At 41.0% G+C, this 122,399-nt stretch overlaps 2 protein-coding genes and 1 long non-coding RNA gene across 5 annotated transcripts; 1 reads left to right on the top strand and 2 right to left on the bottom strand.

The window, feature by feature from the left end:
• Positions 1-927: 927 nt before the first annotated feature.
• On the bottom strand, positions 928-51,629 carry wu:fj29h11 (uncharacterized). 3 transcript variants are annotated; one of them, XM_063481690.1, is made up of 48 exons: positions 51,358-51,629; positions 50,829-50,986; positions 45,972-46,789; positions 44,321-44,510; positions 43,874-44,232; positions 43,295-43,414; positions 43,013-43,210; positions 42,739-42,879; positions 41,950-42,210; positions 39,828-40,008; positions 39,551-39,714; positions 39,260-39,400; positions 38,996-39,174; positions 38,288-38,460; positions 36,888-37,112; positions 36,686-36,795; positions 34,323-34,538; positions 32,546-32,672; positions 32,238-32,457; positions 31,989-32,136; positions 31,154-31,331; positions 30,844-31,021; positions 30,099-30,225; positions 29,869-29,988; positions 29,150-29,300; positions 28,956-29,068; positions 28,260-28,410; positions 26,496-26,744; positions 26,088-26,300; positions 20,668-20,849; positions 20,367-20,550; positions 19,786-19,928; positions 18,073-18,254; positions 14,899-15,158; positions 14,562-14,799; positions 14,295-14,478; positions 12,166-12,292; positions 11,869-11,949; positions 8,807-8,992; positions 8,450-8,712; positions 8,123-8,271; positions 6,843-6,927; positions 4,564-4,678; positions 3,172-3,303; positions 2,851-3,084; positions 1,947-2,088; positions 1,682-1,838; positions 928-1,603 (listed from the first exon to the last, which is right to left on the bottom strand). In XM_063481690.1, the coding sequence occupies exons 3-48, from the start codon at positions 46,776-46,778 to the stop codon at positions 1,190-1,192; spliced, it is 8,898 nt and encodes a 2,965-aa protein (XP_063337760.1). In that variant the 5' UTR covers positions 46,779-46,789; positions 50,829-50,986; positions 51,358-51,629; the 3' UTR covers positions 928-1,189. The 3 variants fall into 3 exon arrangements, with proteins under 3 accessions (XP_063337760.1, XP_063337759.1, XP_063337761.1); XM_063481689.1 differs by lacking the exon at positions 51,358-51,629 and having other exon boundaries at positions 50,829-51,086; XM_063481691.1 differs by lacking the exons at positions 50,829-50,986; positions 51,358-51,629 and adding an exon at positions 49,611-49,692.
• LOC134633378 (uncharacterized) lies at positions 9,991-11,133 on the top strand. Its single transcript, XR_010094730.1, has 2 exons — positions 9,991-10,638; positions 10,858-11,133. It is a non-coding gene; the product is annotated as an uncharacterized LOC134633378 (long non-coding RNA).
• A 1,532-nt stretch (positions 51,630-53,161) lies between the features above and the next one.
• LOC134633311 (sulfotransferase 2B1-like) lies at positions 53,162-65,951 on the bottom strand. The gene is made up of 6 exons (XM_063482186.1): positions 65,699-65,951; positions 59,346-59,557; positions 58,497-58,623; positions 58,201-58,295; positions 57,909-58,089; positions 53,162-57,338 (listed from the first exon to the last, which is right to left on the bottom strand). Exons 1-6 carry the CDS (start codon positions 65,835-65,837, stop codon positions 57,229-57,231), a joined length of 864 nt encoding a protein of 287 aa, XP_063338256.1. The 5' UTR covers positions 65,838-65,951; the 3' UTR covers positions 53,162-57,228.
• Between the last annotated feature and the right edge of the window lie 56,448 nt (positions 65,952-122,399).

The following is a 122,399-nucleotide window of genomic DNA, read 5'->3' as shown; positions in this document are numbered from 1 at the left end:
CAGGCTGTTCTAAAAGTTCCTTGAAAAGTCTTCAGTTGACCAAAACTGCCGAATCACAGTTACTAACATGTACCAGAAACAAATAACGAGAGGTTGTATTTTCCTCATATTAGTGCCTCTTTATTGGCGCCCTGTTAAATTCACACTGTTGGCTTACTTGTGGTTCCCAGAGTTTCTAACCAGCTCCCAGCTTGGATTTGGGAAACAGAGCTGTCCCCTTTTCTTTCAAGATTACACTTCAAACTTTCCCTTTTGATAAAGCTCAGAGTTTGGGCTGGATCAGGTGACCATGAACCATCCCTTAGCACAGGGTCAGACTGCTGGGGGACTTTGCCTGATGTTACATGATGGTTGTCACAAAAGATCTTTTAGCTCAGTGATTCCAAATATCAAGTCTCCAGTTATTTGTCTGACCCAAAGGTGGCCAGTGGCTTGGAAAAACATGGAAATCTGTCGTCCAACATTAAGTATTATGTAAGTATTATGTCTCTAGTCTGGTTTTGATCTTTGAGCTTTATTTTGACACAATGAGCACTTCCTTTTGGTTGAACTATTTTAAGCACATTGTAACTGTTTTGTAAAGTGCTGTACAAATTAATGTTTTATTCTGATGCACTTATCCTTCACTCGCCTCTTTTCCCTCCTCAAACATATAATATACTACTGTGAGTCATTAACTTTTGTCTTCTCTCTCCTGTAGTTTCTGTTTAATCCTCTTTGGTGTTCATAGCCTCGCTATGCTCCTCTTTGCAGCCTCCTTTCTTGTCCTTCATCTTCCACTTGAGGTCACTTGTTAAAAGGGAGTTCTTCCTCCCCACGGTCACCAAGTGTTTGCTTATAGGGAAACATTGGATCATGGGTTTCTCGTCATGTAAACATATAAAGTACCTTGAAATTCAATAAAAGAAACTCTTTAATAGACACACTTTTATTATTTCAAAGGAATAAAGGAATGGTACAGAAAGTAAAAAAGGTTAGCAGATTGCTTAACTTCACTGAATATGGAAAACAGTTGACATTAAAAGGAGCAAAATGTATCTTTTGCTCAAAAGCAGGCAATACATTAAACATACACGTCACAATATACAGCTAAAAGGACTCAAATCAGTGCATTTACTACGAACATTAAAAATTACACAAAATTATTTTAGGCAACTTGTGCAAATATCTCCACAGATTTTAAAAGGAACTACACAAACAGATAAAGAGCTAAGTCTTTGGTGTGGAGATGCTGCGCTAGGTTCTGAATCCGACAAAGGCGTACGTTCTGAGCATCTCCAGTGCTGTACACTCTGTATATGTGGTATCGTTCCTTTTCCTTCAGTGCAAAGTCCAGCTCGTTGGCAGACATGTGGATAAATGACTTCTCTTTCTTTATAGTCGACTTCACCTCCACATACACCACCTCAGGCTCTCCTGTGGATCCGAAGGTGAGCTTAAAGTCGTAGGGCTGACCGGTCTCCCCGCTCTGATTGCACCACATGATGTGCGTGGGTCGTCCAGGGTCGCTGCTGTCTCTCCAGTGGCACAGGAAGGAGTTGACCAGCTGCTCCCCCCATTCGCCGATCGCTGCCACATCTATCTCGTCTTCTGATAAGACCACCTACAAAACAGAGGAGCTATTAAGAAAAACTTGATAACCAGCGACTAGGAAACCAAAGCTTGCAGCCGGTAAACTGACGGTGGTGGGTCTCTGGCAGGTGAGCTCCATGTCTTCAAGTGTGGCCTGGGTTTTGTTCCACTGAGGAAAGTCCAGGTTCAGAGGAGGACGGATCTCTGCAGCAGCTGCTGCAGTCCCCTGGAAAGTACTAGAAAGCACCACAGCCTCAGGTACAGCACTGACAGAGAGAGACAAACGAGAGAGATTAGAAATACATACTCAGTAAGAGTGAAAATCAACATTTTCTGAATATTTTACATATTTGGGAAGAGGAGAAGAAGCCTACAGGCTGTTTGGAACGGGCTGGCTGCTGGCTGTCTCCACAGGTGGTTCAGATGGAGGACTCGGTGGAGGTCTGGGAGCTGCAAGGCTTTTCTCTCCACCTTCAGCTGTGTCAGACCGAGTGGTCTCACTCTGCTGACGGCGCTCTGTTGGTGACAGACAACACCAAATGGAAAACGTTAGTTTTTACAGGATGTGCTGTAACAGTTTGGGAATAATGACACAACGCAGAATTACACAAGAACTTTCAGTTTGTAGTGTTGTGTCTTTGCTCACTAACAAGCACTAAAATCAACATCTTAACTGATAATGCAAGATGCAGCTGGTTAAGACAATAAAACTATGTTATTGTGGACGATCTTTTAATCTACCTGTCTCTCCCTCTCTGTAAGTATTTTCAGTTTCTTGTGATTATCACAAACTGAGAAAGATTAAATAACGGTTCTGTGTTACCATTCTGCCCTGTGGTGAAAATATAATTTTGCAAAGGTAAAACACTTAAAGCTGCACAGATTTATTCTTTGTCCATTTCTAACACAAACAGCCTGAGCAGAAGAAGAAGAAAATAATTTTCATATATATCTCCTGTCTTCCTTCTCTCACCCAAACCAGTCGCGGCAGATGGAGGTTTCTTCCTGTTAAAAGGGAGTTTTTCCTTCCCACTGTCACCAAAGTGCTTGCTCATAGGGGGTCATCTGATTTTGGGGGTTTTCTCTGTCTTTACCTAACAATATAAAGCGTCTTGAGGCCCCTGTTGCTGTGATTTACTGTACAATCACAGCATTGTATTACTGTACAATCTTTACCTTACAATACAAAAGCACCTTGAGGTGATTTGTTGTGATTTGGTGCTATATAAATAAAACTGAACCGAATATCTGCGTTTTTAAGGATCTTGAATGTGTAACCTGGTGGTGGTGGGGTGTTGGTGTTTGCAGCAGCAGCAGTTGCATTAGCTTGCTCTGGATGACTGGGTTGGTCTGCAGGTCTGTTGGTGCTGCTGTTGCCTCTGGGTGGATGGTTTCCCTCGTGGCTGCTTCCTCTGGGTGAGACGTCCTTCTCCAGGCCTTGTTCTTTTGGTCCAGCTGGAGGAGGCCACATCTTCATGACAGCCTCCACCACTTTGCTATCTTCCTGACCTCCTGACATACGTGACAAATGAAACATGCACTTTTTATACTGCTAATATAAACAATTTTTTCTTTACTCTTAGCATCTGTATTAAGTACCAGCTCGACTGCCTCCTGTGCTGTGTATTGGTGCTCGAGGAGGCCAGCAGACCAGCGTCTGTTCCCCATCCTCTTGTCCAGGGCGAGATGGCTCGACTGTGGAGCTGGTGGAGGAGAAACTCCTTGACAGCACTGGAGGATAATAGTTTCAGTTAAATCCAAAGAATATAAAGGAAACATTGAAATGAAACCTTAAATAAAACACCAATCATACACAGTGTGAGCCTGTCTCAGAGCTGTTGTGCCATGAAAGCAAAATGTGTAATGAAAAAGTCTTTGATCATATTAATCCTTGTAAAATGTGTGTGTATGTGTGTGTATGTGTGTGCTCTCTGCTGCAGTATGGGATCTGCTCCTCTTGCTCTTTGAGCCCTGGCAACAGCTGCTCTTTTATGTCACCACACACAAGAGTGAACAAACTCGAATTAGCATATGCGAGAAACACACCAGTTATGTGCACTGTGTGTGTGTGTGTGTGTGTGAGTGCGGAAGGAGAGTGTTTGTGTGAGGCTGAGACTGCGAAGAAAAACACTTTGAATATTATGAAATGATAATGGAAATGGGGGCAAGTGTCACAGAGAGAATTGGAGGAACTGCAGATGGAAGCGTGAGAGGAAGCAGCAGTGAGTTTTAGGATTCAGCTCGTGTTGCAGTTGTAGCACTGAGCTGATATTCTGCATCAAACTGTGATTCTCATGCACATCAACACTGGGCTGAACACATGGATTTTTCAGGCTGTTTTTCAAACATTCTGCAATTTCACAAAGGTAAGTAAATCAGTGAGGAGCACTATAGAGTAACAAAGAGCTTTATTTATCGATATATATTTTTGGCACTATGGCTCTGTTGTGGGAGAGCAGGTGTTAATGAAAAGTCTGACCCATGCAGACAAGCCAAAATGAAAGAAAAACATTGGAGTGGCGCTGGGTTGCAAAGCAGCCTGCAGATAGATGTGCAGCAGGAGTGGCCAGGTTACAACAGCTTAAATAGCATGGTGTGTGTGAAAATAGCCAATTAGAGGTGTGGAAGAGTGTAAACGGAGCCATCGCAATGACATCAAGCAATGCTATGTTCAATTAAACTGTTATCTTAATCAAACCTATTGCACTTTGAGGGTTAATGTGTCTGTTATGGTGGATAAATTAATGGAAACAAGTGGAAGCTTTGACTTTTCTGTCAACTTTCACCTTTAGTATTCTGTTCGATCAAATTCCATCAACATAATGATAACCTATCGGTTATGCTGTTTTTCCAAAAGGTTACTACCTCTGTGGCCTAGGGGGTCACTGTTGTCCTGACTGACCGATATGTTCTGATATTTATGTAAATCCAACATTTCATGTGTGACAGGATGGCAGTGTGTGTGTTTTTTCCACCATGTGTCTTCTGTACCTCTTTCAGGGGGAATGTCTGGTTTGTGAGGCTCTGGGACCTCCCACAGTTCCTCCTCACTGGGCAGCTCTCTGATTTCCTCTTTGGCCAAGAATCTCTTCAGGGCTCTTGGGTCCTGCATATGTATTTATTATAGTTATTGTAGTTATTATAGTATACATGGCATACACATAATATTAGGCTAGGTTCACAGACTGTATAAAAAAGATGCACGTAGCAACATGATATCACCAGTGGTTTGTGGACTTTGTATTTTAAAACTAAAACATTTACATTTTGCCTGCTGCCATGTTCTTTTTTTTTTTTACATCCAGAAATGAACAGTGTTGGGGAGTAACGGAATACATGTACCGCCGTTACGTATTTAGAATACAAAATATGAGTAACTGTATTCCATTACAGTTACTGTTTAAAAAGGTGGTATTCAGAATACAGTTACTTTGGTGAAATAAATGGATTACACGGCGGTACTTCCTTGTTTCATATTCTCGCGGGTCAGGACTGTTTGGGTTTGTTTGACAGCTATGTTCTGTTGTTCCAGGCGGCAGCGTTACGGTTGCCATGGTTACAGGGTGACGCGCTCTCTCGCTGCGTGTTTCCTGGGTGAGAGAGCGCTTTTTTGTTGTTGTTGTTGTGCTAAGCTAAAAGGCAGAATGCTACAGGCATAGCTCTAAAGAATGTAGCCTCATGGGCAGTGTAGTCCGTGCTGCAGCGAAAATGGACTACCATACACGTTATGTGTCTGTGAGCGAGGGAGGGAGAGAAAGGAAAAGTCCGAGCTGTCACGGAGCAAAAACGGGAGCTGGAAGCATGTAAATATAATAATAACCACTGCAGCCAAGAAGAGTGCCTGACGAGCCCATTTGTAAGTAAGCTATTAAGACTCAACTGTACACTGTGTTCGTGTTTTCCTCCGGAAAAAATAAGTTCCGTTGGAGCAGCCTTTCAATGCCTCTCTTTGTCTCTGGCAAGCAAAGTTGACCCAGACAACAAAGTAAAGCTAGTTTTTGGCTACCAGCCCGACACGGAACCCGCCGTATTAGTCAGAGGTCCCTTTACTACGGTTCGGAGCCGCGGACCTTCAGTAACAGTAATAAATCACAGCAATAGTACATTCACGTAGTTGTAAACAACATGATAATATATTAAGTAATCCAAAGTATTCAGAATACGTTACTCTCATTGAGTAACGTAACGGAATACGTTACAGAATACATTTTGGGGCATGTATTCAGTATTCTGTAGTGGAATACATTTTAAAAGTAACCTTCCCAACACTGGAAATGACCATAATCAGATGAGACACAGGAGTGCTAAGGTAACTGCTACAGCTAACTAACATAGTTAACAAGCTGCATCCGTAAACTGTACCAGGTGCAATGTACAGACAAAGCCTTAGGAGCCTGCCTCAAATGGAAGGAACTGCAGTTTTGGCACGTCCGCATGCTTCATTTCTATTGTTGCCTGGATAGAATATAATATTTGTTTTGTATCAAAGAACAAAACTAACTGCATTTCATTATTTTATTCACACTGAAAGACCTGTGGGATTTGAGTTATTTAGGAGGAACACAGAGGTCTGATCCATTCATCATCTGTCTGATTCTCCCTGTTCCTCCTTATAAAATCACTACATAATAAGACCAGTGCTGAGTAGATCTGAGGTCTTTCTTTTCAGAGAATCTTTTCAGATTCTCTTGCCAACAGTGGCAACAACAGACATTCTCAGTAAAACTCTGATGTCCTAATTAACACGTACTTCTAGTCATCAACTTCCTGGGATACACTAAGTAATAAGTGAATATAATAAGTTGGGAGCCAGATTTCCCCTAAGCCTCTCATATCTGTCTGACTGCAGTGTAAAGGGATGTTACGCTTCAGAATCATATCATTAAAGCCTTTAATCAGACACTGAAGAATTTCATTTTATTGACTTTGGAAAATCCCAAAATGGAACCTAAATCAAACATTTGATCCAGATGTCAAAACTGATTCTATAACGCAGCTCTGTTCTACTGGAAAACCAGAAGAGAATGATCAGTGGAGCAGGATCAAAGCTGAGGCCAGATCTGAGCATCTTTTGCTGCTGCACTGCTCTATGAGTCGGCAAATAATTCAAATGCAACTGCTCTCCAGGGAAACGGCCGTTACCCGGCGCTACGGTCAGCTGTGTGGTGAGTTTGTGCAAGTGGCAGGATGAAAAAGTGCAAATGACTAAAGACTCTTTTCACTGGATGTGGATTAGTGATCGATGCTGGAAGGAATTATATATCACTTACACTGCGGGAGGTTATCAGGCCAGTCAGGAAATGTGTCAGCTCCTTTTGGTGGCTGCTCTCTGTGCAAAACAATTTCACCACCTCCCTGAAACACACACACAGCATTGCAAGCTACCGTAAGACAAATGCCAAAGCATGTACAGGGTAAGTCTATGAACAGTTTACTCAGGATATATTCTCTTTATGAGACTTAAATGCATGTGAGGGAAGGACTTCTGAAATTCAGCAAAGATCAATATGAGTCTTCATCATATTAATCAAATCATATGGATACATGGATCTCAACTAACAGCTATGACTTGATGCCATATTAAAAATTAAATGTAGAAATAATCTGATAATAAAAGGGTTTAATAATTCACTTATATCTCAATGAGAAATACTCGGGGGAAATGACTAGAAATCCAGTGCCAGAGCTTGCAGAGCTTAATGGTTTCTGTTGATATTGGTATTTCTTTAATAGCTGTTCATATGTTCTGAACACACATTAAGTGAATGATGCTTTGTTAAATTACCATCAGGTTGGTCCAAATTGCACCACAAACAGTTGATCACTTAGTAAAAATCCAAAATCCAGAATTGCATATTTCTTCTTCGGTCACCTTTCTCACTCACTATGTGTTAATAGACCTCTCTGTACTGAATACTTGTTATTAATCTCTGGCTCTCTTCCACAGCATGTCTTTTATCCTGTCTTCCTTCTCTCACCCCAACCGGTCGCAGCAGTTGGCCCCGCCCCTCCCTGAGCCTGGTTCTGCTGGAGGTTTCTTCCCGTTAAAAGGGAGTTTTTCCTTCCCACTGTCACCAAAGTGCTTGCTCATAGGGGGTCATATGATTGTTGGGTTTTTCTCTGTATGTATTATTGTACGGTCTACCTTACAATATAAAGCGCCTTGAGGCGACTGTTGTTGTGATTTGGCGCTATATAAATAACATTGAACTGAATTGAATTAGAATAGAACAGAACATGTGTAAATATGCTATAGTAATGCATATAATGATGAGCTTCTACTTTGTGTTCCCCTCCAAATTCAATTCAATATTTTTCTAATTACTACACATAAAACTGCAAAACGAAGGAAAATAAAATAGAGTTGCTGTAGAGTTCATAGAAAAATAGTTGGACACCAACATTTAACACTCAACTGTTCCACAAGACTTTCTTGAATTTTTCCTGACTTAGTGAAGGTTGAAAAGCATCCCTGCATGGCACGATTAAGACATTTAAGAATCATTTAGCTGGAGAAACTAATTTCTGAGACTGTCCATCACACACAAACCTGCAGATGTCCAGATCAGCTGAGAGATTATCTTTCTGGATGTAAAGCTCTTTTTTATCCTTCAGCAGACAGATGACATCCACCAACTCAATCACAGGGTCCTCCCCGTCAGCTACATCCAGCTGGTGGCGAATGTATAGCTTGCCCACCTGTGAATAATCAGACAGAAACAAAAGAGTGCACACTTGTTGTCTTTGTTTTCATGCTTACTTCCTTTTAGAGCTTTAGGTGTTGTGGATGTATTCTCCTTACACCTACAAGAAGACTCTTAAGAGGAAAAAATATGACAAATTAGGGTTGAAAATTCCTTCAGATATATCCTCTTACCTGTGCAAAGTACAGGTTCTTGATTTTTCCTGCTATGTTTTGCTCAGTCAATTCTGAATAGACTTCATTCAGTTCGTCATGGTGATAGAGAAACCTCTGAATGTAGGGAACAATCCAGCGCACCAGGCTCTGCATGGACGGACAGGGCCTCAGGTTCTCAGTCAGAGGCTCACTCTTGACACATTCGGAGAGCTGATGAATACCACAGATCTCCAGAAACAGTTGTCTGTCTTTCTCATTGAATGCAGTTCGATCTGCTGCGTCTATTAAGACAAAAAAAAAATCATAAAAGTAACAATCACAGTATATTCTAACACAAACAATAAAAATGTAAAAAAAAATGTAAAAGCACTATACCAGAGTTTCCTGTCTTGTTCTTGAGAGCCGTCTTCTTCTCTGGTGGGGGCAGGTTGAGCAGACGCACCTGCTTATGAGGTTTGAAGATCTTCTCCAGCTCTTTGCTGTCACTGATCATAGGCTTATGTGCCAGACTCACCCAGTTGTTATCCTTAGTAGGGAAGACCTTCTTATCAGACACCATCCCTATCAGACATGCACACAACCATATAAATCAGACACGTAACACATACACAGCAAAGGTACACATAGAATAAGCTGTAGACATTTAGCATGACTTCTTTTTTTCTCATTGTACTACAAAAACTGCGGGTTGGTTGTAAGGGGTTCACACTAAATGCAGATTTCGATTTAGCATTTCATCAACGTGTCTTTTAGACCCCATTCCTACAAAACTGCTCAAAGAAGTCCTGCCATTAATTAATTCTTCAATCTTAAATATGATCAATCTATCTCTAATAATTGGCTATGTACCACAGGCCTTCAAGGTGGCTGTAGTTAAACCCTTACTTAAAAAGCAATCTCTAGACCCAGCTGTCTTAGCTAATTATAGGCCAATCTCCAACCTTCCTTTCATATCAAAAATCCTTGAAAGAGTAGTTGTCAAACAGCTAACAGATCATCTGCAGAGGAATGGCTTATTTGAAGAGTTTCAGTCAGGTTTCAGAGCTCATCACAGCACAGAAACAGCTTTAGTGAAGGTTACAAATGATCTTCTTATGGCCTCTGACAGTGGACTCATCTCTGTGCTTGTCCTGCTAGACCTCAGCGCAGCGTTTGATACTGTCGACCATAATATCCTATTAGAGCGATTAGAACATGCTGTAGGTATTACAGGTACTGCACTGCAGTGGTTTGTATCATATCTATCTAATAGACTCCAATTTGTTCAAGTAAATGGAGAGTCTTCTTCACATGCTGAGGTTAATTATGGAGTTCCACAGGGTTCAGTGCTAGGACCAATTCTATTTACATTATACATGCTTCCCCTAGGTAGCATCATTAGAAGACATAGCATAAATTTTCACTGCTATGCAGATGATACGCAGCTCTATCTATCCATGAAGCCAGGTAACACACACCAATTAGTTAAACTGCAGGAATGTCTTAAAGACATAAAGACCTGGATGGCCGCTAACTTCCTGCTTCTTAATTCAGATAAAACTGAGGTTATTGTACTCGGCCCTGAAAATCTTAGAAATATGGTATCTAAGCAGATCCTTACTCTGGATGGCATTACCTTGGCCTCCAGTAATGCTGTGAGGAACCTTGGAGTCATTTTTGACCAGGACATGTCCTTCAAGGCACATATTAAACAAATATGTAAGACTGCTTTCTTCCATTTGCGCAACATCTCTAAAATTAGAAATATCCTGTCTCAGAGTGATGCTGAAAAACTAGTTCATGCCTTCATTACTTCCAGGCTGGACTACTGTAACTCATTATTATCAGGATGTCCTAAAAACTCGCTGAAAAGTCTTCAGTTAATCCAAAATGCTGCAGCAAGAGTACTGACAGGGACTAGAAAGAGAGAGCATATTTCTCCTGTTTTGGCTTCCCTTCATTGGCTTCCTGTTAAATCCAGAATTGAATTCAAAATCCTGCTCCTCACATACAAGGTCTTAAATAATCAGGCCCCATCTTATCTTAATGACCTTGTAGTACCATATCACCCTATTAGAGCACTTCGCTCTCGCTCTGCAGGCTTACTTGTTGTTCCTAGAGTATTTAAAAGTAGAATGGGAGGGAGAGCCTTCAGTTTTCAGGCCCCTCTTCTGTGGAACCAGCTTCCAGTTTGGATTCAGGAGACAGACACTATCTCTACTTTCAAGGTTAGGCTTAAAACTTTCCTTTTTGCTAAAGCATATAGTTAGGGCTGGACCAGGTGACCCTGAATCCTCCCTTAGTTATGCTGCAATAGATGTAGGCTGCCGGGGATTCCCATGATGCATTGAGTTTTTCCTTTCCAGTCACCTTCTCACTCACTATGTGTTAATAGACCTCTCTGCATCGAATCATATCTGTTATTAATCTCTGTCTCTCTTCCACAGCATGTCTTTCATCCTGTTTTCCTTCTTTCACCCCAACCGGTCGCAGCAGATGGCCGCCCCTCCCTGAGCCTGGTTCTGCCGGAGGTTTCTTCCTGTTAAAAGGGAGTTTTTCCTTCCCACTGTCGCCAAAGTGCTTGCTCATAGGGGGTCATATGATATGATTGTTGGGTTTTTCTCTGTATTTATTATTGTGCTATCTACTGTACAATATAAAGCGCCTTGAGGCGACTTTTGTTGTGATTTGGCGCTATATAAATAAAATTGAATTGAATTGAATTGAATTGAATCTTCCTTCCACTCATTTGAAGCCAACCTTCTTTTGGTTGCCCCTGCAAAAAAAACTATTTTCAATGGCAGGTGGGCGGGACTTCTGTGCTGACCATATAAAACATATCTGCGGTCAGCATCATATAGACACAAAAGTAGAAAGAACTGCCCGATGTTGACTGTTAAGATGGTTCTCTGTGTGCTCATATTTTAATGATTTATGATGCAAGTTGCAGCAATCTGCACCAAGGTTTTTACTTTAATTGACTGCTTTATTAACTTTGACACATGCTGTTGTAACTGCTGACCATACTGGTGATCCAAACTGCCGTAACAACTTTCCATCATTTTAAGAACACTAGCATGCACCCATGTCTTTTACCTCACACAATATCTTTGCACCACATCTTTCACCTGATGCTTACATTCAGCTTTCTGCACGAAGGATCTGCCGAGTATTTATATTGTTTTAAGTTTATTATCTGAATAAATATTTTTCCACATGTACTACAATACTATTGCTAAATGAAAAAAATATAAACATTCCCACTCCAGACAGTGCAGTCTGACTGTCTTCAGTCCCAAGTTCAAAATACTTCAATGCTGCAGCAACAAACTCAAATCAGGTGCATTTAAAGCATGCTGCACACTGACAGGTGGCAGATAATGCTGGATTTCCAACAGAAATTCTGTGTGAACAGGTAATGAAAGGTGCGTTGTTTTTGGAATAGATATATGACTCACCTTTCAAAGGGGAGCAGTAATTAAGTTTGTACTGAGGAATTCTTTCCTGGTCTCCAGAGGTTTTGGGCTTACAGCTTTTAGCTGTTAAAACAAATACGACATTGCATTAAAATATTTTATGTAAAGAAAAACAGAGGAAGGATCAAGTATCAAGTTAAGCTAGTCAATGGAGAGACACAACAGTTATTGAGGAGGAAATAATGAGCTGCAGGCAGATGGGACATCAACAGTAAACAAATGTAGGAGTCACTGAATGTGGGAAAATCAATGAAAGAAAGGCAATCTAAATGTTCTTACCAAGTCTGGCATAGAGTATCGAGACATCCTGTAGCACTTCGGCAGTTGGTATGGGACAGGAGGAACAGATCAGTTCCAACAAGCCAACATACTGGTTCATCTTGGGGATTTTTTCCACATTCAGCAGCTATGCATAAGAGAAAGAAATACAGACACAAAGAGTTGAATTAGTATGGTATGGTTTGGTTTTAACATTGGCACCAGTTGGGCTTCAATTCTTGTCTTGTCTGAATAAGACAACAAAACTGAAATAACACTATGTTCTAAAAAAAATACTCTTTAAATGTCACTAATAATTCCACTCCCAGTCCTGTTTCATCAACTTCTACAGTTAATGTTAGCGTAAACACTTAGTTAGGTACAGCTGAAACACTGCTGAAGGTGTTTCCCTTTAGTTTACACAGTAAATGTTAGTTTAATTCACTATCAAGCTACAGACGATGAAGTCTGCATTTATGTTAACAGTCGGTCCTCCTTTATTTTTTTTAATTCAATTTGATTTATATAGTGCCAAATCACAATTCATTCAAGGTACTTTATATTGTAAGGTAAAGACCCTAACAGAGAAAACCCCGACAGTCATATGATCCTCTCTGACAGGGGTGTCACCAAGGGGAGGCCACACTTTACACTAAAGACACTTTATAATGATTTGAAACATTGACTTGTTATTTATTTCTGCTTAAAACAGATTACTGGGGATTTCAAGATCTTATTTGGTTTTATATGTACCTATTTTCAGTGATATCAACTTTAACAGCAAGAAATTAACTAGGCATATAATTATTTTCTCTTTCTCTTTTTTGCCATATTTTTTCTAATAACCTATATTTGACAACAACATAGTAAATCTGGAGATTCTGTTGGTGTGCCACCCCAATGTTTTTAGTGGCCCCATACGGCCACCACTAGACACCCCTGCTGTATGAGCAAGCGCTTCGACGACAGCGGGGGAAAAAACTCCCTTTTAACAGGAAAAAACCTTCATCAGAACCAGGCTCAGGGAGGGGCAGGCATCTGCTGTGGCTGGTTGGAGGTGAGGAGAGGAAACGGACAAGAAAAAGACCATCACTACTGCATTTAACATTAGCTTAAACGGCTAACTAGCTAGCTGATAAAGTTTTTCTTAGCACAATCAGTATTTGCTATGTAGGAATAATGGAGCTGCTTTACTTTAGTTATTAAGAAAATCAGAAGACAAATCTAGATAAGCTAAAACATGAAAGCAGATACAATAAAGCAGACAATTGTGATGAAAATTCCCACTCTGAAATTTTATAGGCAGTACTTAAAAATAAAAATCCAATGGCTCTCTAGCCCAAAAAAGTAAAAATGGGGGGAAAAGGTCTTCTGTTAGTTTTCTTTATTTATTTTTTTGATGAAAGGCATTAAAACAATCAATTTAGTTCCACTAAATATAATTCTCATTTTTTATGCTTTCTGGTTATAGTAAACCATCTTTCTGTATTAGAGGGATCACAGTATGGCTAAGTACTTTAAAGAATTTGCCATACTGATTTCACGCATCAAACACAATACAACCATGACTACCCTCTAGGTGAACTACAGCACATTTTGGCACAAGAACAGTAACAGAAAGTTCAAGACTTTAAATGGCTTTTAAAAATGAATCTGAGTTTGTATACAATGATTGTTGTTGAGAAAACACTACCAGTTATCTGCTATTATATCCTAGTTATAGCAGGAAACCTGGTTGACCCCAAATGCTAAGTACACCAATGGACTCCCAGACTGATGGGAAGTAAACAACCTCTCTGTAGATAATCAGTAGGTCATATTTTACACTTCTAGTAAAAAAAATGACGTGATCTTTGTTTTTTGAAAAACGACTAAAGCATTGAATCCATACCAAAATACCATTAAGTATCCTCAGAACTAACTCAGAGCATGGCTACACAATCTGTCTTCACACTGATCTCACTGTGCTGAATAAAACCTGCTTTCTTGTTAACTTAGCAGAAGCAAATCTGCATTATTCTCATGTATTGATTCAATGCTTTTATCGATTGAAAGTAAAGCTGAAAAGCTGACAGTGACACCAAACGAAAAAAAAAGAAACCAAAAAGAAACCGTATATGTTTCTTTTCTTCTTTAATAGGGCAGCTTACCCTGAGGAAGAAGTCTTTCATGTCTTCCAGAGGGTTATAGAAAGGAGACAGCACTTTGGGCTCCTGGACAGGGCTGTCTGGTCTACGTGTGAGCTCTTTGTAGCGCTGGAACATGTTTGTTGGGTCACTCCAGCACACCTCTTTCAGGTGGTAGAACCGTCCATAGCTCCAGTTATCACTGTGCCTGAGGAAACAAAGTACTGCTTGTGGCTTTCAGGTACTTTGAGAATAATCTGAAAAGGTATGCTGAAAATGGTGATAATGTACCTGTTGTACTCTATAAACACAGCAGGTGTATGCTGGAAGAGCTCCTTAAGGCTGCCCTGAGAACAGTTTTTTTGCAGGTAGGTGTAGACACTGTATATGTGCTCAACTGTGGAAGTGAAAGTTGCCCCTTCTGACTCATCCTCAGGGAGCCTCTGCTCCTGGACATCTTCCTTTGGTCTGACGCACCACTCCTTCAGATAGTTAATCAGAACATCCACTGAGATTGTTTCTCTCATCCCTACAAGAGCAGGAACACAGTTAGAGACTCCATTACAAGATAACCAACAAAAATAGCAATGGACACAAGTAATCTCCAGTGTAAAAGACACATTTTTACCAATAGCTCTGCTGAAATCGCTGGAGCTAATGTCCACATAGTAGACATGGGTCCCCAGCAAGTTGGTGACTTCAGGTGATGACAGGTAGACGGAGCTCGGACAGAGGTACTTTCTTTCCAGCTGGCCTCCCTGCTGTGGGCGATAGGCTGGCACCCATTCAAGACGACACAAGGAATGGTAGAAGGAAGACTTGGTGCTTTTGATTGGTTGCCCATCACTGTCGATCACCTGGGCTGTGAGGTACTGAGAGTAGCAATGTCTGAAAGAAAGAGACAGAGAAAAAGACTGTTTGAGATGTTTTCAACCCACTTCTACAGTGGATTGAAAACACCACAAGTTACAGACTACCCCACGTGACACCATTAATGTGGGGTCATTACAGTGCATGGTTGACAATTCTCCAGCTGTCCTGATTTAATGACTCAGAAAAGTGACAGAAGTGTGTGACCTACATTCTCAGCAGCATTGTGAGATAAATATACAGATAAATTTTCACCAACCTGATCAGTGCAATAGATAGCAGTTAAAAAATAGTATTCTCTGAGTCAATCTCATGTGTGGAACACTTTCCCCATCCTATTACCCTGTAGAAGGTAGGTATTGTTGCTTAAGCATTTTCCACGTGCCTTTATGGGAATTCTCCCACCTATGGGTGCTAAATATCCTTGGGCAAGATACTAACCCCAAGTTGCTCTCCGAAAAATCCACTGGAATGTGTGAATGTTAGATATGGGTGAATGAGGCAAGTTGTATAAAGCGCTTTGAATGCTCAGAGTAGAAAAGCTCTATATAAGAACCCGTCTATTTACTGTTTTAATGGTTTTGTGATGACTTTTAGAAGTTTAAAATTTTCCAGCTGAACTGAGCTTCTTGTCTTAAAGTGATGTTAAACTGATGCATTCATAGGTGTGTGAGATTGTGTGTATAGCATAAAATGAATAGAATAAAGCACTGCATGAATGAGTGCATAAGTAGGTAAACATGGCTAGAAAAGTACTTTATAAATGCCACTCTATTTGACTTTCTTTATTAAAGTGGACCTACTATGCGAATTTCCAGCCATTTGGACTTTACTAGACTGACTTTGGATAATTCATCATTCAAAAGATCCTAATTTTTCTTACATTGGGCCTTGGTGAAGCCCCTCTGTTCACCTACTTTCTAAAAGAAACTGTTTTGGCTCCCTCCCCCAGCATTTAAGCCAGCTTTCAAGCCAGCTTTCATCTGGTTGGCTGCCCTTTCATGATCAGAAATGATATCACCATATTAGGGTTATCCACTCACTGACATCATACAGGGCAAAGAGTAGAAAAAGCAGATTAAAATAGGAGGAAAAAGAAAGAATTACACCAGTTTCTAGAGCTGTTGAATGGTATGGTATATATAAGGGACATGTAGTACATTAGTAGTAAGTTTTTTGTTTTTTTTTACTCATTCTGTATTTGAAATTTGATTTAAAGATTCATTGTTAACTATTCATTCATTCTATTTTCATGTGCTTTAGTCCCTTTTTTCAAAGGTCACTGTTTTGAAACTGAAAATGACACTACTGTGATGCATTTGAGAACTGTTCGGGAGCCACACCATCTAAAAACAGTGCAGTTGATAAGGACTACAAGCATAAACGAAGCTGCTGATAATTCAAACGAAGGAGAAAGAGCAAAAGCAGACACACAGACAGGCACAACAAATAGCTGTAATTTAAAACCTATAGGGTAGTGCTTGGCAGTCAGCCAAAGTCTAAATGATAAATGAGTTTTAACACGCAAAAACAATTTTTTATTTTTATTTATTTTATTTTATTTAATTATTCATTGAAAATGTGATGTATAGCACCAGCTGGTACAAAAGTCTACGCGAGAAATAATTCAGCTGTGTGCCGCTCACTGGCATGAGTTTGGGTGACCTCCTTACCTAAACTGCTCTTGTCTGTTCCCACACAAATATAACAGGAACTCATGAGATGGGACTGCACTAAAAGCACCTAAATCCAGATTAGGAATGTGATGCCTGTGTGAGCTCAAGCCCAAACAAAAGCTCGGTGTGTCACTGCTTTTTTCCCTCAGGAAGAAATGATTTTGAACTGCTGGTGCTGGGGAGGTCAGCCCTGTCACCTCACAGCAACAAGGTCCGGGGCTCCAGTGTATTCTGGGGCCTTTTACACACAGAGGCTATTTAATCCACTTTATATTAAAGACTTCATAATACCATATAAACCCAATGGTGCACTTGACTCTGAGAATGCAGGTTTACTTGTGGATGCTAGAATGCCAGCTCGCAGTTTGGATTCAGGAGACAGACCCACTCTCTACTTTTGAGATTAGGCGTAAAACTTTCATTTTTTAAAAGTTTATCTTTAAGGCTGATCAGGTGACCACGAATCTCCCTTAGTTATGCTGTAATAGGCCTAGGTTGCTGGGGGCTTCCCAGCAGGCCCTACTTTTTCCATTATGTGTTTATATGACACGCTGCATTTAATCATTAGTTATTATTGATCTCTGGCTCTCTTCCATAGTGTGCCTTTTATCCTGTCTCCCTCCCCTCACCCCCCTTCCTGAGTCTGGTTCTCTTGGAGGTTTCTTCTTGTTAAAGGGAGTTTTTCCTCCCCACTCTCACCAAGTGCTTGCTCATAGGGGGTCATCTGATTGTTAGGCTTTCCTTTGCATTATTGTAGGCTCTTTACTTCACAATATAAAGCAAATCTAGGCAAATGTTGTTGTGATTTAGAGCTTTATAAATAAAATGAAACTACACTGAATTTCTAATAATGGGTACTCCGGTTTCCTCCCACAGTCCAAAGACATGCATGGGGTTAGGTTAACGGGTAATTCTAAGGATAAATGTTGTCTGTCTCTATGCTTTAGCCCTGCGACAGACTGGTGACCTGTCCACGGTGTACTTTCTCTCGCCCTAGATAAGCTCCAGTCTCCCCACAACACTGAACTCAATAAGTGGAAGAAAATGGACGGATGGATGCCAAACAATGTCTGCACTCTAACACAGTAATCACTTAATGGCCACAGTAGAAACAATAGGAATTGCCACCTGATGCTGACTAATCCCAAACCCATTAGTCTGACCATTAGTTTCCTGAAATTGGGCAAAATCCACTGGAAAAACATTACACAGGAGGGGGAACATGTTCAGGGTGTGTTTCATGGTGTGATTGTTACCCGGTTTCCCAGTTGGCCTCCAGCAGCTCCAGCAAAGCCATTCTCTGCTGCAACAAGAGGGAGCCAGGCAGTTCTGCTGTGGCCAGAGCGTGAAATTCCTCACACGGGTAGTCGTCGAGTACATAGCCCTCCCCTGGGACTTGGCGCCACGTTGCACTTTCGACTGACCAGGGGCTGGAGGCCTGGTGGAGGAGTATGGCAAAAAAGTAAGCTTTACCACTGATATCGACATCTCTTTTAAATGTTCAAATCCATTTGAAGTTAAATCGACTGAGGTGTCCTGCAAGCATTGCTTGCTTCTTTATGGGCTTACAGTAGCAAACTGAACTTGTCTTCTCTTAGGTTGTTATCTACTAAAGCCAGAAGAAGAAGAAGGAAATCTGATCATGTCCAAGGAACACTGATCGCTGGCGGCACATACAAAGCCAGAACCAGTTTTTTTTGATTGGTCCAAAACCTGCTCGCTTCAATCATTAGTGTTTACTTTGTTTTGTCAACTTTTATACAGTTACAGTATAAGACACCAACAAACAATTGTTAAGACTGTTAGATTTATGTGTTTCAGGTTGCCTATAGTTGCAAGTAAAGTAATCAGAGACTGTTTCTTTCTGCTAACTTGCTTGATAAATGGTTTAATGAGATAAATCAGTTTTAAAACTACTGTGAATCACTTTTGATTCTGACTGTTCAACTGACAAAAAAACACAAGGTCCAGTTCTGGTTCTGCCGGAGGATTCTTCCTGTTAAAAGGGAGTTTTTCCTTCCCACTTTTGCCAAAGTGCTTGCTTATAGGGGATCAAATGATTGTTTGTTTTTTCTCTGTATGAATTATAATACATCTACCTTACAACTACCTTACAATATAAAGCGCCTTGAGGTGACTGTTGGTGTGATTTGGCGCTGTACAAATAAAACTGAATTGAACTTAATTGAATTAGCCGTTTGAGTCAGATAATTTATACATTCACAATCCTACAACAAGTGGGCAAACTCTACTGTTAATAGGCGGCACATGACACAACCAAAAGCTCTAGAACAGTTACTAAATGGATCTTCTGGAAGGACTTCTTATCATGGCCCTAACCACAGATGAACAAAGCCTACTTTTGCTTTAACATCATTAACAATAGCATAAAAAATCCTTAATGTAATGACTTGTTAATAGTAATGACTGATGCATACAGTGTTTTTAAACAGGAATGATGTTATTGCAATTTTCCAGCATTGTATGTAGGTAGTATCAGTCACACCATAACTGATAGTATCATCACAAATCCTCATACTTTCCACTGTAGCTGTGGCTCAGTCTAAAACAGGCGTCAGGAATGTGTGATCTGCACACCTCCGACTATGCCTGAGTGACATTTCTCAGCAGCCACCTGTTTTTCTTCTTATCCTCAAAGCAGCCATTGATCTTCCTAGTCCTGGTGCGACTCATAATTGTTAGTCTTTTCGTCCTTTAATCACTACCTTACTCATCACGATGAGTCACAGATGCAGACATATAATCTGGTTTTCCTCTGGTGTCCATGGAACCACTAAATATTTTGGCCTTACAAAACACATCCATAGCCTTTTATCACCTGTGCTTACATGCAGAGCCATCGTGACCTTTGTCTGATCTTTTTCTGCCTATCTGACTGGATCAGTGCAGCGTGAGCTGTGTGTCATTCTTTTCTAGCTGAGGTAACAGTTCAGGAATATCGTCCTCACCAGTTCTGTAGCAATGAGTGTTTGTCTTTGTTTGCGGATGATGAGACCATCTTTGATTCCCAGTTTACTGAACAGCTCTCTCCATCCTGCCACATCACCGTCTGTCTGCACATAGCAGGGACTCAGCAAGATCCAATCATAGCCTGGTGAACGGGAAACACAACAGTCAGCAACACGAAGGTTTACAGAAGGAATATCAACAAAGAAATGCTGAACCTGATAACTGAAAATGTAACTGATTAAAATGAGTTGTTCAGTCATACAAACAAGGTACCTGTGATGCATGGGCCTTTGTTACTAGAATATTATAAGAATAGTCACAGGAACACTGATATTTAGATTTGGTGGCAAGGCTGTTGCTGTCCCTTTCACACAGGCAAAGGGAGCAGCAGCAAGACCCGAGCAGAGAAGAGAGCAGGTATTATTGACAGCAGACTTAATCAGTGTTAATTGACTATGTCGGACACATCGTGAAAAGGATGATTTGATGTGAAGTTGGGTTGCAAAGTGGCTTGCAGTGCGCCTTACACAACAAAAGCTGTTATTCTTTCTTTTAAAAAAAGCTGTGGGATTCTCCTTACCAGGCAGCTTCGATGGTAAGTTGACGTTTCCGTACTCTTCAGAGAAATGCACCCTTTCATTGGATGGGCACAGCAGACCCCTGGAGGTGAGGACGGGTACTGCGGTGTCTGAGTACTCCTGGCTAGAGGACGAGTGCTGCTTGATGAAAACCAAGTAACTCACAACCACAGGCGTAGGCTTTGACTTCATTGAAAAGGGTAAACAGAAATAAGAGAAAGAAGAAAGAAAATTCAGCCAATTTTTTTTTAAAAAAGATCACTGATCATTTTTTTTCTCATATTCATTTACAGTGTTTGTTACCTTCCATTTGTTGTTCCTTATTGTAGGGTAGATGTGCTGCTCCAGCAGCTCTTGAGGCTCTAGTTCGTGAACCCCAAGTCTTCTGAGCAGCTCACGAACCTGCTGACTTTCCAAAGGCTCCAAACAGCTCAGCAGGGATGGGTGAACCACACTGACATCCTTGTACAATGCAGCCAGTGGTCCTGTGAGAAGAAAAGTACAGGTTATATCACCAAACTGGTCACAAAAACAAAACCTACTGCATGCTCCTCATTTACTGTAGGGTTATAAGTTATATAATAACCACCCTGTTTAAAGTTGAGTTCTTTTGAGTGAACCTTTTCATCAGACTCTAGAAAGTGTCACTCCAGTTCATTTCATAACAGACTCGCCCTTCAGAGACTCGCCTGTAACAGATGTGAAGAGAGGCAGAAGACTGCTGTTGTGGCAAAGTGCTAAATGTGGAAGATGTTTTTTTCTGAACAGGCATCTAGTCTCATTTTGTCCTGGATTTGGGAAATACACAATTCTTGGTAAATCTTGAATTACTCATACACTGTCTTAATTTTTAACACAATACTACAATAAAACACAGCAACTACCTTTAAGTAAAAACCTCCAGTGACCTACTTTTCTTCCTTTTAAGGCTTGCATCTGAAGGAACGCTTTCCCACTGATCTCTGCGCTGCTCAATATTTCAGAAGAACACTGTGTTTAACTTCGCTGTCTCTCTAAACCCATCACACTCATCTCTGTTCACCTCGCCTTTGAGCAGAGCCTGAGGTTTATGCTGCACCGAGGCTGATTTAATCTACAATCACTGACCCGAAAAACCAGCTCGAGTAAAGATTTCACTCTGACTTTTATTATTTCCCCATCAACTTTCCGAACATTCTTTATTGAGTCTGTTTCCAGTGACAAAAGCTTTTCATAATTATGAATAGAAGCCTTGCACTCAAAATCATGTTTTTCACTAGCCAAGAATTTGTCAAACTTTATTGTTCTCAAACGATTTAGTGCTCTTACATGAAGCAGTCGACCCACAGGAGGCAGATCAATGCCCAAAATCAAAGCCAGCCTTACTGTTAGTCCTCGTGCAAGACCATGCTTCTGGCAGCAAATCCTAAAATCTGAAACCTCACTGGTCACACACTTTCTGTCAGACTTACTGCACAAGGCGAATTACTGTGAGTCCACAGTGTTCCTATATGCTAATTAACCAACACAGAAGCAGCCAGTTCATTTCAATAACAACCAACGCAATGCATCAAGAGCGGCACAAATTAGCAGGTCAGATGAGGTAAATCTACCAACAGCACAGGTTCAGCTGTGCTACTTCTAATGTGATGCAACATTTTCTCTCTGGAAACGACACGGCAATTCATACCAAGGAGCAGGAGTGGAAAAATAAACGTTCTGACACGAGTAGCACGAGGGAAATCTTCCTTCAAAAAGTGAGAGGGGCAGCATGAGGTCTTTAAGGCAGGAAAAGTTTATGTTTGGATGAAATATGGGCGCCCAGGTGGAATGGAAGATTTATCCAGAGAAGAACAGCTTTATTAGAAACGACTTCCCTGTATTGACCTGAAATCTGTGTCTAACAGCTGTCCTATAGGAAGCAAGATTATTGATTATCAGATCCAGTGTACTATCTACTCTTTATACGTTTTTTTTTGTCGCATTCATTGTGATGCTGCTGGTATTTTTTTAATGACTCACGGTCAGGTGTGTTCTAGATAAACATGATGGATCTGCCATCCCAAATAAACATCTGGTGCAAAAAGCTTTTTTTAAAAGCTATTTTGTCATTAGGGCTGGGCGATATGACCTAAAATTCCTATCGCGATATAATTTGAAGCATGTGCGGTAACGATATATATCGTGATATATTCTTTTCTTCTGTATAACGTATTTTCCACACTATAAGGCACACTTAAAATTCTGTAATTTTCTCAAAAATCGAGAGTGTGCCTTATGTATGAATTCTGGTTGTGCTTACTGACCTCGAATCGATTTTGGCGTGCAGAAATCTGTTAAAAAATGTTTTAGTACAACTTTTGTAAGCCGCACTGCTTGATGGATTGTCAGAGCATTACGGCTGCCGTAGTGAGGAGCTTCGCGGAGTAATCTGGGTCCAAAACTCTGTCCGCTTCAGGTCCCAAAGTCAAACGAACACTAAGAGTTAAAAACGGTCTAAATTCTTTCATCTTTAATTAAATCATCAGCATTGCTGCTTTATCGGGTGTAACAATTAAGTTTAACATCCATGCATCCATGAAAACAGAATTTATTAAATTTAACGGAGTTAGAAGTTAACAGGAAGTTAGCTCGCTAGTTTCCACCTAAACATTTCATACCATGTTCTGACTGAGAGATTTTTGAAACTAATTAAAATGTACAGCTCTGCTACCACTTCCAACATAAATGAAGACAGGAAACTAAACAGCAGTGGCATTTGCAGGGTTACTGAAGTTGGACTACCTGGTATATAATGTTGTGCTACGTGATTGCTAGAGACACAGCTATGTTAGCATAACATTAGCACAGTGAAGCTGGAGGATGAACGCCAACTTTTTTTTCCACTCGATAAAAGTTAACGTGAGGGATTCTGGTGGTTAGGGACAAATGCAATCGCATAGCAGGATGCTATACACGGGCCAAACTTCAGTCAGGAGCACAACTGAGATTATTCATCCACAATACAAGGTTAGTTATTAATATACTGCAACAACATGGGAATAGAACAGCTGCGAGAGAATTTAACTTTAATGAATCAATGTTACGGAAGTGGAGGAAGCGCAGTTTTTGGCTTTCCCCATATTACAAAAGTGCTTCATCTCTTTGCTATGACTGTCGCCCGGCATAATTTGCAGATGATAATGGTTTTAGCCGCTGCGATGCTTTCGACCAAAACAGGCGCAGCTTGATGACATCATCAACATGCGCTATCGCGATAGAGCAATATAGTCAAAATCTCTATCGTTGGCCAAATTTATATCGTTTCTATCGCCCACCCCTATTTGTCATATTTTTTGGTCTTAAAACAATGGTGGAATTTTCTATAAACTTTATAGATTGATCCTTAGCAAGCCAGATGTCATTCTTTTAAATGCTCCCCTCCCCCTTTCTAAGGAAAGTAAGATATTTGTCTAATCTAAACAATTTTGAAAGACAGACATTGGTGATGCTTATGTGAGCCACAGATTCCAGAAAAAGACAAAGGCAGCAGAGGGAGAGGGGAACACGAGCACTTTGGCTCCTTAAAGAAACACTAAACCACTCAGACTACACATCTATTAAAGCCAGCAAGCTGCAGCGGCAGGGTGCTTACATCAAAGTGTGAAAATCCATTATTCATGCTCGCCATTCTAAACGTCTGCTTTGGGTACCATTTTCAAATACGATGACGCACAACACAACACCGGTGCCGTTCCTCAATGCTTGTGCGAGCGTGCTCCGACCTGAGTGGCTACATGCCTGCTTATTCTTGGAAAGAGGTCAACTTCATCTGCAGACTGTGTACAAGTTTGTCATACACCTACTTGGCTAACCTGCATGTCTGAGTCTGCTGACTTTGAAAACAGAAGACAAAGCTACTGACGCAGATCCTTTTAACCTTTTCGAGAGGTCAGAGTCTTTCCCCCTATGCCATTTCTATATCTACTCAGACATTAAAAAAGAAAGTTTGAATGTGTTCTGTAGTCTGTTACCGTGTCTGTTTACCTAAGTGCCTTGATTCAAATGTACCAGGTAATGCACTGTGCTATTTTTTACTCAGTTTATGAAGCTCCACAACAATTTCCAGCTTTGCACGGATTTCCTGGCTGAGGTTTGTGAGCACAGATGGAGAGTGTTACATGTGCACTTCTCACCATCAGCAAGGTGATACTTATTTATCCGTTTTTGTTTCTCCTACATCAGTTTGTTACATTTTTAGAAACTGAAAACCTGTGAAACCGTACAGTCCTATATTCTCACTGATTTCCTTTCTCCATCTCTACTGCTGGTTCACTGTTTTGTTTTGTTTTTTCACGCTTGTTTTAGCAAAGTGCAATCATCACATGCATATCTATAAATGCTCTGCAGGTGCAGAGCAATTATCTGCACCAAAGCAGCAAAAACACAGAGACATTGCTGCTGACTCTTTCACAATTCTTCTTTAATTCTACATGCAGCTGTACACTGTATACTGGGCCTCTCTTTTTATCACAATACTGCAGCTATTCATCTGTTAAGAAACGGTATTAAAAATATGCAGTAGTTTTAGTTTTACTTATGTATGTAATACATAAGCTGATGTGGCCATTGTGAGGTTGCCTATTTCTTTGTGGATTATACTTTTAAAGCCTTTTACTCTTCACATTGGTTTTAGGAACCAGAAGTTACCATATTTGGATGTGAGGGTGCAAGGCTAAGTTATCAGCTAATGTTAGCAAATTTGTTTAGCAACCATTTAAAGAAGAAAACAAGCTAGGTATACAGCTACTACAGGCGCTTGTCCTTGTGTCAGTACCATAACAGCATCCACTTTTTTACTCACTCCATATTTCAAGCTGAAGATGTTAGTATTTGGTCAGTGCAATGTAGTTTTGGGGGTTTTTTTTGTACAGTCAAAGGCATCGTATTTAGAACAGCGTTTGGAGTACTAAGCTATCGGCTAACACGCTAATTTAACAAGTGCACAGAGAACATATTTGCAAATTATAGCAAAGTAACAGTACATGAAATAAACAGTTCCACCCACTGAAGAACTCACATTTCCTTATTTATTGCCTCTAGCAGTGTATGACGTTCAAGTACATCTGCTTTTCATCAAAATGCAAGATGTTGCCACCTCAAATCACCCGTGACAGGTCACATGACCACAACCAATTGTAATAACATCCAATCAGAGCAAAATCTCATGTAAGACAAACAGCGAATGAATAAATCATCTACAAGCAATCCCTAATGCCTTGACATGAGCCAGAAAAATTGATGCCTAGAAAGGAACCAAGAACAAGTAAAGGATAAACCCAGGAAGATAAAGAAAGGAAGTTCTGTAATGTGAGAATTGTTTAACCTTTTCTATATTAAAAAATAATCACAGTTGTTAGAGGGGCTGAAATTAACTTTTAAGAAAGCAAGTGCTATTTTTACCTGCCTGTAAAAATGTTTTTTTATGCTAAAAGTAGCAAATGGAATGCCTTGCTTTTGGAGCAGCCTCTAGTGGCCATTGGAGGAAGTGAAGCTGTTTGGACTTCTGCAAGCTTCCCTTTTCAGCCCAAAACTTTAGGCTTTTCCTATTCTATCCTTTGACTTAAATCAAGGCAAAGTTATTTCAGAAGGACACACATAATCAAGATATCAGTTTGCAATTTAATCACCGATCACATTTCACAGATCAAGCCTCTTAGCCACTACATACTGCCACTAATAGAGTTATAAAGTCAGAGTATTACCTGTCTGTGCTTGAGCTTTCTTTTTCTTGGTCTTGCTCTCTTCCATTGGAAAGAACACTCCTTCCACACTTAGTGCCACCGCACGTCCGTCAGCTAGAGGGATTATGGGTAGCTCTCTGAGCGTCTGCAGGATGGAATCTGCCTCTCCGTATCCATGCTCCAGAGCTCGGAAGTTACAAACCAGCAGCCTGGCCAGCTGATGTAGGCCTGCATCTGAAAGTAACACACAGTCTGGTGTTCAGATTTGCCATTACATAGGCAGAGAAAACATCAGTTTGTTTCTATTGAATGAAAAAGAAATAAAATAGAATATTTTTAAATGTAGCCATTTATAATATTGACAATATGCTGAACTATGCAGCATCATATTGCCCTCACTGTGAGATGCCAGTGTTGCTCTGCACACACCTGAATGGATACCTCCCACTGTCATCAGCTCCTTGGCCATGGCTGTGGTTACTATGGTAACATCCGTTCCCCGCAGGTATCGGACTCCCAGGTGAGTGAGCAGGGAGGTGGGCGGTGCTGGGCTTAGATCCGGATGCAGATAGGACAGAGACAGATGCTTTTCCAGCTCACCTCCACCAATCACTTCCCGTATCACAGGGTCCTGACAGACGGCCACCTGGGAGGGCAGCTTGTACACAGTCTTACCATCTGAGATGGAAAGCAGCAAAAGGAATGCTTACAGGGTTACAGTGAAGAAATAATCTTTCATATTTCTTTGACATGTTACTGTATGTGCTCTGGTCTTACCCCAGCTCAACCTGTTTGTTTTTTGGTTCTGTTTTTTTTTTAAGATTTTTACCTTTACCTGAGCTGGTTAAACTTGTAGTTGACTCAATGAACATATCCTGTGGCTCACTCAACATTTTACCTGCATTTTTGTTTAAAACTGGTTTACCCGTGTCTGTGTCCCTGTGTGCTAACTGTAATCAGTGCTTCACTGGTCTCTAGTTAAGTCCTTGCTTATACTTATACTCTTGCAAATATTTTATAAAAGCTTGTAGCTAACCAGCTGACAGATGTTCTGGACAAATGCAGTATTGGGGTTATCCAGTCTGGCTTTTGCATTGCTCATCTTACTAAAACAGCCCCTCTTTAGAGTGACACTTTGACCTAAACTCGTAAAAAACGAAATTCTGACCACCAGGTTTTGTCGATAGCCTGAGATACTGGGTGGGTGTATCGGGCTCTGCTTTGGTTGATTGGTTCTCCTCATATCTGCCTGAACGATCCTATTCTGTGTCCTGTTCCACTTCTCTTGCCTACAGTGTGCCGCAGGGTGCCATTTTGGGGGCCTTATTGTTTATGTTAGATATGCTCCCTCTTTAGGACACTCTGAGGTTATTTCTTGTTCCTGCTATATAGATGACATTCTGTTATGTCTCTTTTAAGCCACAAGGACATTTCAAAGCTACAAGTCTTGAATGGTTGACAATTTTCTTCAACTTAATGAAGAAAAAACAGAAGTTCTTGTTTGTGCCTCTGATAAATTTGTGCCTAAGGTAATAGAAGCTTTAGGTTCCCTTGCCACATTTATTAATAATAATAATAATAATAATAATGGATTGCATTTATATAGCGCTTTTCGAGACCCTCAAAGCGCTTTACAATTCCACTATTCATTCACTCTCACATTTACACACTGGTGGAGGCAGCTGCCCTGGGGCAGACTGACAGAAGCGAGGCTGCCATATCGCGCCATCGGCCCCTCTGACCACCACCAGTAGGCAGTAGGTGAAGTGTCTTGCCCAAGGACACAACGACCAAGACTGTCCGAGCTGGGGTTCGAACCGGCAACCTCCTGATTACAAAACGACCTTTACTAAATCTTCTATCAGGAACCTTGGGGTAACTTTTGACTCAGCTTTAACTTTAAATGAAGTTAAATCTCTGGTTCATTTGAGCTTTTTTCATTCAACAAATATTCCCAAATTGAGTTAATCTGTATCACACTCTGCATTAGAAATTGTTGGTGTTGCTTTTATTTTTCACATCTCGTTTTAGTTTTTAGTTTAGTTTTAATTAACTATGATAACCTAGCTGTGGCCTCTTTCTTTTGAAAAAGCAGCAAAGCTACGCTTTGTGATTTTTATATTGAAAGGTGCTATAAACCCTAATGTGTTTGCAAGTTTTTTCAATTGCACATGCGGTAGGTGTGAGTAATACCTGAACTGAGAGTAGGCAGGAAGGATTTGCCCTTGAGCAGCTGAATAATCTGCCCGGCAACAGGTTTGAAGAAGTCCAAAACCTCATCAGACAGGGGGATAAACTGAAGGAACTGGCACAGGCCCTTCAGTCCCTTGAACTCTGGGTGATTCTGGAACAATGAGAGGATGGAATATGAAATAAAAGAAAAAGCTCTCTTCAGACGGAGACACAACCAAGATCTAATATTAGCCTAATAATACTTTATTATGTTCTAGAATTTTTCTTTAGTTACCTCAGCTACAAAAAGAACAAAGCCTTTATTGGAAATAGACTTATATTAAAGACAGACCTGTAATTTCCTGGTACATACCAAATCTGCATATTATCAGATTTCATAAACTTCATTGCTGCTCAGAATTTATTTTACAAAGTAATGTATCAATGTATGCAGTTTTAATGCTCTCTTCTAATAGAATGATTAAATTTTTCTGCTCATAATTTCTGGTTATTATGATTGAGCAAATTTGTCCTCCTGCTCAGATATGTCACAGTAAACGATCCTTAAATCACATTTTCTAAATCAACTTTTTAGTGCATATAATTTTCTAATGATTTCATACTGCAACATAACGTGCATACACATTTCATACACATGTATCATATAATATTGTACTTTCTTGGTTATTTTTCTCTATTTCTGCAGCTATGTCTTACAGTGAAGACATCCATGGCCTGGAGGAAGAGCTGTGCTATTTCAGATCGGAGCCACTGGTTCCAGGAGCTGTCTCTGTCAACATCTTCACGAGAAGAAGGGATGTCAAAATCACCTAAACAAGAAACGGACATCAGTTATTGACTGCACTTGTTCTTCACCCAACGGAATGAACTGCTCTCATCTCCACTCTCACCTTGGATGATAAAACGGAAGCCAAAACTGCGAAGGGGCAGGTAAGCAAACACGGGCTGCTTCTGAGGCTGGCACACAATGTTACTTCCTGTGGAGTCGCTGCCAAGCTGGAAAGCCAGAGCGAGCTCGGTCGACTCTACATCCTCTTTGATCTGAAGGAGGCACAAATCAATGTCACAACAGAGCCAACAACTTGCTAACAGGCTGACTTCTTGCACAAATGGGTTTGCAAAAAGTGAAGCCACTGGAAAAAAAAGAGAAGAAAATCAAGACCACAGCGTGTCTCAAATAGCCTTTGTCACTCAGCTTTGCTCATTCTCTTACATAACCTAACTGCAGGTAACAGGATGCTGCCTCTGGGAAATAAAAGAAGGAAAACAGCTGAAGGAGTAAGAGAAGGTATTACTGAACCCTTTCAGCCTGACAGATCATTAAAATCAGCTCGGTGGTGTTTATCTGCCCGCATGTGTGAAAATACTATCCAGTGAATAAGTGTTCATAAAGTCTGATGGAAACCCGAGAAAAGACATTTGAGGAGCAGAACGATCAACACTCATATTTACAGGAGAACATCAGAGAAATGCAAATCCACAGCAGATTTTATTTATGCCCCAGGAGGGATGGAATATAGGAACAGATGGTTAGTTGTTGTTCTGAAATCCAGATATGATATGTGCGCCTGAAAAGGGTGAGTTGTGTGAGTTAGCTTGTGTGCATCACCTTCTTGGGCTTCAGTGTGGTTTTGACCACTAGCCAGCGCTCGGTACCCTCCGAGTGTTCCACCTCGAGCACATTGTGATTGAGATCTTTACGAGTCATCGTCATGAAACGCTTCTCACTCTGCACATAGACACAATAAATACAGTAGCAACAAGGTGTTTTATTCCTAATCCATTTAGGTGGGTTTATGTGCAAAAACACACATGTGCAAGCGCTTGTTGTTGACTTACCTGATTGTAGATGGTGATGGAGCGTAGTCGATGCAGGAAGAGCAGCAGCGAAGGGTGCACGTCATGAAACAGGTTCCTGGTCTGATGGCTCTCAGTCCGGAGAGGAAGGCTGATCTTAGTGGTCCAGCTGAAAAGAGAAGAAGACAAAAAACTAGACCATGGGTCTAATGTGAGCAGCAGACGGCTAATAAAGTTAAACAGATGTTTTGACTTCCCCATAACCAAACTAAATTGCCTGTATTATAACAATAAACAAGGAATACAACTATTTATACTAGAATGGGGACATAAACAAAGAGGGTCAGACTCTGATGCAGGGCAAATTATCGTGAGACCACGCTTGCAAAAAGCAGAGGAATGTTTAGCTGGTGACCTACAAACAATGTGCCAATTTATGCGCACAGACACAGTCAGCGCCTTTCAGCGATCCACTGAGAGCCCCACAGATTACAGGGCAACAAATGAGCAGACCTGACCAAGAAGCTGACAATGCAGATGCCGTTTGTTACTTTGGATCTCACAAACATGAAATATATAGGGAGATGATGGTAAAGATGGATTTTAGCTGCACTTTGCAGTATAGTTTATCACAACTGTGTAATATTGAACTCCAAAGTTAAAATAAGAGGTTTGTTTTTAGAAACAGCTCCAAGAAAAGCACAGGCGTAAATACTGAAACTGGTAACAGATCAATTCAATTTAGATGATCGACTTTCAGGGTACTGGGATCAATAAGTCATCCGACCTGTGCTGATTTATGTCCTTCAGCTGTGGATCCAGAGGCCTCGTATCTTCAGTCCAGTGGGGGAGGATGTATCCCATGGGGCCACAGTTCTTGTCAAAGTGCAAGTGGAAGCCATTGGAATGAATCTCAGGACAGTCTGTGACCTTAAACACTGACTTGAAGCCAATGCCCTTCTGTCCTGTACGAAGTAAAACAGGCGAACGTCATTTGTCTATGTGGTTTTAAGTTCTCCAACACTACACACAAAAAATTTAAATTCCTTTACACAGTTGTAATGGTGGAAGAATGAAAGAGGGCCAAATACAGTTACCAATGTATCCATATTTGTGTTTTCCCTTAGTGCTGCGGCCTACATCACAAATAGCCCTAATGTTCTTCTCCTGGAAGCCGGTTTCATTGTTGAGGACAGTGATACAGTCTCGCTCCACCATAAAAGCCAGCGCTGGAACGACACCGGACTCTGCCGGGTAACTGTTGTCGTCGGCATTCTGAAAGAAAGGAAAACAAAGAGTTCGGAGGAAATTGGACAAAATTCAAATCAAAATACTAAAGCAAAGAAGTTTCATTTCATTGAATTTTAGACCCACAATCAAACTGCTGTTTTTTGTTTTACAGATCTTTAAAAACTATTTTTATCTTTCCTGATTTCTTATTTTTTCTTATTTGTCACACTGGCCACGTTTCAGTTCATCAGACAATTTTTAAGATCCACCAAATTTACCCACTCTTAACAGTATTGCTTTAATTGAGCCACGCTGGAGGGTTTCCAAACATTAAGCTCATGTCAAAGCATCTCAATCGGATTTAACTCAGGACTTTAACTAGGCAACGCTAAAACCTTCATTTTGGCCTTTTTTAGCCAATCAGAGGTGGACTTGCAGGTGTGTTTCAGATGATTTCCGTACTGTATTACCCAAGTGCGACAAGACAAGTGAGGCCTGCACTTCTTTAGAAGTTGTTCTGGGTTTTTATGACCTATAATCTTGATTTAAAAACTGCATATTGTATTAACTCGGGTTATCTTCGTATAATCTTAAAATACGTTTGATGATATGAAACCTGAAAGTGTGACAAATATAAAAAATCTAAGAAATCAGGATGGAGAAACTTCTGGAAGCTTCTGATAAACACGTTCAGATTTCTACCTGAATGAGCTCCAGGACAAAGTGTGTGTCCTTGCTGTAGAGTTCAGTGGAGAGGCGGTCTAAGCTGCGGCCCAGTCGTTCCTGGTGGACCTGCATCAGTTTCTGGCCTTCAGCTGTCAGTTTCACCCCGATGCCAAACTCACTTTTCCTGTCAGAGAGAAAGAGGTGACCAAAAAAGAGTGACAAAGCAGCCACAACCAAATCATGACACTTAAACAGACAGAGCAGTTATGCATAAAGGTGACAAACCTGATGTCTTCAATGACGGCTCTCTGGATTGTGTCCTCGGACTCACAGCTGTCACCCTCCTTTTCATCTCCGTCAGACATTTTGAGCTGTTCCTCGCCCTGGCCTCCTTCAGCGTCGCTGCTGACGTCTGATATCTCTCCGTTAGGCACCGAGGCCAACTCGTACAGCTGCTCTTCATCCTCTTCCTCCTCCTCAGCCTCTATGTCTTGCTCATCGTTGACTTAAAGAACACATTTGGTAAAAGATGTCAAAAATGGAAAACAGTATTAAAGTTCAAAATCCTGCAGTGGAGAGCCACTTTCAGTCACCTTGGTGTAGGCTGTTGTACAGCTGGGAGGATTCAAAGCTGTTGTCCATGATGTTATCCTCAAGAAAGTCATCTTCACTCATGTTGAGAGCTGACAGACTGCTGCACTCAGAATCTGTCAAATTAGACTGAAGACATAAGAAAGGTAAGAAGAATACATTAATAATAGAAATATGCTGCTGAGCAACAGTTCACTGGTATAGAATTACAACTAGTAGACGACATTGTTGAGTATTTCTTCACATTTCTGTATTTTCACTGCTTTGTACTTTCCACACATTTCAAATGATTAATGACGATACATAATGTCCAAAATTTACTGTGCTGTCACTGACCAATCAATCTGATCAATATGAGTTAATGGCACTTCATTGGTTAGCTCTGTTTCCTCACAGCAAAAGGGATCTGTGAGGAGCTCCACATTTTTATACTTTGGATTCTCGCAGAGTTTCTCTGCACAATTCAAAGTTCAAAATAATCCTTAGTTATTTAATAGTGGGCCTTTGTGTAGCCGTCCAATTAATCCAACGTCTGAAACAAGCTGATTTCCCTTTAATTGTACATTTTCTAATTACCCTCTGCAGAATTTTAATAAAACCACCAGGAGGCCGCTCACGTGCAAACAGCCAGAGTTGCGTGCCTAAAATGACTTGCATCAGGAATATCACTGAAATCTACGAACGAGTATTTGGGCTGTGTTAAGAAAAAAAATTATTATCCACCTTTTTGGGAATAAGGTCGAAATTGTATTTTGAAAAAAAAAAAAAAAGTAGAAATGTGGAGATTACAGTTGTTGTCTCGATACAAACTGCCACAGCTGCCCTGGGAGTTAGTGAAATCATACTTCAGAATCGGTTTCAGTAACAAGGAAGGAAATGATTTCTCTTCAGAACGTAAACATATTGTGTGATGAGAATAAGGATGTAGAAAAGATCAGACAGAAAAACACAAGAATGTGGAAGAGTGGATTTGTACAAAATGAACAGCCTGGTAATGGACAGATGCAAAGTTATGGATATGCAACCAAGACAACGTATGTTGTATCACAAGTTGGCTGATCAGTTTGTTTAACAATGCATTTTGTAGAGGGTTATATGTAGACGCAGTAATCTCCACATTTCCAACCTTTTCTCTAAATACATTTTAGTGTTTAATCTTGAAATTTCAAATTAATTTTGAAAATGATTAACAATATATTTTTTTCTTGATGTGACTCTGTCCTAGAAATCATACAAGAGTCAAGAGTGGAGAAAAATGTCTAGAAATCTAGGTTTTTGGCTCACAGGACCTATTTTATATACATTCTATTCAAATGTTAGCTATCCAGCAGTTTACATCTGCCCTTTAAGAAGTCTCTGATGCAGACGAAAATATAGATATCTCCTATATCTAGTGATAATAAGTCTCAATTCTGAACCTCAAGAGTTCCTTTTACGCAATAAAAACAATGCTGCTTTGTCGTGGCAGTAGGGCTTTGGCATTATACCCTTAAAAAAAAGCAGACTTTCCACTATAACCAGTTCTTACATGTTGCTTTTTTCCCCTTTTTTGTGTTTTTCTCTTACTATTACTGCTTATTTTACAACTCAGCTATCATATACCGCATGACATTTTTTATGTTTATTTGAGCAGCAGTGAGATTCCAGTATACTCTAAATACACAGTCCATAACTCTGTGGATTGATGTTGTGCTGATATATGTCACCGACAATAAGGACTCTTCAATTCCAGTGTACTATATAAGCTACATTTATATATTTCCTCAGTTGTGCTCTGACCTTGGCTTGGTCCACAGGTGCTGAGTATGTGTTACAGCTTTGACTCTGAGGTGGGTTCAGCTTTTTCTCGTAGTCTTTGATCCAGTCTGGAATGCCTAGAAGGATGCCCAAACGATGCAGACAGTTCATGTACCTCGGCTCCGACTGAGCCACGGTCATCAGGACCCGTTTAGATTTGGCCTGGCCCAGGACAAGGGAGAAGGGCTCCAAAAACACCTGGAAGAACATAAATGCCAGCTTTTTTAAATGCACATGACCGTGATGTTTGATTACACATATTTGTTATGTACATTGTATTGTACAAATTGTTGCAAAGCAAAAAGAGAATAGATGTCGCAGACAATTTGAGAGAGCTTTAGCTCTGAGATGTCCAACAAGCCAGAAAGCTGCTGTATCTAAGTCTGTGGTTGGCATGACAACTGAATAACAGCCTCCTCTTCAGCGATTTAGCTGAACAAACTAAATTCAGAGGCTAAAGCTGCCCACTCATGTGTTCCAGGACACACTGAAATGTTGTCGCATGTTCCCTTTTTGTTGGTTGAAAGCTGTTTACTGGAATCATCAACACATAGTGCCAGCATCGATGTCCAATAACACTAAATATGATCATTTACGTTTACGTTTTGCGAAAGAGCACGAACTAATCAAAACATCAACTAGATTTCAGTTGGATATAAATATATACAGGTCCTTCTCAAAAAATTAGCATATTGTGATAAAGTTCATTATTTCCTGTAATGTACTGATAAACATTAGACTTTCATATATTTTAGATTCATTACACACAACTGAAGTAGTTCAAGCCTTTCATTGTTTTAATATTGATGATTTTGGCATACATAACTCATGAAAACCCAAAATTCCTGTCTCAAAAAATTAGCATATCATGAAAAGGTTCTCTAAACGAGCTATTAACCTAATCATCTGAATCAATGAATTAACTCTAAACACCTGCAAAAGATTCCTGAGGCTTTAAAATCTCCCAGCCTGGTTCATTACTCAAAACCGCAATCATGGGTAAGACTGCCGACCTGACTGCTGTCCAGAAGGCCATCATTGACACCCTCAAGCAAGAGGGTAAGACACAGAAAGAAATTTCTGAATGAATAGGCTGTTCCCAGAGTGCTGTATCAAGGCACCTCAGTGGGAAGTCTGTGGGAAGGAAAAAGTGTGGCAGAAAATGCTGCACAACGAGAAGAGGTGACCGGACCCTGAGGAAGATTGTGGAGAAGGACCGATTCCAGACCTTGGGGGACCTGCGGAAGAAGTGGACTGAGTCTGGAGTAGAAACATCCAGAGCCACCGTGTACAGGCGTGTGCAGGAAATGGGCTACAGGTGCCGCATTCCCCAGGTCAAGCCACTTTTGAACCAGAAACAGCGGCAGAAGCGCCTGACCTGGGCTACAGAGAAGCACTGGACTGTTGCTCAGTGGTCCAAAGTACTTTTTTCGGATGAAAGCAACTTTTGCATGTCATTCGGAAATCAAGGTGCCAGAGTCTGGAAGAAGACTGGGGAGAGGGAAATGCCAAAATTCCTGAAGTCCAGTGTCAAGTACCCACAGTCAGTGATGGTCTGGGGTGCCATGTCAGCTGCCGGTGTTGGTCCACTGTGTTTTATCAAGGGCAGGGTCAATGCAGCTAGCTATCAGGAGATTTTGGAGCACTTCATGCTTCCATCTGCTGAAAAGCTTTATGGAGATGAAGATTTCATTTTTCAGCACGACCTGGCTCACAGTGCCAAAACCACTGGTAAATGGTTTACTGACCATGGTATTACTGTGCTCAATTGGCCTGCCAACTCTCCTGACCTGAACCCCATAGAGAATCTGTGGGATATTGTGAAGAGAAAGTTGAGAGACGCAAGACCCAACACTCTGGATGAGCTTAAGGCCGCTATCGAAGCATCCTGGGCCTCCATAACACCTCAGCAGTGCCACAGGCACTGATTGCCTCCATGCCACGCTGCATTGAAGCAGTCATTTCTGCAAAAGGATTCCCGACCAAGTATTGAGTGCATAACTGAACATAATTATTTGAAGGTTGACTTTTTTTTGTATTAAAAAAACTTTTCTTTTATTGGTCGGATGAAATATGCTAATTTTTTGAGATAGGAATTTTGGGTTTTCATGAGTTATGTATGCCAAAATCATCAATATTAAAACAATGAAAGGCTTGAACTACTTCAGTTGTGTGTAATGAATCTAAAATATATGAAAGTCTAATGTTTATCAGTACATTACAGGAAATAATGAACTTTATCACAATATGCTAATTTTTTGAGAAGGACCTGTAACATATCAGGTCTTGAATTTCTAGCCTTCTGCAGAAGACATGAGATGCATTTTTCAGCATCCACTCCTGACCTGCAGCAGAAGAGCCTGACAGGTTCTGGTGGGGATTCGTGTGAGACACTCCAGGAGGAACTTGGCAACTTTGTCGTAACATGACACATCCTCCTCAGCCAGGGACAAATCTAAACGACACAAATTCTGTTAGTCCAGTTGTGCATAATTCTTTTCTATGGAGCAAAATGATTTTCCATCATCTATCCTGTTAAATACCTACCTTCTTTAGCCACAGCTGCTGCCAGAGAGCTTTGCATGTGGTTGCTCAGGAGGGCTATGGGAGCGTTAACTATTCCGTCAGCTACCACCATGGACACAAGGTGGCCAGCTGTGCCCACGGGATCGAGGGCCGTAGTGGCACTAGAGAAGTGCTTGTCTCCTGTGTCTGTGGTGATCCTAAACAGCACACCAGGGGTGACCTCTAATGCTGCTAGACCTGTATTACCTGTGCAGTAAGTAAAACATGAAATCACCCATTAGTTGTTGATGGCTTTGTATTGCTGCTAATTGCTCAAGAGGACGCATCAAAATGAATGTGAATGAATGTGAGTCAACTGCTTTCATAATGTTCTGTGTTTTTATTCTAATATCCATACTCATTTTCCCAAATTCTTATCTCTGGCATTTATTCTCCATATAATAACAGTACAAATGTCTAATAAAAATTAACAACTAACTAAAGTACAATTAAACATCTTCAAACAGTAAAAGCTGAAGTGGAAAAACCAAACCAAAAGGTGAAAGGATAAATGTTTCTCTGTGCAATGTGAGACACAGTGGTGGTCATCCTCCCCTTTAATGTTAAAACTTAGAAAATGCAAACTAAGGCCTTCAATAAATAAGGTTATATTTATCTTAGTAAGAGCTTGCAGGAGCTCAAAGTGCAGGACCCAACTGCAACACAGCGTGGAAAAGTGGGACCAGCTGTGTGTGGCACTGCTGCAGTTTTCAGCTACACTTGTTGTTGCAGTCACAGCAGTGCTCACTCTGTGTCTTCCACATTCATTTTACAGTATATAACTTAAACTAATCATCTGTTTATTTTACAGTGTGTAGTCATGTTTATGTTGAAATGAGTGCATGAGTGTTGAACACTTGAAATGAGTGTTAGTTACGTCTCACCTTGTATCGACTGCCCTCTTGTGGACTTAATGTGATAATCAAACATGATTTCTACACACGTTTGGCACTTTTTGACAGCAGAAACAAACATTTTTTATTTATATCTTTATATCGAAACAAGGCTTTGTTTGTGCATAATTAGCTGAACTGAATGGCAGAAGGTAAAAATAATGCACTCTATATTACCAAGGATTCATTCTGGATTCAGTCTACACATATACCGTATCACTGAACGATGTACCGTTTTATCACTTCATTTTACACCGTTCACTGGTTTATGGGAAATGGGACACCTTGTATATGGCTAAGTTACAGTTAAGCACTCAAAGTGCTTTCTACAACATGCCTAAGTTAGCTGACTCAGGAATACTGTATGCTGTAGCTCAGCAAGTATGACCTGCTATATCTCCTGAGCTACAGCCACACCATACATCACATTTAGTTGAGTTTAAAAAGTCTAAATATGATCATGTTCAAAGCAATATACCTCGTGCCTACCTGCATTTTTTTCAATGAATTCCTTGAGGGAGCCGTGAAGGGGTTTAAAGATCAGCTCCCACTGGCTCCACTCACTTAAATCCTCCAGCAGAGGGCAGGAGAGCAAGCTGGCCAGGGCCTGGTCCTTGGACATTTCACCAAGCCGACCCACTGACTCAAATCCACCTTCAGCACTGTTCATGGATGTGAAAAACAGAAGGATAAAGGCAACTGACATGAAAACTGGACCTGTGAAATGATGGGGAGTTTATCTTTAAGTCATTCATCCTCCCATAAGGTTTTTCTCATTTTAAAGGGGACCTAGCATGCTCACTTCCAGCTCTACATATTTATTCTTGGACTCTACATGTCCAGGCAGAGTGGCTTTGTTTGATTCAGAGTTCATAGCAATCCTTATTTATCTTAATACTAAGCCTTGGTACAGCGTGTCTGAATCAAGCTATTTCACCTTGTCTCCATTTAAGGCTGCTGTCCCTTTTAGCTAACTTCTTCTAATTAGCTTCTCCTCACAAACAGAAGGTTTGAAGAGCAGGTGGGTGGAGCGTCTCACTGACACACAGTGCCAGAGGTAAAAAAAACAAACAAAGCCTGAGTTTTTGCCTCCACCACTCTCACATATATACAATAAACATAAGGAAAAGCATAACATTACAAATCCTTCCCATATACTGAAGTGCATTTCTGTCTGTCTGGTGATAGGCTTCTAACCTTGATTTGCCTTGTTTAGCAAACAGGGCTGATTCATAGCAGACTGGGCTCAGTCCTCCTCCACCCAGTGCTTTTTGGCGTTGGACCAGGTCAGCCAGTCTGTGCAGAGGACCATGCCCCAAGTCACGACTGTCCCGGACCCCATAGTGAGACCTCAGTGCTGACTCAATGTAGGAGAGCTGAGGAAACACAGTTGCAGTGTAGTTTTAGAACATCTAGTGTGAAAAAAGGGGTGCTGTTTCTGTGTCTGTTTTTATGACTCACTTCATCTGGATCAGTGGAGGCTACGTCGCCGCACTGTTTGATGAACTCAAACACATCTTGTTTGGAGGGTCTGAAGCCACTGCCGGCTCGCTCCATGCTGCTGCCCAGAATCAAGGTGGACCCCACTGTGTCCTGCAGCAGCTGCACACAACCAGATGAGAGACACCGAATTTGGATGATTTGGTGCAACTTGTTATCTCCTTATTATGACTACAAATTCTTTTGCTTTGTTAATTTGGTCCCATAACTGCGATTTGCAGAGTTAAAGTAAATCAGAAATGAGAGAACTACCTGAATGTTGTTCACCAAAAACTCCAGGAAGCTGCCTTTCTCTAAAGACAGGAAGTCTTTCACGTGGAAGTGTTCAGACAGTTTTTTCTCCAAGGAAGCAATGTGTGCCAAAGTGATTGAGTTCTGAGCAGCCAGTTTGTCCCTGAGATACTGCTTCAGTTTGGCTGAGAAATACAGAGCAAAAATGTGCATTTGCCATTTAAAAATATAACAGATTCATGTTTATTAGGTATTATCAGGATAAGCTAATATATGTGTAACATCTTGCGTTAGAAACCTTCACTTGGGAGAGATTTGGTGGATTTGTCCTCTGGTTTAGTTTTTTCCGTGGGTTTGGAGGTCTTGTCTTTGGGCACTAGGTCGTGTGGAACAGCCAGGGATCCCCCACAGATGGCCAGCTGAAACAAAGCTGTTTCCAGCCGATTACCTGACACCTGCAGCAGGAAGTTCTGGACGTTCTGAATCAGAAAACAAATAAAGCTTTGTATCAGAGACATGGGACTCATTTATATGATCACTGAACGCAGAAATAAAACAGGCACACCTAGCTTCTCTGTTGCTTCTCTGTCGCGCTCAGAGCAAACACAGACTTCAATCTCATGTGTGCCATTACCGTGTGTGGAGGCTGTTTATTATATCTAAGAACTGACTCTGAAAAAAAACAAACAAACTAGAAAATCTTTTCCAAAAGTCTAGTTTTTCTGATAAATGCAGACGGTGTGAAATCTGAAACCTGCTTTGCTATTACCTGCCAATTTGGACTAACACATTTCCAGCACAGTCTTGTCTTTGTTTTTGTTTTTCACTTGCCTGTTCTGGGGCAGAATGTGAGGTCTCTCTTGGTTTACAGCAAATATAATAGAAGCACAGGCATAGTTTGGGCACTGATGCTCAATGTAAGAATTGGCGTGTGTTTCTTTTGAGTAACAATCCCACAACCTCCGGTGTTTTTTCCATTCGTCTTTTCATATACAAGAGGTGAAAACCACCTTTTCCATGGAGTATGTGTCACTGATAATTCCTGTAAAATGATCCACAGTAGGTTGGTTTCTCTGATGAAAAACAGCAAAAGCTGTTTTACATGCAACCAAGATTCTTTAGGAGGCGGGTATCACCATTCAGAATGAGCCACATTTGTATAGGCTTTACATTTGTAAAGCCACAGCACATAATTTACTACATATAGACAGCACTGCAGGCCAGTAGGCCAGTCTTTTACAGGCCTCATGTATTATCTTACTGGTCTGCAGAAAAAACAAAAAACAAAACATCTACTAGTATTTTAAGTACTTTAGATGCCATCTTAATTTATAATCAAATAGCATTACTAATTACCATACTTCTATCTTATATGAATAATCCAAATCTGTAAATTAAATAAAAACTAAATCTTTAAAATAACAAAATAATAGATCACTAATAGAAAGAGAGGGGAATAGGTGCTCTCAGCAGGCAGCAAAGTGCACCTTCATATGTCATGTTATGTTTTTGAGTTTATGGACTTTATGGAGTTTTGTTGGTGTAACTTTTTTTTTGGCATTTATTCAACGGTAGAGCAGTTAAGGGAGACAGAGAAATGGGGAAAAGACACACAGCAAAGGGCCCCGGGTCAGAAGCAGGGCACACCCCGGACAGGTCGCCAGCCTGTTGCAGGTCTTCGTCATGTATTTAACCTCTAGTTCCTGGTTGTATTTGGGTTTAGTTCTTCTCTCAGTGAATGTTTTTTCTTCCTCGCGTGTCACACGCGTGTTAGGTTCATTTGTGCATCTGTGTTTCCCTGTTCAGTTATCACTGCTCACTTCCTGTTTGATTTTGATAGATATTTGCTCCCTGTGCCTTGCTTTTAGTTTTATCTTCCAGTCTCTTGTATATATGGACAGAGCTGGGATGTATCGTATAGACATACTAGAGACAGCTTTCATTTCTATTTGTTCTTAATACAAAACGGTGTTGGCTGGTTACTTTTCTTCATGTTTGAGCTTGTTGAACAGGAGTTTTTGTCATCACATAATATTATACTGACTACATGAAGAAAACAAAACAAAACTACTTGCTAGTAAGCATTCACCTCAGCCAGTTGGATTCACAGGTAACATATAAAAATAAACATATAAACCACTTCTTACTAGTTATGTGCCGTCAGTCACATAACTCAAGTTACAGCCCTGCTAATACTCATTCACACCTACATATTCACACAATGTTTTATTCTGGCTATTAAAGTTGTAACCAACTAACACACACTCTCACTCAAACTTTGATGGCTGCTTTAGTGGCATTTTGTGACCTTCTTACTGGCAAATGACCCACTCCACCCAAAGTAGGCCCAAATTTCCACGCTGAAATGACAGAAGTCCAGATTCAGTAACACAAGACATTTGTCAGTGTGTGAAACCCACCTTGGCCATCCTGGGGCTGAACACCTCCCCTGCATTTGTAAAGACCGCCAGCACGACCTCAGCCGCTGTCATTGAGGCATACTTCTTCCTGAGATCCAAGCTGCCCGCAGAGGATAAGGAAGCTGCTCCTTGCAGCGGCTCAAAGATGCTCTTTTTGAGCTTCCTCAGCCGCTCGTATATCTCCTCCTCCAGTTCTTTCTGAATCACTTCCCTGGCACGCTCCAAGATGGTGTGCTCGTTACGGCCTACCTTCGAGAGTGTCTAGAGTAGACAAAAGTGTTTATGTTTAATATGAGAATAATGGCAAAGTATAGCAGGTTAATCTTTACCCAAAATACAAGTGAAGTCGTTTTTTCTGTTTTAAGTTCACCCAATGAGATTTCCACACATCTCTACTTACTTAACAATACTTAACAACGCATGGACAGTTGGGTTCACAGAGAAGAAATCACAGCATTATTCATTAAATTTAGCAGTTACTTGAAACTACCTTCAGCAAAAGAAACAATCAGTGTGGTACCAAGCCAACATAGGCTCTAGCTGAGACCACAGCCAGAAGCAGAATAAAACAATAATTCATGCTGGCACTTTAACTCGATCCCAAGCCTCCCTGTATGTTTGCCTAGAAGGTTCATCTGGGAGGATACCCAGGCTGTGTGGGGTATGGCTGTGGATGCACATGTAGCTCGTGTAACCATAATATGTCCCAGCAAATATGTCCCAAACCTCTGCTGATCATAACTCATCAGTAAACCGTCCTGGAATGTAGCAGAACATTGTGCTTCTTACCGATATGGGCAGGCCAAGACCAGTTATCCTGATGCCCAGCTCGTATGGAGAGTCACAGTTATGGTGGTCAGCCAGATGCTTCATAAACTCAGCCAGGTCCACTTTTACCTTGCTCTGCTTCCTCCTAAAAACACGAAGTTGCTAAACAAAAGAATGGAAACAACATATATTTATGACATATACTGTAACTGTAAAACATATTTTAACAACAAAATAAGCTCTTATAAACATTAAAGATCAAATGCAAAACAAAACTGAATCCCTGTGAATGCACCTTTAAGATGTCTACAGTCTCGATCTGGTGGATATCGTCATCTTTCGTGTTGCTGTCAATCTTGAATATGCGGTGAATGAAGGGGAGCTTGCAAAGGGGGCCGAGGTTTAGCTCTTCGTACCGCTTCTTGTCCTTGAGGCCAGCTAATGACTGGCCCAGCTCATACAGGGTACAGATGGATGTCACTGCTGAGGTGGTCTGGGAGAAAGAGGAAAAAATGAAATTCAGTTTGGCAACCTGACAGTGAGAAAACAGGTGAAAACGAAATATAAGTGTGCCAACCTCTATGAACATGTTGATCTCTCTAATGAGGTACTGAAGATCTTTTAGAGCTTTAAGAGGCAAGTGCTCTACCCATCTTGGGTCCAAAGAAGGCACCAGCCTGCATACCCGGGATATCACCTGGAAACAGGTGTGAAAGGCAGTGAGAGGACAACGACAAAATCAAACGCAGCGAGTTAGTCCAAATGTAACAGAGTGAAACACGACTCATTCTGGGAAGCACAAGCCTAGTGCACCCATAGTGTTGGTGTCAAGCCCAGATAAATGGGAAGGGCCAAATCAAATATCCTCTTGGAAACTTGACAGCAGATGAGAAACAAAGATGCTGCTGAAAAACAGCTGGTGATAAACTAAAGGAAAAACAAGATGGAAGAAAACTGCAAGCGAGAAAACTGGCAGCCAATAAATGTGTTTGTAAATCAGGAAGACCAAAGATATTGATGGTAACCTGGGTTAGAAACCGTGAGGCAAGCAGTGTAGTCTGTGAGAATAATTTAATGTTGCATGTCAGACTAAATTATCAAATAGCATATTATGCACAGCTATACAGTAGAAAACATAAGTATAGTTCGTCCTCACCTTCTTTGTGGTGACCAGCTCTCCCTCCCCAGCGATTTCTCGTATGACACTCTCCATCAGACTGTTGATCGTATCCTGATCCATGTCCCTGTTTCTCCACCTCCCATTGAAGTCCTCCTGGTCTGCTTCCATGGCCTCCACAGCTCGCATATTTTCTCCAAGGAGCTCCCTGAGCTGTGCATGATAACCTTTATTAAAGACAGGGCCACTGCCTTCTCTCGGGTTGGCATCCCTCACTTTGGTCTTCTGCTCTTTGGGCAAACTCAAATCTGCCCCCAGCACTGGAAAGTCGGAGGCAGACAGGAAGCTAAGCCCACTGGCCTGTTCCTGTTCTTTTTCAGGTTTAGGACTCTGTGTTGCTGTGGGAGGATAATACATACTATTTAATTAATATGGACTATTGAGAATCTTTTATGCTTGAAATGGAATGTTTTGATGTTTGGCTACCTGCAGCGGTCTGCCATACCCCAGTCTTGGGATCAGTTGTTGGCTGAGACTGAGTGGGGAGCTTCTTGGCTTCCCAGTTGTCGTACAACGACATGTACTGGGCAAGAGGAAACTTTTCACCAAACTTCTGAGAATAGCAGGTTTGAAGCTGTTCCATTGATGGAGCAGTTAGCTGGTACGTCCCCATCACCTGGAACACATCAATAAATTTTTACACACCAACTGGTTTCCAAATAGCTGCTATAACACAGTGTACTGCAGAAGCCAAAGGTCAGTTTTAAGAGTACATTGGTAGCAGATGAGTTCATTAAGATACAAGCTTGTAATGCATAAATGAAGAACTCTATTAAGAACTTCCCCAAATTTCTCTGTGTCTGGCAGTTTTGCATATTTCAGCTGTTTTGATGTAAGACAATCTCTCAATGCATTGAGGTGAGCAAAGCACCGCTTTATGTTTTCACATTCTTAGGTGAGAAAACTACTTACAGATGGCTTCAACCAAATTAAGTAGTGAGAGGGAAAACGAGCTGTCTCTAACTGTATCCTTCTATTTAGTTTACAAGCACGGGTGTGTTCCCACTATCAAATATAACTACATTAATGGGTTTATGGAACTGGATAATGTACTTCAAGCAGTAAAAATGCTGATTGCTGAACTCCTCTATGTCAACGGTTTTGATGTTGCAAAATTGGAAAGGAAGGAACGATCAGCTAACAAAATGAGGAAAACTACTGATGGTGATGCCAGTGTTATATGTATATTGATTAGTGTTTGTGTATGATCGACTGTTTTCTTCACTATATAAGTAATACTGAGTAATATTACATGTAGTCAGAGGTATGAGGAATGGAAAATGTTGTCAAAATCCAATTGAAATAAAATGCTGCAAATACAAATGCAAAACTCTGCATGGTCAATCTGAGAGTCAACCTTGTCAAAATTTATGTACTAAAAAAAATGTACCGTATATACAGGTAGTAAATGTGAGACATGTTTACGCTAAGTGGACTTTTTAATTCATTCATCCTCCTGCAATGAAAACTCATTACTCTGTAAATTAAAATAACCCCCACCAGGCACATTACCCCCCCAACCTAAGCATGTCAGGGAACATTTGAGGACTCATTTTATATTTTCATCTTCGCGAGCTAACAGAAATGGGACTGAGAACTATCTATAAGCGATGGTAGATGTTCAGCTGCTGACTGTATTCTAGTTTACTGTTTAGGCTAACCAGTAAACACAGTTGAAAAAAAGCATTCTTTACTATCTTTACATTAAAAATTTCAGTTTTTTATCTTGTGCTTTTGTTTTATTGTTCTTCATTGTGTCATTGTTCTATTATGTGTTTTATCCTATTGTACAGTGTCCTTGGGTGTCTTGAAAGGTGCTTTACATATAAAATGTATTTTATTATTATTATTATTATTATTATTATTATTACTATTAATAATAAATTATGATTCCTTTAATGCCTGTACCTTTTAACTTAAGAGGCTACTATTAGCCTCAACAGTATTGCAGACTTTTACTGGTTTAAGATGTCAAGATAGTCAGCATCAAACTGTAAAGATAAAAGACGCCTAAATATATATATATATATATATATATATTTATTATATATATATAGTATCAGAGTGCACAGCTAACCTCTAAGATCCTCTGGTAGAGCTGCTCTTGGGACAACTCCTCAGCTGGCTGGGGTACAGTAAAAAGGGGAATAACAGGAACATAATGGGAGGAAGATACGGAAGCAGTGGAAATCAAAGGAGATCCAAGAAGGTTCATTCTTGCCTGAGTGAGAGGAACAATCTGAGGACTGGCATCGCGCTGTGGTAGAGTACGAGGGGCAGGGCTACTGCTCCTGATAAGCGAGTCAGGCGTACGTGGTGTTGTAGGTCTGCTGTTCTCTTTAGTCTTCGTGAACATCCCAGCCTGAGGCTGATTGTGAGGCCGGTGACTCTTATGGTACACCACATCCTCCACCACAACCAGATCTTCATTCAAAGAGTCTACCAGGCAAGAAACTGTTTTGAAGCCCATAGAGTCTAAGGAGACGTCACGGCTGTATTTCTGTTTATAGGCTGCAGTCAGCAACTTCAGAAGGATCCCATCCGGATGTCCTTTCATCATTCTCACAATTCTCTTCAAAGTCTTACATCTTTTTTTCACTTCAGGAGCTGTTGCCGATTCCTTACTTTGAGCTGCAACTCCACATTCGGCTCCAGCTGTCGCCTGGCTTCCCCCACGATGGTCCCTGTGAAACACCAGTTCTTCTTCTAGAACCAGATCCCTCTCCATCGAGGATACCAGGCTGGTCATGGAGTCAAAGCCCAGTTTGGATAAGGTCAAGTTCTTGTGATATGTCTGGTTATAGACGATAGCCAGCTTTTTAAGCGGGATCCCATCAGGGTGCTCCCTGACAATGGACACTAGCTCCGTCCGAACTTTTTCCATCTTGAGTGACACTATCAGGAGGAAAAGAGACCAGCATTAATGGACAATATGATTATCTGCTAGAAATATAGCTTGCTGTACAGTAAGTAAATAAGTAAAACTTTATTTATATAGCACCTTTCTAGATAAAAGATCACAAAGTGCTACACACAAGGATAACAAAGTATGAAACAAAACAGACAACACTTAACAAAATACAATTCTAAAAAGATGTGCTTTTAGTTGTTTTTTAAAAGAAGCTACTGAGTCCAGAGATCTTAAGCTCAGTGGGAGAGAGTTCCACAGTCTGGGAGCCACAGTGGCAAAAGCTCTGTCTCCTTAGTTCCCAGCCTTGTATGATGAATGACAAGTAGGCCCTGATTACATGACCTAAGAGACCTGCTAGGGACATAGAGCTGTAGAAGTTCAATGATGTAGGCAGGAGCTTGTCCATGAAGAGCCCTATAAGCCAGGACCAGAATCTTGAAATGGACTCTGAATTCAATTGGGAGCCAGTGCAGCTGTATTAACAAGGGTGTCACATGTGAATACTTAGATGTTCTGGTCAGAAGTCTTGCTGCAGCGTTTTGAACAATCTGTAGACGCTCCAAGGAGTTTTTGTTTAAACATGTAAACAGTGAATTACAGTAGTCCAGTCTTGATGAAATGAAAGCACGAATGACAATAGGGCTTAGTTTAGAAATGTTTCTTAAGTGAGAAAAGCAGGACCGAAGTTGGTGTTACTGTGTATACTGTGTTTGGCAGTGTACTTAATGTGTTAACCAGCTATTAACCAGTTTCGAAATGGTGACGCCACTGCTCTAAGTAATCGCTGATAAATTTATTTTTACAGCCAACTGTAAAAATGTCCAACTCACTGAGAACATGTTCTTCATGTTGTGTGTTTATATGGTGTTTAAAATGACTTACACATCAAGGTTAGAATCTGTCTCTAACACATATGCCCTGAAAACTCCAGTGTAAATGTGGCTATAGTCAAAAATAATTATATAATTAATTATTATATTATTTTGATGTATATTTCAATGGCTTCTTATGTTCTCCAATACCATGTTTTAGATTGTATGATAAATGAATATGTAAAGAAAGGCAGATATTTGTTAACCCAGAGAATGACTCAACTTTACATGTTCACATTCCCAGCAGTCAGCTGTTTTATCATAAGGTTACAAAGCCATTGCCAAATATCTGCCTGGCATAACAAGACAGACAGCCAAAACTAACAGTTGCTGCAGATTGCCTGTGGCTGTTGAAGCTGGTGGCTGCCAGCTGATGCATGCATGAGGACGGTGAGAAGGTAATTCATTGGTGAGGTGTCTTTTTATTAAGAAGGGTTTGCTTTACTTTCTAAGATGCGTAGTGTATTTAATCAACACTGTGAGCTACTGTTTTGTTGCTTTGAGCATTTCATTGCATGTATTACACGTCTGAACTTAACCGTTAAATACAACAATAAATATTCAATAGTGTGTGATTTAAGCCAGCGGTCCCCAACCTTTTTTGCGCCACGGACCGGTTTATGCCCGACAATATTTTCACGGACCGGCCTTTAAGGTGTCGCGGATAAATACAACAAAATAAAACTAGTACCGGTACCGAAAAAAATAAGATTTATTCATAACACACGTGAAAAGACCCAGGAAAACCAAGTTAACGATAAAAACGATAACAAAATAACGCTGAAAACAGATAAAAACCCTGAAAACCATACATTTCACACCTGAGCCTCAAATCTCGCGGCCCGGTACCAAACGACTCACGGACCGGTCCGAGGCCCGGGGGTTGGGGACCGCTGATTTAAGCTACAGTCCACCTGCTGCCAAATGCAGTAGTCCGATCTGTTTATTCCAATCTGAAAAATCTGGAAAATTTAGCTTAGTTTGGAAAAAGAAATGCCATAAATTCCTCTTGTGAAATTACGCTGTTGGTATGAACGGCTGCATTAAGAATAGGTGATTCCGAAAAACATTTTTAATAGACCAAATATTCACACAAATTTTACATGTCTGGTGTCTAAAGGTCTTTATTATTTATGATCACTCATGATCTGAAATGAAATCTATCACTCCCTCTCTGTAAATATTGATAGAGGCTTCCAATTAACAGCACATGTACAGTTCCACAAGTCTTTGGACAATAAGACTGTTTATAATTTTGCCTCTGAACACAACCACGGTAGATTTGATTTTAATCAAGCACCATGGTGTGAATGCAGTGCAGACTTTCAATTTAATTCAAATGATTTAACAAAAGTTAAATTAACTGTTAAGGAATTACAGCCATTTTTATACATACCCTCCCATTTCCAAGAGGCTGATCGTTAATGACTCTCACACCAGTATTAAAAACACTCCTTTATATTTAAAGTTAAGACGGTTGTTTGTCCAGTTACTTTTGAGCTACTAGCTTTTCTTCTTCAAGGACTTTGTGTCAATGTGTTTTACTTAAATTAAACTAGCGAAATGTGCAGGTTTTAATGCTCAAATGTCCAAGATTAAATTAACACTAAATCAAAGTGTTGTGGCTTACTAATCCTGTGCACTAGTCAATGTTTTATCACTGGTGGCAAACACTAAATGTGCAGCACTGTGAATAAAATGGCACTAGTTATATCAAAATAGCAATAAGTGAGAACATGTTAACCACAGAAGCAGATTATGTTTTATCCAAAAGAACCACAATGTGTTTGCTGATGACTACTGTTTGTGAGTTTACACTGTTATCATCTATGAAAACCAAAAGGGTCTATAAACATATAGACTATATAATAGTTATATGTGTGCATAAAATACAGCCAATAGTACAAAAGTGCTTGAATCAGAGCAATCTTACCTGTTCCTTCAAATGATAAGATCTGCACTCATCTCTCCTTGAACAAAGACATGAACCTGAAACCTTCCTGTTCAAGCTTAAATACTCTCCTCCTCCTCCCTTCCCTCCCACTCTGCTGTGTTTCGTTTCAAGCATGAAGAGAAATGAAACTGAAACCAACAGCCATGCTCATGTATGCATGTATGTTATGTCCCTGTCCTTAATTTCGATGTATCCACACTCACATTTCCAGAAATGGTCAAAGCATTAATGAAGACTGAGAATTTATAAGACAACACAGTGTAAAGTAAGGAAAACTGTTCTCTGATTGGACACTGGAAATTGGGGAAAAAACAAAGAGGGCATGAGGCCTTAGGTTTCACATTCCTGGCTTTTGCTTCAGCTGATTTACATCAGCTGTTGGGTAATACTCCATGTGACATGATTAGGCTCAAAACAATCCAGTACACAAGGAAAGGAAACAGAAAGTAATCACAGCTCTGTGTAGTTCTGGATACAAATGTACATACTTGTGGATGTAATAATTACATCATCCACCAGCTCGTCTCTTTAACTAACCAGAATATTTGGCTTGCACTGAAAAACTTACAGCACAATACTGATCTTACTAAACTCTGTCTGTTACATTACTTCCTGTCAACCTATGGTGATACAATAAGGTGTGGGGAAACAGAAACACACACAAGAAACTTCAGAGGCCTAAGATGTTCCTGCCAGTCACGTTTGGTTGCTCAGCTCCTGTGGCGTTCAAAACCCTCTTGGACTATAGAGGGGTAGCTCACAGTCCAAAAAAGTCATCAGTTATCTCAGCCACACCGTTTTCATGCAGTGTCTGAAACAACTTCTTTTAGCTCTCTTTTCCTCACTTGAGATCCCTCACAAACCAAAAACACGAACAGCAGGTGTGTCACTTAAGTTACGATATTCGGGAGATATGACCTTAATGACATCATACTGAGCAAAGAGCAATAAAAGGTGAAACAGAGCAGTCTGAAACACACAGGGATTACTCGTACATACACCGACCTCATTATCTGAAACTCTTGACATGTTTAACATGAAATATCAAACTAAGGACAATTATAAAGCTCCACTTTAACATGAAACATATTGGAAATTAGAGGCTGGATAGCTTTTAATATAGGCAAAAATGCGGGGCTATTTTACTGACACAGAATAGTATATATATATTTATATATTCTGTCAGTGAAAACATACCTTACAGTGATCAGTGTGCTTCGATCTTCTCAGTGCATCACAATAAACCACGAAGAGTAACAGGTCTTAACTAGTTAATCTCAGCAGAAGTAAAATAGTTATGAGAGTCCATGTGAGTTTTGTCCCAGGCTTGTGATATATGATAATTACCCAGCTACCTGAAACAAAGGTGTCCAACCGCCCGTGCAGTTAGACAAAGTAGTGTCAACCAGACAGTATATCTTTATGTCATAAGAGCTCTCTTTAATAAGAGCAGAAATGACATGTTTCATTTATAACATTATCTAATCAAAATGTAAAACTATAGGGTTTACAGTGTGTCATTTAGTACAGTGCAAGTGCTTTTGAGCCTTCGGAGAACAAGAACAAAACATTCACTAAGAAACGACTACTTTACACTAATGTACCTCGTCATTGCATTGCAACTTTTATATTCATATATTCAAAATAATTATTTTGTTACGAAATACTGTGAAAAAGAAGCAACAACCTAGAACGAAATAACTAAGTGAAAATGCTGGCCATCTACCTGTTATTACGATAACAACCCTTTAGTTACAGTTGTGGGGCGTGTGTCTTTGCCTTCATTTAACATCTCTGTCCGGCAGGATATAAGCATGACAGATACTTATGATGGCTAGCAACGGCGCTATGCTGGCTAGCATTCGAAACTAACTGCAGAAATATTATGAAGTAATAACAATGACATTAGTCGGTCAATATAAAGAGTTACAGCGATTAATCGGGGCGGCACTTGTATTAGGGAATCTTAACACTGTTAAAAAAAAGTCCAATTTTGTTGAAAAATTTAAATCGAAACTCATTGTGCATGCTAACATCTTGGCCGACTAGCTAGCTACTGTTGAGCTGCATTCACGTTGCTCGATAAAGGTGGTAAAACACCGTTCTCTGCTTTAGAGGCGTTCATGTGCGAAAGCTACTCACAAATAGTATATCACTCACAATCAAATTTGTCACTATTTTGTTTCTAAGTTTGACATATAAAACCAAACAGACATATAAATAGTTTTCAGAGACATGTGAATGTATATTCTGAGGTAGCGAGGTAGCCTTAGTGCAGCTTTTGTGTTAGACAGTGACATTATCAGTAACTGCTGATCCAGTGTCCGAAACAAGTTGTTTAAGCTCCCCTTTCCTCCCCCTTTCCCCCTTTAACACTCCCTTTTCAGTGTGAGATTGATGAATACCCGCTTTATATTTTGTGTAATCCCCAGTATCCTATTCTATAAATCATATATTTGTAGTGGGTGTCTGTGAGGAACAAGTATGTCATAAAAAATAAAACAAAAACAGTTGTTTATGAGTTCAGAAACACAAACAAACAGCAACAAACAACAAAAAAAGTGTAAAGTTGAACTTAGGTTTCACCATTTCTTTGGTTGAATATTTAAAAACTGCCGATGACAACAGCCTGATAGACGTCAAACAACCTTTCTGATCAGCTTAGCATGTCTCAGCTTGGCATGCAGGTGTGTCACCTGCTACTCAAGCCTCTTGGTTGTCAAAAGATCGTTGCACTTACTGTAGGAATGTCGTTTGGTGCCTCATGCCCTGTCTTTTGCTCTGTGACTAAATCTCTTTTTGCCTTGGGCTTAACTTACTCTTGACTGTGCAAATACTTCCTGCCTTTGTGGATTCTGAGAGAGACACTGGTGGGGAGAAAACCTTGGAGGTTACCTGTTTGGAGGACTCTTTGGATTTATCTGCCTGCCCCCGTCACAAACCCCCCCACTCAAAAAAGAAAAAAACTACAACAGCTGAACCAGTTCAACCACGTCTGACTCTGTGACTTCAATAAACATGTTAAACTTTCACTCTTGTGCACTTGAGTCCTCTATTCCTGGAAGCATGTACAAGAAACTTTGAGTTTAAAAGTAAACTCTTGAGCTGATTAACTCTGAGATCAGCAACTCGGAGATCCCATTTCCAGTGGATGGAGGAATGGTATGTTTGTGTCCGTGCTGACCATGATATTTAACTTACAAAACAGGAGAGAAAAAAGAGGAGAGTTGTTTTAATCGGCTTGTCATTTTGTTACAGGCAAAATACAAGTGTGGCATAAAATATTAAATGTTTTTATAATGTGAATTTCCATTAGCTGCACTAATTTTACATTTAGTTTTTAAATCTAATTATTGAGCTGTGCCCCTGACAGGGCCAAGTGTAGGTCACAACAGCTGAAGATAAACATCTGGAGAAACAGATCAGACACAGACAGTTGTGAGATTAGTTGCCCAGATAGCAACAGACTCTGGACAAATTCAATTTCAGTTCAATTTATATAGCAGCAAACCACAACAATAGTTCCCTCAAGGCAACTTTTATTGCAAGTTTAACACCGTACAATAATAGACAATAATAGACAATAATAGACAATAACAGACTCCAACAATCAAACAACACCTCATGAGCAAGCCCTTGGCAGTGGTGGGTAGGAAAAACTCCCCTTTAGAAAAAAAAGCCTCTGGGACACTCAGGGAGGGGCAGCCATAATATAATAGAGTGGAAGAGAGCCAGAGATGAATAATAACTAATGATTAAACACAGACTGCTCTATAAACACATAGTGAGTGAAAAAGGTGAGTGAAGAAGAAACACAGTGCTTCTTGATGTCCCCAGCAGGGGGAGCTTCAGTGTCACCAGATCCAGCCCTAAATATATGCTTTAGCAAAAAGGAAAGTTTTAAGCCTTTTTTTGAAGATCGAGAGAGGGTGCCCGTCTCCTGAATCAAAAGTGGGACCTGGTTCCACAGAAGAGGGATCTGACTTCCCTCATTTTTTAATTAAATAAAATCTGTTTGTGCCCTAATTTGTGACCATTTCGTTGTTTGAACAATTATTCAGTAAAATACTGAAATCATAAAGGGATGGCACAGCTGATCTTCTGCTCAGTCCTACAATGATTTCTGGCTCAATTTTACACAACTCAAGAATGCTTAAGTATTTCCACAACCGAATGCCAATTTTTTTGGGGAAAAAAACGAATGGAAAAATATATGAATTGCTTATAATTGTATTATTATAAGATAAAGCAATAAATTAAAAGAAAAGCTGCTCTAACTCAGTTAAGTTTGTGTACTGTTGGCTAATACAAAGTCTTAACAGTGGAAAACTTATTTTACAATGGGGCACCAAGAAATCGCTAATGTTTTAAAATGTTAGATTGAAACAAATCAAACACTTTAAGTCTTCTACACTTCTGACAACACTCACTGCATTTTTGGGAAATGGAAACCACATCGGTGTCACCCTGAAACGCAAGCAGGATGTGTCATCAGGGACACATATGCATAGGTTACAACATACTCCAATCCAAGGTGTTATGAACTCAAACCCTCCCATACATTACACTGTAATAACTGGTGTGACACAGAATGAGGGGCTAATTGGACAACTGTAGAGACTGTTCACAGTCTTTATGGATGTAAAGATCCATTCATAAAGACTGTAAAGAAAGGTTTGCGTTTGATTTATCTTCATGTTAGATTGTCAAAAATCGCACACCGTTACTGAAGTGAGCTGCTTGGTTGATGAATATCCCCATTTTAAAAGAGCGAGTGCAGGGTGATGTTCTGCTTAATTTATAAAGAAAGTAGAATTTCAAACTGTCTCCATCTGAATTCCAGAAGGTCAACAGCACGCGTCCTTTCGCAGTGGGACATTATTTATAATTCGACAGCTAAACAGAAACAACAATGAAATGTTGAGTTTATGTAGCACTACACATGCGAGTTTGTTCATTGTTTATCATTTTTGACTATGCTAACCTAATCTTAAAGAATCTGTGAATGAAAATTAAGTTCAAGTTATGCAGTCAAAAAGCACATATGGGAGTATATCTTAATATTTAAACTGTGGAAATATTTGACTAAAAAGAAAACCTCAGGAAAGGTTGGAATACCAGTTCTTTGCAAAGTAGCAAAAGGACTGTTTACTGCAGGACAAAGCACAGTAGTTTTCCTCTGACTTTAAGTGGAGCAGAGGAAAGATTTTGCCAGTGTGAGTAAACGAAAACAGAAAAAATTAAGTCATTAAATAGTTACGTATTTACAAAGATTGCAAACTGTTAATGTGTCCAGGAACATTTGAAACAAGAAAAGAAAAGCGGTGGAAACTATGGGGGGGAAAGAGGCATTCCATAATCGTTACTTATGATTAGTTTTAGTAAATTCTTTCCCTATGCACCCACGTGAAAGAGCAAAAGAGTTCATGTTCTGACAAAGAAAGAATTTTACAGATAAAGATTTCCCTCTAAACTCCACCCTGCACTTAGTTATTAGAAAAAAGGATTTGCAGTAGTGATTCAAACAACTACAAACAATTATGGAACAATCTTGCGTTCAGTTACTGCCAGCTTTTACAACATGACCTTTCAAAGGCTGTCTGTTCAGAACCACACAAGAAAACCCTGCCTAAACCATTTTACTGGTTTATGAGCCAGAATGACTTCATAATGTTTGCTTAGTTAAGGTTTGTAGCTTGCTACTGAAGATTAAATAGCAAGCTAAAGAAGCAGATCATTTTGGGTCTGCTAATTCTTTCTTGACAGTACCATCTTTTCTGTGAGGCTGAGCAATCCCACTGCTGTGAAAGCAAACATGATGGTAAATGGTAAATGGCCTGTATTTATATAGCGCTTTACTAGTCCCTAAGGACCCCAAAGCGCTTTACATATCCAGTCATCCACCCATTCACACACACATTCACATTCACACACTGGTGATGGCAAGCTACGTTGTAGCCACAGCCACCCTGGGGCGCACTGACAGAGGCGAGGCTGCCGGACACTGGCGCCACCGGTCCCTCTGACCACCACCAGTAGGCAACGGGTGAAGTGTCTTGCGATAATCAGTATGACACCATTAACCGTCACTGGTTTTATCTTCTCATACATTTTGTGTTTTACTCTGTGTCTTTATGGTCACTTCACAGCCTGTCATGGCAGATGACTGAGTCCGGTTCTGCAAGATGTATTTTCATGCTGAAATAGAGTTCTTCCTTCCCACTCTCTCCAAGGGCTTTTTCATAAGGGATATTCTGATTGTTGCTGTTTTCTGTCTTATACTGAATGATCTTTACCTTATAATCTAAAGTGCCTTCAGATGACTGGTGATGTAAAATTGCATTGAACTGAATTATGATTTACACCACTTTATCATTGATGTCCCATACACTGCTAGCTTGTACCTTCTTTCTAACAATATTGTACATGTAGTAACATTTAGCAAACATGACTTAGGCAAGATTTTAGGGCTTTAATCTGGCACAATGAACACTTTAACAGACAACAGGATGTATGATCTGAGCTACAGAGGGTAGCATAACTCCTTGCGATGCTTCGGAGCATTTGACCAGAAAAACACACAGCACAGGAAAACTTGCATACTTGTGCAGACCTGTGTGTGGATGCAAAAGTATTATATGTAAAGTTGCATTGCACCCAAATGTAAAAACTGTTTCATATTGAATAAAGGCATAAATCTACTTAACCTCCTAGGACCTGACATCACATTTTGGGTTATTTAGATCAAAATACTCAGTTTTGCTCTACAAGGGCCTGATATCCACTTACGAGGACATTATACTGCTACTGTTCTATCAAAATTTTAAACAAATATCCTCATATGTGGCTCTTATTTTTCTTAAAAACAAAATTAAGGTTAAAAAAAAAATCTGGTAATTCTTTGTTTTTACATTCATCAGGCCCCAATGTGACCAAATATCAAAGAGAAATTAAAAATGCATGCCGTGGAAGAGTTCAGGTCTTAGGAGGTTAAGTAATGGAACAAATGTTTGAGCATTAGAATATACTTTAATTATGCAGAATATATGCACTATATTACTAGATCATAATTTTTGAATGTTTATATCACATGCTTTTAATTACTTGTGCATGAGGGGGTAGCTTTATCTGTAACAATATAGCTTTTTTATCACATTTTATGCTTTAAAATCTGCAGAATAAGCAACTTAAGAGTTAATATAAATGGTATTGAGTTAAAAGTACATCATTTGAAAGTTTGGAAGCAGAAAACAAAATGGCATAGAATAAACAAATACATGTTACATTTTACTGGTCCTATCGTCACTCTCATTCAGTGACATTGGATATTATAAGTTTCACAGTTCTCTAGCCTAGTGGAAAATTATTTCGCGGGCTCTTTCAACATCACCACTGAAGTGCGCCGACCCTGACAACCCCCTCACTCCACCAGGGTTTCACTTAAACAGAGCTGATTTTGGTTTTGCACCAATCAGAATGCTGTTACCAGTTTTATGTTGATAACTACAAAATTACCTCATGAATACATATCAACAAACCATTTAATGCTCTACTTTGTTTCTCTAATTCTATGATGAAATGACTTTCATTTAGTCTTTTAATCCCAAACAAATTTATATTTGACATCTTTCATTTTGTCTTTGTAAACAGCATCAAAGCATTCTGCTTCTGCCTCTGTTAGCTGATTCTTCCAGTCTCCAGCAATTCCTGAAACACAACACACAGAGAAGAGTTAAACCTAAATTGAAGGAACTGTTGTGTCCACTATTTTAGACTTTAAATCTAAAATTCTGTTACAGTTTTTCTCAGTTCCTTACGTACTATTACCAGGCTTATAAGCTAAAAATCGAAACCCTATCTCAGGTGATCATTTAGAAAGTTGTTGGTTCATTTCTAAAACCTAGGTAGCACGTCCAGGTGCAAACACAGAGTCAAAACTATTTGCGCACCAATTAGAACCTTTAAAAGTCTGATAAAAGAGCGCTGGGTCAGTGATGCAAAGGAGGAACACAATAATCCAAGGTACTCCAACATTTTCCTGCCTGCATACTTTCATTTTAAAACCTATGTCCACATTCACCTCCTCCCAGAGTCCTGTTTAGACATGCCAGTCGAGGCTATAGGGGGGGTGAATAAGAGATATAACTCATGCTATTTCACCATACAGTACAGCTTCAAAACCAACATACTTCGGGGGGGTTTTGACGGGGGGCGGGGGGGGGGGGGGGGGGGGTGTTGGGTGCGGTAACCATTCTCAGTAGTATTACAAAAACACACCTTTCCTGAGGAATTCAGACTTGCTCTGGTCCATGAATTCTTTAGGAACAGCCGAGTAGTTTGACATGCTGTTTTTCTTCATGTTCTTGAACAAGCATCGGTCTGCTATCTTCTCTATTGCTTCAGTATCCAGAGATTTCTCCATGAACTGAGCGATTCTGGTCACAGAGTCCTTCAGGTCCTGCACCGTGCAGACAAACACCGTTCAGCTCATGTTCTTACCACGACTCTCAGTGTACGACTCTTTTTTTCATGTTTAAATTATTTGGAAGGCATTTGCAGTTCTTCTCACCTTTAAAAGTTCTTCATAGGAGATGTACATGATGGACTCTTTATCTTTAGCATTGAGCCAACCCTTTACATGGTCAAACCAGGAACCAAATATAACTAAAAGAAAAAGAAAAGATTCCCTTTGAGTTATTATGAATACAATAGCAAACGTCTCTGCACTAATGGTTCAACTTCAGCAATCCTTAATCCTCTTGTTACCAGTTGTAAAATACAACTGAATAAAAGGCTAAATGTCACCTGCTGTTCTAATACAGAGTAAATGAAGAGTGTATGTTCCATAAGTGTAACAAGAACAACCTTCTCCATCTAGGAACTTCTGGAGGAATTCGCTCTGTGGGCCTGGTTTCACCAGGAACGAAGTTGACCCGAAATAGTGAAAAGCAGACGTAAACACATCTTTGGGGTTCCTCATGACATAGATGACCTGGAGTAATGACAAATCATTACTTCACTTTAAACATTCAACATTTAAGTTTGTAGCTTTATGACCAAATAAAACTACAATGTATGTTTTACACAGACAAAGCACTTTGAGTTCATAACCTGTCCTTCACATGCAATCACAGACCTTCTCACTGGTGATTTTTTTTGTATGGTTGCTTACTTTGCCATGCCAGACACTTGGACACAGGCACAGCAGAATACAAACCCTGTATTTCTTATAGGAACTACTAAGTAATAGCCTGAGGTCTCATAAGAAGCTGTCAGTGGTGAGTAATGAAAAATCCCCTGTTCTTGCTGTTGTGTCTTTTAAATTGTGTTGTAATTTTCTTTCAGCTACTTTATTTTCTTTCCACATCAGTTCTCTGTGTGGAGGAAACCTGACTAAGACTTTCACATTTTTCTCCGACAAGTTGTATACTCAGTGTTTTATCTTCTTTCAGGCTAATATTAGGGGCTGTTGGTTACATGTCTTATATTTTACAAGTATTCTTATGTTGGTTGCCTGTGCTACATTCATGTTTTAAACCACTCAATTTAGATTATGCCTGGATGAATCACAGCATAACTATGCCAATTATTTATTATTGAGGAGGAGAAGCTGCTACTCTATAGCAGGAATTAAAGAGACCCATAAAACATCCCCTTTCACATTTAAATGAACAGCTTTAATGACCCACGAACCAAACTATGTGGCAGACCTACCTTTGGTTTAACTTCAAAGAAGGATGGCGGCATCATGCTGTAGTGGAAGTGAGTTGTAAACATGCGTGGAGACGGCCTCTTTTCAAGGTTGAGGGTGCGGGCTCGATTCTCCTCCAGCCATGGAACACGGTCCCAGTTGTGAAGAGTCTCTACGGAGGCCGGATCCCCTCCGCTGATGATCAGAGGGAGAATCTCCTGCATCCATGTCGTACCTACAAAAAAGAAACAATCTCATGTTTTGATTTAGCTTTTATTTGGGCCTCCCAATATTAGAGCTATTAAAGTGTCATTGTACACCAACTTCCTAAAATACAGTGTCAATTTTGATTAAGCATGCCTCACTGCCCCCTTGGTAACAACTTCAAGTTGTTATTTTGAAGCCTCTATTTCAATAAACAGAAAGAAACCATGGCTGTCACTGTCACGTCTACGCTGGCAGACGTGGAGTGGAGAGAGAACAGAACTTGAACTGAAAGTGAGCCTTTATTACAGCAGAGCAGAGTACAAACAAAAGCAAAATGTGACAATGACTAAACTGGGAGAAACCTAAAAAAGAAGTACAAAGAAACTAAAGACCTGAGCACCTGAGATGTGGAACATGGAACATCGAAACCTGGAGCATGTAAAACAGAAGCAATGGGAAAATGTGAAGCAAAAAACCCCCCAAAAAAACAAACCCACAGAGTCTACAACAAGACACGACAAGTCTACTCAGGAGGGAAGTTGCGGCAGCGGAGACGAAGTAGGTCAGGAGGCCGACTGGGTGGGAAGCGGCGGCGACAGCAGAGCAGGTCTGGAGTCCACCTTTCTAGGCTATTAATTGTGGGTCTTCGCCGTCAAAGTGGCTGGTGTTGACATGACTTGGTGGATGGACGTGGACGGGCAGGTGTTAGGAATAAAATGATTAAATGGACACATTGCGCACAACTCTTTAATGAGTGCCAATTCATTAAAGAGTTGGCATTCTGTCAAATCTTCACTCAGCGCTTCGACTGAATTGAATTATCTTGATTAACATGTAGAGTGCAGAGGGTTTTTGCAACACGCTTACACATCATACTGGGCCAAGGGTGACCGAACATTTTTTTCCAAACTTAGATAATAAATAGAATCAGTAGGATAATATTAATAATCAAGGCAAGTCAGGGAGGCGTCTTCTGTTATTCCAGGAAGAGGAGCAGATACGAGGTGAAGTCAGACGTGGACGGAAAGAGGAGAAGATCCGGCAGGGAGACAGCAGGACTGAAGAAGACAGTCATAATAATACATTTTATTGTTGTGGTATAAACTGTACGGCTCGACTTGACGCTCATCCTTTGTGTGAAGACAGACGGCTGATTTCAGATGGAGGTCCAGTGCTGTAAACTTGTAATTTCAACTGCTGAAGCAAATTAAATCTTTTAAACGGCAGACATTCTCCTGTACTTCCTTAAGAAAAAACTGAACATGTTACAGGCCGTGCAGGACGTGGACAGGCAGGCCGTGCAGGGTGGAGATGGAGCTGGACCAGATGGTGGCGTGGCAGCCACAGGCGGTTGAGCAGGTGGCGGCGTGGCAGCCGTAGGCAGCTGGGCAGACTCTCCAGAGCCCCCAATGGAGACAGACAATGGCTGAGCGGGCTCACATGAGCCTCCAGCTGAAACAGGAGGCTGCAGGGGCTCGGCTGAGGTGAAACAGGGCCAGCAGGTGCAGAAACCTCTGGCTGAAGCAGAGCTATCTGGAGCTGTGCAGGGCACACAGCCGGCTCAGGATGCAGCAGCTGGGGCTGCGCAGCCCATGCAATCTGATCGGGATGGCTGGCTGGATGAACTCGCCTAGCTCCCAGCTGACGGAGGTGGAGAAGAAGGCTGCACTGCCTCCAGGAGCGCAAAGCCAGCTGAGGTCACAGACTCAGCCTCTGGGGGGAGTTTCAGTTTCTGAGGAGCCCTATTCCACAGTCACACAAACAGTCTCAGAATAAACAATCTTTGGAATTATTATTCCAGACCAGGGAGGAGCGGGAGTAACACAGTTCTTTAAGTCCTTAGAGCAGATGATTCTGTCTCTGAAAACACAGACTTTAAATTTCCAGGCTCAGGAGAAACGTAATCAGAGGTCGGAGAAAGTCCACTACCAAGAGGAAGCCGGAAACCAGGCTTTGTAGCCGGCTAGCTACAATCTTTATGACCATCACGGTATTCCTTATTGGACCTCTCCAGCCACTGATGGCACAGTAAATCCACTGTGTGAATTAAGTCCTCCCGGAGCTCCTCACAAGGAGCGAGTGTTGGGTCCATGTTGTGGCTAGATTGTTCTGACACTTCTACGCTGGCAGAGTGTGGAAGGGAGAGAGTGAGAGGACCCAAACGCAAGCATTGGAGATGGAACAGAACTTGAACTGAAAGTGAGCCTTTATTATGGCGGAGCAGAATACAAACAAAGCCAAAGGTGACAATGACTAAACTAGCGAAACCTAAACTGGGAGAAACCTAAAAAACAAGTACAAAGAAACCTGAGACATGGAAACCTGGAGCATGGGGAAACACGAGACGTAGAAACACAAGGGGAGATACGCAGATAATCCGGCAGCAAACAGAGGAAGACAAATGGCTTAAATACACAAAGGGATAACGAGGGAATGAGACACGGGAGGACAGCACAGCTGGGAGTACTCAAACATAACGAGACAGGGAGGAAGCAAACCTAAACACACTAAGCACTACACAAGGAACTATCAAAATTCTACAGTAAACATTAGACACAGACTAAGACGCGGATTTGACTCTGAGACCAGGAGATATGACTGACTAGGGAGAAGGAGGGAACATAGTCTGGACACAGGAGCTGCATGAACATAGAGAAAAGGGTGACTAGATATAGCATAGCATAGCATAGCATATTTATTTATAACGCACTTTACATGCAACAATGTTGACCAAAGTGCTACAAATATAAAACAGAGAGAAAAAAAACCCAGTTTAAATTACATATAAAATATTTTAAAATTAAAAATATAATTAATAAGAAAACATATTAAGAGACATCAACAAGTCCTGCTGTGCTAAAAGCCAAGGTAAATAAATATGTTTTAAGACGTGATTTAAAAACAGATAAGGAAGGTGCCTGTCTGACATGTAAAGGCAACTCATTCCACAATTTTGGTGCTGCCACAGCAAACGCCCGATCCCCTCTGAGCTTACGATTAGTCCTGGGCACACTCAGGAGGAGCTGGTCTGCCGACCTGAGGGACCGGGAAGGTATGTATGGATGAAGAAGCTCAGAGAGGTACAGAGGGGCAGCACTGGACAAACATTTAAAAACAAATAAAAGCAGCTTAAAATGGATCCTAAAATGCACAGGCAGCCAATGAAGTGAATATAAAACTGGGGTGATATGCTTGCATCTACGAGTACCAGTTAAAAGGCGTGCAGCAGCATTCTGAACTAGCTGCAGTCGAGAAACAGAAGATCGACTCACCCCAAAATAAAGAGAATTTCAGTAATCCAGCCGAACGGTTACAAAGGCATGGATTACTGTTTTAAATTGCTGTCTTGCAAGAAAGTGCTTAATTTTGGCCAGTTGCCTCAGATGAAAGAAACTAGACCTTACAACCAACCCAATCTGGCTTTCAAGCTTAAGCTCAGGATCCATTTTAAAACCCAGATTAACAATCTCTGGTTTACAGAATGATTTCAGGGATTGCAAATCAACAACAGCAGTGGAGGCAGGTCTAAACACCATTACTTCAGTTTTAGAATCGTTAAAACAAAGAAAGTTTAGAAAGATATGAAATGTGGAATACAGCAAAGGCATACAAGCAGAACCTAAATCCTAGAAACTACAGAAAATAACTAAGAAACAAGAAATACAAAGACTATGACATGAATAACACTAAATCAAAGAATATTCAAAAACCAGAAAACGCAAACCCTGCGTCCCCAGACTCAGTACCGTGACAATAACCAAGGTTTAGAAATTAGTGAGTTCCAGAATCTTTCACCTTAATGTACTAGACCAGATATATGTTTCACTTGTTTGCCTTACCTTGTGATTGTGCATAGTATGTTCAGGACAGTCTGTGGGCATTTTATGTTCTACTCACGAGTCTGTTACTAAAGGGTCTTTTGACCGATCTTTCTGTACAAAGCGAGCTTAATGCAGTATTCAAATATTTACTATAGGCCCACAGTAGTCAGCAGAAACTCGCTCACCTCATTTCGTGACACTGGCAAACCTGAGTGAAGTTGGCCGCCCACACATTCTTCAAATTTAAAAAAGTTGATGTCAAACATTTGTGCTGATTTGTGCTGCAAAAAGTTTCGTTTGTGCTGCTCAGATCTGTCTTGCCATTCTAGCAAAACTGAATGCTGGCTTGACAATGAACCAGTTGTACACAGTTCCCTAAATATGCATTCTTCTCTTGTAATAATGAGAAAGCTTAAACTAAAACACAATAAGCCATCCATTTTTCTTCAGTTAGCACTGTATTTATTTAACTTTTTAAATTTTATCCAAGCTAAAGTCCCTGTCTAAGACAGAGCTGATCTATGGGGATCTAGTCCACTTCCTGTCCGTCCTTTTAAATCCATCCATCGCCCGCTGATTGTTTTTGGTATTCACAAATAGTTTGTAGAGAATATGTCCAAACTCTAATAAAACTTCACTTGAATTCCTCAGTCTTTGCAAGTAAAAGACACCATTCTGGTAGTGAATATCACATTTTAAGTTGTAAATACACTGATTCTCATATAGATTCTCTACTCTCCCAGAGTATTCAAAGCACTCCATACAACATACTACATTCGCCAATTCTCACAAGCACTCTAACTACATTCACACTGATGGATGCATCAGAGAGCAACTGGTTAGTTAGTAGGGGTTAATATCTTGCCTATGGATACTTGATATGCAGACTGGAGGAGCCAGGGATCAAACCACCAACCTTCTGATAATTAGGCGACCTGCTCTACTTGCTGAGCTACAGCCACCCCCAGCTGCTGGTAGAAATGCTCTGCTGTCTGTGGCTTTATGACTAAAAATCAACCGGATGTGGTGACATGATTCATTGTGTTAAAAGGGCAAGTAGCATGTAAAGTCATATATCTATTGTCACAGAACCTTTAATAAAAACATAAAGAAAAGTGCCAGAAGACATTCTTGAGCCTTAATACTACACAGCACATTCATATAAGGTATACAGGGTCAGTCTCTTTGGAAAAACCAGCATTGTTCCAAAAAGTGATTCTGTGATTTCTTTATGTTATTGCTCATCTTGATAAATAGAATGTACTGAAAATATTTTACAAGGGGTTTGTATATAAAATGAAGAAAGGATGCAGGTATAATGCACTAACACAGGTACAGTTGCTCTGTGCAACTATACCTGTATTAGAATCAGTCCAGTCCTTTTTGCTCACTTAAAATCTCTTTAAAGACCTGTCATTTCATATTTGTCGCACTTCTGCTGCTCTCTCGATAATATCAAAGTCACTATGCTAAGAAAGGCCTGCAGCTGCTAGCTTGTAACAGGACTGTTTAAAAACTAGTGTTGTGCTAAAAAAGTGACTTCCAGTATTTCCCAGAAAATGATTGTTATAAAAGAATTTCTTCTAATCTGTAAAACATATGTCAAACACATCTCTCATGAATGAAATCCAGTCATTTTGAGCTAGAAGGAGCATTCCTATCACGAGGCAGATCCTTCATTTATCCAGCGTTCACTGACATCATTTATTTATTTATTTATTTATTTATTTTTAAGAGATCTTGCCAACAGGGCAGCAGAAATTACAAATACAACACTACAGTTCTATAGAGATATTTTAAGTGGACTAAAATGACTGGACTAGTTATACAATAACACAGAGTCATAAATATACTCATGAAACAGGTAATTTATGTGTTTTATAACCCTCATACATTGCTTCTATAGACTGTAGTCAACACAAAGACATTAGGCATAAATACACACGGAAACATCGGCAGTAACTTTGTGGCAGACGGTCACTGGTGATCCAGAGAAATGAGGTTCTCAGGTTTGGGGTGAATTGCATAAATATTTAGACGCCGGGCATCTCTTACCTGTTTCTACCGGAAACTCAACGGACAGTCGGGGATGAGAGCTTTCCAAAAAGGTTCCCACATTTAAAATAAACCCCACAATGAAATTTAATGCTAAATACATACCATTAAAATGGTCGCATAAAATGAAGAGCAATCCTTGTTTTAAACGACGTAACGCCAGGACGATTATATAGTGTAATTGCTGCTAATAATAAGAAAACGACAGGTTGAAAAATCCTCTTCCAGCCCACTAAAACAAACCCCTCTTTAGCATAAAAGAAACCATTTGCCGTCGAACTGCAATCACTCACCAGACTTGGGGTACGTTACAATAAGGATGTCATCCGGACGAAATGTAAACTCCTCGTAGTACCTGAGGCTCTCGGGCGGATGGAGACTTGAAGGCACATAGACGCCTTTGTACAGCGTGTATAACTCTGTCTCAGTCATGCTTCAACAAGCAGAAGCAGCTCACTGAAAACAGCTCTGAGAGCTTCGAGCTGAAAAACTGTTGGACTTTGTCTCAACTTAACGCGCTATCACTGTTTTTGTAGCTCGAGGCTGTAGCGCCACTCCCGCTTCTTCTGTGGTCTCGCGCTCGCTTCTGTTTGCGTCACTTTCCAACAAGTGTGCGATTCTTCGTCAAAGCTCAAGTATTCATGACCAAGTAATCATTGAACGATTCGTGTAAAATTCAAGGACTTAGTAATACACAATATATTATTTATTTATTTTTTCATTGTTTGTTGGGATAATAGAGCTGTTATTAGAGCTGATATTAGAGCTTATATTGTAATATTCACAGTTATAAGTCAGAGAGCCGAAAAGAAAACACTGCCACGCAAGCTAAGATCCAAAACTTTATTTCACAGCTGGCACTTTAAAACGAGGATTACAAACAAAGGCTGAAGGGAGGCCACCTATGGAGGGAGGGCAAAAAAACAGCACACTTCAAATGGATCTATACAACCGAATGTAAATGAATGGCACTGCAAACAGTGAAAACCATTCTTTAAAAACCAAAACTAGGTTGGAGCTCCGATTACACCTCCCAGCCTGAACTTGGATCATCTCTCCCCGTCTACGTTCTCTCCGACAATAAAACAACGATACTGATCTTACAGAAACACCAGACCTCCCTTGGGATCTGATCTGGTCTGTGTTTCAGTGTTTTTTTATGTGTAATGTCTTTACTTATATTTGTAAAAAGACTTTAGTGTACATGATTTGCAAAGGGCTTATATATAAAAATAAAAAATTACATGTTTTTTAAATATGTTTGTGTTATTGTACCTAACCAATCCCATCCTTTTTGGCCACTTAAAATATCTTTATAGATCTATTGTTATATTTCTGCTATCCTTTGGCCGGATTGGTCTTAAAAAATACTTTTTTAATGTCAATCAGATGTTGTATGGGTTAAATAACGGATATATTAAAGTCACTCTGTCAAAAAACTGATTGTGGCTTCTACCTTGTGACAGGAATGTTGTTTGTGGTTCAAGATAACTTGATATCATTCATGAGGGATACATTTAATGTATGTTTCACATATACATATACATAGGCCTAAAAGTTATTTATAGCAGTTTAACTTCAATCAATGACTTTTTGGCGCTACAATGGCAACTAAAGTCTGCAAGGACTTATAGGTGGCATCTTATTCCCAGCCCTATACTAAGTAAGGAAGGGAACTAGCCTCCCCTCGTCACACTAGAACACCAATCCCCTTTCTATCTATCTTCGTCACCGGCAGCACCCCTCATCTATGAACAGTGTTGGGGAGTAACGGAATACATGTACCGCCGTTACGTATTCAGAATACAAAATATGAGTAACTGTATTCCGTTACAGTTACCGTTTAAAAAGGTGGTATTCAGAATACAGTTACTTTGGTGAAATAAATGGAATACACGGCGGTACTTCCTTGTTTCATATTGTCGCGGGTCAGGATTGTTTGGGTTTGTTTGACAGCTACGTTTTGTTGTTCCAGGCAGCAGTGTTACGGTTGCCATGGTTACAGGGTGACGCGCTCTCTCGCTGCGTGTTTCCTGGGTGAGAGAGCGCTTTTTTGTTGTTGTTGTTGTGCTAAGCTAAAAGGCAGAATGCTACAGGCATAGCTCTAAAGAATGTAGCCTGATGGGCAGTGTAGTCCGTGCTGCAGGGAGAATGGACTACCATACACGTTATGTGTCTGTGAGCGAGGGAGGGAGAGAAAGGAAAAGTCCGAGCTGTCACGGAGCAAAAACGGGAGCTGGAAGCATGTAAATATAATAATAACCACTGCAGCCAAGAAGAGTACCTGACGAGCCCATTTGTAAGTAAGCTATTAAGACTCAACTGTACACTGTGTTCGTGTTTTCCTCCGGAAACAATAAGTTCCGTTGGAGCAGCCTTTCAACGCCTCTCTCTGTCTCCCGCAAGCAAAGCTGACCCAGACAACAAAGTAAAGCTAGTTTTCGGCTACCAGCCCGACACTAACCCGACGTATTAGCCAGAGGTCCCTTTACTACGTTTCGGACCTTCAGTAACAGTAATAAATCACAGCAATAGTACATTCACGTAGTTGTAAACAGCATGATAATATATTAAGTATTCCATAGTATTCAGAATACGTTACTCTCATTGAGTAACGTAACGGAATACGTTACAGAATACATTTTGGGGCATGTATTCAGTATTCTGTAGTGGAATACATTTTAAAAGTAACCTTCCCAACACTGTCTATGAATGCAAAACTACCATGTCTGTCAAATGCGTTTGTTAGGGTTTGTGAGGTCAAAACCTCACAAACCCTAACAAAACCAAAAGAAATTAGCAACTAGGGCTAAAGAGTCAAACTAACATACTGACAACACCCAAGAATATGCATAGCCCCGCATTTTCTGCTCTTCACTCCCATTACTATACTCTTGCAAATCAGATTCCCCCTTAGTAATACAGAACCAAATTGATTTAGGTATAATGGAATGTGATTCCCCTGTAATAACCAATACAAACCCACCTAATTTACCATCGATGCATTCAGAACCTTCTTTAGCACTTTCCGAGCTTCTGACAGATACCAAAAGGGTTGGGATGGACAGGCATTGGGCCCTGTGCACACCTCCTTTAGTTTCCTGGAAATAAGGGAAATTTCACCATATGTGTGGACTACAGCCACACTACCAACACCCTTCTCCTGTTACTGGAACTAGCAGGCTGAGGGAGAAGAGTGGGAATAACTGTGGGAATAGAAGCAAAATGCATGGGCTCCAATTTCAGGCACTGAACCGCTCTCTGCCAGGATTTAACTTCTTGCCTCAGTCCTTCCACTACACCAAATAGTGCTGGGCGATATGGAAAAAATATTTATCACGATATGAATTATTTTATATCACGATAACGATATATATCACGATATACGACCTGACCTGTGGTCATCTAGAAAGTACGCAGTCTGTAAACAGCGAGTGCCGAGGGTGCAGTCTTTGTTTTGAGTTACCGTAAAGTATGTCGCAAATCCGGGTGCACGTACAGCAGCACCAGCTCGCAAACCACGAGACAGAGTTTCTTTGCGAAAAATATCTTTTTTTTTTATACTTTATTTTTTCTTGCATAAAGTTAAGAGCATGTATAGTGAGAAGACAACACTAATATATTTGCCACAGGCTATTTAACCCTTTAAGACCTACCATAGAACCAAGTCCGCCAGAGCTTATCTTTGTTTTTACATGCTGTAGTGCCACTTGTGGGAGTATTTCAAGTTTCCATATATCAATACAACCGTTATAGCCCAAATTTTAATAATATGTATGCATTAAGTCCATAGTAACTACATAAATTGCAAAAACTTGTAGTGCAATAAACTACAAAAAAATTGAAAATCGTTTTTGTTTTGTTTTTTACATATATTTCTAGTTAAAAATTTTTTTAAGAGGTGTATCCCTCAAAACTGTAAATACAAAAGTTTCCAACCACGAGAAATTTATTTTGAGTGTCTTCATAGTTTTATTTTTGAGATACACTAATTTTTATATACTACAGGAAAAATGAAAATAAATATTATAATGCATCAAAATAAACTATTTCCAACAGTGTAATTTGAGTTCTAAGCATCCCAGAAACGATACAGAAAAACATAAAGTCAAACATGTCTTTTAAAAACACCAACATAGCCTTTCGCGAAAATGACGTCACTTCCGGTTTCGGGCAGGTAATGGCGGACATGCGATAGTTCGCGCTGACGTATATGCCAACGTAGGAAGTCTTATGAACGTCGGCAAAGCGTGTTTCTGGAATATTATCTTTTTGTTGCTGCAAGTTTGGAATATTATGTTTTTGTTGCTGCAAGTGCTTCTTATGCAATTTTTGCAAAGCTATATGTGGAAGGAAACCGTGACCTTGGACAAGCTAATGGCATTAGATGTAAGTACACCTCCTCCGGTTTCACGTGCAAAAAAAAAATTGCACTACCTTACGTGGTTCCAGTTCTACAGGGATTTAAAAATAGTTAGGTAAAACGGAGTGTGCCTTCTCCGACTGGTTGTAAAGGGTTAATTATATATTTTATGTAATAATTTATAAAATTTGGGTTAGTACGATATAAACGATAGAAGACAAATGGCACGATAGACACTTTTCTATCGTCCACACGATATATATCGTCATATCGCCCAGCACTAACACCAAATAAAACTTCCAGCTGCTCATCCCTCTTTGACTTTTGTTCTACAACCCCCACACATTATTATCCTGAGCCAAGTGGCCATTTCGCAAACCTCTAATAAGTTCCAATTCTGCAGTCAAATTTATTGCAGCCACTAATGTTGCTGGTTTAGCACTGCTAAGAGTAAAATGCAAAATCCTACATCCCACATGTGTAATAAAATGATCCCTCTCTACATACCAGCCTATGTGAGGTAATGCCAAATCCCTGGACTGTTTCATTATGTAACTTCCTCCATGTAGAATAATTCACACAGTTCCAATCTTCACTTTCACAAGGATCCAAACACCTCCCCATAGCATCTTTCAGGAGAGTATAATTAGTTTTAGATTAACCGGACAAACCACTATAAACTTCATGAGCTTGTTCCAATTTTAACTTCATCATCTCATCCCAACCATTTACCTCCACTGCCATCTCAAACTGTTCCGCCCTTCCTCAGTCTCCAGCATAAAAACTCTCTAGGGCATACAGTTGTTACTTGAAATACTTTGGGAGAGTACTTAATCAAGACCGAAGCAACGGGGTGCAGCAAATCATTGTCATCCTCTGACATCTTCACAGTGAATATCCCATACGTTAATGCAACATCTGCATGCATGTCCATTTCATGTTTCAGAGTTAAAATGTGAAATTGACACGGTGGATGCGATGGACTTGGCATGTCTATTATACGTTTTGCTGTGATATATATCCTACAGGAGTTTCTATAAAATGTTTTTGTTCACAGTAAAAAATATTTCAAATTGTTGCTTAACACTCGAAGAACATTCCCGAATGATGACTACACACGCATTCCTATTGGTGGAAAACACTGAGCTGAACAGATCTGTTTCGTTTGTGTGTTTGCCTGTCTTAATACGTGTGCCTGCACTGTAAAAACTGTGACTAGAGGTTACTTAAAAAACCTATGGCAACAAAGTGACACTTAATTTACTTAAGTAGATTTTAATTTCAAGCGATTTATGTAAAATTTATATAAAATGTTAATTAAATTTCAACAAAAAACAAAAATAGATATTAATAACATTCACTTGTAAATATGTGTTGGATTTAGGGACAAAATCTCAAATTGAAGGTTAAAATTGCCTAATTGTAACAAAAAATTGATTCATTTGAAATGAATCTCTGAGTAAAATTACTTTGAATTTACTAACAATCTGGCAAAGGTTTAGTAAAAAATGACTAAAATATGCATTACAAAGAAATGAAAACTTTTTGTTTTTAAGTAAAACTCAAATTGGATTCAATAATTTTCCAATTAAACTTTATAAATAATGACTGAATAGTAAGAGAAAATCAAATTAATTTAACTTCTTTTCTGAGTAAAATGAATCAATTTCACAAAGAGAACATTCAAACAGTAATTGTTTTTATTGTGGAATATAAAACGTATACAAAATTTATAATATAACATTTTTCTGATTAATTTAGATTGTATGCACTGAAATTCTTCACTAGTGCTTGGAATAATAATATAATATTATAATAATAATAATATAATAGGAAGAATAGGCCATAATTGAAAATACAGTTTCAGCCAACTTCTCGAGAATGTCAGTCTTTACTTTGGAGGTGGGCAGAAGATTTCCATTCTTTTTATACTCCTCAGTGGCTCTGTCCAGTTACATTTCAGTTTCGTATGCTGACTGTGGAATGGGGAACAGCTTCGGCCAGGGCTCACAACGTTCTGCCTTTTGAGAATAATGGTGTCCTGAGAAGTGGTTGCAGCAGAGTCTGCATTGGATACAACTGGATTGGATGATGAGTCATAGTCAGCTGACAGTTGATCAGAGGGGCTGCCGAAAACTGGCAGGATGACCAGGGTGATGCCAACAACCTTCACAGTGTCTTTGTCTTTTATCTGGTCACTTCTGCGAATAGTGAAGTAGTCCTGAAATTTTGGTTTAAAATACTGAAGACTGAAGTCACTTGAAATCCCAAAGGTATCCTTCACAACACTTTGCAGCTCCTCTACTGTTGGTGGGATCCCTGATGGAAGAACCAACTTCTCGATTTGGTCATCAGTGATTACATGGAGCTCTATCTCGTTCAACCTAGAATAAAATGTAAATGGGCAGAGTTAACTTATATTAAGCAGGGTCAACTTAGTCATTTTCTTCTGCTTCAATTTCAAAACTAGTAGTTTAATTCAATACAATCATCCATAGACCCTATTTTCTGTACCGATTTGGTGATAGATCATGACATGAAATAACACTATTTATGTATTTATATACTGTATATATCTTCCTATATTTGAAAAGACGTCCTTTTAATCAACACAATATCATCTCTGTATCCAAACACCATTGGGTGTTAAACATAGAAATGATGAAAGACTTATGTCAGATTAAACACATATTACTATATTATTTCCTGAATGTACCTTTGTCTTGAAGATCGTTCTACAGAAACATAAACATCGTGACTGAGCATGGGTCTCACTGATACACCGACCAAGTTTAACTGGAAACTCGCGTCATCCTTCTATGTGAGCTATGCCTGCACTAAAGTCACAGGGCTCCGGCAGCATGAAAATGAAAACCAGTTATGTTGCTGGACTGAGCCACTTTAGCTTAATTACCACAACTGAAAAACACTGCGTGGAGACAGTGACAAAATCCTGCACAAATGATTTTAACTACATCACTCACCACTGAGTGCAAAACTTTTTCATAAAATTTTAAAAGTAAATGAGGGAGGTTACAGCCCATCGAAATACATCATTGATATATTTTTTTAATGTGGTAAAACATGTGGTTAGTCAAAGCTCTGAAGTAACACAGCCGGGAAGGCTTGGAAAGTGACCTTATGCTAACAGTCCACTTCGTGCCATTTTGCGTAAAAATACAATACTGTCATTACAGTGGTCATTATTAATCTAATTTTGACGTATCATACTGTTTAGAACTTTTACTCAAAACTGCTATACGTTATTGTTTAAAACGTGTCGTATATTCGTACAAATTAAGATAAGCTTACCTCGGACAAAATGGAGATCATCCACTTCTGAAGCGTGTGTCCTGCACGTGGCACAACTGACTACGGACGGAAGTGTAGAATGATTGAAATGAAAATGCTTTCATTAGTTAAATCTATTAGATTTCTTAATTTTTCATGGTACTCATACATTTTTGTTAAATCTGCTCAACAAACTATTGCTTAATTTACCCCAAACAAAATTGTGTAAATTTAAATGACTGAACATCTCAAAAATGTTTAATTTTGCTTAGATTTAATTAAAACAACACATACATGTTTTTACTGAGTAATAGTTACTATTACTTTCCTATTAGATACTAATTAACCCAAATCACAGTTTTTACAGTGAATGTATTTACATTGATGTTGCTGTGCATAGTATAGACAGGATATAGCATGTGGCCATTTTATTTGTTTATTTATTTACTTTACTGATAGGTACTTTGACTTATACTTTATTGGGTATTCAAATATTTACTAAAGGTATTCAGTAGTCATGAGAAGGTCCTCAGTTTTAGGCCAAAGTACCCTGTCCCCATATACCTCATTTCAGGGTTACTGGCAACTGTGTTCAACCTTGTCCTTTGCTCTTTTCAGCTTCATCCGTGCCTTCTTTATTAAATTTCCATCTCTTCAAGTGCTCTCTGAAATTCCATTAATTCCCTCTTTGCACAGATGAATACATATACAGTGTTAGGGATGTCGCTGATGAACTAAACAGAAGCATTTGTTTTACAGTAGCCACAGCATTCCATACATTTCTCTTGCAGTGCACTGACAGAAAACTTTTCAGTAGAGCGCACAGCCCTATCTGATCCGGTGGGGGGATGCCTGATCTGGCATCCCCCCACCGGCTCTCCTCTCTCCTGTCTTGTCTCAGTTGACTTACTTCTGTCTATCACCTTTTCTATCCCTTTGAAGAAGTGAGGCTCCTTAAATATTAAAGGGTAAGTATTAATTTTCATTTTGAACTGATAGAAGAAAATAAATTGTAGTTAACTAAATAGAAGAAAGTAGAAGAGAAATAACAATCTAACGTAAATCAGTGACACACTCTTGGGCCTGATCAACTTTGGCAGGGCCTTCCTGGATGAGGGTGTCTAGTGATAATGGCTGAAACACCCAATGAATCCAAGGTCCACTACTGATGATGTGTCCCAAATTTAATATTATAATAAGTGCTGTCAGCGTTAATATGACATTAACGGCATAACTGCATTAACATGGCAAATCTCTGTTAGCGAGTTAGCGCAGATCGCCCCGTGTGTGGGGCTGCGTGGCGCTAATGTGGACCGTGTGTCAAAATGACAGATGCTACACTGGTTTACAAAGGAATTCCAAATTTACGTTTAATTTTGTAATTCTTATGTTTTGCGTGACTAGCAATCTCCGTACAGGAATTCAGAATGTATTCTCCTGGATAAGACTTTTGATAATCTACAACCATTTTTTATTAAACTATGTGAGGTCAAAAGTATTGCTTGGCGACTGTCAACATGTTCTCAAAATGAGTACTTTTTTTCTTCTAGCAAACAAGATGCAGGTTGTAAGGAAAAGTGAGGGGTAAAAATCGCCCTCCTCCAACAAGACAAGCTCCAAGTAAATGACGTACAGAGTGAGACTTTGTGTTGCTTACAAGGGATCAAGATAGCTGTCTCTATGAGACTGGCTCTGTGGGAGGTTTCCTCCTGTTAAAAGGAAGTTTTTCCTTCCCACTGTCACCAAGTGCTTTGTCAAAGGGAGTCATTTGATTGTTGGGGTTTTCTCTGTACAATTACAGGGTCTCTAAATTACAAATAAAGTGTCATGAGGTGACTGCTGTTGTGATTTGTAGGTAGTACAAAGTAGTAGGACATATGCATCCTTTGGCCATAAGGATGCATATTCCATTATACCTAAATCAATGTCCTACTAAACAACTAATGTTATTTCATATTTCCAGCTTGTGGTGTGTTCACTCAAACACCAGTTCTGTAAGCTCTAATATTTTTGGACACTTTTATTTGGGGTGGCTGTAGCTCATTTAGCAGAGCAGGTCAGCTGCTAATCAGAAGGTCAGTGGTTTGATCCCAGGCTGCCTGCTGGCTGCATGCCAAATATCCTTGGGCAAGATACTAACCTCATGTTTGCCTACTGGTGGTGGTCAGAGGGCCTGGTGGCGCCAGTGTCCGGCAGCCTCGCCTCTGTCAGTGCGCCCCAGGGCAGCTGTGGCTACAACGTAGCTCGCCATCACCAGTGTGTGAATGGGTGGATGACTGAATGTGGTGTAAAGCGCTTTGGGGTCCTTAGGGACTAAGTAAAGTGCTATACAAATGCAGGCCGTTTACCATTTATTTTTATTGTTCCAACTTACAAATTGTATGCTATTATAGTGACAAAGTTAGGACATAGAGTGGAAATGTAATGGGAAATTTGTGTTTCAACTCGTCAAACCTCTGTGTACTAGTGGTATGGAATTGTGACTTTCTTGTACAAAGAATGAGTATGCAAACATGAAACATGCTGCAAACATGCTGTGGCCAAGGTCATGGCACACTATATGTGTCCTCATTATCAGGCTGGTGCCTACATGACTGTGGAGACTGAGCTATCTATAGCTGGATAGACAAATTTTGTATTCCCACACAGACTCTTCTCTTCCTTTGATAAGTCAGACCACCGTTGTGTCTTCCACACACTTCATGTTGGAGTTGCTCTGGTGGATGATGATGCAACGTGTATGTACAGAGTGTACAGTAGGTGACTCGGCACAAATCATGTTGGGAGCTGATGTTGTTGGGAATGTTGGGAAGACTCTCTGTGGGCAGTCGCTGAGAAAGTCCTTAATCCAGAGGCAGATGGAGTGTGGGAAGCAAATTTTGTTGCCAGTCTGTTAGGAATAATTGTTTTAAATGGCGAGTTAAAGTCAATGAAAATAAGCCTGGCATAACTCTCCTTCAGTTCCAGATGGGTCAGGGTTGTGTAGAGTGCTGTGGCTATGGGATCCCCTGTCAACTGGTTATCCCTTGTAATGGAAAGTTTTAGCTCGGAATGTCAATTAACCTCAAGTCTTTTGTTTATGAAGTCGTGCTTTGCCTCGTGTTCTACATGTCAACAGTATAACCTCCTTATAACTTTTGCCCTTAAAGAGACCAGGATGTAATGCAGAACACGTCATAACATAACCTGATTAACATGTTATCTGCTGACTGTGAGGGGCAATGAGCAGAGCAAGCTCCTGGCACACAACCCCCTACTGTTTCATAGATAATGCAAAAGTGGCATAGTGTGCTATGAGTGCGTCATGATACCATAGTGATAGAGCTTATGTGAGATGTTTGTGTGATGCTATAAAAGAGGCGCATGACTATGCAACCATCGTGTTGGCTGTTTGCTCTCCCATCCACATGGTAACAAAAGTATTGATTGCAACTGACTGTGTCTGCAGACTTTGTTAACAGAAAATTCCACAACACCCACACAGGCAAACCAGTGTGGGTAAAATGTGGGTGGAATTCTTTAAATGATGTGTGATGTTACAAGTTTCTCAACTATAACATAACTAGCAAAGCAGCAACGTGTAACTGGACTGGTTCTTATATAGCGCTTTTCTACCGTATCCTGGCACTCAAAGCATTTTACACAACTTGTACATTCACCCATTCGCACAAGCATGTTTTTCTACTGTTTCTAAGTGCTTCCTACCTAACATCCACACACATTCATACTCCGATGGATGCATCGGAGAGCAACATGGGGTTAGTATCTTGCCTAGGGATACTTTGCATGCAGACTGGACCAGACTGGGATCAAACCACCAACCTTCCAGTTAGTAGGTGACCTGTTCTACCAATTTTATCCAATTCAGGGTATCAGTTGGGCTGGAGCCTATCCCCACTGTGGCCATGTAGCCAATTACCAAAGGGATAACAGAGAGACAACCCTCCACACTAACATTCATACCTTTAGCCAATTTGGAGTTACCACTTAAACTAATGTCATGTCTTTGGATTACACAGTTGGAGTACACAGAAATGAGGGAATCTTGTAAATTTGATTTTGACTTGCTTTGAGGTGATGGCTCAAAATGTTTAATTACAATGAGGGCTCTCGGATCTCTGGGACCAGGACTCGGTCTGCTCTGGCTGGCCGGCTGCCGGCGGAGCCTGCATGGTCATCGCTGAAGGCCCACTGTGGCTGTTGGGTGACCCCTGTCTGGGGCTTTCCTCAGTTCTTTTCTAGGTGCCCCTGTGGTGGTCCCCCTTTGGGCTCTTGTCTGCTTCATGTCCGGGGGGGGGACTATGGAGAAACCTTTTGAACCTTTTGAATACAAACACGCTCACAAACACAGCTGTGCCCACGGTTACTCACAGACACACACTGTCTGGGTTGGCTGCTGCCTCTAAACATATCGTGCATTATTAGTACTGTGTGCTGCTCAGTAACATGCAGTATTTATTATTTACTATTACTTATGCATATGTTGGTTGTTGCTATGATTTCAGCGTCTTTTCTCTCTCTATCCCTCTTCTCCTCTATTTTTCTTTTCCCTCTCCTTCTGTAAACTCACTTCCCAGCTTCTCTTTCCTTCTTTCTCTTTCCCGTCTCTTGGTCCTGTCCATTCTCATTTAAAATTTAAAAAAAAAAGTATATATAAACATGTGAAGGAGAAATTTCCAATTATGATTGAAGAAAAATAAACAACTTTCTCTTAAGTTGAGTTTGATCTTTCTTTTTACAAGTTATTGATATGCAGCCATAGACAATATAAAAAATAGACAGTCTGAAAAAGTGAAGGCACTGCAGAAGTGGCTTTTAATCTGCATATTTTATTTTAAAAAAGGGGTTTTCTGCTTTTGTTTTTTTCTCCACTTTTGCTGCAGTGATATAATCCTAACTGTTTATAGACACATTAGCCAGTCAGAAACCTACAAACATTAGCACAATTTGTCATCAAAAAGGTGTACAACTTTGACATTGCATGACAAAATCTTTGTTTTTCTTGTCCATATATAAATGCAAAAAAAAGAATGTCTGAAAATCTAAACACTGACATGTGAATGAAGGGCCAAGACATATACAATTAGAAAAAACCTTTGTTTCCAAAGTATTCAGGACTTGTTCATGGTAAAAAATCCAGACCATCCAGTAACATAATGTTGTAGATGGTCTCATTTCAGATGTTCTCTTGACTGAAGTTTTGTCCATTTTCAAAGCCTTCTCTTTAACATGTACAAAAAGAACAACTGAATCCACATCCTACATCTTCACTGAGTTGATATGTTTATATGTGCTTTATTGTCATAAGTAGCAAATGATCATATGTCAGCAAGCCTCACTTCACTAACCCTCCAAACATTGCTGGAATTGAGATTTCTGTCTTCATTTACCTTTACAGTTGTTGCAGTGGGCTACATGTTAATTTTTTGTTCGTTGTGTTTTTAAAAATATATTTGAATCAGAGTATGGTATATCAACTATCAACATGTAAACTATCTAGCTAACTTACTTCTGGTTACGACCTCATAAATCGTCTTTGTCATGGATGTCTGAATGTTAAATGTTATTGCAAAACCGGGGAGAACAGCCACAGTTTTTACTCCCAGTAGTGCCTCAGTGCTCGTTTGCTTCTTTTGAAGTGAAGAAATACTTGGATCCAGAAATGTCTAATGATGCCAGACTAAACAAGGGAGTGGAACTTTGATAACACTGTGAAAAATGTTCCTTGTGTGTTATTGCATCAGCTTTCTTATTCCTGGGGTGACGGTGTTGTATTTGGAGAGAGCATGGAGAGAAAAGGTCTTGTCTTCTACCAATGGAAATGATAACACTAATGTAACCTTGACCACACACAAAAAAGGACTATGATGCCACTGTGATGTAAATTAAAAAGCTGCAAAACATCTAAAACCTGATAGAAGATTGAAGATTTTCTTTAAATTGTCCATATCCTTTAACTTGAAAATTCCAAAAGCTCTCAGAATCATCTTTAAGTGCTGATGGTTGTCACAAGTCTCTCAGCAAATGTAGCGTCAGCACTCATTCTGTATAATCTTAGCCATCCAGTTTGATCTGGACACGAGTAACCTCAGTCTGGCCCCTGATGACTGGATCAGCTCTCTCCCGCTGAAAGAGGGAAAGATATGAAAACAAAGTAGGTCATGCCAAATTCTTAAAATATGAGATATGATAGATTTCTTACTTTTGGTAGTCCAGTCCAAGAAGGCTGATTCCATTAACAGCCAAGATCCTGTCTCCTGGTAACAGCTTCTCACACCGGGCAGCTGGAGAGTCTGGGACCACTGCACGAATAAAGATGCCCTTCGCCTTCAAAGAAGTGTCCTGAAACATGAGGTGTCGAGTTCTCGATTAAACCAAAGATTTCACAGTTTCTGACTGTGAGGTTTTAAAAATGGTCCTTATTTTTACCTGCATTATATTTTTTATATATAAATGGCATGAAGTAATATAATTCATGCCACAATACATAATAATATATAGTTATTATGTATTATACATATATTTTTAGTGTTACACATCTGCTGTTAACAACTCAAGTACAGTTGTCACACAGTGGAACTTTGTATTTATCTTTTATATTGGTTTTATTTTGATTTTAGTGTTTATTTGCGAGTGTAGTTTTTATTGCATGATTTTATTATAATGTTTAAATTGCATGGTTTTTAGTGTTTTATTTGACATTGTTTTAATCCACTGTGGATTGGCCAGGACAACTAGCTGATAGGGACGGACTCCGGTGCAAAATGCGAGGTGGGCTGGGATATGACGGGCCCAGTGAAGGGACGAGAGGGGGACAGGAGGCTCCTCCTCGTCATTCTGGGACGAGGCTGGCGTGGACCCCGCTCTGGAGAAGGAATTTCTGGCCTGCTGGTATATACACATCAGGGGATTTTAGTGCATGTAGAAAATGGTATTTTTAAGGGTTTTAGAATTGTTTTATCTAGTCTCCGTGGGAATTTTAGCATATGGAGAACATTTTATTGTATACTTTTTTCTTAGTATTTGGGTTGTTTTATTTCTACTGTCTGCTTCGGGAAATAAACTGTTGTTGATCAGACCTGCTTCATCTTTGTGCCCTTGGTATCTGACTCCCTTCTCACCCTTGTATTTAAGGAATCGTTCGTATGACATTCTGGCGCATCAGCTTTAGTGTCTGCGTTACACAGTACTGTACTCTGCTTCAAAGAAGCCAAACTTTAAGTGTTTTTGAGTAATAGCTGTTCAGACTTTCAGAAGTTCTTTCAAAGTTTTTCAGAGGATATTGGGTACATTTTCACTCATTTTCATACTTAGCAAAGAGTCATTTTAAATTGTATTTTTAGGCACTTCATTATTAGGTTGGTTGGTGGCTCAATGCTTACTCAAAACGTATTTCTTTTCATTGTAATAGCTGTAAAGGTTTACAGCTATGTTAGCAGAGATAAGATAAGATAAACCTTTATTAGTCTCACAGCTCGGAAATTAGTTGTGTCACAGCAGAAAGTGGACTGTGCAAAGTAACAGCAGCAAAAAAGAAAAATAATGGAATAGAATAAGATAAGAGAATAACATTTTTTATTGTGTTTTACCATTTTTTATTTAAATGGTAAAACACAGTTTTTTAAATAATTATAATGTTGCAAATGTTTAAACAAGTTTAACATATTACTAATAAAAAGAAAAACAAAACATGAAGCTGATTATTAACTCAGACAAAATGATAATCAGTAGCATGTTTGCTAGCTATTTGTCCTTATCCAGCAACAACGGCTAAATTCAATCCTTTTTATTCACAAGATTTTTTTCCTGTGTTGGAAAATACAAATATTTAAGCAGTGAAAATTGAATTCTAAGACGAGACGGAGGTAAGTGACGGAAGTGACGGGGTAAGGTAAGCGACCCATGTTGTAGGTGACGTCAGACGCCGGAGATTTGACGGGAAAAAAAAACGAATGGTAGCCTAGAATTTAACAAAGTTTCTTTTATCTTCAGTACTGCCAAATAAACTAACCAACTGTCATATAACTAACAACATCTGTCCTATCATCTCTAACACCCTGGAGGACAACGAGGAGAGTTTAGACGCTCTCCAAGAATACATCGACCGGTGCTTCGAAGACTTAGTAATGAAGAAGGCCCAGAGCATGTCTTCCCAGGCCAAAACTGAGACGCCGTCATCTAAAAGATATCGCCCGGCAGACTCCCCCGGCACAACATCGCCTGCCGGCAAAGATATCGTCGACATCCTGGAGTCAATCGATAAGCGATTGTCCAGTTTTGATGCGAGGCTGTCCCTGGTAGAGATCTTACACCGGGAATTTCAATCTCTAAAAGAATCCCTGGAGTTCAGCCAGAAGCAGGTGGAAACACTTGCTGCAGAAAACGCCACGCTACGGGACTCGGTCAAATTTCTAACCGAAAATGTGACCCAATTAAACATAGAAAATAAAAAAATAAAAGAGACCGTTATGGATTTACAAGCCCGTAGCATGAGAGATAATCTTGTGTTTTCTGGCATTCCAGAGTCTGCCGGAGAGGACCCGGAAACGACCGTGAGAAGCTTCATTAAAATCCACCTGAAGCTGCCGGAGGACACGGTGAAAAACATAGGGTTTGAAAGAGTGCATCGCATCGGGGCTCCGAAGACAGGAAGCGGGAGACCGCGTCCTATTGTGGCCAAATTCGGCCACTTTAAGCAGAAGGAGCAGGTGAAGAGTCGCGGCAGAGAGCTGAAAGGAACGGACTTCAGCGTGAACGACCAGTTCCCCAGAGAGATCCTGGAACGACGCAGGGTCCTGTTCCCAGTCCGACGTAGTTTTATTCAGAAAGGCTCCCGGGCTGTCATCGCCGTGGACCGGCTCTACGTGGACGGACAGCTCTACCGCGACCCCGGCATCACTCCATGGCTGTATTGACGGCACACCAGATAAGAATCCGCTACGCTATTCTCTTCACTCACACTCTCTTGTATTAACTTTTGCTTAACTATGTAATATCAGTTTGCTAATTTAGTATAACGTCACCGTCACTCTCCGCCAATGCTTTAATTGGAATGTTTCCGTTTTTATTTCTTTTTCCCCTTTTTCTCTCTCTTGTCGCTCACCTTGCTGTTTGGTTTCCTTGCTTCTCTTTTCTTTCACTATGTCGATCACCTGTTTCCCTATCCATCCACAAACGACACTGTCTATTTCTACATGCTCACTCTGCACGATCACGCACACACATGCGTTTAAAGGCAACACATTTACAACAGCCACACAGTGCACACAGATATAGGACACACACGCACACATTTGCTCATTTTAGTTATTATGCACACACATAGTCAGACCTATGGAGCTTCTCGCTGCGCATTTTCTTCGCTTTATTTACAAAAAAAAAAAAAAAATGATGTGTTTCCATTTTCCTCACCCGTCTAAGCAAGACACACAGCGTATGTCATTAGCCACAAACACACAACTATGGGCACGCTAAGGTTTGTCTCATGGAATGTGCATGGAGCTGGCTCTAGGGAAAAAAGGTTAAAAATATTTAACCAACTTAAAAAACTACAGGCAGACGTTTTATTACAAGAAACCCACATGCCTGTCACAGGTTTGAATAAACTTAAAACACCTGAGTTTCCTAATGTGTTCTCAACCTGTTATAATTCTAGACAAAGAGGAGTAGCAATTCTAATACATAAAAATATTAATTTCACAGTACTCGATACAGTTATAGATCCAGAGGGCAGATTCCTAATAGTCAAACTATCTATACTTAACCAAAAGCTATGTATTGTAAGTATATATGGTCCGAATGTTGATGACCCCTCATTCTTCCACGGTTTTTTTAGTACACTCTCTGAACACCTAGATTGCACAATTGTTCTTGGGGGAGACCTCAACCTGGGACTAAATGAAGAAATGGATAGGCTCAATACAGCAGGAACTCAGCGTAATTGGCAGTCCACAAATATAATCAAACAGTATATGAGCGACTTTGGTCTTTGCGATGCATGGCGCTCCCTCCACCCCAACAGTAAGGAATATTCTTTCTTCTCACATGTTCATCACTCCTACTCTCGTCTGGATTATTTTTTGGTCAGCAGCTCACTGCTGAGGGACATTTCAGACACTGAGATTCATCCTATAGCTGTCAGCGATCATGCTCCTGTATCTTTAACACTAATGCACAAGAATAATACCACGCCAAGTAAAAACTGGAGATTTAATACATCGCTGCTCAAAGATGAAGAGTTTATCAAATACTTTAAAAAAGAATGGACTTCATATTTAGACCTTAATGACATTCCTGGAACATCAGCATCTGTCCTCTGGGAAGCAGGGAAAGCCGTGATGAGAGGTAAAATAATCTCTTTCTCATCACATAAGAAGAAAGAAGAAAACAAAAATATTCAAGAACTAGAAAAAAACATTAAATCCTTAGAAAAAGCTTATGTATCACACCAAGATCAAGAAATATTAAACAACATTTGCAAAACAAAACTAGAATTAAATGAAATTATTAATAAAAAGACTAAATTCTTAGTACAAAGACTTCGCCTGCAAAATTATGAACACGGTAACAAATCCGGACAATTTCTTGCTAACCAGTTAAAAATCAATAAAGAAAAAACAACTATATGTGCTGTTAAAGATTTATCTGGGAATACAATATATGATCTTAAAAAAATAAACAAAATTTTTAGGGATTTCTATGAAACTTTATATACACCACAAATAAACCCATCTAAAAACGAAATTGATCAGTTTTTGGACAACATAACTCTTCCAAAATTATTAGACACTCAAGCAATGGCACTGGATTCGCCACTGACGCCAGGTGAACTCCAGGAAGCCCTGATAAGTATGCCCAATAATAAGGCTCCAGGTCCAGACGGCTTTCCTGCAGAATTCTACAAAGAATTCTGGACGATTCTAGCACCAGTTTTTTACAGAACGTTGTTGGAAATCAAAGAAAAGGGCAGACTCCCATCAAATATGAATTCTGCAAACATTAATCTCCTGCTAAAACCAGGCAAAGACCCTGTATATCCCCCAAGCTATCGTCCAATATCCCTTATAAATGTAGACCTTAAAATAATCTGCAAAGCTTTCTCAAAGAGATTAGAGAAAATAACCCCCCTCTTAATTCATCCTGACCAAACTGGTTTCATAAAAGGTAGGCACTCATCAACAAATACACGTAGATTACTTAATTTAACAGACTACTCATGCAGTAAAAACATTGAAACCATAATATTGTCTCTTGATGCAGAAAAAGCGTTTGACAGAGTTAACTGGAAATTTCTATTTGCAACTTTACACAAATTTGGTTTTGGAACCTCTTTCATAAACTGGTTAAAAATATTATATAATTCCCCAACAGCTTGTGTCAGAACAAATGACCAAACATCCTCCAGCTTCTGTCTCCTGAGGGGCACCAGGCAGGGATGCCCACTCTCCCCTTCACTGTTTGCAATTTTTATTGAGCCACTAGCAGCAGCAATTAGACAGGCTACAACAATTAAGGGCATAAAATGTAAGAATGTAGAACATAAAATCAGCCTTTATGCGGATGATGTGTTACTTTTTCTCCAGAACTCACAAACCAATATCTCTGGGGTGATTGCATTGATAAATTCTTTCTCAAGAGTCTCAGATTATTCAATTAACTGGTCAAAATCTACAGTTCTTCCGATTAATTGCTCCTTCCATAATTCTTCTCCTACACCACTGCAATCTGGAAATATAAGATATTTAGGTATTAATGTCTCTCCTAAGCTCTCAGAATTAACTAAAATAAACCACATCCCGCTTTTAAAGACAGTAGAAAGCGATCTGGCTAGATGGAAATCTCTACCCATATCACTCATGGGAAGGGTCGCCGCTATAAAAATGATGGTCTTGCCAAAAATAAACTATTTGTTTTCAATGATCCCAAATAAGCCATCACAAGATTGGTTCAGATCTCTAGACTCATGTATTTCTAAATTCCTTTGGCAAGACAAACCCCCACGTATCAGCTTAAAAACATTACAAAGGACCAAGGATAAAGGAGGATTAGATCTGCCTAATTTTAATCACTATTTTTTAGCCAACAGGCTTCAGTTCATCTCTAGATGGTTTAAACACACCCTCTTAGATGAGCCCTGGCTAGATGTAGAACAGGCACTATGTAATAATCTAGAAATTTCAGACCTACTATTTATCAGCTCAAACATCAAAAGACATGAATGCTTTAAAAGCATCAACATCAGCTCTTCTCTGACAGCATGGTGGGAGTTTCTAAAAATGACAGTCCTCATTAATCCCATGCAAACGTACACCTATCTGGAATAACCCTGACATATTACAAAACAATAATATGATTAATTTTCCAGAATGGAGTTGTAAAGGAATTAAATACTTAGAACATATATTAGAGGGAACAGAATTTATTCCATTTGACAGACTAGTTACACAATATGGGATCAACAAGAAAAGATTTTTTAGAATATCAACAAATTAAATCCATAGTAAAAAAGAAATTTTACCTCAGTCAAGCTGAATTACAAACACCACCAAGTGCGGTACACTTTCTTACTCTTAAATCCCCCAAATTATTGTCTAAAATATATAGAACACTTTCTAAAATAGATGAATCAATATCCCTTCCTATTGCAAAGTGGGAAGCAGATTTATCAGTAAGCTTAGACCAAAACTTCTGGTCTCAGATATGCTTAAAAACCTTTAAATTGATTAAAAATCCCAGTCTGCAATTAATACAATACAAATTACTACATAGAGTACACTATACTGGTCATCGGATGTTCAAGATGGGCTTTACATCTTCCAACAACTGCTCACACTGTCAAGGCAATACACCAGACAATTACATCCACGCTCTTTGGTTCTGTCCACCAGAAGTTTTGGCGTGAGATATGTGAAGACTTATCAAAGTGTCTGAAATGTAACATTCCAGCCTCCCCTTTAGTATGCTTGTTGGGAAAATTGGATGATGTCACTACAGAAACTAATACAGTCCACATGGTTTTCACTGCCCTATGCATCGCCAAGAAAACGGTCCTCATTAACTGGAAAAATAAAAATAATCTTAATTCTAATCAATATAAAAACCATCTAATAGATCACATTAGTCTTGATACAGCCTCTGCCACCACATTAGATCAATCCCTCTGGGCTCCTTTGATCGGCTTCATCACCTAGTGGGGGTGGGGGGTCATGGTTTGGTCCTGCCTTCGCTATTGTGGTTGATGTGGAGGTTGGGACGGGCTTAGGGCGCCAGGAGAACCCCTAGAGACGTTATCCCTGGAGGGCTCAACCCGGGGGGTTGTGGTCATAACCTGGTTAGTGGCTCTGGTCGCTCTTAGAGGGTGTTCTCCTCGTGGCTGCGTGCAGCGGGGCTGGGGGATGGTCTGTACTGGCGGACGTAGGTTACTGGCCTGGTAGCCTGGCTGCCCCTGAGTGGATCCGGGGCAGGCGTGGGGGCTTGGGGTTCGGGGGTGCTTCGTCTCCGTGATGGGGCTCTGGCTGGGCCTTGGGGGCTTCGGTCCTCGTCGGTGTGTCGCCGAGGTTGTGGGCGGGTGGGTGCAAGGGGGCTCAGCCCTGGCGCAGGGGGCCTCTGGTGCATCGGCCTAACTGGGGGGCTCTTCAACTGGCAGGGAGGTTGTTCCATCCTTGCAGAAGTCCACTCTGCAGGTGGGGGAGAGACATAGGAGAGGTGGAGAATAAACCTAACCTGGGTGTCTGTTGTCTTGTGTAGTCTGGAGATGATTGAATGTTGGGGTGGGTACAGTTTCCTCTGCGGTGGGGTGGGGTGGGCTGCCCCAGGTCCTGTGGGGCTTGGCGGTGCTGCTGCCGTAGGCCCCGGTCTGGATGGGCCTGGGCTCCCTTGCCTTGGTGGGTACCAGAGGACGGGGGTGCCTACTGGGGTCAGCGGGGGAGCTGGCCCTAAGGAGGAGCATCTTGCCCCTCCCTTCTTTTCCTCCCCATCCCCGGCTGCCTCCCTCTTCCCGCTCCACCACACCCACCCACACAGGTAGGGCCTTGGGGTGCGGGTGTGTCACCAGGGTGCAGGGGAGGCATTCCCCCCCCCCCCTCTGTCCCCTTCTGGCCACCTGTGCCTCAATTTTATTCCACAACTTAGACATCCACATTATTCACACTCTCATAACACACACATATATATAGGGCCTTGAGGATGACCATGTTAACGGCGTCCAGTGGACGGTCTGTGTATTCAACCCTACCTCTGGCGCCGGTGCCCACCTCTCAATTTTAAATCCATGTAGACATTGAGGGTTCTCGGGAGGGGCCGTGCTAACACCTGCTGCTCTCTGGCAGCAGCACCATGCCCTCCCTTGTTTTAAATGCACTTTAGAACAACACGCAGCAACACTACACATGAGCGGGAGGAGGGAGGTATGGGGTCTTCACACACCCCCGTTCTCTACTAGCCATCGGGGCGGGGGTCTGGGAGCAGGTGTTGGCTGTCCGATTGGCCTCCCTGCTGCCGTGGAGCCTGGGGCGGTCTGCTTGCCTCCACCCCGGTGGAAAGGGTCACATCTCTTGGGTCTGGGTGCCTTTTCCCCCTCTGGGGGCGAGGGTACCTGGACCCGGGGTATAGAGTATGTTTGGGGAGTATGATTGTGTGTACATGTCCATGTATGTCTATCCCTACGTTGGATGAGTGCTGAGTGTTTGTATATGTGTGCATGAGGGTGGGAATGCATGTTTGTGTCTGTGTGTGCCTGTTTGTCTGTGTCTATATGTCAGGTCAGGTCTTAGACTCCACCTCTCTGGGAACACCCAGGCCCTCCAAAGTGTGGAGGCCTATCTCCCCTCACCACACTCCCTGCCGGTAACTGATGCCCTCAGGGGTCGGTGCATTGGTGGTTCTTGGTGTCCGGGGCTGGGCGCTCAGGTATACACCAGCTCACTCCCGGTGGCTACTTGGCGGGGCCTGGTGCCTGTCGCTCGGTCAGGCCTCTTCCGGTGCAAAGGGGGCCCTCAGGTCTCCGGCCTCGGGGCCTGCGACTCGGTTCACTCTGGCACAGCTGGCTGCCGGCAGAGCCGGCGGGCACGCCGGTGCAGCCCCCTCTGGCTTCTGCTCCATGGCTACTGGGTGACCCCTCGTCTGGGGATCTCCTCAGCCCTTCCCAGGAGGGTGGCACGGATGCCCCTCCGGTGGTTCTCCTTGGGCTCTCGCACTCTGGGGCCTCTGGATGTCTGGAGCCTGGATCTCCTCCATGCCTGCTTCATGCCCTGGGGGACGGGGCTATGGCCCTCCACACCCTCTAGCAGACCGTTACATGGGGAAACCTTTTGTATACAAGCGCGCTGATCCACACAGGTTTGCACACGGGTGTTCACTGTTCGTAGACTAAACTACACCTTTCTTAGCTGCTACTTTAAAGCACATTGTGCGCTGTCTGTCCTGCGTGCTGCACAACCACATTCAATATTTAGTTTTTACTGCTGTTCACACTTAGCTAGATTAACGTGATGGTGTTGTGTTTAGTATGTTGCTTTGTTTGTTTGTTTTTTTGCTTGTTTTCTCTTCTTTTTCTCTCAACAGGTGATCCAGGAGATTTTTTTTTCTCTTTGTCTTTGTAAGTGCCCTTTCTCACTGTCCCTTTTCCCTTCTGTTTTTCTTTTCCTTCCTCTCTTTCTTTCTCCCTTTCCTATCCCCCAGTCATGTCTGTCCCATCTGTAACAACTGAAAATAAAATAAATAATAACAACAAAGTTTGATCAAATGGACCAATACGGCAATGCCATGATGATCCATTTGGCAAAATAAATCCATTTGGTATCCTTGTTGGTCTTCAGACAACAATTCTGACGGCTAAAGAACCAAATGGGACAGACAAGAAAAAAAAAAAGAAAAAAAGAAAAAAAAAGAAAATTGAATTCTATTCTCTCTTTCTGAACCTTTTATTATTATATATTTTTTAAAATCAAAATGTTTCTCTTTCCACTTCCAAAAACATAAAAATGTTATTTATCTCTTTTTATTATAATGACCGCTGTGACGGAGTATTGGGCCACAAGATACATCGTCTTTATTGCACAATGGCATAACCATCAATAACCTAGCATCTGTTCATTACCAGCATTTTGTACAAAGCTTGACCAGACACAGCTTACTCCATACTCCTCACCACACTGACTCTGTATCCTAAAAGAGAAATCACTTCCTTCCTTGTTGCTAAAACCAATTCTGATGTACGATTTCAGTAACTCAGAGGGTATAGCAGCTGTGGCACAACTGTAATCTCCACATTTCGACTTTTTTCTCGAAATAGATCTTCAACTTTACTCTTGGAATTTCATCGTTGGAGTTGGCCGTCCGACTGGGGTCTGGAATATGGGGCCTCCCTGCTGCTGCGGAGTCGGGGCGGTCTGCTTCTCCCCACTGCAGGGAAAAGGGTAACACCACCTGGGTCTGGGTGCAGTTTCCCCCTCCAGGGGCAAGGGTACCTAGACCTGGTTCTTAGAGTACGCTTGGGGAGTGTGATTGTGTGTACAGTGTCTCTTTATGTCTGTCTCCACGTTGGTTGAGTGTGGAGTAATTGCCTATGAGAGCATGAGGGTGGGAATGGATGTTTGTATCTGTGTGTGCCTGTATGTCTGTGTCTATATGTCAGGTTGGGTATCAGACGCCACCTCTCTAGGGACATCTCAGGCCCTCCAAGGTTTGGAGGCCTATCTCCCCCCACCACTTCCCCTGCCGGTGGCGGACGCCCTCAGACATCGGTGCGTTGGTGGTTCTTTGTGTCCGGGGATGGGCGTCCAGGTACACACCGGCTCACTCCTTGGTGGCTGCTTATCGGGGCCTGGAACCTGGGGCTCACTCGGGCCACTTCGGGGGTGGGGTGCCCTTGGCCTCTCGGCCTGGGGCTCGGTCACTCAGGCACAGCTGGCTGACGGCGGAGCTCACGGGCACGTCACTGCAACCCCCCCTGGCTTCTGCTCCGCGGCTGCTGAGTGACCCCTCATCTGGGACTCTCCTCAGCTCTTTCTGGGATAGTGGCGCGGCTGCCCCTCTGTTGGTCTTCCTTGGTCTCTTGTGTTCTGGGGGCCTCTGGATGTCTGGAGTTTTGATCTCCTCCATACCTGCTTCATGCCCTGGAGGACGGGGCAGTGGCCCCCCACACCCTCTAGCAGATCATTACATGAAGGAACCTTTTAAAAACAAGCGCGCTCATGCTCACAGGTGTGCACACGGGTACTCACACACACAAACTACACCCTTTTTGGCTCCTACCTCAAAGCACACTGTGCGCTGTCGATCTTACGTGCTGCACAATAAGGTTTAATATTTAGTATTTACTGTCATATTCCCATATATCATTGTGATGTTGTTTATTACTCTCGTTTTCTTCTGCTTGTTTTCTTTTTTCTTTCTCAACAGGTGATCCAGGTGATTGATATATGTATTTTTTGTCTGCTTATTCTGTTGGTTTTTGTTTTTTGCCCTTTTTCCCCCGTCCCTCTTCTCAGCTGTCTTTCTTTCCCTCTTTCTTTCTCCCCTTTCTTTCCCCCAGTCAAGTCTGTCCCGTATTCAGCAAGTGAAAATAAAATAAACAATAAAAGGTAAATCAAATGGACCATTACGGCAAGGCTGGGATGGTCCATTTGGTAAAGTAAATCCGTTGGGCATCTTTCTTCGCCTTTAGACAATAATTCTGATGGCAAAAGAGCCAAATGGGACAGGCAAAAAAAAAAGAAAAAAAAAAAGAAGTCATATGTTGTTCTCTCAGCAAATGTCATGTGGACTGACAGAAAAGATTCTCCTGGTGCTGCAGAGGTTTCTCAAAAATAGTGCTCTTATGCTTTTTCTTTTAAATATAGAGTGAAAACTGTTACATAGGTATGTTTTTATACCTTCTGTAATAAGAACCACGTGAGGAGGACCTAAATGTGGGTCAAATTTTCAGGTGATAATCATAATTAAGAATGGACTAAATAAATAAATAAAAACACTTCAAAAATCATAAGGAAATAAACACATGAGTATGTCAGCATCATGACATCATCGAAATGTGTGCAGTGTTTCCCATTAAGAACATACCAAGCAGACAGTTAGACCCAAATGTTTCAGTTCGATTTCATAACACATTTATTACTTGATAGCCAGACTGCCAGGTTAAAGTACCATTCTTATGTTCTGCTTGGTCTTTCACAATAAAATGCAGAGAAAATGTTGGTAGAAATCCAACAAGAAAAAATAGACTTAGACGGTATTTACTGCTTATAGTCCTTTTCAGCAAGCAATAAACAATCGGGTTGTAATTTAAAAGTTTTCAGAATCTGCTTCTAAATGTTAAACATTTCTCATGGAGATTTATTGCCACGCTGTCCAGCAGAGTCAACAAGCATGAAGAACAACCAAAAACAAACCACTGACAGTGTTTATGCCAACAGCAGGCCTTGCACACACTTTTCCAAATCTGCACGTTGTTCATCAGTGTTATACAATTGTGGCGCTTCACTCGGAATTTTTGTGGTCTTCCATCTAAAGTCTGATGTCTAGTTAGCAGACTGTTGGGGGATTTTTTACTGTCAGCAAGAGGCCAAGTTTCAACATAGTGTGTGAATGGTGTGATGTGATTAATGTGAAGCTGCTGAATTTTCTGGTAACAGAAATAATTTCAGGACTCACTGGTGCATTTAATTAAAAATAGTCTTTAGTAATAGCTTTTTCATAGTGTGCTTACTAAGTATTGCTTGAAACATGAGCATTTAAATGTGGAGGTTTGTTTTGATTCTGATGTTTCTAATCAGCTGCTGAGATTAGTCATCAGAATAAGTCCTTGAATCATTGGGAAAACATATTACTGGAGGAAATAAGGGGTGAGTTTCAATGACAGGCTGCAAACTGTACTTGGTGATTGAATGGATGAGAAGCAGAGACACTTCACCGCTTAGGGAAGTTAATTCTAGGATGTGAAGCCAAAGGACTAAACAGAAAAAGGATCAAAAATCCAAAATGTTTTCAGTTTCCTGGCTGAGTTGTCTCATTTATTTCCGATGAAGCTGCCTTTGCACTGCAGCATTTCCTTTGCAACTTCTGCTAAGATTTATCCTCAAAGGTCACTGTGCAGGGTTACAATTTCTACCACAGTGACAGTGGGTCCAAAATGAAAGGCCAAGGTTTTGCTCAACAGCTCATGCTGAGAGTATAAGTGCAGTCCGTGTACTCCCATGGAGCATATGGATTGGACAGGCAGCCAGATTTGACAGGGGGCATTTGCCTTATTTCACGTTACTCCTTCTTTAATAAATAAGGATATAAATGATGAATAACAGAAATAAAAGAAAGAAAGGTGAAGTTACTTAAGAGAGGATATGAACTAAGGTGCAGAGTAAAGAATAAATAAATAAAATGAATTGTTAATATAATATGTAACCTAAACAGTGGCCCAGCTTTATAGGCTACACAACAAATTCATGTAATAACAACCTAGTTTAAAACACATCATATATGCACAGTATGGTCATAGGAAAATGTAGAAAGAGTTTGCAATTTTGATTGAGATCATGTTTTAAAGCCAGCCTCACATGCTGATGATGACCAGTTATTACAGTAGTTCTAAAGGGACAAATGAAATGTGCTTCCCAAAATCGGACTTGCATAGACAGATGCTCTCTAAAATCAGTGCAATCCTTAGTCAAGCTGGTGACAGCAATGGCTACATGCTCACTAACCAAATTGTGTTAAGTTTTTTCATTAACAAATTGTATCATTTTAATCACAGTTGTAAAAGTTAGTCAGACCGTATCGTGATGCTGCTGAAAACATTAGCAAACAGTTGTTTGCTGTCTTAACTCAGAGACTGTCCTCTATGCTATAGCTGCATTACATGTTCACTCCCTAACCATAAATTAGCAACAATCAATAGGCTTTATGTAAAATGGATATTACTTAACTGTTAATAAGATTTTAAAAAACAAACCCAGAGAAGTTCTTCTACTAAGCACTTTAGAATTTCACAGCTAAAAGTTTTCATTTTGCTAACTACAAGCTACCTTTTAAATGTAGTCGTGTCGTTCTTATCAACCTTGATCCTCGTGACAGCAGAGCCTGTCTCACTATATTTAGATTCCTAAAATTCTACGAGGGACAAATTAGCTCTGTGTTAATTGTCAGAAAAAAGAAAAGAAAAGAAAAAAAAGAAAAAGAAAAAAAAAAGGAATTTCATCGTTGCAGAGAGCTGTATGTGTGCCACCTTTCATAATTGTTTCCAGTTTTCCAGTGGTCGCCAAAAATAAAAATGAAAAAAAAATAATCCCCAGCAGCCATAAACTGGTAGCTGTGCCATAGACTCTGCTAGCCCTGTGACAAACTGTCTACAGGTTAAATTCTCGTTAACTTACCCTTGTGTCTATTAGAGCAAGACCAATCCCTCTTTCACCTCGCTCCAGCTCCAGGCTAAAAACCTCTTCATCTGCTTCTTCTTCATCTCCCTGCTCCTCCTCTTCTTCTTTTAGTTCTACGAGTGTTTTCATATTGCTGCAATCGGACTTTAAGCGGTCTACTTTGAGAGCAGCTAAGCACTGATACACTAATCCACCTGGAGAGTAAAACAAATGATATGTTCAGTTTTATTAAAAAAAAAAAAAAAGACGCAGAGAAGAAACTAGGAATAGAAATGCTTTTCTATACCTTCATCATGTGCATCTGCACCAGAGAGCCAGGGAAGTGTCTCATCATCAGACTTCACCCATTTGTCTTGGTCTTCCTTCACCTGATCAGTTCGACCTACTATGAGGGGACTGTTAGGTGGGGTAAGGAGGCAGGAGGGGTCCAGGACTGACCTCCTCGACTCGCTGGTCTCAGTCTCTCTTGTCTGCAGCTCTAGATTTCTTAGCTTTTGGGACAAAATATTGGCACCAGAGGAGCTGAACTCATCCAGGTAGCTGGTGAAGAGAGGAAAGGGTGATGGTGTTGACGGTGATGATGGTGATGGCGGTGAAGGTGGTAAGGGAGCAAAGGTACTTGAAGGGGACTGGTGATTTTGGTCACTAGGCTCCAATAAGTTCAAATCAGCTTGTAATGTATTCAAAGTTTCTAGACTGCTGTTTTGAAGATTAGCCACATTAGTCAGGTTAGCCTCCATTTGAACCTCATCACCCTGCTGGACAAATAACATTAGAACAGCATGAATAGATACACCAATGAGCAGAAAAATAGCCACCATAGTATAGTTCATTGTAACATGATGTAAACGGTAAAAAGGGTGTCACCAGATTTATTTTTTATTGCATTATTGTCTGATGAAGAACTTGTGACTGTGAAATGTGCAACAAATATGCTTGCAGTGTTTGAGCGGTTGATTTTTCACTTTTAATGGTCACTTTCAGGCCTAACATCTGCCCTTGCTCTGGTATAGATATGTGATTAGCTTTCTAGTCTAAGCAGCTTGGAAAGAAAAAACGTCTGGACTTCTTTAAGTTGCTTGAAGACATTTCACCTCTCATCCGAGAAGCTTCTTCAGTTCTAAGGTCGAATGGTGGAGAGACCCAGATTTAAACCCTGTGGGAGTGTCCCCTGTAGAGGGTCAACGAACCCCCTAATGATCCTCTACCTAATCACAGGGGCCAAGGTGTGAAAACGGGTGTAGGTCACAATCAGCCAAGGTTTCGGGTGAACTCACTGTGAAGCCTAGCCCCACCCTATCATGTGATTTCCTGAGGTCAGAAGACCCAGGATTTGAGTGGGCGTTAAGGCGTCTGGGATCTCAAAACTGGATTATAGATGGCAGACAGTTGGTGTTGTAAGCTGCCGCCTCTGTTCAAAGATGGTTGCCCACAGTGGACATAGATGGCTTCTTTCACTCCTCTTTCAAACCATCTGTCTTCTCTGTCCAAAATGTGAACATTGGTGTCCTCGAAGGAGTGACCTTTGTCCTTTAGATGTCTTTAGAGTCTTGTCCTGTCGAGATGGCTCTTCTATGTTGTGTCATGTGTTTATGTTTGGTCTCTCCAATGTAGAGGTCTGAGCATTCCTGAGTATTCTTCGCACATACACTACATTGTTAAGTTTGTGTTTAGGAGTTCTGTCTTTGGGATGAACCAGTTTTTGTCTGGGTCTGAAGTATACTGGGCGGTCCTATTTGGAGAAGACTCTCCTGAGTTTTTCTGATAAACCTGCTACATAGGGGATGACAATGTTGTTGCGTTTGTCTTTCTGATCCTCCCTAGTTGTTATCTGGTCATCTTTTCGGTGCCTCTTTGCTGACTTGATGAAAGCCCAATTAGGATAACCACATGTTTTAAAACTCAGGAGAGTTTTTCTTTCCAAGCTCCTTAGACTACGATAACCTGGATGACTGACAACCTTCACAGATGATTAACTTTCTAGTCTTTCATACATGGAAATCATCTACAGATGTTTTAACGTTTAAACGGGCCCAGGCTAGCTGGACTACTTCCAATCTCTATGCTAACTGACTGTTACTCTCAGTGACTTAGTGTATAGCTATTAAATACTGGAATTTGAATATTAAAGACAAGCTGAAAGCTGAACAAGAAGTTTTTCTTGAAAAAGGACTGAGTGGTACTAGACTTTTTTTGTTGTTTTTCAGTTGAAAGCGACATTTTTTTAAATAACATTCTTCATTTGAAACCGATAATGTGGCTACCTGTTGAACATCACTTCTATGTGCAATCTGTTTTTAGCTCTAGTTTGAATTTGTACTTGCTAAATACCCCATTATATATTCTAGTTACTGGAAAGAAACACTCAGTAGAGCTAAGAAACCGGTCAGATCGACTAAGAACTGCTGAACTTTATTAATTAGCAGTTATTACTCCTAATTAGCAAGTGTCATCAGACTAACACTACAGACTAAGAAGGTAAACGCAGTAAGAATCAACATGGTTGGTTTTACACTGTTTGCTTAGTGGTGCTAGCGCTTAAGCTAAAGCTAATGCTGCTATAGCCTCACAAGGCCGCTAGCATGGCGAGAAAGTTTTCTGATATATATGTTTTTTCAGCAAAGGTTTCCAATCTGACTTTATGTGCAAACTTTATACTTTTATGCTTTATATAAAATATTATTTCTTTTTCTAATTTTCTTACCTTGTGGTCTTCAGCAGTTGAGAGATTTAAGGTGGAAATAAACTCTTTGAGCTTGTCCAGTTCTCTCCTCAGGGCTGAATCTGTTACTGCTCTTCTCAGTTGAAGCTGGTAGCCCACGTCTGGCAGCACCAGTGGATGGTGGGTGTCAAAGCTCTCAAGAATGTCAGCTAAGCAAGAAGACGGAGTGTATTAAAATGAAAAAAATGAAAGGTAAGATTATTGTGTTCACAGTACACTCACTTCTTCTTGTTCCTGCACCGAAGGAGTCCAGGTGTGTCTACAAGGCGATGCTGGGCTATATAGACTCAAAAGATGGTTCAGCTGGGCTGGACTCAGGGCAGGATAGTCTAAGCGAAGAGAAATCCAAGTTTTCTGTGTACACACACACACACACACACACACACACACACACACACACACACACACACACACACACACAGTGCATTAGAATGATTCTTCTACTACATTTTCATCTGTTAAGTTAAATAAAAACTTTCTTAAGAAAAAGAAAAGCGCTATATAGGAAGCTCTACAAGTCAGTTGTCTTTTTTTAATACAGTTACAGCTGCTCAACGGAAAGGTTTGTATGCTGTTGTGAAAAGCAGCCATTTAAAGGTGAGTACCTAAAAACTGGGACCAACGACCTTAAGCCAGTGTCCCTCAAACCTGACAGGGGTGACCCTGATGTCTCGGTCAGCTTGAGCTTATGAACTACCCACATTCATCCACAGGTTTAAACAGAACTAGGCAATTTATCAACTGCACACAGACTGTTGAATCAGGGTTTAGTATACTCCCCAAGGACACTTCAATATATAGACAGGAATGACCTTCCAAATATCAGACCACCCACTCTACCTCCTGAGCAGCAGTTGAGCTGTCTGTCCATCAAGAAAGACTTTGGTCTGAAATGCTTTCGGTAGGGGAACGTGATTTTCACAACAAACAAATCTTCAGCAACTGTGGGATGCTATCACATCGCTATGGACCAAAATTTCTAAGAAATGTTTCCAGCACTTTGTTGAATTCATTCATGTTTAAATATGACGTTAAGCAAACACAGGGCAAGCAAGTAGATGCCTTTAGGCTAAGTGCAGTACGCCAATTAAATACTGGAACGAGAAACATCATCAAACCATCCATCCATCCCTTCTCTTTCACTTATCTGGGCCGGGCAACAGCCTAAGCAGAGGAGCCCAGACCTCCCTCCCTCTAGCCACCTCCTGTAGCTCATTTCCAGGGAAACACAGAGGCATTCCCAGGCCAGCTGAGACATATCATAATTCCATGGTGTCCTGGGTCTGCCCAGGGCCTACTGCCGGTAGGACATTTCCAGAACACCTCACCAAGGAGGTGCCCAAGAAGCATGTTAACCCGAACCACCTCAACTGGTTCATTTTGATGTGGAGGAGTAACATCTCTACTCTAAGCCCCTTCTGGATGCGTGTGCTCCTCACCCTATCTCTAAGGGAGATGCCAGCCACCCTTCAGAGATAGCTCATTTCTGACGCTTGCATCTCATGGGTCCTACCCCGAGCTTGTGACTAAAGGTGAGAGTAGGGACGTAGAACGACCAGTAAATCGAGAACTTGTACGCTCAGCTCTCTTTTCACCTCGATGGACCAGTACAGCACTACAGCCGCAGCACTCCAATCCTTCTGTTAATCTCCCTCTCCCCTCAGTCGTGAACAAGAGCCCGAGATACTTAAACTCATCCACTTGGGGCAGCAACGTGTCCCTGACCGAGAGTGGGCACTCCACCCTTTTCCAGCTGAGGACCATGGCTTTAGACCTGGATGTGCTGATTTTCATTCCTACCGTTTCACACATGGCTGCAAGGCACTCCAGTGCGAGCTGGAGGCCGCCACCTGTTGGCCACCAGCCAACAGAACCACATCATCTGCGAAAAGCAGAGACGAGGTTCTGAGACCACCAAAGGCTGTAATGTTCGATCACACGACCGGCAAGGGAATACGCTTGAGAATGGTGTATCTTTTTATTCTTCAGAGGCGGACGCATCTTTCACCCTCTCCCTCCCTTATCTGCTCTGCTGCTGCTTCTATGTCTTTGTCTAGTCTCGTCTAACTCTAACCCTCAAAGAGTTTCTCAGTCTTGTTCTCTAAAACCTAAAGAATTATGGATTTGATCAACTGGTCCCGTAACGGAATTGGGAGAGCCCGATTGTCCTGCGGAGACGTTTGCTGCTGGATACTCGATGGTCAGTTGCGTCGTGTGTCTGGCGACACCCTTGATGGAGGACATTGAACGACATCTACCAATTCTGAACCACGATAACAGAGTTCTGGCTGATTGGACCTGGCTTATCGAAGAACAAGAAGCGGCTACAGCTTTTCAAAATCCCATAAGGCTGGCCGACATGATAGACAATGGGCTGGGCTGTGAGTAAGACTGTGTTATTGAACGCAATATGGATAACATCTTGGAGAAGAAGAACGGGAATTGAGAGAATTGGTGACCAGTGATGGACATTAGACCAACTGTAAAAACTGGATGCAGTTGTTCGCACTAAACCCAAACATTCACCATCTTCACTCATGCGGCTATCCCACTGGCGCCAGCTGAAGGCCTGCCAAGGTTGAAGTTGACTGGAACAACAAAAATTCTCCATGATAACAGGACTGTTGTCAGAACTCTTTGTCCCTCCTTCAAGGCCACCTGGGTCCACTGGAGACTGTTGACCTTTGCTTAACCGGCGTGGTGACACTTTCTCTCAGCTGAACACGGGATACACACACACACACGCACACGCAGGAAACATGTACACTGATACCGATATGCACTATCACCCTCGCTCCCTCGAACCCAACGCCTCCTCCCATGCTTACCTCCCATCCGATGTGGACAGCAGATCAGCTGGAGGCGCAATCGAAGATTGCAGCGGTCCCAGATCCAGCTGTACACACTGGAATACTCTCCCATGTTGCTTGTCTGTGTTTTATTGTGTTATGGTGTGTTGATATCTGTGCATTCCTGGATTATCCTTTTTTGTTACACATTTCGATGTTTTTTTTCCCTTGCTACCTAGCCTGACCTGTTTCCCCAATGTGATGTTTGTGTATTGTATGTACGGTCGGCAAGGTCTGTCATCTCGGTTGTGGGCAACTGCAACTGACAAATAAAGGCTATCTCATCTTTCATCATCTCATCTCTCAAATTCTGTCCATAAAAATTATGAACAGAAAAAAAATTAGTATTCTCATTTTCCTTCCAATTTCTTAGTAAGAGTTTCCCCTGCAGCTGGCCACGAGACACACGAGATTTAGAGGGAGGATTAGGATTCTACATTTTCAGCTTCTGAATCGATTGATTTATTACTGAAATGAGAGTCAACATCAGGTACTGTATACTGTAATGCAAACTATTTGAAGAAATAACACAATAACATTTTCAAGGTAGACTGTCATGCTGTCTACATCATAGCTCCCCTTTCCCGTTCTGAGAAACTCTTTGCTATTTGTGTGTCTGGAGATTATTAACAGCTGAATAATTATAACTCTGCAGGATGCGGGTTTGTGTGTGTGTGTTTTTACCTGCAGTAAATTCTTTCTAGGCGTTGCCAGCAGATTGACAGCCGATGAGAGAGTGTGTGTGTGCTCCAAGGCTAATTCTCCCAGTCCGGCTGCATGGGCCCAGTCAAGGAGCAGGTCAAGATTGGCTCGTATTCGCACACCTCTGGACCACTGATAGAACCCTGGCTCAGATCCTGTGTGCACAACAGTATTAAACACATTTATGTACTAATGTATAATGTACAGTAAGTTTAGATATTAGTCTCCCAACTATATATGCACAGCTAAGAATTGGGGCATCCTCCTAATGAGCTGAAGATGGTGTCCTGGGAGATCTCCTCCCAGATCTGGACTTGGGCATCACTGAGCCCCTGGACAGTGTGAGATGCAACATGGTGGAGGTCATTTTGTAGTTCTTGCAGTGCTCCTGCTGTTCCTCCTTCCACAAAGGAGCAGGTATCGGTCCTGCTGATAGTTTAAGGACCTTTGACATCCCTTTCAACCTCTCCCAATTTTTATTATTTTTTTTTGGGGGGGGGGGGGGGGGGTTATTTAGAAGGTTTAATGAGCTTCTTATATGATTTTTTTTAAATGTTTTTTTAAACTCTTGTATTAATTACTTACACACATGGTTATATTTTAGCCAATATGATAACTGAAAATGTAGAAATCTCAACTTATCTTTATGTTGGTAAAAACCTGCTGTAGCCTATTGATTTATGGTTATTACAGCTGGGTGTGTTTAGATCTTTCATTTGTTTGTTGAATTATAAGAAACAGACGACTGCTATGTCCTTTAACCTATCTTTATTGCATATTGTTAATTTCCCACAGTAGAAGCACTTAGGTTTAAGTAGGCACCTTCATACTTCAGAAGAAATATAAAGGAGACAAATGAACAAGTTCTGCAGCCACTGCTAAATCTCTTGATGGCCACTAGAGGGCAGGGCAGTTACAGCTAAATGTAACTTCAATTTTACCCAGTACCAAGGGCGTAGGTTTGGCATGGACGGAAGGGACATGTCCCCACCAATATTCAGCGATTATTGAATTGTCCCCACCAATAATTTGATCTCTTCGAGTAAAGAAAATCAAACCCGATAGAAAGAAGAAAAAAAAACGATCTGTCAACGTCTCATTCACCCAGCGGTGTGGAAAGAGTTAAATTACGTTCTCTCCTACATCATGTGACAAATATGGCCAATGTGATTGGCTGTGCCTTTCAGGGAGCTCTGTTTAGTTTTAGCAGCGGCAAGCCTGCGCTGGGAGGAGGAGAGGATGGCAGCACAAAGGAAGAACCTGGATATAAGTATTTTTTCAATGAAACCTGTAAGTCACTTAAAGCCAAATTAACTCATAAAATGTGTCCATCATAATAATGTTACAGGCTATGATAGGCTTTGGCCCACATCAGTCTAAAATTGTATGTAACCATAAATAACGTGTTTTGGAAACTAACTGCACAACAGGCAGCACTGTTAGTTCTCTCAGTCTCAGAGCAGCATTTCTAATTTTGATTGAAACTGTCAGAGAAAACGGCAGCCTCGAGCAAGCCAGGATATTCGTTTACAGAGGCTGTTAAAATTATATGTCTAACATTAAAATGCTGGTGACACAATAATTTCATCCTAATGGCACTGACATATTCATAGGGTTAATTTTTGAGACAAAATGTCATGAGGAGGTAGTCATGATTTTGCAAATATTCCACCTTGTAGTACAGTTTGCACAAATTGTTTTAAAAATGCACTCACCCTACAAACATTACTGATGCGTCAAGATCTGCACAAATTGACAGAAACACTGAAGCAGCTACACATTTTATTCGTATTGTCATGTATGTCCTATTTGTCAGGTGACAGAAGAACCAACACAAAGCTCAGAGAGTAACGGTGATACAAGATCACAGGTGAAATTGGATGATGACTTGTTGGTTCATTACTGTATTTGAAGCACATGTGTGACTGCATGTATTTGGAGTGTCTCGCTGTTATTTATCAGGTGACAGAGTCAGCTCTGCTATGTTGTAGCTCAGACAGAGGGGAAGAGGCGAGGTCACAGGTGACTGACTGATGTTTTGGGGCTATAGATTAACTAGTATTTATTATCATGACAACTGTTAGGCGGCTGATGTAAATTGATTCATTAGTGTATATTTGACAAAGAATCTGAATTGACATGTCTCACTTTTTATATGGCATGAATCAATGTGTTATTTTATCAGGTGGCAATATGTCCTAGTGCAGTCAGAGGGGAGGAGCCAGGGCCAAAGGTGAGGCACATCAAGCACAGAATAATAATTTTTAATCTGAGGATAAAACGCATGTACTGAGGCTGAAAGAAGCTTCAGTGCTCTCAGAAGACTAAAAACATGGCTAAGGTTAACAATGACTCAAATGAGATTAAACAATGCTGCTGTATGCCATGTTCACCAGGAGAGACTGGACAGTATAGATGTAAAACAAATATGCCAGCAGTTTATCTCAGTTAACGAGAGGAGAAGACATGTGTTTGGCTGCTTCACATAGTGGACATTGAGTTGTTGTGTGGGACACCAGTAGTCCATGTCTGTTGCTGTAACAGTAGTTCATGTTTAGAATAAAAAATCCCAGCTCACTGATTTGATACGGGCAATCGTGTGCCTAAACTGTTGCATAATTTTGCTGAGAGATCTTTTACTTTGTGGTAATCTTAGATGAGTAGTTTTATGGACAAAAACCACGAGGTCATTCAGTGTTCCCTTAGTGCCAAAATATAACAGATGTTGGTGTACTATAACTGAAGTAATGTTGTTAAGTCCTTAAAGTCATATTCTTTTATTGTCATGACTGTATTTGAAGCTATTTTTATTTTTGTATGATACCTGATTTATATGGAATATGGCTGCAGTAAACTAAAGCCTAAAATTCTTAGTCAGTCATTTGTTTAATAGTAATTTAACATTATATAATTCACATATAAAACTATGAATTGTGATTTTAAATGGTTTAAAAGCATGTAGAATAGCATATCTACATATGCTATTCTACATGCTTTTAAACCATTTAAAATCACAATTCATAGTTGTGTATATTTCTCTTCATTTTATTAAGAAGCAAAAACAAAAAGGGAAAAAAAAAGAAACAGGGCAGGGTTCGGTGGTTGAATCATCCGTCCCCACCAATGCCAAAACCAAATCTACGCCCTTGCCCAGTACACAAACTTTCAGGCCTTAAGAACTTAATTATGAGCCAAGAGATATACGGGAAAAGATGCCAAACACGCTGTAGGTTTAAGCCATACATGATGCATCACAATCTCTGTGCCAGTATAGAAGAAAAGATGAAGTGCAAAGAAATTCATGACAAATGTGACTCAGTGTAAATGTTATTACAAAGTTGGGGCAGAACATTCACACGGTTTTCCCATTTAATAGTAACAATCTGATCTTCTTGTGACTGATGAGGATAATTCACTAGTAGACGAAAGACTGAGAAGTAGTCATGGCATAAACTGTGAAGACCTGAAAAAGTGAAATGATTCTGCTGACCTATAAAATTATCCACCTCACTTTTTACTACTTGTCAGCTGAGACTATCAGGAAAGATGACGCTCGAACCAGCAAAAATGTGTTGACAGAGCTTGAAGGCAACTATGCCAAACTACTAAAAGATTTTGAGATTTGGATAAAAAGTGAAAGCTACTGAGATTTCTGTAAGGTCATTTAATGCATGTCAAGAAAAAAATGTTCCAGACTTTAACACTCTACATGTATAAAGGCTAATTTACACTATGGAGCCCTGCTTTTAAAAGCTGTCATATGTTTAACACTGTCTGTGAGGCTGGATTTAAGAAATAAGCCTTAATAGTTTTTAGAACATGTTTAGCGCCATCTTGTGCCAGTACAGAACATAACGTCACCGGGTTGGTTGGTTGCAGCTCATAGACATTTTTAAGTTTATGTTAACTAACTAGTGACAGAACCAATAACCCAGTGAAAATCAAGGAGAAAAGGCAGTCTAAGGGGGGTTACTTTTGTGCTGCCTTTGTCTACAACAATGAGTTTTATTCTAAGCAACCAAAGATATAGTGTCCACTTTCAGTCTCTGTCTCTTAAGCAGTAAGTGGATTTCCTTGTTTAGCTACCTGTACTGAAATGGGAAAATCCACCTGCTAGCTATAACGTTTGGGGGCCAAGCACTTTATAAATGAGGACTGTGTGGAGGAAAGCCTGCTTGAGTTACCAGACTGAAAAGCTGGTGTCCGAAACCAAGCAATCAGCTGGCAAAGCAGAGGTCCGCAAGTTGCGATATTTTATGCAGTAAATTTGTCTTTCTTTTCCAAGCACAGCCAAACAGTTTACAACATAACAGGTTACTACATGTGCATCACACCACAAACCAAATTGTGCTTCTTACCGAAGCACAATCGGGGACTTTGACATCCATCAGCATGGATGTTATGTTAATGCTAAACTGGTGTGATGTCTGTGGTGTGACGTGCTTGTAGTAAACAGTTTTTTCGTAAAACATAGTTTTTGGTCTGTGTCGGTTGGAATAATTGGTTCCCTGAAAGCAGAGACTTTGCAGAGTAAATAAATAAAAACATAATGACATACTCTGATTGCCAAGAGTTAGTGTTAGGCTTGGGATTGTCACCAGTGATGACTTACTGGAGATTTATGCTTGAATGGGAATTCTACGCCATAGCTATGTTGTAGTTAGATAGTGCTCTACTGTTAACACACCTTACTGATGACTAAGGTGTGTTCATTTTGACCTTGTTTTTAATATCTCTGCAAAGTAATTTGTGACCTGTTTTTGTCTAAAAAAAAAAAAAAAAGTACTCTGTAAGTAAACTTTACTTACTTACATAATTATTAACTACAAACCCCTGTGAAACACTGCAGGCAGCTTACGGCGTAATTGGACGTGCACTTCTCTATAAATTTAGCAACAAGTTGCGTTAAGGCAACCCGCAGCGACTGTGATTGGCCTGTTCAGTATCATCGATTCGACCTATGCTACTGTTTCACTGCAGATTTTGAATTTATCAGTGCAAGGCTAACAATCATTGTCAATAAAAGGAATAATAATCCTTTTATTGGCTTTTCCCAGTCATTCTGCTAAGCTCAACTAAGGAGGACGGAAGTGACGGACAAGGTAAGCGACTTATGTTGTAACTGACGTCAGACGCCGGAGATTTTGGCGGAAAATTAAAGCGAATGGTAGTTTAGAATTGAACAAATTCCTTTAAGCTTCAGTATTACCAAATACACTTTGTATATACTTTTTCTAAATCATGTCCAACACCCTGGAGAACAACGGGGAGAGTTTAGAGGTTCTCCAAGATTACATCGATCAGTGCTTCCAGGATCTCGTGATGAAGAAGGCCCAGAGTGCAGCTTCCCCGGCCAAACCTGAGACGCCGTCGTCGAAAAGACTTCGCCCGGCAGATTCCCCCGGCACAACATCGCCAGCCGGCAAAGATATTGCCGACATACTGGAGTCAATCGACAAGCGATTGTCCTGTTTCGACGCAAGGCTGTCCTTGGTGGAGATTCTTCACCGGGAATTTAAATCCTTGCGAGAGTCCCTGGAGTTCAGCCAGCAGCAGGTGGAAACGCTCGCTGCTGAAAATGCCACGCTAAGGGAGTCGGTGAAATGTCTCACAGACAATGTTTCCCAGCTCAATAGAGAAAATAAAAAAAATAAAAGAAACAGTTATTGATCTACAAGCTCGTGGCATGCGTGATAATCTTGTATTTTCTGGTATTCCAGAAGACGCGGAGACTATGGTAAAAAGCTTCATCAAAACCCACCTGAAGCTGCCGGAGGACACGGTGAAGAACATCGCCTTTGATAGGGTGCATCGCCTCGGCCCCATGCGGGCTGCGACCGGGAGACCACGTCCTATTGTGGCCAAATTCGGCCACTTCAAACAAAAGGAAAGGGTGAAAAGTCGCGGCAGGGAATTAAAAGGAACGGACTTCAGCGTGAACGACCAGTTCCCCAAAGAGATCCTGGAACGACGCAGGGTCCTCTTCCCAATCCGACGGGGCTTCATCCAGAAGGGCCCCCGTGCTGTCATCGCTGTTGACCGGCTCTACGTGGATGGACAGCTTTACCGCGACCCCGGCATCACTCCGTGGCTGTATTAACTTCACACCAGATAAGAATCCGCTACACCCTTTCCCTATCCACTCACACTAACTCGCATTAACATCTGTTTAACTTACCAGTATCAAATCGCATCTTAAGTGTGATGTGATATAGCAGAATTAACTCCGTCACTCTCCGTCAATGGTTTGATTGGAATGTTTCCGTTTTTTTTTCTCTTCTTCTCGTTTTTTGTTCTCTTTTTTCCCCCTCTTGTTTTTATGCTGCTCACCCTTGTCCTTGGTTTCTTTCTTTCTTTTTTCTTTCTTTCACTGCTTCGATCACCTGCTTCCACACTCATCCACAAACAACATCCTTTATTTGGACACATACGCACAGCACGATCACGCACAGCCATGCGCTCAACGGCAGCACATTTACATCAGACAGCGCACACAGTCGTATAGGATACACACACTTAAACCAAGCGTACTCATATTAGTAAATATGCACACACATATTCAGACTCAGGGAGCATCTCACCACACATTTTTTCTCTCTCCCCCTCTTTTTATTTACGAACAAGTGATGTATTCTCTCCACCTGTCTAAGCGACACACACAGCGCACACCCCTAGTTATACACAGACATCTATGGGTGCACTAAGATTCGTTACATGGAATGTAAATGGAGCAGGCTCCAGAGAAAAGAGGTTAAAAATATTTAACCAACTCAAAAAACTACAGGCAGATGTTGTCCTTTTACAAGAGACCCACAGACCTCTTAGAGGTTCGAATGAACTTAAAACACCTGAGTTTCCTAATGTGTTCTCAGCTTGTTATAATTCTAGACAAAGGGGAGTAGCAATTTTAATCCATAAAAAAATTAATTTCACAGTACTCGATACAGTTATAGATCCAGAGGGCAGATTCTTAATCATTAAACTATCTATACTTGATAAAAAGTTATGTATTGTAAGTGTATATGGTCCAAATGTTGATGATCCCTCATTCTTTCACGGTTTTTTCAGTGCACTCTCCGAACACTTAGATGGCACACTTGTTCTTGGAGGCGACCTCAACCTTGGACTAAATGAAGAAATGGATAGGCTCAATACAGCAGGAACTCAGCGTAATTGGCAGTCCATAAATATAATCAAACAGTATATGAGCGACTTTGGTCTTTGCGATGCATGGCGCTCCCTTCACCCCACCAGTAAGGAATATACTTTTTTCTCACATGTCCATCACTCCTATTCTCGTCTGGATTATTTTTTGGTCAGCAGCTCACTGCTGAGGGACATTTCAGACACTGAGATTCACCCTATAGCTGTCAGCGATCATGCTCCTGTATCTTTAACACTAATGCACAAGAATAATACTACGCCTAGTAAAAACTGGAGATTTAATACATCACTGCTTAAAGATGAAGACTTTATTAAATATTTTAAAAAAGAGTGGACTTCATATTTAGACTTTAATGACACTCCCGGAACATCAGCTTCTGTTCTATGGGAAGCAGGGAAAGCTGTGATGAGAGGTAAAATAATTTCTTTCTCATCACATAAAAAGAAAAAAGAAAACAAAAATATCCAGGAATTAGAAAAAACCATCAAATCACTAGAAGAAGCCTATGCATCCGACCAAGATCAGGAAACATTGAACAAAATACGCAAAACAAAACTAGAATTAAATGAGATAATTGATAAAAAAACAAAATTCTTAGTACAAAGACTACGCTTACAAAATTATGAACATGGTAATAAATCCGGTCAATTTCTAGCAAACCAGCTAAAAATAAATAAAGAAAAAACAACTCTATGTGCTGTTCAAGACTCATCTGGGAATACAGTATATGACCCGAAACAAATAAACAACATCTTCAGAGATTTCTATAAAACGTTGTATTCACCACAAATAAACCCATCTAAAAAGGAAATTGATCAGTTTTTAGACAACATAACTCTCCCAAAATTATTAGACTCTCAAGCAATGGCATTGGATTCGCCACTGACACCAGGTGAACTCCAGGAAGCCCTGATAAGTATGCCCAATAATAAGGCTCCAGGTCCAGACGGCTTTCCTGCAGAATTCTACAAAGAATTCTGGACGATTTTAGCCCCAATTTTTTACAGAACGCTGTTGGAAATCAAAGAAAATGGCAGACTCCCATCAAATATGAATTCTGCAAACATTAATCTCCTGCTAAAACCAGGCAAAGACCCTGTATATCCCTCAAGCTATCGTCCAATATCCCTTATAAATGTAGACCTTAAAATAATCTGAAAAGCTCTCTCGAAGAGACTAGAGAAAATAACCCCCCTCTTAATTCATCCTGACCAAACTGGTTTCATAAAAGGTAGGCACTCATCAACAAATACACGTAGATTACTTAATTTGATAGACTACTCATACAGTAAAAACCTTGAAACTACAATATTTTCTTTAGATGCAGAAAAAGCGTTTGACAGTTTGAGTTAACTGGAAATTTCTATTTGCAACTTTACACAAATTTGGTTTTGGATCTTCTTTCATCAGCTGGTTAAAAATATTATATAATTCCCCAACAGCTTGTGTCAGAACAAATGACCAGACATCCTCCAGCTTCTGTCTCCTGAGGGGCACCAGGCAGGGATGCCCACTCTCCCCTTCACTGTTTGCAATTTTTATTGAGCCACTAGCAGCAGCAATTAGACAGAATTCAGTAATTAAGGGCATAAAATGCAAGAACGTGGAACATAAAATCAGCCTTTATGCGGATGATGTGCTACTCTTTCTCCAAAATTCACAAACCAATATCTCTGGGGTGATTGAATTGATAAACTCTTTTGCAAGAATATCAGATTACTCAATTAACTGGTCAAAATCTACAGTCCTTCCGATTAATTGCTCCTTCCATAATTCCTCTTCTACTCTTCTACTGCAATCGGGAAATATAAAATATTTAGGTATTAATGTTTCTCCCAAGCTTGCAGATCTAACTAAATTAAACTATATCCCACTTTTAAAGAAAGTAGAAGGCGATCTGGCTAGGTGGAAATGTCTACCCATATCACTCATGGGAAGGGTTGCCGCTATAAAAATGATGGTCTTACCAAAAATAAATTATTTATTCTCAATGATCCCAACTAAACCGCCACAAGATTGGTTCAGATCTCTAGATTCATATATGTCCAAATTCCTTTGGAAAAATAAGCCCCCACGTATAAGCTTAAAAACACTACAAAAGACCAAGGATAAAGGAGGATTAGAACTACCTAACTTTCAGCACTACTTCTTAGCCAACAGGCTCCAATTTATCTCAGGATGGCTAAAACATACCCTCTTAGATGAACCTTGGCTAGATGTAGAACAAGCACTTTGCAATAATCTAGAGATTTCAGATCTACCATTTATCAGCTCAAACATTCAACGACATGAATGCTTCAAAAGCGTCAACATTAGCTCCTCTCTGACAGCATGGTGGGAGTTTCTGAAGTTGACAGAGTCTTCATTAATCCCATGCAAACGTAAACCTATCTGGAACAACCCTGACATATTACAAAACAATAATATGATAAACTTTTCAGATTGGAGTGGTAAAGGAATCAAATATTTAGAACATATACTAGAAGGAACAGAATTTATTTCATTTGACAGACTAGTTACACAATATGGGATCAACAAGAAAAGATTTTTAGAATATCAACAAATTAAATCCATAGTAAAAAAGAAATTTAAACCGGGTCAAGTTGAACTACAAACACCACCAAGTGTGGTTCAATTTCTTACTCTTAAAACCCCCAAATTACTATCCAAAATATACAGAATGCTTTCTAAAATAGATGAATCAATATCACTTCCTATTGCAAAATGGGAAGCGGATTTATCAGTTAACTTAGACCAAAACTTCTGGTCTCAGATTTGCTTAAAAACCTTTCATCTAATTAGAAATCCCAGTCTTCAATTAATTCAATACAAAATACTACATAGAGTGCACTATACAGGTCATCGGATGTTCAAGATGGGCTTTACGTCTACCAACAACTGCTCACACTGCCAAACCAATTCACTGGACAATTATATCCACGCTCTTTGGTTCTGTCCACCAGTTCAGAAGTTTTGGCGTGAGATATGTGAAGACTTATCGAAGTGTCTGAAATGTAACATTCCAACTTCTCCTTTAGTGTGTTTGTTGGGCAGCTTAGATAATGTCACTTCAGAAAAGAATATAGCCCACATGGTTTTCACTGCCCTATGCATAGCCAAGAAAACAGTCCTCATGAACTGGAAAAATAAAAATAATCTTAATTCTAACCAGTATAGAAATTATCTATTAGATTACATTAGTCTTGATACAGCCTCTGCCACCACATCAGATCAATTGCTCTGGGCTCCTTTGATCAGCTCCATCACCTAGTGGGGGTGGGGGGTCATAGTTTGGTCCCACCTTTACTGTTGTGATTGGTGTGGGGGTAGGGACAGGCTTAGGGCGTCGGGGGGTTCCCCAGGAGCATCTTCCTTGGGGGGCTCAACCCGGGGTAGCGGTCATGGCCAATTAAGGGCTCTGTTGGCTCTTAGGTGACGGTTTCCTCGTGGCTGCGTGCAGCGGGGCTAGGGGAGGGTCTGTGCTGACGGACGTGGGTTACTGACCTGGTAGCCTGGCTGCCCCTGGGTGGGTCCGGGACGGGCGTGAGGTTCTGGGGGCGCTCCGTCTCTGGGCTGGGGCCCTGGCCGGGCCTCGGGGGCTCGGGTCCTGGTTGGTGTGTTGCTGGGGTTGTGGGCGGGTGGGTATATGGGGGCCCAGTCCTGGCGCAGGGCGCCGCCAGTGCATCGAGCCACCTGGGGGACTTTTAACTGGTGGGGGAGGTTGTCACATCTTGCAGGAGCTTTCCTCTCCTCAGGAATTCTCTCTGCAGGAGGGGGAGATATAGGAGAGGTGGAGGAAGATCTCAGCCTGGGCGTCTATTGTCTTGTGTAGTCTGGAAGATGAGTGGATGATGGGGTGGGTGCAGTTTTCTCTGTAGTGGGGTCGTGTGGGCTGTCCCAGGCTCTGTGGGGCCGGGCGGCGCTGCTGCACTGGGCCCTGGTCCGGATGGGCCTGGGCCCCCTTTCCCTGGCGGGTTGCAGAGCATGGGGGTGCCTAGTGGGGTCAGCGGGGGAGCTGGCCCCAGGGAGGGGTCACTTGCCCCTCCCTTTCTTCCCTCCCCATCTCCAGCTGCCTCCCTCTTCCCGCTCCACCACAATCACCCACACATGCAGGGCCTTGGGGTAGGGGTGTGTCACCAGGGTGCAGAGGAGGCATCCCCCCCCTCTGTCCCCTTCTGGCTGCCTCTGCCTCAATTTTATCTCACAACTTAGACATTCACATTACTCACACTCTCATAACACATACATATAGGATCTTGGGGGTGGGCTCACAACACGGACTCCAAATTACCATCAGGGTGTACACCTCACCCCTGGCGTCGTTGCCCACCTCTCAATTTTAAATACACGTAGACATTGAGGGCTATCAGGAGGGGCTATGCGCTTACCTGCTGCTCTCTGGCAGGTAGCTCCATGCCCTCCTGGGTTTTAATTGCACCTTAGAACACATATACATCAACACTACATATGAGCGGGTAGAGGGAGGTTTGGAGTCTTCTCACACCCCCGGTCTCTGCGGCATGCTGGAGCGGGGGGGCTAGGAGGAGGAGTTGGCCGTCCGACTGGGGTCTGGGGTGTGGGGCCTCCCTGCTGCTGCGGAGTCGGGGCAGTCTGCTTCTCCCCACTGCAGGGAAAAGGGTAACACCACCTGGGTCTGGGTGCAGTTTCCCCCTCCAGGGGCAAGGGTACCTAGACCCGGTTCTTAGAGTACGCTTGGGGAGTGTGATTGTGTGTACAGCGTCTCTTTATGTCTGTCTCCACGTTGGTTGAGTGTGGAGTAATTGCCTATGAGAGCATGAGGGTGGGAATGGATGTTTGTATTTGAGTGTGCCTGTATGTCTGTGTCTATATGTCAGGTTGGGTATCAGACGCCACCTCTCTGGGGACATCTCAGGCCCTCCAAGGTTTGGAGGCCTATCTCCCCCCACCACTTCCCCTGCCGGTGGCGGACGCCCTCAGACATCGATGCGTTGGTGGTTCTTTGTGTCCGGGGGTGGGCGTCCGGGTACACACCGGCTCACTCCTTGGTGGCTGCTTATCGGGGCCTGGAACCTGGGGCTCGCTCGGGCCACTTCGGGGGTGGGGTGCCCTCGGCCTCTCGGCCTGGGGCTCGGTCACTCAGGCACAGCTGGCTGCCGGCGGAGCTCACGGGCACGTCACTGCAACCCCCCCTGGCTTCTGCTCCGCGGCTGCTGAGTGATCCCTCATCTGGGACTCTCCTCAGCTCTTTCTGGGACAGTGGCGCGGCTGCCCCTCTGTTGGTCTTCCTTGGTCTCTTGTGTTCTGGGGGCCTCTGGATGTCTGGAGTTTTGATCTCCTCCATACCTGCTTCATGCCCTGGAGGATGGGACTGTGGCCCCCCACACCCTCTAGCAGATCATTACATTAAGGAACCTTTTAAATACAAGCGCGCTCATGCTCACAGGTGTACACACAGGTGATCACACACACAAACTACACCCTTTTTGGCTCCTACCTCAAAGCACACTGTGCGCTGTCGATCTTACGTGCTGCACAATAATGTTTAATATTAAGTATGTAGTGTTATATTCCCATATATCATTGTGATGTTGTTTATTCTATTACTCTCGTTTTCTTCTGCTTGTTTTCTTTTTTCTTTCTCAACAGGTGATCCAGGTGATCGATATATGTATTTTTTGTCTGCTTATTTTGTTGGTTTTTGTTTTTTGCCCTTTGTCCCCGTCCCTCTTCTCCGCTGTTTTTTTTTTGTTTTGTTTTGTTTTTTCCCCCCTCTTTCTTTCTCCCTTTTCTTTTCCCCTGTCCCAAAAAAAAAAAAAAAAAAAAAAAAAAAAGAGATTCACCCTATAGCTGTCAGCAATCATGCTCCTGTATCTTTAACACTAATGCACAAGAATAATACTACGCCAAGTAAAAACTTCAGATTTAATAGATCACTGCTTAAAGATGAAGACTTTATTAATTATTTTAAAAAAGAATGGACTCTATATTTAGACTATAATGACACTCCCGGAACATCAGCTTCTGTTCTATGGGAAGCAGGGAAAGCTGTGATGAGAGGTTAAATAATTTCTTTCTCGTCACATAAAAAGAAAAAGGAAAACAAAAATATTCAGGAATTAGAAAAAACCATCAAATCACTAGAAGAACCCTACGCGTCCCACCAAGATCAGGAAACATTGAACAAAATACGCAAAATAAAACTAGAATTAAATGAGATAATTGATAAAAAAACAAAATTCTTAGTACAAAGACTACGCTTACAAAATTATGAACATAGCAATAAATCCGGTCAATTTCTAGCAAACCAGCTAAAAATAAATAAAGAAAAATAAAAAAAATAAAAAAACAACTATATGTGCTGTTCAAGACTCATCTGGGAACACAATATATGACCCGAAACAAATAAACAACATTTTCAGAGATTTCTATAAAACGCTGTATTCACCACAAATAAACCCATCTAAAAAGGAAATTGATCAGTTTTTGGACAACATAACTCTTTCAAAATTATTAGAAACTCAAGCAATGGCACTGGATTCACCACTGATGCCAGGTGAACTCCAGGAAGCCCTGATAAGTATGCCCAATAATAAGGCTCCAGGCCCAGACGGCTTTCCTGCAGAATTCTACAAAGAATTCTGGACGATTCTAGCACCAGTTTTTTTATAGAACGTTGTTGGAAATCAAAGAAAATGGCAGATTTCCACCAAATATGAATTCTGCAAACATTAATCTCCTGCTAAAACCAGGCAAAGACCCTGTATATCCCTCAAGCTATCGTCCAATATCCCTTATAAATGTAGACCTTAAAATAATCTGCAAAGCTCTCTCAAAGAGACTAGAGAAAATAACCCCCCTCTTAATTCATCCTGACCAAACTGGTTTCATAAAAGGTCGGCACTCATCAACAAATACACGTAGATTACTTAATTTGATAGACTACTCATACAGTAAAAACCTTGAAACTACAATATTTTCTTTAGATGCAGAAAAAGGCACTCATCAACAAATACACGTAGATTACTTAATTTGATAGACTACTCATACAGTAAAAACCTTGAAACTACAATATTTTCTTTAGATGCAGAAAAAGCATTTGACAGAGTTAACTGGAAATTTGTATTTGCAACTTTACACAAATTTGGTTTTGGAACCTCTTTCATTAACTGGTTAAAAATATTATACAATTCCCCAACAGCTTGTGTCAAAACAAATGACCAGACATCCTCCAGCTTCTGTCTCCTGAGGTGCACCAGGCAGGGATGCCCACTCTCCCCTTCACTGTTTGCAATTTTTATTGAACCACGAGCAGCAGCAATTAGACAGAATTCAGTAATTAAGGGCATAAAATGCAAGAACGTGGAACATAAAATCAGCCTTTATGTGGATGATGTGTTACTTTTTCTCCAGAACTCACAAACCAATATCTCTGGGGTGATTGAATTGATAAACTCTTTTGCAAGAATATCAGATTTCTCAATTAATTGGTCAAAATCTACAGTCCTTCCGATTAATTGCTCCTTCTATAATTCTTCTTCTACACCACTGCAATCGGGAAATATAAAATATTTAGATCTGCAAGCTTGGGAGAAACATTAATACCTAACTAAATTAAACCATATCCCACTTTTAAAGAAAGTAGAAGGCGATCTGGCTAGGTGGAAATGTCTACCCATATCACTCATGGGTAGGGTTGCCGCTATAAAAATGATGGTCTTACCAAAAATAAATTATTTATTCTCAACGATCCCGACTAAACCACCACAAGATTGGTTCAGATCTCTAGATTCATATATGTCCAAATTCCTTTGAAAAGATAAACCACCACGTATAAGCTTAAAAACACTACAAAAGACCAAGGATAAAGGAGGATTAGAACTACCTAACTTTCAGCACTACTTCTTAGCCAACAGGCTTCAGTTTATCTCAGGATGGCTAAAACATACCCTCTTAGATGAACCTTGGCTAGATGTAGAACAAGCACTTTGCAATAATCTAGAGATTTCAGACCTACCATTTATCAGCTCAAACATCCAACGACATGAATGCTTCAAAAGCGTCAACATCAGCTCTTCTCTGACAGCATGGTGGGAGTTTCTAAAATTGACAGCGTCCTCATTAATCCCATGCAAACGTACACCTATCTGGAACAACCCTGACATATTACAAAACAATAATATGATAAACCTTCCAGATTGGAGTGGTAAAGGAATCAAATACTTAGAACATATATTAGAAGGAACAGAATTTATTCCATTTGACAGACTAGTTACACAATATGGGATCAACAAGAAAAGATTTTTAGAATATCAACAAATTAAATCATAGTAAAAAAGAAATTTAAACCGGGTCAAGTTGAACTACAAACACCACCAAGTGTGGTACAATTTGTTACTCTTAAAACCCCAAAATTACTTTCCAAAATATACAGAATGCTTTCTAAAACAGATGAATCAATATCACTTCCTATTGCAAAATGGGAAGCGGATTTATCAGTTAACTTAGATCAAAACTTCTGGTCTCAGATATGCTTAAAAACCTTTCATTTAATTAGAAATCCCAGTCTTCAATTAATTCAATACAAAATACTACATAGAGTGCACTATACAGGTCATCGGATGTTCAAGATGGGCTTTATGTCTACCAACAACTGCTCACACTGCCAAACCAATTCACCGGACAATTATATCCACGCTCTTTGGTTCTGTCCACCAGCTCAGAAGTTTTGGCGCGAGATATGTGAAGACTTATCGAAGTGTCTGAAATGTAACATTCCAACTTCCCCTTTAGTGTGTTTGTTGGGCAGCTTGCCCAGCCCTGGCGCAGGGTGCCGCCGGTGCATCGAGCCACCTGGGGGGCTCTTCAACTGGTGGGGGAGGCTGTTACATCTTGCAGGAGGTCTCCTCTCTTCAGGAACTCACTCTGCAGGAGGGGGAGATATAGGAGAGGTGGAGGAAGATCTCAGCCTGGGCGTCTATTGTCTTGTGTAGTCTGGAAGATGAGTGGATGACGGGGTGGGTGCAGTTTTCTCTGTGGTGGGGTCGGGTGGGCTGTCCCGGGCTCTGTGGGGCCGGGCTGCGCTGCTGCACTGGGCCCCGGTCCAGATGGGCCTGGGCCCCCTTTCCCTGGCGGGTTGCAGAGTATGGGGGTGCCTAGTGGGGTCAGCAGTGGAGCTGGCCCCAGGGAGGGGTCACTTGCCCCTCCCTTCCTTCCCTCCCCATCTCCAGCTGCCTCCCTCTTCCCGCTCCACCACAATCACCCACACATGCAGGGCCTTGGGGTAAAGGTGTGTCACCAGGGTGCAGGGGAGGCATCCCCCCCCTCTGTCCCCTTCTGGCTGCCTGTGCCTCAATTTTATCTCACAACTTTGACATTCGCATTACTCACACTCTCATAACACATACATATAGGATCTTGGGGGTGGGCACGCTACACGTAATCCAAAAGACCATCAGGGTGTACAGCCTCACCCCTGGCGTCGTTGCCCACCTCTCAATTTTAAATACATGTAGACATTGAGGGCTAGCAGGAGGGGCTATGCGCTTACCTGCTGCTCTCTGGCCTCCATGCCCTCCTGGGTTTTAAATGCACCTTAGAACACACATGCATCAACACTACATATGAGCGGGCGGAGGGAGGTTTGGAGTCTTCACACACCCCCGTTCTCTGCGGCCTGCTGGAGCGGGGGGGCTAGGAGGAGGAGTTGGCCGTCCGATTGGGGTCTGGAATGTGGGGCCTCCCTGCTGCTGTGGAGTCGGGGCGGTCTGCTTCTCCCCACCGCAGGGAAAAGGGTAACACCACCTGGGTCTGGGTGCAGTTTCCCCCTCCAGGGGCAAGGGTACCTAGACCTGGGGCTTAGAGTACGCTTGGGGAGTGTGATTGTGTGTACAGTGTCTCTTTATGTCTGTCTCCACGTTGGGTGAGTGTTGAGTAATTGCATATGAGAGCATGAGGGTGGGAATGGATGTTTGTATCTGTGTGTGCCTGTATGTCTGTGTCTATATGTCAGGTTGGGTATCAAACGCCACCTCTCTAGGGACATCTCAGGCCCTCCAAGGTATGGAGGTCTATCTCCCCCCACCACTTCCCCTGCCAGTGGCAGACACCCTCAGACATCGGTGCGTTGGTGGTTCTTTGTGTCCGGGTGATCCAGGTGATTGATATATGTATTTTTTGTCTGCTTATTTTGTTGGTTTTTGTTTTTTGCCCTTTATCACCGTCCCTCTTCCCCACTGTTTTTCTTTCCCTCTTTCTTTCTCCCCTTTCTTTTCCCCAGTCAAGTCTGTCCCGTATTTAGCAAGTGAAAATAAAATAAAATAAAGAATAAAAGGTGAATCAAATAGACCATTACGGCAAGGCTGGGATGGTCCATTTGGTAAAGTAAATCCGTTGGGCATCTTTCTTCGCCTTTAGACAATAATTCTGATGGCAGAAGAGCCAAACGGGACAGGCAAAAAAAAAAAAAAAAGGAATAATAATCGTAGCATCAGCACAAGGACTCAAAAATGTCAGCAAGTTCCTGAAGCGAGATTGATGAAATTACGGGAATGAATGTACAATGATGTGGAAAAACTTGACGGACAAATATGTTTGCCCCTAAAAAAATCTGACCACAACACATAGTGGGGACCCAGGAGGGAAAAATTCCCAGCATTCCCACAAGCACCCACATAAATCTCCAAAAGTTGAATCTGTTCATCTGGACGTAGCGTTTTGTGGGAGAAACGTTTCGTCACTCATCCAAGTGACTTCTTCAGTCTCAGCTGACTGCAGGTTTCCCCAATCTTATAAACAGTACATTTGCATAATGACTGAAACCAGCCCACTGAAGGAACAATGGGCTGTGAGGTCAGTTCCTTAATCATAATTATGCAAATTCTCATGACCATTGATCAACAACCACTGAGAATTTGCTTAGCAACAGACTCTGGACAAATTCAGTTTCAGTTCAATTTATATAGCAGCAAACCATAACAATAGTTCCCTCAAGGCAACTTTTACTGCAAGTTTAACACCGTACAATAATAGACAATAACAGACTCCAACAATCAAACAGCACCTCATGAGCAAGCCCTTTCAATTCAATTCAATTCAATTTTATTTATACAGCGCCAAATCACAACAAAAGTCACCTCAAGGCGCTTTATATTGTACAGTAGATAGCACAATAATAAATACAGAGAAAAACCCAACAATCATATGACCCCCTATGAGCAAGCACTTTGGTGACACTGGGAAGGAAAAACTCCCTTTTAACAGGAAGAAACCTCCAGCAGAACCTCAGGGAGGGGCGGCCATCTGCTGCGACCGGTTGGGGTGAGAGAAGGAAAACAGGATGAAAGACATGCTGTGGAAGAGAGACAGAGATTAATAACAGATATGATTCGATGCAGAGAGGTCTATTAACACATAGTGAGTGAGAAAGGTGACTGGAAAGGAAAAACTCATCATCATGGGACTCCCCGGCAGCCTACGTCTATTGCAGCATAACTAAGGGAGGATTCAGGGTCACCTGGTCCAGCCCTAACTATATGCTTTAGCAAAAAGGAAAGTTTTAAGCCTAATCTTGAAAGTAGAAATAGTGTCTGTCTCCTGAATCCAAACTGGAAGCTGGTTCCACAGAAGAGGGGCCTGAAAACTGAAGGCTCTCCCTCCCATTCTACTTTTAAATACTCTAGGAACAGCAAGTAGGCCTGCAGAGCGAGAGCGAAGTGCTCTAATAGGGTGATATGGTACTACAAGGTCATTAAGATAAGAAGGGGCCTGATTATTTAAGACCTTGTATGTGAGGAGCAGGATTTTGAATTCAATTCTGGATTTATCAGGAGGCAAATGAAGGGAAGCCAAAACAGGAGAAATATGCTCTCTCTTTCTAGTCCCTGTCAGGACTCTTGTAGTCCAGCCTGGAAGTAATAAATGCATGAACTAGTTTTTCAGCGTCACTCTGAGACAGGATATTTCTAATTTTAGAGATGTTGCGCAAATGGAAGAAAGCAGTCTTACATATTTGTTTAATATGTGCGTTGAAGGACATGTCCTGGTCAAAAATGACTCCAAGGTTCCTCACAGCGTTACTGGAGGCCAAGGTAATGCCATCCAGAGTAAGAATCTGGTTAGATACCATATTTCTAAGATTTTCAGGGCCGAGTACAATAACCTCAGTTTTATCTGAATTAAGAAGCAGAAAGTTAGCGGCCATCCAGGTCTTTATGTCTTTAAGACATTCCTGCAGTTTGACTAATTGGTGTGTGTTACCTGGCTTCATGGATAGATAGAGCTGCGTGTCATCTGCATAGCAGTGAAAATGTATGCTATGTCTTCTAATGATGCTGCCTAGGGGAAGCATGTATAATGTAAATAGAATTGGTCCTAGCACTGAACCCCGTGGAACACCATAATTGACCTTAGTGTGTGAAGAGGACTCTTCATTTACTTGAACAAATTGGAGTCTATTAGATAGATATGATACAAACCACTGCAGCACAGTACCTGTAATACCTACAGCATGTTCTAATCGCTCTAATAGGATATTATGATCAACAGTATCAAACGCAGCACTAAGGTCTAGCAGGACAAGCACAGAGATGAGTCCACTGTCAGAGGCCATAAGAAGATCATTTGTAACCTTCACTAAAGCTGTTTCTGTGCTGTGATGAGCTCTGAAACCTGACTGAAACTCTTGAAATAAGCCATTCCTCTGCAGATGATCTGTTAGCTGTTTGACAACTACTCTTTCAAGGATTTTTGATATGAAAGGAAGGTTGGAGATTGGCCTATAATTAGCTAAGACAGCTGGGTCTAGAGATGGCTTTTTAAGTAAAGGTTTAACTACAGCCACCTTGAAGGCCTGTGGTACATAGCCGATTATTAGAGATAGGTTGATCATATTTAAGATTGAAGAATTAATTAATGGCAGGACTTCTTTGAGCAGTTTTGTAGGAATGGGGTCTAAAAGACACGTTGATGGTTTGGAGGAATTAATTATTGAAGTTAACTCAGAAAGATCAATTGGAGAAAAAGAGTCTAACTTAACATCAATGGTACTAAAAGTAGCTGTAGACGATATTACATCTGTGGGATGATTATTGGTAATTTTTTCTCTAATGATAAAAATTTTATTTGTGAAGAAGTTCATGAAGTCATTACTAGTTAACGTTAAAGGGATTGTTGGCTCAGTAGAGCTCTGACTTTTTGTCAGCCTGGCTACAGTGCTGAAGAGAAACCTGGGGTTGTTCTTATTTTCTTCAATCAGTGACGAATAGTAAGATGTTCTGGCTTTGCGGAGGGCTTTCTTATAAAGCCGCAAACTATTTCTCCAGGCTAAATGATGATCCTCTAAATTTGTGACATGCCATTTCCTCTCCAGCTTACGAGTTATCTGCTTTAGGCTACGTGTTTGAGAATTATACCACGGAGTCAGGTACTTTGGATTTGAGGCCTTAGTTTTCACAGGAGCTACAGTATCCAGAGTCGTACGTAGTGAGGAGGTAAAATTATTAACAAGATAATCGACCTCTGTTGGAGTAGCGTTCAGATAGCTGCTCTGCTCTATGTTGGTACAGGGCATTGAAGATGATAACAGTGGGTGGATTATATTCTTAAACTTAGTTACAGCACTTTCAGAAAGACATCTACTTTGATAAAGTCTACTCTCCACTGCTGTGTAATCAATCATTGTAAATGTAAATGTTATCAGGAAATGATCAGACAGCAGAGGGTTTTCAGGAAACACTGTTAAATGTTCAGTTTCTATGCCATATGTTAAAACAAGATCTAGAGTGTGATTAAAGTGGTGGGTGGGTTCTTTTACATTTTGAGAGAAGCCAATTGAGTCTAATAACAGATTAAATGCAATGTTGAGGCTGTCATTTTTAGCATCTACATGGATGTTAAAATCACCCACAATAATTATTTTATCTGAGCTGAGCACTAAATCAGATAAAAAGTCTGAGAAATCAGAGAGAAACTCTGTGTAAGGCCCAGGTGGACGATAGATGATAACAAATAAGAATGGTTTCTGAGTTTTACAGCTGGGGTGGACGAGGCTAAGCATCAGGCTTTCAAATGAATTAAAAGTCTGTCTTGGTCTTTCGTTGATTAATAGGCTGGTGTGAAAAATTGCTGCCACACCGCCCCCTCGGCCTGTGCTTCGAGATTTCTGGTAGTTAGAATGACTCGGGGGTGTTGATTCATTTAAACTAACATAATCATCCGGCTGCAACCAGGTTTCTGTAAGGCAGAGTAAATCGATTTGTTGATCAATTATTAAGCCATGTACTAACAGAGACTTGGAGGAGAGAGACCTAATATTTAATAATCCACATTTCACTGTTTTACTCTTTGGTTCAGATGTGGATTCTGTATTGTTCTTTCTTTGTGATTTTTTTATGTTTAAGTTGTTTATTGCTGGTTTTTAGTTTGTTTTTTGTCTGTTTGGGAGCTGACACAGTCTCAAAGGAGATGGGTTTTTGGGGGGGTAGCAGGAGGAGAGAAGCTGCAGAGAAGTGTGTAAGACTGCAACTCTGCTTCCTGGTCCCAACTCTGGATAGTCATATTTTGGGGGGTTTAATAAATTGGTCCATATTTCTAGAAATGAGAGCTGCTCCATCCAAAGTGGGATGGATGCCGTCTCTCCTAACAAGACCAGGTTTCCTCCAGAAGGTTTGCCAATTATCTATGAAGCCCACATCGTTTCTGGGACACCACTCAGACAGCCAGCAATTTAAGGAGAACATGCGGCTAAACATGTCACTCCTGGTCTGATTGGGGAGGGGACCAGAGAAAACTACAGAGTCCCACATTGTTTTGGCAAAGTTACACACCGATTCAATATTGATTTTAGTGACCTCCGATTGGCGTAACCGGGTGTCATTACTGCCGACGTGAATTATGATCTTACTGTATTTACGTTTACCCTTAGCCAGCAGTTTTAAATTTCCATCAATGTCGCCTGCTCTGGCCCCTGGAAGACAATTGACTATGGTTGCCGGTGTCTCTAGCTTCACATGTCTGAGAACAGAATCACCAATTACCAGAGTTTGACCCCCGGCGGGTGTGTCGCAGAGTGGGGAAAAACGGTTAGACACATGAACAGGTTGGTGGTGTACCTGGGGCTTCTGTTTAAGACTATGCTTTCTCCTCACCGTCACCCAGCCGCCCTCTTTCCCCAGCTGCTTGGGGTCTGCCGGGGAACAGCTAGCGGGGCCTACGCTATCTTCGGCTGCACCAGCTGCAGGGGCCTGGCTAGCTACGGGTGAATGAAGGGTGCGAAGCCGAGTCTCCAATTCAGTAATCCTGGCCTCCAGAGCTGCAAATATGCTACATTTGTTACAGGTATCATTACTGCTAAAGGAGGCCGAGGAGTAACTAAACATCTGACACAATGAGCAGGAAAGTGCAGGAGGGACAGGTGAAGTAGCCATGGTGCTAACGAGTCGGCTACGAGCTAAGCTAAGCTAGCGAAACAGTACAGAGACAGTGAGTGAATACTTTGGCTATAAATTAGGTAGTGAGCACTAGGGCTGCCACGATTAGTCGACTAGTCACGATTA

This window comes from Pelmatolapia mariae, linkage group LG8 (assembly GCF_036321145.2).
Source record: "Pelmatolapia mariae isolate MD_Pm_ZW linkage group LG8, Pm_UMD_F_2, whole genome shotgun sequence".
NCBI lineage: Eukaryota > Metazoa > Chordata > Actinopteri > Cichliformes > Cichlidae > Pelmatolapia > Pelmatolapia mariae.
This window is presented reverse-complemented; position numbering and strand designations above follow the sequence as displayed.

Coding starts and splice junctions, on each gene's coding strand:
- wu:fj29h11 (XM_063481690.1), bottom strand. CDS start 46,778: ATGGAAAAAGTTCGGACGGAGCTAGTGTCCATTGTCAGGGAGCACCCT. Junction 19,929..20,366: donor CTTACCATCGAAGCTGCCTG/GTAAGGAGAATC, acceptor CCCGTTCACCAG/GCTATGATTGGATCTTGCTG. Junction 1,839..1,946: donor CAGCCCGTTCCAAACAGCCT/GTAGGCTTCTTC, acceptor TCTCTCTGTCAG/TGCTGTACCTGAGGCTGTGG.
- LOC134633311 (XM_063482186.1), bottom strand. CDS start 65,837: ATGACTGAGACAGAGTTATACACGCTGTACAAAGGCGTCTATGTGCCT. Junction 58,296..58,496: donor GAAGTTCCTAGATGGAGAAG/GTTGTTCTTGTT, acceptor TTTTTCTTTTAG/TTATATTTGGTTCCTGGTTT. Junction 58,090..58,200: donor CCTATGAAGAACTTTTAAAG/GTGAGAAGAACT, acceptor TGCACGGTGCAG/GACCTGAAGGACTCTGTGAC.